Source organism: Esox lucius, chromosome 3, assembly GCF_011004845.1.
Source record: "Esox lucius isolate fEsoLuc1 chromosome 3, fEsoLuc1.pri, whole genome shotgun sequence".
Taxonomy (NCBI): Eukaryota; Metazoa; Chordata; class Actinopteri; order Esociformes; family Esocidae; genus Esox; species Esox lucius.
Genome location: NC_047571.1, coordinates 16,187,861 through 16,309,756, shown reverse-complemented (window position 1 = coordinate 16,309,756; position 121,896 = coordinate 16,187,861). Strand labels below are relative to the sequence as shown.

General features: G+C 41.6%; 1 protein-coding gene across 14 annotated transcripts; it reads left to right on the top strand.

Annotated features, from left to right (window-relative positions):
* Positions 1-9,525: 9,525 nt before the first annotated feature.
* LOC105019322 (adhesion G protein-coupled receptor L2) lies at positions 9,526-97,541 on the top strand. 14 transcript variants are annotated; one of them, XM_020045276.2, is made up of 24 exons: positions 9,528-10,136; positions 26,861-27,075; positions 47,685-47,898; positions 51,576-51,685; positions 52,746-52,760; positions 54,026-54,829; positions 64,030-64,332; positions 65,526-65,629; positions 66,140-66,325; positions 67,903-67,941; positions 70,761-70,944; positions 72,861-72,983; positions 73,203-73,408; positions 74,366-74,539; positions 77,600-77,809; positions 77,957-78,177; positions 79,437-79,503; positions 83,717-83,808; positions 85,246-85,414; positions 85,945-86,073; positions 87,347-87,443; positions 91,489-91,617; positions 94,725-94,760; positions 95,453-95,567. In XM_020045276.2, the coding sequence occupies exons 2-23, from the start codon at positions 27,003-27,005 to the stop codon at positions 94,757-94,759; spliced, it is 3,684 nt and encodes a 1,227-aa protein (XP_019900835.1). In that variant the 5' UTR covers positions 9,528-10,136; positions 26,861-27,002; the 3' UTR covers position 94,760; positions 95,453-95,567. The 14 variants fall into 14 exon arrangements, with proteins under 14 accessions (XP_019900846.1, XP_019900840.1, XP_019900843.1 ...); XM_020045272.2 differs by having other exon boundaries at positions 94,722-94,760; XM_020045287.2 differs by lacking the exon at positions 91,489-91,617 and having other exon boundaries at positions 9,526-10,136; positions 85,945-86,089; positions 94,722-94,760; positions 95,453-95,534.
* Positions 97,542-121,896: the final 24,355 nt, after the last annotated feature.

Here is a 121,896-nt window from a genome sequence, read left to right as displayed (position 1 = left end):
CACAGGAGAAAAAGAGCCAGCAGGTGCTGAAGTCAGTGGTTAACACTGACACAAATTGTTGCTGCTGTTATTGATTAAACTATAGCGTCACATTTAGAAGGCCTAGAGACTAGAATAAGTCAGGTGAAATTATATGGTGAATCAGATGAAAAAGTAGTAAGTTGGCTAAAATCATAGTAAGTTACCGTAAGTGAAATGCTAAAGTAAGTTCGGTAAAATGATGCACAACAATGACAGGAAAATAATTGAATGCCCATAAAAATAAATGCCCATGTAAAATAATTGTGGTAGAAGCATTGCAGGATTTTGGGGATGTTTAAAAAGGTCTCTTTTGAATTATGGGACATTTTTAAAGGAAACAATTATGTATTAATTTCCTCATAAATAGTTGCAGATGTGATATGAGGGGTCACCAGACAGTCTACATGGGAGGTGCAGGATACATTTCTAGCATTTCTAAACTATTTCAGTCCATATTAAATGTTTAAGGTTTCATTACACTCTATAAGGAAAGTATAAAATGACAGCGATGTGTAAATCTATGTTTTACAAGTCTTGTGTACTTCAGATAGCATTTATTTTGGTGGGGGAGTTCTCTCTATTTTCATTAATTTAAGAAGCTTATTATCATTTCAAATGACTCAATCTTTTTGTGGGAACATTTTGCATAAATATGTTTGGTGGTTGGTTCCCTGATTTATTGTGTCTCTGTGCCATGGCTAAACTGTATGGTATGTTTCAAAACTCCAGGTGCTAAAATTAGAAACAGCCCAGAGATCTCTGCCTCGAGTGACAACAGATTCTTTTTGGTGGCTCAAAAAGATGCTACACTTCCTATTTCCCTGGTTTCAAAAAGGTTAAACAAATAGCGGTTTTGGAATCATGTTGAAATCATGCTGCGTGAGTGAGTGTGTGTGTGTGTGTGTGTGTGTGTGTTTGTGTGTTAGCAAAGATTATTAGGATTTATCTATATTTTGTAGACTTCCAAATCAGCACAGGATAATGTACATCTTAACTGAGTGAGGCGAACTGGGGGGTTAGCCACTGTTGAATTGAATTATTAGGCACTGTAAATATATAAATATTTTTTTCTTCGTTTCTTTCTATTTCTTTCGCTGGCGTGAGGAGCATCTGTTTCCCTTTAGCCGTGTCGCTGCATATGCTTGGGGAGAAGGAAAAAAAGGCAGATCAGACTTACAACAACAGGACCGTAACCTCCTTTGACACCATCAGAATCCCCTGATCCAAGTCACATAACACAACCACACATTAATAGAAACGTAGCATAAACAGCATCATCACAATATCAGCAATTCAACAGAAAATTTGAGCTGTTTTATCAAATATGTTGATACACTAGAGATACATTTTTGATATTCAAAGTCTGGAATGATGGCATAGATTATTATATCAATAAAGATCAGGGGCATGTTCAATGATCCGGGAAAAGAATGGTCATGCACCAGAGCATTTGTATAATTGCTAAAAGCTTTGAAAGTAGTCCTCACAAATAAAAACTGGTTCCTGAAAGGAGCAACAATGACAATTGTAACCCACGTCATCCATTTTGTAAGATTTGCTATGAATTTGCAAGTGCATAAGATCCTGCATCTTTAACTGATATCTGAAGACATGCCCAAAGGTTTCAAATCATAACTGTTATCTTTAGTTTATTAGCATGGCTCTATTTACTTTGTCAGTCTTCTGAACATTTCACTTAGGTCAAAAAGCTCTTGGATGACAGAGAGAAAGGAAGCTTCTCAGCCAAGGAAGAAGATCTAGAGAGTGGACAAGTCTGGGTCCATGTTGCTTGTCAGATTTCATCTGATGTTGAGGCCTGGATTCTTTTTCTATGCTTGATCTAACTTGTGTCATCTGGGGCTGCCTGGCTGGCTGCAGTCAAAGGAAGTCCTATGAGAATAAAGGAGGCATCGTAGACATGGGTTTCAGAAAAGGAGAGTATGGCAGTATAGCTATGCACTTATGAAGTACAAAGAAAAGAGGGTGTTGCAAAGTCGCCATCTTGCAATTCTCCTTGCAAGTACCGCACTTCAGTTGTTAATTTAAATTCTGTCAGATCTAAGATTGACTAGTTGATTTTGAATGTGGATTTTGTTGCCCTGTATCATGAATAAACAATTTACATAATCGCCACACCATGTAGTGATACAAATAAAATACAATTTTCCCTAACATTGCTTTCCATCAATCTTGAAAGACTGGCTCTTACTCTTCTCCTTGCGAGCCAAAATGTGATTGCCTTTGAGTTTTTTTCATCTTTGATCTCTATAGGTGCATGCTTGGGACAAATTGACAACAATGAAAGTGAAAAAGATGGGCACAAAAAAGATTGAAAAGGAAATACAGTATGTTGTGAATCTGAGGGGCACATGGAACTGGCTCCTTCTGAACACAGAGAGAACACCAGAGAGTATTTGTTGCCTGAATGGAACAAACATTCGTCGAATGCCAGAGCAAATCCCTCAAACCTCCCTTTAGACTCTTTTTATTCTTTCAATGTAAGTCCTTTTCCTCTCTCACTTCAGATTGCCTTTGATTGTTGGGGCTTTTGATCATAATGAGTAAAACCACTGAATAATGACTCAAGACATATTTACCACAACACTCTCCAGTACTCTTTTATTAATGTTGGTTAAAACAGTCCACAGACCTGCATGAGGTTTTGCCCATAATATGAACAATACATTTTGGGGGGAAACACATCCATGGGAAGTAAAACCAAAGAAAAGATGTAGGGGTGGAGAAACGGGAGAGTGTGAGACATGGGAATTTTGGGGGGTCTTTTTTCAGACAGCCCCCCTAAAAAGGCAAGATGAAATTAAACGCTCAAAGACCTTTGCATAGTATCTGACCAAGCAGCACCAGTAGAGATGTTGCAAAGATTTAACTCAGCATCAGATTGTCAGAGAAAATGTGAAAAACTCTGTCAATTCTGCGCACAAAAATCACAACAGTTGTGTTTCAAACGTTGTATGAGTAGCTTAATGGGTGTATAGTTTAAAGAAAGTATACTTCTATATATTGATATTCTAAGTAACGCAAATACTGCAGAAAGCAAAATCAAGCATATGGCATGAAGTGAACAAGTTTTCTGGGAGTGGCTGAACATTATGTGAGTTTGAATGTCAAATCATGGATAGCAATATATAATTAAAATGTACAATTTAACAGTTTAATGTCATTTATTGCTTTGTTTAACAGTTTTTTTCTGAAATATTGTTATAAGAGAAAATTAGACAATACATTTAGAATTTGCCATTACCACCAATCCACTTTTCTGGACACTGGACGAAGTGAGTTAGTTAGTTAACATTTGGAAAGATCTTGAAAAAGAAACTCCAGGACTACTCACATTTTGCCAATAAAAATGATTCTATCTACTAAACGTTTGAAGAGCATGTCTCACAAGGACACCAAATGTGGTGAGCATGCAAGCATTGGAAGCTAAGATAGAATACATTATTTTACATCACACAAACAACTTTTATGGATGTTATACTATACATCAAAACACCAAAAACAATACTGACAATGAAAAATAAAGAATCCCCAATGGACATCATTATCTGTCTTCGTTGGTCTTCGTTGTTGAAGTTCAGATCGACACACGCCAACCCCCCTCCTTTTCTGATTTTTCAAGACTGTAGAACATGTAAACAACTCTCAAGACACTTCAATTTGGTCTGTATTGCATCTTTAAGGTCTTCAACTTTGTAACTAATGCTAAAATATTATTGAAATATAATTTCCTAATAAACCTTTTTAGACTCATCTGATACAACCAAAATTCATGACATTTCTTAAACTTGTGAAATAAAGCCTAAATTCTGAGGTATAGCCCTTAGGTATAAGTTTGAACATGTTTATAACAGGAAACTATTGATTATACATGCCTTTCCAAAGGAATTCCTTGCATATGTATGTGAGTCTGTATGTACTGTATACAGTGGGGAGAACAAGTATTTGATAAACTGCCGATTTTGCAGGTTTTCCTACTTACAAATTATGTAGAGGTCTGTAAGTTTTATCATAGGTACACTTCAACTGTGAGAGACAGAATCCAAAACCCAGAAAACCCAGAAAATCACATTGTATGATTTTTTTATAATTAATTAGCATTTTATTGCATGACATAAGTATTTGATCACCTACCAACCAGTAAGAATTCCGGCTCTCACAGACATGTTAGTTTTTCTTTAAGAAGCCCTCCTGTTCTCCACTCATTACCTGTATTAACTGCACCTGTTTGAACTTGTTACCTGTGTAAAAGACACCTGTCCACACACTCAATCAACAGACTCCAACCTCTCCACAATTGCCAAGACCAGAGAGCTGTGTAAGGACATCAGGGATAAAATTGTAGACCTGCACAAGGCTGGGATGGGCTACAGGACAATAGGCAAGCAGCTTGGTGAGAAGGCAACAACTGTTGGCACAATTATTAGAAAATGGAAGAAGTTCAAAATGACGGTCAATCTCCCTTGGTCTGGGGATTCTGTCTCTCACAGTTAAGAGTGTACCTATGATAAAAATTACAGACTTCTACATGCTTTGTAAGTGGGAAAACCTGCAAAATCGGCAGTGTATCAAATACTTGTTCTCCCTACTTTATGTGTGTCTGTGTACGTATACATGTACTTAATATATGCAATAATAAGTGCTAACATTTATGTACTCTCTAATGTAAGTCCCACTGGATCAGAGATCTGCTATATTACTAAAATATGTGTATCCAGTGGGGCACTGGATAGGTTAATATGAACCAGAAAAGCTGTGAAAAAAACAAATTATTGTGTATGAGCTTGAGTATAAATGCAAACAATCCTATTAATCTACTCTTAAATTGAGTTATAAATCATGAATAATTAATTACTTCATTCAAAACATGCATGCCAGAATTATTGGCACCCTTTGAAAATCATAAGAAGAAAATCAAATTGATATATAATGTAATTAAGATTTGAATCTTAAACACACCCGGCACAATGAGAATGGTTCACATGGCAAAAGAATCTCCATGGACCACTGTCGGAAAATTGCTACATTGATTGCCTTGGGTTCACCAATTATCCAAAACTATAATTAGACATCAACTACATGCTGTTTTATGCCAAAATTTATATTTTAAAAGCAGGTAAGAAAGAAGAGTATGGCCATACAGAAAATAACCTAATCCCCACTACGAAGTGTGTTGATGGATCTTTGATGTTGTGGGGTTGTTTCAATTCAAAAGGCACTGGGAACCTTGTTTGGATACATGGCAAACAGGAGGTTTTAGGCCATAACATGTCTACCTCAGGGGGCAAAAAATAGGTTGTCATTGGATCTTCATGCAGGAAAACTAAAGCATACCTCCAAATCCAAACAACAATTCTTCAATGACCACAAAATCATGCTTTTGCAATGGCCATCACTGTCCCATGACCTAAACCCCATAGATAACCTGTGTGATGAGCTGAAGAGGAGAGTCCACAAATGATGACAAAGGACTATGACGATCTTGAGAGTTTCTGTACCTTTTTGTATTTGTTCTCCAACCTCATAAAGCATTATGGGAGATGACTCAAAGCGGTTATCTAGGCTTAGGGAAGGTGCACAAAGTACATAACACAGGGGTGCCAAACATTGTGTCAAGCATTTCTTTGACTAAAGTATTTATTCCATGATGATACAATTTTCACTCAATTAAAGGTTAAATTAATCTGATGTTTTTGAGTGTAAGATCAAGCTGGTAAACAACAATTGCAATTCGCAGACATTTTTACTGGGCTGTCAATAATTCTGGAGGAATCTGTACATGCCTTAGCCCTGGTCTTTATTGACGCCATCATTTCAGACTTCAGCATATACTGTATATATCTATACATCATATACATATATATAAATAAATTCATAAATGCTACAGCTTTGTTTGTTATACACTTGACAACGACATTTGAGTGTGAATTTGGGAAAGGTGTAGTGCAAATATTTGGTAAAGTAGTCAAAGTATAAATAACTTTCCCTGAGACAAATTTTGTTATCTCACATAATTAACCCATGAGCATATACTGAAATAGTGCTGGGTTATATTGATAATGTTTTGTCTAAATTAACTTTTTACCTGTTTGGTAACACAGTAACTACACATGAGGGTTAGAATGGGCTGTCTTAGTGTATGATATACTTTACCTATGGGTTCCGTTCTTTCACCCGTTCAGAGACTTCATTACTGAGAAAAACAGGGAAACCTGACAATCATGAGAAAGACTCCAGGGTGATGTAGTGATGCATATGTATGAGTGGGAGATTTTCTTTACAAGTTTTCACTAAAAAGAGAGAAAAAAGACAGAAACGTCAGCCACACATTGAGCGGGGGCAACTAAACAAAGCTACAGTGAAATGGCAAGAATAAGCATTTTCTAAGTGCACCATAAGTGCTCTGAAAACACAGGGAAGGGGCTATTTGGACGTACAGTAAATTACATTTACCACAAGCCCTGTATCAATAGAAATCACAAATATTTCAGGAACTAGGCATGTCAGCTGAGATGAACTATATCACTTATATTTTCATTAGTAACCTTCTCCGTACATATCTAGATAGTACCAGTCAAAGGTCTGGACACGCCTACTCGTTCAAGGGTATATCATTTTACTATTTCACACATTCTAGAATAATCATGAAGATATCAAAACTATGTAGTAACACATATGGAGGCTTCTAGTTACCAAAAAAGTGTTAAACAAATCTAAATACATCTAGTAGATTCTTTGCATTCTCTCAACCAGTTTCATGAGGTAGTCACCAGCTTGAATGAGGACGTGTCAGAAATTTTGACTGGTACTGTGTATGTATACATATGTATATCTATACATATAAATGCCCATGGATTACCATTAGTACATCTGTTTTCTTTTACTGCACTATTCTTTATTATGTAAAATTATGCCTTGGAAAACATGAGAGCACCTCACTAATCCTGTCACTTTCCACCTGGTGAATTTGACCCAAATTCGCATTTCCCTTGTGCGGCCAGGAGACTGGCTTTTTATTGAAGCCACATGTAACAGAGCCTCACTGACCTGGCAATGTACTTTGACTTGGGAAAGAAAGGAGGGGAAAGAAATTCATCTTCATTCACGACAATATCTTTTTCTCAAACTTAGCTGTTGTGTTTGTTTTTCTTTTCTTTTTTAGAGTAGAGACCAGTTTTTTTCCCAGTGTTTTAACAAAGATAATTTCTATAAATAGTGTAAAGTAATGGACCTGAAACTGATACTTACATTAATAATAGACAGTTTGATATGTTGTTCAAAATGAAACATGCCTGGGAATTCTGGGAAATTTTAAATAATTACCATGAAACTGTTGAGCTCAATCCAGCTGACATACATCATTTCCCCTCCAGTGCATCCATTGTTGTCTATAACGACCAACAAGACGTTTACAGTTCACATTTGAGGTTCCCACATAATAAGGCTAGAAAACAACAGGGAATTACAGTTTCTTGCCTGTAATCCAAAACTACATGTTGTTAGACGACTTGCTCTGTGGTCATGTTGAAAGGGTATAACAGGTTTAGCAAAGCAGGGGTGCTTTCAGTTTGCTTAAACGTTTGGATGGGGAACATATTGTACTGAACAACATCATTCCCCAAAAAAGTTATTGTGTGTTATTGAACAGACTTTGAAGTATGTTTGCCTCGTTCTGTGGGTGTCCTGGAGTGAGGCTCAAAGCAAGGAATGGCATATTTTATGGGCAACTTAGCATTTTGAACCCATAACAGATCCCATCATATATTTTCAAGAAGATGGGCATAACATTATCCACACACGTTTAGAAGCTTCTGGATTTTCAGTGGAAGAGACTAAAGATGGATCCATATCAACTTGAGAGACAAAAACTGTATTTAATGTCTAATCTATGTATATTAATCTATTTATACAGTATAATATTTAATCTATATGCTTTTTATGAGTATGCACGTTACTGCTTCTCCACCCGATCTGTTCTTCTGCTGATGAAAACCTCCCTCCCTTCATAAATCTTATACTCTGCTCTGATCGACCTAATGCAACCCACATCTCTGCATTATATTTATGAAAATCTGATATTCAACCACCTAAATAAAAACTATGCAGCTATTTAAACAAACATTTCTAAAAATCAACAGCCTATATGGCCCTAGGAGACAGATAGGCCATTTAAAGTGATGTTCTTTCACTTAGGCAATGATAGAAGAAATAGCATCAGGCATTCTGAGCAGTAGGCTAGCATTATTTCTCGCTTCATTCATCCGTTTGCATAGCGAATGAACAAGCCCACTGATAAATTCTGATAATTGGCCATGGTGTGGCTGCCCAGAGGTGAAACTCCAGCGCAAGCCTGCTAGCCTTCTAGATAAAGAGCATATAGAGAATAAATCCATGTGCAGAATGTGATCTGTGCATGCGTAGACATTTCAGGGTCTTTAGCAAATGTGATGCTTTATTTTCTAAAGGTCAGAGAAAAGACTTCCCCCGCCACATACTTTTTTGAAATGGTTGTTTAGTAGTGGTGCACGATTTCCATTTGTTTGACGTTCACTTTCTACTTTATTGTACGCAATGCAGGCCTGCCAGTTCTATAAACAGGAGACAAACACTTCCTATTGGCCTGTGGATTACTAGAAGGAAACCGTTTTTTTTATGTTCATGTTGGATGTGTTCAGATGTGATGGTTTCTCGTTCTTGGCTGTCTTGCTTATACTTTTTTCCATCAGCAGTGGCCCCATATAATCTTATTAACTTTCTAGTGTGTCTTTTTCCCCTTGTGCTGATTATTTATCAGGTCCAGCTGGAATGATAAAGTAGTAACAGAGCTGCACTTTCCCTTTTCTCTTTAGACGTGACAACTGTTGTGAGAATGAATATACACTACGTATTCCCCATTTCAGCTATTAGCCCATGGGCCTATGGTGACACAGCCAACAAAACTCAACTCCATGGTATAATGGAGTTGAGCATTGACTAGTGAGGGTGGGATGGAGGCCCAATGTCACATAAAATATGTAATCTATCTTTGTCTTTATGAATGTCTATCTATCTATCTATAACAGATTTCAGCCCCAAAGAATAGCCCATATTCACACATGATATTTTCTTCCTACAATTTACTGTCTGATGTAAATTAAGGCAATTATTTAGGTATTTTATCATGAAAACTGTATTATTTTACAGTTCTTCCACACTAGTAACTGCTCAACTCCATTGCAAACTGTGGAGTTCGGCTTAGTTATAATAATAATAATAGCCAGCCTCATAATAAATGATAGAGTATCTGACAGAACCTATTATCAGCTATTTGACTGTACCTTGTATCACTATCCGTATCCAGCCCCTAGCCCCAGCCTCTCTAGGGCCTGTCCTTCCCATAGACATTCTATACAGAACTGCTGAGTGCACTAGACACCAGTCCCTGCGTTCCGCACGATCCGTACCAGGTTTTAGGGTGGCTGTTGAAAGCCAGCTGCTGCAGAGCAGGGAGCCGGCGCACCGTTTCTCCTCGTCTTGTTTGCTTCAGGAGTCCGACTGGCGCTGGCTTGAGCAGTGTGTTGATGGAGCAGCGCAGAGATTGCCTGGAGCACAAGCCCGAAGCACAAAAACAGACCCCCGAACTGTAGTCGCATTTGACTATTTCAGCATTGTTTTTGCGACTTTCAGAACGGATTGACATCGTCGTGGAAAACGACTGCATCATTTATTACTAGGATATGAGCTGATTTGCTTCTCATTCGCCTAGTGCATTGGAGCTGTGCTATTTTTTTAATTCATTGCGTCCCACGGAAAATGTGGATGCGTGCAACGGGGATATGGGAGAAATCTAGGCCTATTGATTAACTGCACCTCGCTATGGAACAGTTTGTTCGGTCCTTGGGGACTCAAGGACTTGGAGAGAGCCTAACTGCCACAAGAAATAACACAATCTGTCCCTCGCAAGTGAAGCATGCATCGGAACCACCGACGTCTTTGTGTTCCCCGCTTCTTATACCGAGCTTGAGGGGGGCCTCTATCCTGCTGAAGGGGTGACCACTCTTCTTCGGTGCCAAACTGAAATATTCGTCAAACACCATTTAGGACTATCACCCCTAAATGTAAGTATTTAAACATTGGCCTAGCACGCCGACCCCACGTCTGTGCGATTGTTAATCTACTTGGGAGAAGGGCATCTTGTGAGTTTTTAGAGGCTGTGTTGAGAAAATAGACACTTCTTTCTTTACGATATCGGTGCGGCAGGCACTAGTAACGGACATTTTACCGAATTTCACTCCATTTTAAGAACACTTTCTGATTAGCCCACTTGCCATTTATCACGTTTTCGCTACTATAGTAGACTATACACTAAACCCGTCTTTTTTAAATTAGGTATGTAACCTAAATATAGTAAATGAATAACAATTCAAAAATTCATTTTGCCAGACATGAGTGTTTCTCACGTCTGGTAATCCGGGCCCTTGGTTATTGAAATAAAAGTTGCTAGAGGCTCATCCAGATGTGGATTTCTTCGTCGGTCTTCGTGGTTTGATTTCGTTTAATTGTGTTAATTCAAAGTATTTTCTTAAGAACATTGACTAGTTATACAATGAAATGCAATGCATGAATGCATCAACGGTGCTATTACCTGACATCATATGGATTTTATTGTCGCTCTCTAAAGGAGGCGTTTTTATTGTCTCGGTTTTGGTAATTAGACTAGATTTCATCTCACCTGATGCCGAGGTTTGGGGTGAGACATTGTAAAATAAACAGTAGCATATGGTCACATTGGGTTATTCCACAAATACAATTTAAATGTAGGCTATGTAGTAGAGTGACCTGACTGTATTATTTTTCCAGGTAGCACGCTGTCAATTACAGAAGTGGTGTGATAGACTGTCACATAAATGTAACATCTTCCGTTATCCCATTACACGTAATCCCGAGGACACAACGACCTAAGTAGCTGAACGTCAGTTGCTGTCTTCGTCTACCTCTCCATTTTGCGGCTGTAAAATGAGATCATTTCACTGAACATGTATAATTCACAGATATCTAAGCCAGCCATGTGTGATGACACACACAGAGAGACACACAGGCACACCAGTACCTTATCTTACTCGCCCTAAGAGCACAACATCTCATGGTCTCACTTGCTAGCATGAATAAAGATAGGCTACTGTAGAAGACATTAAATAATACAGCCAGTCCTCACACAGGTACCACGGGTTCATTCCAGCCCGTGGTTCAAGCAGAGCAGGCATAGACGAAGAGAGAGGTCTTCATAATCTTTAATGGAGGATTCGTATTATGAATCATCAACCCATGTCAAAATAAACGAGGCCAAAATGTCAAAGCATGCACCCTAACCACTATATTTGACTAGGGAGCTATACTCGTTTAGCACATTAATTCCTATTCCAAGCGGATGACACAGCTGGCAAATAACTTGACCAGAATGATTAGTTGAAGTTTATTAGTAATTCGTTTAGCTCTAGCTAGCCTGTAGGCTATACAGTATCACGGAGGCGAGGCAGTGCCTTACCTGTAGACACACCGCCCAACTCACAACAGGGGCTTAATGTTTTTGTCCGCTTATTCCATTGTCTACACTGGCGATGCAGCCAATTTAACTAGGTCATAACAAAATGGGAATTTACTTGAGAAAATGTGCTGTTAGCATTCAAATAAGTTTACTGGATAACCAATACTGGTATAGCGTAGGTTTATACGTGATAGTAAATTCTCAATAATATTACAATGTTTGCGGGAACAAATGTTCCGTTGTCCCGTCTCCCCTCCTCTTCCCCGCCCTATACGATCTCTCTGAGGGTTGGTCCATTTGTCCAGGCCCGCGTCTCCAGGGGAAGTGCCATTTCATCTCACATCGGCTCTGGCACAAATGGCTTCAATCTATGCAAGTGTGATTTCCAGCAGTTTTTTGTAACCGTTGATTTACATATCAAAGTGGCTGCCTTTCAACGGAGAAAACTTGATATACCAGCACCCTTCCCCCAAAAATGTTGTCTTGAGAGGGATGGGTGGTGGTGGGCCATAGAATAAGAGTGCGGTTGTTTGCTTGAGACCACTGTACACATTATTTAATGCAGCGTCAATACTCTCTCTTTTCTCTCTCTCTCTCTCTCTCTCTCTCTCTCTTCTCTCCCTCTCTCTCTGTGTGAGAGAGCTTGTGTTGGATTCCAAATGCGTATTTATTTAGGATTGACAGAGTTGGTAGGCCGCCATGGTTCAAACCAAAATCCCCAAAGTAAGTAGAAAAATGTGAAAACTGCATGTTTTACGTGGGGATTTTGGTGGGGGTTTATTTAAATAAGAGGACTAGTTCTTGTTAAAATGTTTTGTTTGTTGTTAATCATGACATTTTATTAATTAAAAATGTAAAAATGCAACAAATCTTTTGCAAACTATTGCCTCTCACAATATAAAATAATGTATACTTGGATGAAAAACAGTCATTTTATAAACACAGTGCAAGAACAACTACAGTGCCTGCCAGTATGGTTCATGGGACATATTGTGTAATTATAGTTTTGTTAAATACATGTAGTATGTTTTAAATAAGAATGAATTAAGCTATTTTTCTCGAATGTATATTTCAGGACTGTTTTTTGTTAATTACACGTTTACTGAAAAATTACACAGATTTCTGGAGGCCTCTTTGAGAGGTGTGTGTAAAGAACAGTTTCGAACAACCAATGGCCTCTGTGGGTTTTTTTTTTTGTCACAGAGATAATGTTTATTTTCCATGCAATGCAGCTGTTGCTCGGCTCTGAAAGAATGCCTTGCTGTGTGTAGTCTGGCTGCCTTTCTTTTTTATTTATTCCCTTTGTCTTGTGAAACATTGCCTAATAGGGATGTTGAACACAAATGAGATCTGGAAGAGTCAAAGACATCATGATTGATGTAAATGGCAGGGCTAGTGTATAAGGCTGTGCATCTGACACTTCTCCCAGGGGTTAGTGGCCCTGATCACTGTGCTTCTCTCTCTAATGAAGTGAAGGCAGCGCTCCCCTGCCCGCCGCGGCCCCGGAACAACCCCCGATGCCACGTCATGCACTGAGAGCCTTGTTTCCTGTGCTCTCACACAATCAAATCTGAGAAAGAAGGCACACATAGAGGGTGGGAGGAGACAGAGGGAAGCTCACCTGCCATCTTCACTCACAAGGGGCCAGTTTGACAGCTGTTTTCTTTTTCTCAGAGACACTGAGACACTTTCAAAAGTTAGGAACAAACAGCTGGAGATGGAGAGAATTTGAGGAAGAGAAAGAGAGCAATGTAGGGGAGGTAGAAGTAGATGGGTTGGGCTGATTGGAATTTGTCTTAATTGCCAATGTCCATCATAGCTGTTTCATCATCTGTCTTCCTCCTTTTTATAGCTGCTTAGGTAAATGGACTGAGACTGGAACAAATGACATTGTGTTAGGTTAGGTTAGCTGACCCATTCGATGAATGTATGCCTTTCGTATTTCTACGGAGAAGAGGGCATTGGAAAGGGTAAAAATCTCCCTCACCACCCATGGTGCTTTAAATGACAGTTAACTTTCCCCCACTGCTTCTCAAATGGATGTTTAATGATCAACAGAAGCCCCGGAGCTGAGCTATAGAGCAAGGCAGCCCTGGATATGTTCTCACCAAACAGCTCCCACCCTGCCGACCAACTCTAGTTCCTATAATACAGAACACTTTTCCCTCTGTTAAGAAAGCAAGCGCCCTCAGTGCTGTTAAAGCCCCCACATCATCTGGAGGGGAGTGGAGGGGCTGGTGGTTTTGAGTGATGGATGATCTTTTGGGTCTTTTGGGTCCGTGTTTAACCCTTTGGAGTGTGTAAAGCTGGCCCAGTGGGAGATGTGTCGCTGGGGTGTGATGGATGGCTGGGGGTCCTTAGCCTCCATCTATCAGGAGATTAGTACTGACCTGTGAGTTGTCCAGATCGCCTTCAGAGATTCTCTGTGATGCTCTACCACCACTGGACTGGAGTCCATTAGCATAAGAAGACACTACTCTGAGACTTTCTCAGGGGAATGGACAGATGATGTGCTTCATTTGGTGGTCTCCTATACCTTCAGGTCACAGGAAGCATGGAGATTATAAAGGTCAGGTGGAATGCTTTTGTCTTGGGAGGTTGGATTAGGACATGGCCAATCTGAGGCCTGCTATGAATTATGTTCTTTTGTAATCCATGATTTATAGAAATGGCAAGTTTTCCATATGGGACCCATGCTATTGGAGTCAGGTTTCATTTTTGAAGAATTGTTCATTTGAGTTAGACAGACATATATAAAACTGGACTTAAAGCGTCTTCTCCAAGGACTCTCCATGATTATCTTTGTTTATCTGGGCCAGGGTTTCCCAAACTCAGCCCTGGGGCCTCTCATGCCTCTCATGCATGCAAGTTTTGATTTTGCCCTATAGCACTACAAAAAATAAAAATCTCATCATTAAGTTTTGATTATCTGAGTAATCTATTAAGTGCTAGGGCAAAAACTAAAATGTCCACCCTTGGGAGGCCTCAAGAACGAGTTGGTGAAAATCTGATCTGGGCTATCACCGTTGTGTATATCCATCCCATTTCTCTTGTGCCTTAAAACTGTAAATTCATCAAAAAATGTGTTATATTAATATTAAAATGTCTAAATAAATTCCATAACTTATCCTGTTGATCAAAGTTTTCTATTTTTATAATAGCAAGTAATATCCTTATCTCAGAAAACCATTCACTATTTTTCTATCAAACCAATGCCTTTCTATTGAATTTATCTCTAGGGCCTGTTCTCCTGATATACACATTGCATTTGTCTGTAAAATGGTTTCAGAGGAGAACTTGAGCAAATAACCGTCAGACTAGAATTTTTTAACAGACGCCAGGGGCTTTCTGGTCAGTGACGAAACACCACTGTAATCCAAATTTAGCTAGAATGATAAATGGTGTTTGTTGAGAATTAAAAACATGTTTTATGAAGTTTTAATTGTTATGCTTTGCTCACATATTGGATAACATAAGTAGAGACAAGAAAACAAGTTTATATTCCCTGTGGGTTCAGCCGAGGCTCTTTTACTTTGTGCGTGCATTGTCAAAGTCACAAACATAAATGTCACCTCCCACGATATTGCTGGCATTTGATGTAAGGAGTTTTTTCCCCATCAGAAGTCCGTTATTGCCAATATCAAAGAGCAAGTTTGTGGGTGTAATGCAATACTTCCGGAGACACAACATCACCATCACATGGTCTTTAACTAGCCGCCACTTTAATAATGTCAATTTTGCAGGGAGTTGGTGCCACGCATAGATCCAACCATTATGTATTTTAATGCGAGAAAGCCAGTGTCAGAGACCTTGAATGGACCTTGGACATTTGATTGGCAGCCCCCTGTCTGTCACCCTATCTGACATACTATGTGAACCAGGGAATGATGGGAAGGGAACACATATAGCCTATTATCCAGCTGGCGAGGTCGCACTTTCATTGAGCTCTGTCCTTCTTCCTGTCTTCCATGCGGCTCTGTCAATCTTTCTGTCTTTCACACGGCTCTGTCCATCCTGGTACATGATTTTGGTTTTAATACTGTCCTATCATAGTGTAACTGAGAAAACATGACTTCAAAATTTTTGAATAGTCCCGTCAAATCAGTTGTGTGAAGATTACTGAACGTGTGGTCTGTTGTTTTTCTATTAGGTTATTTTGTATTCATATTGGCTCTGACCTGTGACTCTAGATACCATTTACCAGCTTGCTTGATAATTCTTTAAAACAGATAAATAGATTTCTTGTATGTGACTGTCAGTTTCAAATTGATTAGATGATTTTTCTAGGCACCCAAAGCACTCTTCATATTACGATACCTGCTTTATATCCCCCTCCTGAAAAACAACACGCTCTGCAGTGCAATGTCCTCACTACTGCTCTGGGACGTTGGGATTTAGGCTTAAGACCAAATGTCCTCTTCTGCTCGGTAAGATTGTGTACGTCCGTGAAGGAGAATGTGACAGTTTTGGGATATTGGATAGTAAACTGGATATTTATAGGTTTAACCTTTTTTCAGATAATTTGTCCATCAATGCTGACAACAATCAGATGTTACAGTATCAATAACCTAATTATTTTTTTGTGGTTTGCTATTGCTATCCTCAGGCCTCACAAGAAATAACTCCCTGTTAATTCTGTCTGCTTGGTGTTTGCCAAGACATCCGTTCGCAGTCCAAGTGACAAAGCAATTTTCCCATTCAAACTTTTAAACCAGAATTCTTCGTTTGCCCCTGTTCACTTCCTTGTTGAGTTGTTAGGATTTATTTCATTTCAAAAGCTTCCTGAAGGCCTAGATGCGGCGAACAGAGAGATACTGAGAGGAGATACTGACAGCAAAAAGGAGAGAGAAAGGGGGAGACATAGAGTGTGTGTATGAGAGAAAGGGGGGTTGAGAAAGAAAGAAAATAAGTAAAAAAGGAGAGTGAGGAGGAAAGAAAGAGAAAGAACGAACAGGCTCTGTTGTTGATCAGCCAAGCAAATCAGATCTTGATATTTGGAGAGCAGAGTTGTGATTGCTGATTGCTCTGGCAGTTTTAATTACAGAGTCATAAGCAGCCTGTCTTCTCTGCTGAACCCAGTTAACTATCAACCATGCTTAAAGGGAACAAATAATTACTTTGTCGATGGTTAGAATAATAGAAAAAAAAATGTAATATTTTTTTTTTTTGGGGGGGGGGGGGGGCAATAGGCACAATAAAAAAATATTTAAAGCCCCCTGCAGTGTTTTTAATTACATGTAAATCATCAGTGTGTCTGATAAATCCCTGTGTGTTTTTTATTTTAATATGTATTTTTATTAATACTTTTTATGAGCCTCCCTTGGTTTCTGGAAGGCTCTGTCTATTCAGATTTTATAGAGCCCACCCCCTTACCCAGATGACCAGTCATTGGTCTGTTATCAAAAGATTTGTGACATCATGCTACAAGTACGATCCAACCAAACAGTCCCATGTTCCAGTTTATTTTTCAAATTTTTTACACAAAAAGATAAAGACCTTAATTCCAACTATTTCAGAGTGTAGACGGCGTAGTGGAACTACTGTGAAAACGCCCCAGACATTCACATTTCTTACCGCTGTGATTACAAGCAGGATTTAGTGTTTTGAGAAGATTTATTTGATATCGCCTATGCTTGGTATCTAACCTTACCCATCATCTTAATGAGGAACACCATGTCAATACAAAGACAAAAAAGGTACATGAAGGTTCATGAAAATATTTCTTTGACTTTTAGCATAACATACATAATATTTTTTCCCTATAGGAAATCTGAGCTGAGTCTTAAACCCTTTTCAGCCAATCCTTGCATATGGATAGTGCTATAGATTGAACAAGGCTTATTTTCAGCATACAGGTTTGTGTCATGCGCTCCAGGACCTTTGTTAGGACATTTTAATTACAGCCGAGCCGGGGTGTAATTGATCTAGGCTTAGAGGGATTTCTCTGTCACTGAGAAAGGCCTAGTTGTTAATACAGGCCAGTGAATGCTTCCACCTCTGCTTATAAAGAGCCTATCCTTCCACTGGTGTTGTGCAAACGAATAGAGATGGCAATAGGCTGATATTTATTCACTACCTGTGCCTTTTATTTAGTTTAATTTATATATTCACCCCCAATATAACTAGGTTTGTGTGGTTCAATCAGACAGGATGTAGTGCAGTGTTCTGTCTTTTTTAACAAGGACATAGCTAGTGAGCTAGCACATCAGAGTATTTCCACTGTGCCTTAATTTAGAAGGGTAGATTCTGTGCTAGATTTTTTATGACAAAATTGGCCTCAGAGGAGCAGGTTAGCAAGCTAAGCTACATAGTATACCTTTGGAAGAGAGATTTCAGAGATATTCAGTTGCCCTAATTAACATGTAACAAACGCGGTAATTACTGTAGTAACACTGTAGTAGATAAACATTAATTACTATATAACTATATTAAAATGTGGTGTTGCGGTATCCGTAATGTCCAATGAAACATACATTAATATGATTCCACAGTAATTACACAGTTGGAGCAGGGAATGTGTAATTGCACCTTTTCTTGCTGGGTCTTATTTTGCCCTTTTACACTACTGATGTTATTACACGCTGTGTTGTTCCACTTAACTGATACTAAAATGCTGCCTGGTGTGTTTTACCTTAATGGAGTGACTACCACCAAGTCCACAGGTAATCCCAATGTTGAAATCGTCTTGATTTACTGATTTAAAAAGGCTTGGAAGTGGTAAAAAGTTTCACAAGGCGCATCCTGTCATTCAGTATTTTTCCGTGTTATTGCCCACTTCAAAGGGTATACGGAATGTTAATTGTAAGAAATTGTAGTTCCTTGAATTACCCGGTCTTTGCCTATATGTAAATACCTCTGTAACTACTGTTATTCTACCCTTATTATTGTATTAGCGGTAGCATTTGCATTTTGTTTAAATATTTTACACTCTCCCACAAGCACTTGGTCAACAAAACAGTAAATACAGACGTTGGGTGGACAATTGTGCTGTTTCCCCAATTGAGGATTCCATCTTGAGCCTGCAGCACCAATCAAATATGTTGTCAACTAAGAGCCTATTTAGACCACAACAATTGTCGTGATAACATTTTTATCTAAATGAAATTAACATTATATGTAAATATATATATATGTGTGTGTATGTGTTTGTGTGTATATATATATATATATATATGTGTGTATGTGTGTGTGTGTGTGTGTATATATTATATGTGTTTATGGAGCTAAAGGGACCTACAGATCCAGACTTCCCAAGTCACTGCTCATTCCACTCAAATACACATTAACATCGTCTTCAGACCTCAGCAGCCACGGGTGTCTGTGGGAAAAGTGTCCCACGTTACCTTGGAAGGAGACATGGGACAATTGACATTTTCACCTGTTTACACTCAGAAAAAAATGATCTCTGACGCAAATCTGCCGTCGGGTCTATCGCAGTGGAAGATCGCTGTGACTCCCTTCCAGTGAGATCTTTATAGTGCCATCATTCTACTCTAGCATGCACCTAGGTATTTTGCGATGCAACTTTTTAATTTAGGAGCACTGGTGTGCCAAGCACAATTCAAGATTTTAGCTTTCAATTTGCTTTGTGTGTGCCTACATTTTCTACTTTCTTCATGTGCTCCTTCGGAAACGTGCCCTCTGTGCCACCTACTGTGTCCTCTTAACTCATTCTCCTGTGGAGCACTTCTTCATGGTTGCTATGTTGTCACCCACCATTCTAAAAATTTTATCAGGCTGTTAGATAATGCTTCCTGATGACGGTGAATTATTGATGGTCTTGTTCCTATGAGTGGGACAGGGCAGGCTTTTAACTCTCTGAGCTGCCTGGCTGCCTGCCGCTGCAGACCTGCCTGGTCTCTGCAGAGGTAACTAGGGGACACTGCACACTCTGTCTACTCCAGTATTGGGCTATGACTAATCCACAGAATAAACACCAGTCTACTCCAGTACTGGGCTAAACCTAATCCAGAGAATAAGTACCAGTCTACTCCAGTACTGGGCTAAACCTAATCCAGAGAATAAGTACCAGTCTACTCCAGTACTGGGCTAAACCTAATCCAGAGAATAAGTACCAGTCTACTCCAGTACTGGGCTAAACCTAATCCAGAGAATAAGTACCAGTCTACTCCAGTACTGGGCTTAACCTAATCCAGAGAATAAGTACCAGTCTACTCCAGTACTGGGCTAAACCAAATCCAGAGAATAAGGGAAACTTATGTTGAAAAGTACTGTAGCCATGTTGAAAAGTACTGCAGCCATGTTGAAAAGTACTGCAGCTTCTTTGCTTTATTTGGAACATTGAGGCGGACATGTTTGCTAGTTTCTAATATCATGATTTTGGCTGAATAGAGGACAGTTGTGTGCGAGTGCATCAACATATAGAGTTGTCTATAAGAAAAAGCTTTGGCTTTGAAGACATTCTCTTGCGATTTCTGAAAGTATACGTTTGCATAGTGATATCCCGAGAAATAAATCCAGTAAAGTAGATTAAAGAAAAGAGTAAAACAAAGGTGTTCTTAGCGATAGCACAATTCGGTCACCAGAGGAGAGATACAAAAATGAGGCGAGGCCCAACCCCCTGCCTGTGCCAAGTCATGACATACCTGGACCACCTATTGAGACGCCCCTTTTGATAAACAAAGCAGGCGTTAAATGAGGTGAGGAGGATACTGCAGTGCCACATTAAGGCCTAGCCCTCTATTGTAGGCAACTTAGTGAAAGCGAGATGGAAGTGATTAGCAAACAGACGACTGGGTGAACCAGTCAAACCAGTTCCTGACTTCTCCTGGGAAGTGGCGTTGGACACGGAAGAGTTTCGGGTTTGACAGTAAACGCCGGTTAGGCTTCTGAACATACCCTCCCCCCGTCAACTAGCTTCTGTGTGATTGGTCGGCGCTATTCAACAGACGTATTTGCGGCATTGTCGTTTTTTGTTGGCTTGCCGTTTTGGGTTTGCCGTATGTTGTGTGTGAACGCGCTGTGCGTGTGTTTGCGCATGTATGTGTCTGTGTAAAGGTTCCCGTCAATTGTTATGTCTCCTTGACCTCGTGTCTGACTGTTGTTGTGTACAGTTGTGCTCGCGCACGCGCGCGCGCGCACGCGCACGCACGCAGGCACACACACCGGCGGTCCCAGTGACAGTGACCTGTATGGATGGGAAGCAGCGCAGGTGTGTTGCTGCAGATCGTGTTTACAGCAGCGTGTAATATATTTCACCTTGTTAGGTGTGAAGTTCCTAACACGTTGCCTGCTGGGGAATCTAGCTGTTCCTGTCCTTCAGCCAAGGTTCTCACAGTGTTTTCACATTTTCGCATTCAGCAAATAATCACTGACATTTCATGCTGCTTACTTTTTACTTGTTGTTAATATGTGTCTATGTGAGGTTGCCAAGTCAACCACAGTGTATCTTTGTGTTTGTGTGAGCCAAGGGTGGGTAGATGAGGGTCGTCGCGCGCGCGCGCGTGTGTGTCTTTATGAGGAGGCGCTCTTGCTCTAATGCCGGACCCCGTCTGTGTGTTTCGAACAAGTATGGATAAAGAGCATGTGGGTGTGCGAGAGGAGGATGGGAAGCGAAGGAGCGGACGGAAGGACGGAGGAGAGAAGGATGGAGGACAAGGGGACCGAGGAAGGGAGGAGTGTTTGTGTGTGAAGATGTGAAGGCCTCACAGACTGATTGAAAAGAGACGCTCTGTGTGTCATGTCAGGGGTCTCTGACTGACCTTCACTGTTTAACTCACTGTGGGAAGGTCAGCCTATTCATTCCATTGCCGCCAAGCTGTGGTGTTACCGAGCTGGCAGGGAGCGAGAGGTGTTGTAACGGTTAATGAAACTGACGTTTAAATGCTTTTTTAAAAGTCTTATTGCTCTATTGTCTCTGATTGTTCTTTGTCTCGTTTCTATTAAAAATGCACTCATAATATATTTGGGGTCATCAGGTCCACTTGGCTAAATGGGAAATGTATTATTTTGTAATTTATTTTCCAGGCATTTTTGTGCTTTATTGGACAGGATGCTGGGAACAGGTAGAGAGAGCTTTTCTTTTTTGCTGAAAGCCTAGTGGGCTGTGTTCAAACCCATGTTTCAGAGGTGAATGTGTACGAGAGGAAGCGCCCTACTTAGCTGGGCCACCATAAGGCAACTGGCAAATGTTTTCAACAGGACATTTTCACTTTAGCCTTAATGTAAGTGGATGTAATGTCAAGACAGGTTCTGAACTTAGTAATTAGGTGCTGATAATCGTGATGGGTGAAATTAACTTAGAAGTAGTGGTGGTAATGATGATCATTGTCCGTCCTGACTTTTCATTTGCTAACCCCCTCTCTCTCTCTGTGTGTCTCTCTCTGTCTCTCCCTTTGTCTCTCCCTGTCTCTTTCTCTCTCTGTCTAGTTCACTCTCTCTTTGCCTGCTAGGACTTGTTACCTATCATTTCAATCACAGTTGGCAAAAAGCGTTGCAACGCGCCAGTCAACCATCGTCAAGCCGGTGAAGACCATGCAGCTAGCTACCTGTCCCTGTTCCCTCCTCCTTGCCCCTGTCCCAAAATATCTTATCAGTTCCATGGTGCTGAACCCTCCTCCCACCTGGGTGCCATGCCTGACGAGCGCCTGTCTCCATCACTGGCAGCCATGACAGGTTCTATGTCTGCACCGCTGACAGAGCCAAGGAAGTGACATCATGTCCCTTAGGAGAGGAATTGGGGAGGAGAGGAGGAGGAGAGGAGGAGAGGAGGAGAGAGCAGCTCTATAGTCCTGATGGACAGGGCCTGTCATGACAACATTCTTGGGTAGTTTCGGGGCATCGGGGGGCACTGAGGACACAAACATGGATCGGGGTGGGGGGGGTGTGGGGGTGTGGGGGCTTATTTTCTGAGTCAGTTACTGTAGATCCCGAATAGAGAACACGCCACACCAAAGCCCCTCTTTTTCAAACCGTCTTCCCATGATTGAAATTCCCCCTGATGTGTTTGTCTTTTTGTCCTGCGAGTAGGCCGTTGTGGGGGTGGGGTGTGTGTGTGTGTGTGTGTGTGGGGGGGGGGGGGTGCAGTTGCCCCAAAGTAGTTAGTCAGAGGGTGCTAAAGTACTGAAGGATTGTGCCTGTGAGGTCCAGACTGGGCCAGATAGAACAACACAGGTCCACATCTTTATTTCAACTTGTTGCTTTGAGCTTCCACCAGTCCAGGACTGCTTACTTGCTTTAGCTATGTCCCAGTCTCACTTGATATGTATATATGCACTCTTTATTTCTCTCCCCTTCCCTGGCACTGACAATTGAAAATAAATTAACATTCCTGGGGCTTTATTTTCTCCTTCTCTAAGCCTGTTGAGAATACTGGAGGCGAACCCGGCAGGTCAAGCCATACTCAATCCTTCCCAGTGACCCTCCCGCCCCTCCCACCCCCCCACTCTCTTATTCTTCTCCCCCCCCCCCCATCTATTCACTTCCTCCCTTTTTTAGAAAGCCCTGGACTCCCCCTCCCTCACTAGTCCCCCCCCGCCCTCTCTCTCTCCCTTGTCTTTTCTTTTGCCGGGTGCCTCTCCAGCTTGAGAGAGGCAGCCACTAGCTTTGTCAAAGAAGCTTCACATTCATTCAGCCTGCTGCTGCCCCAAAGAGCTTCGTATTTCACGCAAGGACATGTGGCCCGTCTCTTTCCATCCATTTATTCTAATTACACTTTAATTGCTTGCCTTCTCCTTTTAAATGCTTGCTTATTTTTTCTATCGTTCCTCTGATAGCATGAAAAATGATTTTGCACTGGGCTGGTTCTTTCCCCGGATTCTCCGGACTGATGATGAATTTGGCTCCTAGCTTTTTCTCGCTGTCTCTGGGTGGGGAGAGAAAGAAAAACAGATGTTCTAGATGTTTGCTTGTCATTTTTCATCCTCTGTGACGGATGTAGGGTTCCTGGTATGATATATTGTTAATAGGAGGAAACGCAGGCATAGAGAAGATTCATACCTATGGATCCTTATGTGGGAACATCGAGCTTTGAGAGTATTTAATAACTTTTAATGATTCTGGAAGATTTTAGGATTATTAAACTGTCAAGCCATAAGAATTAACGTAGCTGGTGACAGTAAGTCATAACTGGGCTCTGTACACTATTATTACTATAGCTGCTGCCATGACGACGGTGGTATTGGGACGCGATGTGAATATTCCTTCCTAGCCAAGTAACAAATAACAATGATTTCCTTGCTAGAGGTGCTGCGAAATGTCTCCACATACAGTACACACACACACACACACTCTCTCACACACGCAGACATCTGAGGGGTTAACTACGATTCACTAACCTCTTAAAATGTTCTTCTTGAGGAGCTGCCTCTAACACACACACACACACACACACTACAGACTCCCCTCCCTCCCTGATGTAAAATTGATATGATAGGTCTGTCATCACTTGTGCAAAACGTCTTAATGTTAATCGGCTAATCCTTTTATCTCAAGTCTGACCAAATCCAGTCCAGAAACCCCGCCAAACAAAACGTCTGTTTAGGGAGGGAGCGAGGGAGGGATGAGCGCGGGATGAGCGCGGCGGTTGGCTCCTTCGCCAGCTTAAGGGAGAAAGGGAACATGTTACTCAGCGGGGTGACTGTGCGGGTGGGTCTGAGTAGCACGGAGCGGGAGGGGGGGGGGACAGTCCCGGGGCAGGCTGGGGCGGCTGGCAGGGAGGGAACCCTCACCCCAGGCACGGCAGTCTCCTCGCCCCCTGGTGACTGGTAGGGATCAGCGGCTGAGCCAGCCCAGCAGGGCAGACGGGTTAGTGGGTGGGGGGTATAAAGGATATCCCCTCCCTCCTCGGCCTCTCTCGTCTCTACCCGTCAGCCATCACGCCGCCCTCCCTCCAACTACCCGGCCCCCACTGCTGATTTCTGGGGATGATAAATGTCTGAAGCACTGGGGTGGTGGGGTGCGGGGGTTTGTGGGAGGGTGGGGGGGGTGGAGCTGTCACGTGTAGCCACGCCGGGGTTTGAATGGTAACCATTTTTCTGGTCTGCTGCCTAAAACGTGTCTGCGGGGTGGCAGGCCCGCCCCCAGACAGCACTCAGACACCAGGGTTCCTGGGATTATTAGCAAGCTCACGTTGTTTTCGGGCCGCTCTGCATTCTCACCGCCGCTCCGCCACGCTCTTATCTTATCTCATCTGGTAGCCCGCTGCGACTTGATAAGTCATTTCCAGACAAATGCAGTCACATGACTCTCTCCGTCTCTCTCGGTATGAATGCGCACTCCGACTTCTTACTTGGAAATCATGTTAGCCTCATACGTGCTTTGCCGCCAACACCATACAACAGTTTGTGGCAAATTTGACCTAAAATCAAGATAAATCAGCCTTGGGTTAGAATGTTCACTCAGTTCCTCGTGGACCTCCAGGATGCATTCAGTTTGCCTATTTTAAACAGGAGTCTCCAGCCACCCGTAAAGCCATTTAAAGAATTAATCCACAATGGAGATTTAAATTAGAACTCTGTATGCTAATGCAAATAGAAGCTCCCCACACCGTGTTGTGTGTGTGTGTGTTTGTGTGTGTGTGTGTGTGTGTGTGTGTTTGTGTGCCTGCTTGCTTGCGCGCCCGTGTTGCCAGAAATATCTTAGCGGCACATTAGTGGGGCCTAGAGAGTGATCAGAGACGAGAGCACCACTGTTCAAATTTGGGTTCATTATAAAATAATCAGGCTCTGAGAGCGGAGCACAAACGCAAATCATCCTGTTTTTGGTGTCCTTCTCGCTTCCTAGCGCGGCGAGTCGCGGATGACAGGAGGAAGTCTACTGAAGGCTCACATTGGGTGCATTCAATATGAATAAGTGCATTTTGATGAAGGGTCACTTGTATTGGATACTGGTCTGTGTGTGGGTGTGTGCGTGCATTTGCGTGCTAATATGTAGTATATGTAACAGTTCATCCAACTGGAGTTTTTGACTAGAAGTTCTTCTCCCTGCGTTCGTTGAGGATGTAAAAGTGGATTGACAGTAAACGTGCACCGAGCTACGGACGTGCGTGCTTGTGGCCTGACTCGTATTGACACAGAAGACACCGGGCACGTTCTTTTTTCGGGACCACATCGTCCACGCTTTTTGCCTCATGTGGTGTACATTCACTAGCAGGAGCTCTTCAGACCGAGTGGACCGTGTTTAACCGACTAAATGTGTAATGCCCGTTTAGCTTGCTACATGCATGGTCTATTTCTGATGGCCGACGCACGGGTCCCAAGTCTGTCGACAGAGAAATGATATGAATTGAGTTGCAGAATGCTCAGATAAAACCACACTTGCACTTAGAACAGCAGTAGAGGTGACATTCCCTTCTCCATTGCTTCTGTGTTTCTGAATAGCAGAATGGATGTGTTGTGGTCACAGGGTGGGGACTTGAGTTGTAAAACCTCCTCAGTACTGCCCCTCCAGTTTGCAGGAAGGGACAATACGTTGCTAGTGTGCCGTGCGATTTTCCAGAGTGCAAACATTCTCGGACTCTTCTTTCATAGTAGAAGAAGCCGCTGGTCTCCGACGAAAAACGACACTTCGACAATCGGCTACACTCCGTTAGCGTAGACTACGGATGAACCCGAACTGTAGCCAGGCCAGACTAAGCTGTCTGTACTGGGGGTGAGAAGCAAGCAGACAAGAGTGGAAGAGGAGCTCAAAAAGACAGTCTCTAATGGTGTCCTGTGTGAGTCTGTGAGAGTGTGTTGCCTCAGCAACAGGGTCCTCTCCTGCGGGGATATGCAGGGAGTGGGTAGGGGGGGGGCGGTGAAAGCCATAAGTGTGTAAACATTAATTTGCTACATGGAGGAGATGGGCTTTAAACATGCAGCAAGTAGGCCAGGGATGAGTGCTCTGTCATGTTCTCCTTTACCTCAGGGTTTCTGTCAAAAGTCAAATATAAGTACATAGTCCATGAGACTTGATGTACTGTGCAGTTTCAGAATTTCGTTAAACCCATCCATTTGCCTGTCCGCAAGAACTGAATACTAAATAGCTGACTATTTGATTGGATTGATTGATGTCTTTGGTGGTAGTTTTGGCAGATGCATCTATCCAAAGTGACATACAGCTATCACACATTTTCAGTATATGTTTGTCTGCCGTGATAATTCCCCATTTACAGTGTGTTGAATATTTATGGTAATGCATCTCTCAGATTCATCTTGAAAGATGGCAGCGGTGATGAAAAAGCCTTTGTGGCGAGATTATGATTATGATGATGATGATGACGAAGTCTCGACTTCCATCAGTACCCATTTTCTCTCCTTCTCACCCTGTTCTTCTCCCTCTCTCTCTCTGTGATTTCAGATAAGAAGATGACTTCTCCGAGAACCACGGATTGCTGACTGTACCAAGACTTGTCTTTTTCCCTTCTACTGTATAGAATACAGTAGTAAAACCAGAGTTGTTAGCTAGCGGCCTTCCAGAGCTGCTTCCATACCAGGCCACCATGGCTGCAGCGTGGAGGACTCCACTTCTCCACTGTCTACTGCTCACCCTCATTCATCTTCACTGTTCAGAAGGTAAGTGCTTGTCTGGATCGGAGTTTGAGACATGATGGTAGATGTGAGCCTGTGTGTGTGTGTATGTGTGTGTATGTATGTATGTATATGTATATAAACATACATATATATATATTAATGTTTATATGTCTATATATTCTTTTGTATGTCTGAGCTTCTGTATATGTGAATACAATGTCGTCTTTGAATGTTTGTGTTCCATGAAAGTATTGATTTGGCACATTTTGTAGTCTTCTAATGGGAGTGAAGAGTTGAGTGCTTTTATATAGTGACTTCACGTCAAGATGTTTTATCCTTGAAGGTTTACAAAAGCACTGCGACAGAGTTTTAAACCTGACTATCTCAGCATTTGTGCTTCAGAAACCTTGATGTCGTTTTATATGCACCCTGATTGCTTGATTCTGTTCAGTCCCTGCACCTGGAGCCTTCACTTGAATAATCTGATGTTATGCGAAATTGGAAAGTTTTGGAAAGAATTATTATTGTTTTTTTATGCTGCCCAAATACATCTCTAGGTTTTTGATTTTAATTTCCATGCCTGGCTTTAGATTAGTATGTTTGGCTGTAATTACAAGTTCTGTCACTAAGAGTCTGTTATGTACCCATTGGAGGCATTGATGTCAGTTGGTTGGTATGTATTCTTAATGACAATCATTACATCTCTTCTTTTTCACTCGTATTGTGCTGAAATCACATGCTCGTGTGCCAAACATTGATTATAGTCGAACATCAAAGAACATAAACTCTGAAGATTTCTTTTGAATTAAGTTTTTCTCTTACATTTTAATTTCCCACTCAGAGTTCTCTTATTTTTCTTATTTTTTGTTTTTATATTTAAATTTCAGTGTGTGAGGTGATTTGTAAACTAAAGAGAGATGGGAATGGAATAGTTGAAGCAGCCGCAAACATTCTTAAAAAGATAAACCAACTGTGGAGTTTTAGCAATTGTAGACCATACAAAATACCTCACAGGGTATTTTTTCAGGAATTTTCTTTTAGAAAAAAAGAACCTTTTGAAGAATGGGGCTCTGATTTGAGCAGGGAAATGGTCTGGCCTGAACGGTCCCGGTGATTTTCTTTCTGGAAGGGGGGGGGGTGCTTTGGTATGCCGAAAGTTAAGGTTTTGGGTTTCACTTGACGAAGGCGAAGGCTCTCAGGCCTATGAATGCATATTTGCCCATCCATCAAAGAAGGAATGTGTGTGGGTTTTCCTCCGAAAACAATGCTGGGTCCACGTCAGTCACCTTTACTCTAACCCTCTATTTGTGTGTGTGTTTGTGCGTGTGACTGAATTTTTTTTTCCAACATGGACGTCTGACCAACAAAGACGGCTCTGGTTAATGACTTCCTCTCTGTTCAGTAGGAGATACTATCACTATTTGATCATGAATACCCAAAACATTCCTTGTGCTTAGAAAACCCCTTAATGACATACTTGAGCAGAAAATAATTTCTTTCTTTCTCATGTCTATGGTTTATGGATTGCCCATGCTAGGTTTTTGTAACAAGAGTGATGGAGTCAGCACAAATGCTCCACTCTATAGAGTTAATTAACATTTGTGTTCTCAAAACCACCCAAGATGTTTTGTACCTTATTAATACAGCAAGCAGATATTAAATAAATAGAAATGTTTTAGTGTGAAGGGAGAAACCATATTATAAATGGCAACCCGGTTCTATTAGCATAATGGGGACATAATTGGATGGAAAGAGATAATCAAATCATTGGAAATTGAGGTTTAACGCATGCACTATTTATAATAACAACTATTTCCTTTTCTCTATTTAAATATGTAAAATGCCAATGTGCATATTCTGCACTAGGTTGTGAAGGAATTGTAAAATAAAAAAGAAATTATTGCTAAGCTGAATCACACATGATTTTATCTTCCTGAGCCAAAAAGAGGGTGGTTGAGTTGACCAAATATTGAGTGGATTTACACTGCTACCTTAGAACTTATTTAGGCTACAACAATTGTTGTGAAAACTGAACATATGTGCCGCAAGATCTGGAGACTGGTCAGACTAGCCAAACCTCAATGACCAGTGCAAATAAACGAGTGAAGTGCAGATGGACATGGACTGAAAGCCCGACTTCTGCAGTTGTGGCACACCACTATGTGATCATGGAGGCTTCTGTCACCCTCCTGTCAGCTTATCCCAGGAGCAAACTCCTCTGTATCTGCCGGCCACAGCTACTGGAAATCTGGACTGGCTACAGCGGAATCTCACTACTCTGGGCTGTGTTGACCAGTCGGTTTTCCAGTCAGCCCATCAGAATGCCGCTATTGGTCAGGACATTCTCACCTATACGGTTGAGTCAGTCATACAGGTTCTACCAAAAAGTACAAGCTACCAAGTGGGTACCCGGAAAGCCAGGATCTGTTCTTTATTTTACTCCCTGAGCTAAATTTAATAGAGTCTGTTTGCATACGTTATTGGCGTTCACACAAGGACTTCTATATTGCTTGACCTGGTTGCTACTGAGGTGAGACAAGTAGTATAAGTGCATTCACCAGCATTCAGAAGAGCCCAGTTCAATGCCAATGATAATGTGTTATCGGCAATACAGAATAAGCCAGATACTGTTGTTGTGTTGGGAGAGCCAGAGGGAGGTTCGGGTTTGGGAGACGGGCTACTCATTCGACCGCTACATGGAACAAGCCTTTGCTGACAAGCTCCTTAAAAATCAGCCCCTCATGTTACGCGTGAACGGCCTCGGTTATCAGTGCAAACTTGCGATAATGATATTCGGGAGGATTGGCCGTCTTCACAGGCTGACTGTACGAGGCCTTCAGATTCCAGGCCTACATAAGTCAAGGACAAGGCAGCTGGTGAGGTACTGCACTGTGTCAGTGGCCATGGGCCGCCTCGCCGTCTCGGTGCCTCTCTGCCTCCACTTGCATGCAGAGACATTCAGAAATATGAATAAGTCCTTCCTGAATGTACGTTGTATTTGCGTGCTCAAATCAAATATTTAGTATGTGTGTGGGTGAGATGAAGTGTAATTTGCATAGTTTAAGCATAAACTACATTTCTGTGGATGTCCGTCCAACAAATAGGCTTGTTGGTTAATAACTTCCTTTCTCATAATTTAGGGGATCTTATTCACAGTTTTATCATGAATACCCCAAGTGTGCTTAGAAAAACGCTTAATGTCATACTTAAGCAAACATTTCTTTCTTTTTAATGCCTATGGGTTATGTAATGTTAGATTTTTGTTACAAGAGGAATGGAGTCAGCACAAATGCCTTGACTCCAGTGAGTTTATTAACATTTATCTACTCAAAACAACCCAAGATGGTTTGTACCTTATTAATATGGCAAGCAGTTATTAAAATAAATAGAAATGTTTTAGTGTGGAGGGAGAAAACATATTATAAATGGCAGTCCTATTAGCATAATGTTGACAGGTGTATAATGACACAGAGGGATAATCATATAATCGGAAATTGAAGTTCAATGTATGTCAGATTTAAATTGGAAAGTATTTATCTGTTTCTGTCCGTTTGTGCAACATGGACAAAAAAAGTTTGTCTCTTACATTGGGGATTTGCACTCCTTTTTCAGCAGCGTCTTTAAATCATTACCTAACTTGACTGGCTCTATATTGGCGGAAGAAGTATATAATTACTGGAACAGAAAACTAGGTCAGGGAGGGTATCATGTTAGAGGGTTGGAGGGGTGGGTGGGTGGGGGGGGGGTTAGACCGCCCAGCCTGTAGATATGAAGATATAGGTTGACAAGCCAAGCAGCCAACCCTGCTAAGGAGGGGCCAGGACACGCAGGCCCCTACCTGCCGAAGTTCTTCCAACAATGGCAGTTATTATGTACTTCAAAGAAAAGATGCCGAGCTTTGGGCAGATTATGTCCTGTGGTTTATTTTATGTCGACATTGTGTAGATGTTGTTGTGTTGTTAATGCCAAGAGGAGAATAGGCCTCTCAACTGAAACATCAAAACATGTATAAAGGAGACAGATGAATAAGATGAAGTCATCTATCTTCTTTATCTGTCATCTCTCTGTGTAGACAGGGATCAGCTACAACTTAGGAAACACACTTTGTTTTGTTTTCCATCAAGTTTTTGGATTCTATGCGATATAGTTCAGATGTTCTTTCTACACCAGGTTGTTATGTGTATTTGCCAACCATATTAAACTTCTGTAGAGAAGAGGTGTCCATGTTTTGTCTATTCAAATACCGGCCTTTGAGAAAAGTGCCTGAGGGGTAAAACTGACAGTCATGTAATAATTTTTGACAAATTTTTTGACTCATTTTTGACTATTTGAGAGAGAGGAAATGTACCATATTTTACATAATAATTTACATAACTTTTCAGTACATTGGCATGAACCAATGGTATAACTTAATCTATTATAAGATGCACTGTATTTAGATAGTCAAAGTTTAACAGTAACAGTACTTGACATTGTCTTTCTCTTCCCCAATCAGTTCCTACTTTCTCAAGCTGTAATCTTTCTACCCAAGAGTCTGCCCTCCCAGTTTGGTATTATCCTACTCAATATTATGGACTTGCCTTGTTGTAACAACTCCACAACAGGTGCGGGAGAGTAGAAGATTAAGACGTGTCCTCCGAAGCGCATCCCACCAAGCCGTTCTGCATCTTATCACACTGCTCACTCAGCCCGGACATTTTTGCCGGTGCACTCACACACACGCACACACCGGAGGGGAAGATATTCCCTGGCCAACAACCATGATGGAGCTTCCATGTGCCCGACCTACTCCAAGGAGTCACGAGAAAGCCACAAGACAAGGCAGCCCTGTCAAAATGTCCACCCAAGTGACGCTGATCCATTTTTGCGCTGCCTACTGGATTGTGACCTAGCTGCTATTACACAGTCTTTCAGTGATGCAGTGACAGAGGTGCTACTTTGGGGGGCATCTAATGGCCCTTTTAAGCTGCTCTTTTTGTTAGGAACCCGATCACACTGGTGAAAGAAAAGTTAATTTGTATCCCTGATTTGCAGGCTATAGGAATGCCAATCGCTTGAATCTAGAGGCATGGATGAGTGTGCCAGAAAACTCACCCTTCTTTCTTCAGAATGAACAGATCTGTGTGGAGCCTGTCTCCACCCTTCACCTCTGTCTCCACCCTTCACCTCTGTGTCTCCACCCTTCACCTCGGTGTCTCCACCCTTCACCTCTGTGTCTCCACCCTTCACCTCTGTCTCCACCCTTCATCTCTCTGTCTCCACCCTTCACCTCTGTGTCTCCACCCTTCACCTCTGTCTCCACCCTTCACCTCTGTGTCTCCACCCTTCACCTCTGTCTCCACCCTTCACCTCTGTGTCTCCACCCTTCATCTCTCTGTCTCCACCCTTCACCTCTGTGTCTCCACCCTTAACCTCTGTCTCCACCCTTCACCTCTATGTCTCCACCCTTCATCTCTCTGTCTCCACCCTTCACCTCTGTGTCTCCACCCTTCACCTCTGTCTCCACCCTTCACCTCTATGTCTCCACCCTTCACCTCTGTCTCCACCCTTCACCTCTGTCTCCACCCTTCACCTCTGTGTCTCCACCCTTCATCTCTCTGTCTCCACCCTTCACCTCTGTGTCTCCACCCTTCACCTCTGTCCCCACCCTTCTCCTCTATGTCTCCACCCTTCACCTCTGTGTCTCCACCCTTCACCTCTCTGTCTCCACCCTTCATCTCTCTGTCTCCACCCTTCACCTCTGTGTCTCCACCCTTCACCTCTGTCTCCACCCTTCACCTCTATGTCTCCACCCTTCATCTCTGTGTCTCCACCCTAAACCTCTGTCTCCACCCTTCACCTCTGTGTCTCCACCCTTCACCTCTGTGTCTCCACCCTTCACCTCTGTCTCCACCCTTCACCTCTGTCTCCACCCTTCACCTCTGTGTCTCCACCCTTCATCTCTCTGTCTCCACCCTTCACCTCTGTGTCTCCACCCTTAACCTCTGTCTCCACCCTTCACCTCTGTCTCCACCCTTCATCTCTCTGTCTCCACCCTTCACCTCTGTGTCTCCACCCTTCACCTCTGTGTCTCCACCCTTCACCTCTATGTCTCCACCCTTCACCTCTGTCTCCACCCTTCACCTGTGTCTCCACCCTTCATCTCTCTGTCTCCACCCTTCACCTCTGTGTCTCCACCCTTCACCTCTGTCTCCACCCTTCTCCTCTATGTCTCCACCCTTCACCTCTGTGTCTCCACCCTTCACCTCTGTGTCTCCACCCTTCATCTCTCTGTCTCCACCCTTCACCTCTGTGTCTCCACCCTTCACCTCTGTCTCCACCCTTCACCTCTATGTCTCCACCCTTCATCTCTGTGTCTCCACCCTAAACCTCTGTCTCCACCCTTCACCTCTGTGTCTCCACCCTTCACCTCTCTGTCTCCACCCTTCATCTCTCTGTCTCCACCCTTCACCTCTGTGTCTCCACCCTTCACCTCTGTCTCCACCCTTCACCTCTATGTCTCCACCCTTCACCTCTGTGTCTCCACCCTTCACCTCTGTGTCTCCACCCTTCACCTCTGTGTCTCCACATCATCTGTCTCCTTCCTCCAATGTGAATGAAAGCTTTGTAAAAAAAAAAAAAAACATATGCATTTGTGAGAAGATTGAGTGAGTGTCCACTATCCTCCAAAAAAGAACAGGTTTGTTTACCAGTATCACTCAGTCCATTCTGGTCATGAGACTAGCTATATTCATACTGATACATACCTATTTACCTCTATTTATCTCTGAAATTATAATCTATAGCCATAGTTCAGTTGAACGTGATACCCTTTATTCAGAGACTGCTCCCGTTTTAGGGGGCCTATCTTTGAAAGAGCTGTCCCCGGAAATGTCGCTGTCTAGCCCTTGGAGTGAAAGAAAGTCACTCCTGTCAAGTTAAATCTCAGCTGATTTTTCAATGTGAATATTCTTTAGTCTTCAGAAATGTCTGTAAATGTTGTACATCCATGTAACTGCAGAATGTGTTTCATTTTGTAACATTACCATCAAAACAAAGAATTTCCCCCTGGCTTTCACTTCAAAAACCAAGTACTTATATAAAGAGCTACTCTATAAATAAGTAGTAATACATTTCTCTTCACACTGGGGTGTTCCTGAGGGGTGTCGAAATATACCGGTATTGACGATTAACGTGATATAAAAAAAAAATGAAATATTGATTTCATGTTAATAATAAGCAAATTATAATATTGTATTTGCTGGGTGAAACTTATGTTGTATTTTTACAAAAAACACATGTCTCATATAGACAAACAATGCATGTCCTTAATCTACGAGTCTGGACCTATATGCTGGCATTTGCCCCGTCAGAACTCCCAGGATAGACATGCAAATACACACTGTATTTGTAGCCTATTCAATTTGTGAAAATGATGTTGTATTTGTCCAAAAACTCCTCTCGGTGTTGTAGGCCTTGTGAATCTTTTGTTTATCAGTTCATCTGGTTGCCTTTTTACAATCCATTAAGTGTTAAACAGTTACAGTAATACAGTCACATACTCTCCACCTCCCTAAGCTCGTGTTTTGAGTGTAATTCATTTGCCAAAAAGAATAAAAACACATAACAAACAAACCTGAGGAGGAATTTGACTGATAGCATTATTATAATTTTTTCATTCACATTTTCTCTAGAAACCACAATTATATTGTTTTCATGCATTAATTTTTCCACGATAATCATGTAGTGAAAATCTGATATCATGACAGCCATAGTGTCCCTTGAGATAGTAGCATACTCTGCCTTATAATGTAGCGGCCAATAGTGAACTTTTGGCGGCTGTAAACGGACAATTAATCACATTGAGCAATTTTTTTTTTATTTTGGGAAATATATTGTGGTGTTAAAAGGCCCATAGTCTACTTTTAAGAGTGGTGTGCACCTTGACAGTTATTAGTCAAATACACTCATTCTTCTTCACATGCATCAGACACACAGGGCTGAAAGTTTCATTTACTTTCATTATTTGCACATCATTTGATATTTCACATGCATTGCTTTTAACAGCGGATCTTGCCAGAAAGCATTATAAATATTAATTGATTTTATTCCATCAAGATGGTTATACGGGTCAACTTTAAGTCCAAACTCCTCAAAATGATTGGCGTCAAACGCTATGAAAGCCACGGCTGTGTATTGATGGACTGGGCTCCCATGTGCCACATTGGTATTTCCAGTTGTCAGAAAAGAATGGATGAAGAGAAGGCCTCCTGCCTTGATTCTCTGCACTGGCCTCCAGCCATAGACGTCCATTCAATCATCTGACTGCTATGCTTGGTTTGGTGTTTTTATAATTCATATCTGAACGGTACGGGTCCATGACAGGGCTATCATGAATTATCAGTAAATCCCTGAGCGATTCACAGATGACTGGCGAGACTGCGTGCTATGAACATGCACACAGAACCCCCTCTGATTTATTCCTTTCCCATAGCATGTTTTGGCCCAAATTGAAGTCTTCTGTGAAACAAGAATGGTTTTATGGTGTGCACTTTCATCTGGCCATGACAGATGTCTGGGGAGGTGTGGGGGGTGTCGCTGAGAGATAGATCACCACCATCACATTTGCTTGTTTATTATACATAATACGTCATTACAATGCATTTCATATTGGGAACAACTATACACCATATAGGAATGCAGAGTATACCTGATACAACTTTGCCACCATTTTATTCAATTTCTTATTTTATTATTACCAATGAACTAAAGAGACATCTGATAAACCTAGGTATGATTTGACCAAATGGAATTGATATAAGACAAAGCTATATCAGTCAATAGCAGGAATCAGTTTTTCATTCTCGGAAAGTGAAGTGCAATATAATCGCATGTAGTCAACCTAGATTTAGAGTAAGAGTGATTTCCTCAGTGGGTCTTGGTAAACCAAAAGCAGCAACAAGAATGTTCCAGTCTGTCTGTACGCGAAACGAGGATTTAGGAGCACAGGTCTCATGGAGAAGAGAGGCCTAGCCTGTTTTTATTGTGTATTTAGATGTGATTGTAAAACCCCCTGTTATATGGCCCAATGATGAACAGACACTCAATCTAATAGGGTGGGAGCTAAGGTTCCTGACAGGTTGATTTCATTTGCTTAGCATGCCCCTAAATCTTGTTTGCTGGCAGCAGCACAACCCAGCTCAATTCACACCCTTAGTCTCAAGTGAATATAAACACACTGGACCAGATCCCTTCCTCACTTTTTCCACTTAGACCTGAGATCTACAGTTAGAATCAATGGAAGTTCCTTAGACTCAAACAACCCAGCTCAAATAATGGAGGTAGCCAAATAATTTGGTTCCTTGTGGTATATATAGTAGACCGGGCTAGTTTCAATTTAATTGAACACCCCTGCCTAAATGTAAACTCTTGGAGCTGGCTTTCACTAGTCACATCTTCTCAGGGCTTTAGATGGCATGACAAAGTAATGCATTTAATCCAGAGGGGAAACAGAAGGCTTTTAAGTCAAATCAAAAGATCAGAGTATGCCAGAAAAAAACACTTTTCTATTCACATCCCTGCCCTAATCATCTGTGAGACTTGAGATTATGGAAGCGTATTAAAGGTAATAGCAATATGTCCGTTTTTATTACAGCGTAACTTCCTGCTCAAATAGTACTGTTTACATAGAGATGAATACACGCCAAGTGTATGCCACAGTGAATTAACATGTAAAAGTACAGAAACTATAACAAATGTAACAGTAATATTACAAGTAAGACCAAAGACAATAATTTAATTCAATGAAATAAATATCAAGGAGAGCAATGACTATTTCTACCTGTGAAATTCTCTGTTTTATGTCAGCATCGTCAGCCATTTTCTCCTTCATCATGACATGGGATTCATACTTGAATGTTTCTGGGGAAGTTCAGAAAAACATCCTGTTTGTAACTGAACATTCTCCTAAGACAGAATGTTAGGAACAAAGATGCTGGGATCAAAGGGAAAGTAGACTATAATTACCTTGCCTCAAACTCTGAAAATTGTCTAGACATGATATTATTTAGAGAGGAATTTGTCACATTTGCTTACAATATTTCAATTGATATTACATTAGTTATTATGATTATTTTTGGGGAATAAATGAAGAATTGTCATTACAATTAATTAGAATTTTGTGTGTGTGCTATTGTGAGTGTTTTGTGGATTATAAAACTTTTCCAGTTTCAGTTATATCATGTGGGGTCACTGATTTAAAAATGGGGTCTTGAGAGAAACTGGAAAAAGTGGCGCTTTTCATAGAACGCATGTTATCTGAGTAGCTTCAGATAGCCATTAAATTCTATTGTTATTAACAGAGACATTTCTGTTTTCTTCCTACAAATATGTCTCTGACTTCTAATTGTTTAAGTTACAAAGTATTATAACCCTATTGGTCCTTTCCTGAAAGATAAGACTATCAGCAACACAGGAGAAAGATCTTTAACGATAGTGTTCTTTATCTACACAAAAGATGATCTTCCTTGCTATTTTCCTGATCTTATCAAACCAATCTGATGTAGTTGAGACCATGCTTCCTTCAGATTTAAATAATATCACAGATCACTGTAAAACAATTTGACAGACATTTGTAGCTCTAATTGTTAAATTCAATGTAGAAACACATCAAAATGGCACCATTGGCCAAAAACTTTTTTGGGAACCCCTTTGACTAAATATTGATTACTCTGTTGTGTTTGTGTTGATTTGTATCTCAGTGGGATTGGTTTGTTTCTATTATGGGTTTATTCATGTCTCAGATGGCTGGGGTTATTTCTATTATGTTTTAGCAGCAGTATCAGGACTGTGTGTGTGTGTGTGTGTTTGTTGCTGTCCGTCTGCTCGGTCTGTCTACTCTGAATGGTGAATGAACACTAGTCTGTAGCAGCACAGTATTAGTTATGGCCCGAGGCTAGGGAGGCTGAGCCATGGTGCATAACCACACTTTTCTGTCCAGGAATTAAATGTCACCTCAGGGTGGGTCACCTGCAAACAAAAGGGCCGCTGGGCGATTTGCAGGTATAAACAGCCCAAGATAAGAAACACTTTTCTTGCCATGAAGGAAATTGAATAAGTGTTGTTAGAATGGGGGAAAAGTCCCCCCAAAAATGGCATTGAGATGGGCACAAAGAGTGTTTTTTTTGCCTAGTACGTTATCAGTATTGACCTGTTCTTGTAGCATATTCCCCTGTCGAGTGTGCAGGGTGGCCAGCCCACAATGGCTCTTCATTGGAGAGAAGGACAGCGGGGGAACCAGGAAGCTGTCCGTCACCAAGGCTTGCCCATCTGGCTAATCTCTTATCAGTGGCTATGCTGCTTGTTGCTCGTATTGACCGGTTGAGGAGTGAAGGGGGCAAGGTCATCACAGTCATCACACTCTCAATCAAAGTGGTCAGAGCGTCAGTGTTCCAGAGATAGCCGGCAGCCTGCTGGGTTGGGTTGCTGCATTGGAATGTGTCCAGGTTTATGTTTGTCATTCACCTACCCTACAAAGCTCTAAAAAGGGGACAGCTAAAACCACCCTGTTCATGGACTGCAATATTGTTTTAAATGTTTGTTTTAGTACTCCAGTCCATCTGATCTGCCTGATCAGTGCACCCGTAATGGAGTTACTGTGGCTTGAAAACATGATAACGTTTATGAACAATGGAAATACTTAATTGGAACACCTTTTGGCATGTAGTAAAAATGTAAAAGCAAGCTGAGAAGGAGATGAGTCAGCTGAATGTAAGCTCGCTGATGTTAGCAATGCTAGCTATTTTCTCCACAGAATTTGACTTAGGTTACAAAAACATGGCCATCTATCTAAATAAAAGTGTATAACATGAAGAGGATAGCAAAGGGTTTATTTTTTTTACTAAATATTTGCCTCCTTTTGCAATGTCATCGTATTTCCATGTCCCTATAGTGTAATTTAGACAAAACAGTCATTAGCACCCGTTCAGTCATTAGACTCTGTTCAAAGTCATTAGCCTCCATTCTAATTTTGACCAAGAATTGTCTGCATTGTCTATTAAATGTAAAATAATGGCAACTCATCAATTTGGGATCCAGATGTTGTTTCTAACATGATTGTAATCTACACCAACTTTATAATATCTAAAAGTTGCAGCCAATAAAATATGTGGCATGGTAAAGCAGACCTAAACACGATTGTGGTATTTTCATAAAAGTCTGCATACCCCTCTGTAAACATCTTGTTGTTAACCGCACAGGATTCAGCACACAGGAAATAATATGTAATTGTTGTTCCAGATCCTGTTGTGCTTGTAGGTGTGAAATGTATAATCACAAAACTTCCATTCTAAAGTAAATCCCCAGGCCGTTTCAGATTGCATACTTGCAAAAAAAATTTTTTAACCACATTAAGGAAATTTGTTTAAAGATGTAGAAAACCAAGACAGTCAATCTAGGAAGCCAGTTAACGAAAAGCAACTTCCTAGCCAGCTTATAACTACCGGAACATATCTGACAATGTTTTGGGTTTGCCTGTAGCCAAGAGTTCATTCATCATAACAGAAAAGGGCCACATTACAAGGTCATTATTCCAAGGTATGTCAGGCTTGGTACGGTTGTGAAAATGACAAAATACAGTTGTGCATTCTGTCTGAGGAATGTAGAATGCTCTCATGGTCAGGTTACTACAATAATGGTCACCATGACAGGGTTCAACATTTCTTTTTCTCTGCGACTATGCATAGGATTCTGCCTATGTTCCTAACCCTCACCAGTGCCAGCTACACACAGGGATATTAGTAAGTTCTGCATGCAAAAAAGTGACAAATAGGGGTATTTTTAAATAAGGGTATTTAAAAAAAATTATCTCCTCTTTTTTTTTTTTTTTTTTTTTACTGGTAATCCACCTTGGACTCTGAATCAGATGTCAGTAGATTAATTTAACCTTCACTATAATGGTTGAGCAGTAAAGGCCGGTATTTGTGTGTACGGCTTTCATGGCTGCTTTTGTAAACATGCTAGTGTGTGTGTGTGTGTGTGTGTGTGTGTGTGCGTGCGTGGGTATGTTCTTGTGGCGTGCGTGTGTGTTCCCCTATCATCTGTGTCTTTTGCTAGCTTGGCGGTCCCCTGGTGCTGGTTACTCCCCAGTCGGCCTCAGTGTTTCAGCCTCATTATTCAGAAGAGATGTAATCCCTGTTCCAGTCACAGTTCTTCCTGACACACTCCGTCTATATGTGTCGTACTGAGAGAGCCTCTTGGGCCAGACTCCCAGCGCGCGCGCACACGCACGCACACATACACACATACACAGGGCCATGTGATGAGGAGGGAAAGCACCTGACTGGTTCTGGGACTTAAAGCAGAAAGCCCAGCTGGGGTTTAAGTGTGAGGGGTTAGGAACAGGGCTTAGGAGTTGAGGACGGTGCATGCATCACAATCATTCGGGGGAGATACAGAAACTCCTCACAGGGGAGGTTTTCCTTGCACATTCTCCACTTTCTGTGTGTTTCATCAACTCCTATGAAGGCGACATGCACCAATATGCTGGGCTGTCTTGAAGCAGTGAACTAATTCTGTCAAAGTGATGCTCTCCCCGGTGTATATAGGTTTTTCATCTAAACTGTCAAATACAATTTTTTGAGATTTTTACGTTTAACCCTGTGACAAATATTTGTGTCTTTGCAAAGGGAGACATTTCTTTTTCCCTGTAAAGACAGTGTTTCATTTGCCCAGCTCAAATAATTCAACAGGAGAGAAAATATGTTTTTTTAAATGGTGCCAGTCCCTTCATGAAGAGTTTAATCAATGAGTAACCCTCCTTTGCCCTCAGAGGATTATATGCTTTAGCTATGGAATGATTTTGCCCGTCATTCTGAGATGGTCTCCTTTTGATGTGTGTCTTTAAGGTCAGAGGTCAGGCCAGTACCAATGACAGAGAAGAGGATCTCAGTTTAAATAGGGCACGTCAGATAGATTTCACTTAACCAATAGAATGTCTTTAATGGAAATGCCCATTCTATTAACTCTATTTATATGGTTATCACCACTCCCTTAAGGACCGTCTCTCAGAGCTTGATTGCCCCACTCACCCCATGGAGATGTTCATGTCATCTTCACGTCCTTAGCATGGGTTGAACCCGCTGCTCTCAGGGAAACAAATATATGTTTCACGTAGACAAGGTATGTCTGTGAGTTAATAAACTGTCTGGAACTGTCACGTTTTGCCACTGAAGATGTTAAGAACAACTGGAAAAAGAGACTGGGAACTAAACGACGCTGGGTGTCAGAGGGAGGACAATAGGTGCATCACTCATTTGTGTGTCACTTCTGAAGTGGATTTGAGATTTATGTTGGGTTTAAAGGACGCTTGAACGATAGCAGGCCTGGGTTCGCCTGGTTTGGCGGAGAGACGGAAAAAGAAAAGCGGGATTAAGGGGAGAGGGATGAGGAGAGAGGGATGAGGAGAGGGGGTGGAGGGATGAGGAAAGGGTGTGAGGGATGAGCAGAGGGGGATTAGGGGAGAAGGAGGGCACTTGACAAAGTATTCCTGTCACATATGTATGACATGCACAAACAGAAAAAAACATCTTGTGTTGAACGGGCCCACCTGTGTGCTTAAGATATCGGCAGGGGGGCTGACGTTATCATTCTTTAGTGCCGATGATATGACAAATCCTCTCCCCTTTTGTTCTCCAAAAGGAGACATGCATCGACATGCTATGCATGCTCTCTCGTCCAGAAACGACGCCCAAGGCGTGGTGTTGGAGGAGAGATCGGTCCCGGTTGGGAATTCCAAGAGGGATTTTTGGAACACCACCATCGTCTTCTAGCCATATTAAAGGTCTGTTTTAGAAGGCTTACGGTACACCAGAACCTGGAATCTGGATTTGGTTTGATAGCAGTTGTCTTTCTGGGAAAGCACGTTGTCTTTGGGGCTTTCGCTGTCGTCTTGTCTGACACTGTCTTTAGAAATGATTCCCAGCAAGGTAGAACAGAGACGATGAGAGAGAGAGAGGGACTGGGTGCCATGGGAGGTGGTGCCATATGTCATTGTCGATGGTATTATGGCAGTTTTGGTGGTTGTAATGAAATACGGGCCTGTCATGGCGGGGTCAAGCCTGTACAGAGGATGGCCTGTGTTTTTCAGACAGATGTTATCCTTCCTCATCTCCCTCCAATCCCTGGTGTTTCTATGTGTTGGATGGCATTTGTGAGATTGTATCACAGATGTCAAATAGCAGACACCAGCAGCAGATGTCATTTATTCTATTTATCGTGAGATATATATATTTTTAAAATGTAAGAATTTTCCTGGCATCTTTAGAAATGTTTATAATTCAGGAAGAGATTTATTTTCATAAATATCGGGTTAATTGCAATGGCCCATTTGAAGTCACTGTGATTTTCTTAATAAACATTCTTCACTTTAAACATTAGAAAATACCGTGCAGAAGAACAAAGAAAGCAGAGAGAAATAGGCCAAACATTGTTGCTGCTTGGTTCTCACTTGTTAAGTATTCAAATATGCTTTTGATTTTGCTCCCTTTCTCTTAATTCCCTTTGAAAAATCTTGACTTCATCTTTGGAAAACATAGGCCTACTGTACGCTCGCTCTATCCTCTCTCTCCGGATATTGGATTATGAAGGTATCCAGCCCAGTTGGGGAGGAATCCTTGACTTTCGAAGATCTGCTCTTTCTTCATGAGACATGGGCTACCAGTAACGTTGAAGAATAAACTGACAAAAAAGACAACCAATCTAGAAGAACTCACACTGTGTCAACTCTTATTCCTCTAAAAGGCTACACCCTCCTTTATCCTGTGGAGAAAGCGTCCCTGTCAAGCCTGGGACCAGGACAATGGAGGCCAGCCTTGGGGGAACAGGACCATTTGCATGCAGCTGTTTGCCGTTTCCACGACCACAAAGCCCAATCAGAGAGGACTTAATGGAGGATGACAAGCGTTGACCAACGCCTAGCCGTGCCCCCTGTCTGTCTGTGCAGGTCCTCATGGCCTCGCCACTGTGTCTGTACCCCCCCCCCCCCCCATTCCAAAAAAAGCTGGCCCACTTTTTTCCAGACTGATCAAACATTCCGGTACTCTCCCAACCCCCCTTTTTCTCGCGGCTCCTTCGTCGTACTCTGAAGTCCTCGTGGAGAGGAGGGGGATGGGGAGGTTAAAGGTCGTATAGGATTGGCCTCTTAAATGACAAAACAATCCTGTGAAACAAAAAAAGGCTTTAGGAAGAGGGCTGACCATGAAGGGCTATACAACGTGGGTCCTGGTCTGGTGCCTAAACGGCTCCCCAGTCGACACGAACCAATAGCTTTATATCAAACCCCAATTTTGTTTTTCTTTGCTTTCCTCTCTGTCTTTTTTATTCTCTGGGGTTTAAAAGCATCAGACGATGGCAGCGTGCCACAGGCTGGTTCTGGGTTTTTCAGATGCACCCATCTGAGCCGCAGTGCCACTTCCAATTTAAAGGGTGTTGATAGAAAACAAAATATGTATTATGGAAAGAATTGTTGCCAGTGAATTATATGCTGCAGACCAAAAAAGAGGAAAAGAGAGACTCAACACTTCCAGAGTGCAACACATTGTGAGCCAGTACTGCCTGCGCTCTGCTTACTTGAGCTCAATGGCAGGCTACTGTTGGCTGGTCGGAGGGAGGAATCTGAAAAGCCTATATTCTTTCCCCCAGTCAGTCAGTCACTGACCAGAATCCCTGATAAGGCGTTGTCGTGTCAACAGGGCCAGGAGTAGGGGATCACAGCCAATTATGGCACAGAGTAGTCGTGCACAGCGGTTTCCATGGTGATTCGATTGAGCATTCTATATTATTTATTGGTCTGCGGAATGCAGTGTTAGGATGATTTAATGTTATTCTGAAGGTGCTATAAAGAAAGAGGTACACTTGCTTAATTATTTTTTGGACACTCACAGAATGTGCCATAGATTTTCCCAGTTCTGATCGGCAGCTGGCTGCCGGACTTGCTAATGGCAATTCTTTTCCTGCTGCTGCAAAGTTGGAGCAGAGCAGTCTCAAAACGACACGGAGCCATGAGATTAAAAGCTTTTCACACTTCCTCAAAGATATTGACACTCGTGCACCTAAAAATACAATGCATTCCCATGCGCAAACCTCTGCCTGATTCTAACTTCTAATGAAAGTTCCACAGTGATGTCCCTGAAAAGTATCTACATTGTAAAGGGCCAGTGATTTTCCATCTGTTCACTTCTTTGTACGTTGTAATCAATGACTAACAGTGGCTATTGGATCTAGGCTTTTAGTGAGAAATTGCACATGTTGGTATTGACTGGCTTGTAATGGTGAAAGGACATTGACCATGTAGGTGAGTGCACGTTTTGTTAAACAATGTTAGGCTAATAGAGAGACAGTAGTCATAGACAGAATGCATTTACCTGTTCCGATATACAACTTATAGACTACTTCACATTGCAAACATGTTTACCTATAACATTCAACCCACAAATTAACTGGTTATCTAATGTCTAGTTTAATGGCAATAATGTTTCACATGCATAATCAATAACAACACCAAGTGGTTTAAAAAAAAATTATAGTTCACTCACCAGACAGATTATATTAAATACTTGTAACATTCATCACGAGTTTATCCTGAAAAGGGTAACGCTAACACATTTGCAAAAATAAATCCTCTTACTGAAGCCTCGGCACACTAGCCTAGAAACAATGCTAGCTAGCTAGATTGTTGAAAAATACTGCTTGCAATACCGCAGTGACCTGTCAGCCTTCTGGGGGGGAAAAACTCCCATTAGATATATGTCAAAATGTGTTGGTTGTCGCTGACAATTCTTCACTAATACAGTTCAAAAGTGAGATAAATCAACCCAGAGACTATCAAAGAAAAATACAGATATCTTTTAATAATTTCATTTATTTTTTATTAAATAAAAAAATATTCATCAAAATTGAATTGAAAATAATAATCCAATTAGAATATAATTAAGAAATGATTTAGAAGTTTAAATAAAAAATTGTAATTAAATTTGAATTTAAACAATGTTAAACAATTATTTTTTAAATCCTGAAGGACCAATGGTTTCTCACTGGATATAATGATGATTAAAAAAATATGACTTGCAATACTCAAACAAAAATAAATCACTTTTTCAGTCCGTTATTTTCCCCCACAGGATAACAAAACAATATTTTCTCAAACGTTACATTTTGCTATTTTTTACGTGTTTCATGATACGTGTCCAATTACCAGGAGGTAAGAAAGTCATTAATAAGATCCATTCTATCTGAAGGGAGCCGAGGAACCAAGCAATTTGTCCTTGTGAGTGCCCAGTACAGTCAAGATACTCCTCTTAATTGATATACTGTTGCCCTCTGACCAGATGGATCTTTACTGTACTGGGGGGGAGGAGGCAGGCAAGCCCCAGGCTTAATCAATCGCTAGACCTCAGTTGACGGCAGCTGTGTGTGATCAGACCATATTCGGTTCCCTGATAGATGGCAGATAGATGGCCCATAGCTGGCTGGTGGAATGAAGGAAAAGGGAGTGAAAGAAGTTACAGCGAGGGGGGTGAACTAGCTACGCTCCACTCTGAAAGACATTTAGAAACTTTAAAACCTGATGAAACACATTCTTTCTGTCTGCTTTCTGTAGCCAATGTGATAAAGCTGTCACTCCCTCTGTGAGGAATGGCTGTGGATCCTGTTCATTAGTCATTTTAGTGAAGTTGAAGGCTAATATTCAATCTTATATCATTTACCATTCTGGACAGGTTTCTCATGAAGTAAATATGGGTAATTAGTAATTACCATAGTTATATCAGTTAGTTAGATTAGATCGAATGAACAAACAATCCTCAACATCATCTTAAGTAAGCAGACTCATCAGGCCAGTAGCATCAGTGTTTATCATTTGCTCTATATTCATGAATGCACATAATTGTAATTTGAAGTGGTCTCATAGACTTATGTTGTAAAATTGGTTCATGCATAATAAAACATTTTCCTATTGAGAGCTTATTTAGGGCCTCTGTCCTCCAGTCAGGTCCAGAAATTCTCATCTGGTGGCTTACAGGTGCTTTATTTCCATGTTTGTATTCATACCTTTCTCGACACTCGTCAGTGTTTGTCTGCGACATTTGCGGAGCCAACACAGAATACCATTATAACAGGATGACGGCACAACACTGCTATGGGAATGACAAGCAGACAGATAGGCATGTTAGCCAAGGTCGGGGTCTCAGGGTAGTGGTTTCAAGATGAAATCACTTCAACTCTGAGCCATTCGTTCAAACAATTGCTAAATGTGTCAGGCCTCAGCTGTCAAAAGTGTGTGTGGGTGCAATTAGCAGGCGGGTGCAAAGCGAACCCGGGGTGGTTAGTGTTATTACATGACAATGCCAAGGAGCCAATGGGAGTGCTGAGAAGGTAACAGGCTGAAAGGAGAGACTAATTAGGAGAGTAGCGCAGTGGCAGAATACACAAATGGCAGCTGGCCCCTCAGGGAGGCACACTGTTGCCGCGGACAACAGTTATTATTGACAGTGATTCAGTCATGCAATGCTGCCGCCTCACACTCAGGTCTTTAATGGAACACCATTTGCATTTCTAGATCTTGATGACTTTTCTTATTGATTTCAACTGCATACTTGGTACGGCATGAGCTTTGATGTGTGAATCCAATTACTGAACGTATCTGTCTTTGTGTCTGTCTTCCCTCACTTTCTGTTAACATCTCTCAATCTGTACTGCTTCAATATTTATATATATTTATATATGTCAACATATCAAAGAAATGTGAAAACAATTACTTTTTCCGTATGATTTGTTGATGAGGGGAACAGAAATTGAGTGAAATAGTTAATTTTCCCTAAAGCACAGCTATTTGGCGGGTGTTCACATCTGCTGAGCTCCGCATATAGATTTTTCCCCCTCTGTGGACTCCAGACAGTCCACTCTTCGATCTCCGACACTGTAAAATGGATTAAATTACACTCCATGCTGCTGCTAGGAGATTCAGGCTCTTTTCTGCCTCATGCTGTAATGATAGAAATACAGCAAACCAAAAAGCAAATGAAGGAACAACGTCGAAACAAACCTTCATTCTTTGTTGAACTACAGTCCTGGAGGAAGAAAAGGAGAGTGTTTTTTTTTCTCTCCTCAGTCTAGTATTGGGTTTAGGTGTATTTGAATTGTTTAGTTTGGCTCTTTTTCCATTCCACCGCTATACAATGTCCGGTCCCCAGTGACTTTGATTTGACATCTTTTAAAGAAATCTTCAGGCTGTCTAGAAATGCGTTGTTTAATTTGATTGTCTGTTTTGTAATCCTTGTTGTGATGTGTGTTATGGCTCTTGTGTGTTTTAACTGTTGTAAACATTGGACAAGTGGTCTACAGACTAATTTAATGGATTCCCTTTGATGCTCTGCAGTCTGCACCGCTACCTCCTGAGATATCAGATGACTCATTGTCAGTGTGTATGTTTGTCCCCCCTCCTATGAGGCCAAAGTATTACTGCCGTTTCTATACAGCACTTCACCTAATGTTTTCTCTGTTTCTTTCTGTTTTTTTCCTTTCTTTTTTTCCCCTTTCTTTCTTATCTCTTTCTGTTCTCCTTTTCTTCCTTCCTTTGTTCTTCTCCCGCTCTTCTTTGTTGTCCCTCCGTCCTGCAGCGTTCAGCCGTGCGGCCTTGCCGTTTGGCCTGGTCAGAAGGGAGCTCTCCTGCGAGGGCTACGCTATTGATCTTCGCTGCCCAGGTGCCGATGTTATCATGATTGAGACGGCCAACTACGGCCGCACGGACGACAAGATCTGCGACGCCGACCCGTTCCAGATGGAGAACGTCAACTGTTACCTCCCCGACGCCTACAAGATCATATCACAAAGGTTAGAGCCAACTGCAGTCTCACCCAAGGCCTACAAGATTGTATCTCAAAGCTAATAGAGCAAAGAGGTCTCCTTACACAAATACTAGAACCTGGAGGTTGTTAGAGCTGTGTGGAAATGGGATTCTAAATTCCACTTGGGTGATTCTGGATCCACTATTTGTGTATCGGAACAAGTGGTTTGGTTTATATTACAGGACTAGCATAGTGTTACCCTTTCAACAGGCCAAAACACACTTTAAACACACTTCCTACCCTCTTCAATAATCAGATGTTGTTTTGGGTATTGTTGTGAAACTCTAGACCATAAGAACTGGACAGGGGGTCATTAGTAGCAACCCTACACCATATGTTCTATGTGTCCCGGCACCAGTAATACCGCAGCTGCAACAATCATCCAGCCAACCAGCCAGCCGGCCGACCGGCCAGTCAGTCAGTCAGTCCGGCTCAAAAGAAACCAAAATCACATGACCCTCCTTCTTAATCCCCCTGTTTCCAACATTTGGCTTCTTTGTTCCAAAACTGCAGCCCCCAGTCCTGTGCAATTCCTCTGCTCCCACATAATACCATTTATATTAGTAGCAGTCTCCCAGGACATTTAGCTACAGTACTGTCGCTAGGCAGCACGCATCACTTGGGCCAGCGTGCTATAGCACATTATGTATGTAGTCCACCTCAGGAAGTAGGTCCTGTCCGCTGCTTTATCCATCTGCATCCACTTGAATTCCCACAGGTTCCTTAACACACTTATATCCTGAATAGATAATCAAGATGTCCCATATTTAGCTCGTCACACTGCATGTAGCGCTGCTCTGGCCTCGGCAGTCGCGCCCGACCGGACAGAAGAGAATGCTCACCGCGTCGCTCCATTTCGGTGGTCAACTCTTCACACTCACTGTTGCCTAGCTCGACTCAACTCCACTTCAGGCTAATCCAGTAACAAAGACAGTAACGCAGTCCCTAAGTAGACAACAGAGGTGAATTACTGCCCAAGGCCTGACAGTGTTCTACACCACCAAGCCTGCTGTAGCCTGCTGTACGCTAACCTCATTTACAAGGAGCATGTGTGTCCCTAAATGAAAAAAAAAATACAGTCAAACAAAGGAACGGCAGTGCACAATAAAACATTCAGGAACCTTCTATTATACACAGAGATTCCAGGTGGCGCCGCTAAATATTTAGGTGCACGTGTGAGGGGAACGTGTGCATCGCAAAGCCCTGTGTGCATTATTCTAATGCTGTAGATCAGAGGAAATTAGACCTGACAATAATTAGCGTTAATGAAATAACGTGGGTTGGTTCAGGCAGCAGCAGGCCTCAGAACATCCGTCGGGTGAGGCTCTTGTCTAGTGCCTGGCCATGACGGATGCCGACTGGAACAAAGGAGATGAATACCTTTCCTAGAAAAACCTCTGCTGGTCCGTTTGACCGCGATTGACCCTTTCGCCGCTATTGGCTTACTTAGTGTTTGGAGAGTTAATACGAGGCCATCGGACAATTGGTCATGAACAAATATGTGATTAGCACAAAGATACGATAGGTGAAATTGCTGTGTTTCGGTGTAGAGAAATTAGCGTTTGCTCGTACGGGGGCAATGAGTCATTTGTTTATGCATTTATTCCTTTGGTTTCATAATTTCTGGTGTTATCGTGGTGTCAGTGGAGAGAAATATACGAGGGTAGCTAGCTAGCAGATTAATTGCAGGGATTTGTAGCTAAGGGGATGTTCTGGAGGGTTTTGCACACCCTTTCCCAGGCAGCACGATTTCTACCCTGAGAGTAGGACAGGGTAATAGCCTTGGGCTGGGGATGTTGACATTTTTCTTAATTAATATTTTCTAGACGAAGGGAAGTGGATGGGTGTAACTCTGGTAACAGACGCCACTGTCTGTCTGCCTTCCAGACAACCTCATGTAATGTCACCGTAATGATGGCGATGGTGATGATGATGATGATCTGCCGGCTGCTATTGTACAATAGATGATGCAACGACAAGAAATGGGAAGAATTTGGAGGGAAAAAAGGACATGATTAGCATATACCGTAGATTGGTGGGAAGTAATTGTTCAATATTTTATTGCTAATCTGCTACTTATAAGCAGGCAGTAATAGGCAGCGCGGGACTGGTTAATGAACACTTAACATTTTACACATTTGTGTCTTATCGGTACGTAATTGTATTACACATGGATTTCCTACAAGGTTACTAGGTCACAGGGATGTTTTATGGCAGATCTGATAACAACCTCATTTGTACTTTGGCTGTCACACTGAAAGCTGGTTTCTTTCCCGGCTTTTGAGAGACAGCTAGGTTTTCTGCTTCGACTGTGATTCTTTCAGAGATCTGTCCATCTTGCACGACTTTGCATTTGACCTTCTAAAATATTTATCACTAAACAGTCCAGCAATATGTTGAAAGGGGCTATTTTTCGGGCCTTTTCTTTTCTTGTCACGGGTAACTGTTTGCGTCTGCTGAGCCTGGGTGCTGCAACCGTCTCAATCCCTCCGCCTCAAGAGAGCCTGATTGAAGTGGGGACAATTTCATCCTCTATTTACACCGAATCAGTTCTTCTTTCTCCTCCCCTCCCTCTCTCGCCCTCGCGCCAAACACCAACATGCAGAGTTGTAGCATTTTAATTTACGTGTGGCGCACGCTACGTCGTTGCAAGGTCGAAGGAAAGTTAGGAGAGAACTAAGTGACTCCCATAGTGAAGGCCCCCACATGAGGTGCAGGATGAAGATCGTTTAAACGGTATATGTATTTCACCTGCTGAAAGGTCTGTTCCAGTGACCAACTAGACATTTGAGACACCTGTCCAACACATTAACATTATTCTCTGTCAGGGTGAATGATGTGGTGGATGTTCTGTCTTGAGATACATGAGCGTCACATAATCCTCCCTACCAAACCTGCCTGGCCTCATTATTTTTCTACACTGTTGGTGTGCTTTCTTAATTTCTAGGGTGTTTACTGTGTGGGTGTGTCTTCATTTATACTTATGTTTTATGTGTGTTTGTTTATCTACTGTATCTAGTGTGTGTGTATGTGTTTCTCCTTATAACAAGTGTTTGTGTTTTTCTTTTTATCTAGTGTTTGTGTGTATTTCTCTTTGTATATAGTGTGTGTGTGTGTGTGTTCCTTTTTGTATCTAGTGTGTGTGTGTGTGTTTCTCCTTATATCAAGTGTGTGTTTTTCTTTGTATCTAGTGTGTGTGTGTGTGTGTGTGTGTGTGTGTATTTCTCTTTGTATATAGTTCATGTGTGTGTGTATGTTTCTCTTTGTATCGAGTGTGTGTGAATCTGTGTGTGCATGTGTTTCTCTTTATACCTATTAACTGTGTGTGCATGTGTGTTTCTCTTTAAAGCTAGTGTGTGTTCATGTGTTTCTCTTTATATCTATTTACAGTTTTCTTCTTTTATTTCTTTCACTCTATGCCCCCCTCCAACTTGTTATGGTGCCATCTACACTACAGGATATTGAATCAAGGCCCCGCTCTGATGAATATGATTTTCATATCCTTCTCCACCGCAATGCTGCAAACTTGATTTGAATGAGTGTGTCCGTGGAAGAGGGGAGCGATCATGCATTATTCAGATGTTTTCTCTAATACCTCTCTGGTGACGTTCCTGTAGTTTGTGTCATTGCTAAAACGTGTGTGTGATATCCGTCTCTTCCCAGGTGCAACAACCGTACCCAGTGTGTTGTGGTGACAGGCTCGGATGTCTTCCCCGATCCCTGCCCTGGCACCTACAAGTACCTAGAAGTCCAGTATGAATGCGTCCCCTACAGTGAGTATGAAGCCTTTATTGAAGCGCTTGTCATTCGGCTGACCCTCCACCCCATGATGTGTCTCAAACACGCCGTCAGGCTTTGTGACTAGAACTTTGATTCAGTGGGGTGTCGGGTCCGGGGGATGTTTCTGGTCTGTTGTCAGACATTCTGAAGTTTGTCCCAGTGGAAGAACATTTATGTATTTCTCTTTAAAAGACTCCCGCAACACACACGCACGCTTTCTTCCGTTACGTCACTCGCTGGAGATCTCCTCTGGAGGAATTATCTTGCTTTGTCTGTTCTTCATTTCTCCAACTAACTTTCCTTTCTTTTCTCCTTCCTCCCTGGTTTCTTTTCCAAATGAACCTCTAATATTGTATTATGCTTTCTCTTCTTCTAGGTTTCAGTCTTTCCTGTTCCTCTGTTGTCTTGCTAGGATCTTTCCTTCTTCTGTTTGCTTCACTGGTTTAATAAAGCAACTCGAAATTAGCTTGCTCATCAGCCATTGTTGACTTGCGGTTGTATTCTTTGGTTCATTAGGGAAATTTCGGCTGTAACATTAGCAACAAGTAATGTTCTCGTGGGCGAAGCAGACTTTGGAATTGAGTTACCGTACAGATTTGTGTCTATAAACATTTTAGTGTAAATATCACCCCAGTCAATACTGCCAAACATAACACTTCTGCTGTTTCTCTATGAATGTTATCGGATTTTAAACTGAGTAGTGATTTCAGAAACAGTACAATATTTCTCTATGTCAGAACAATTAACTTGATAAGGCCTGTGGCCTGTTTGTTACTGAGCGACCAGTAATTAGGCTAAAACATCATTTTGATGGCCAGAAAAGTATGGAATTGTTTGTTTCCAGTCCTAACATGCATGCTTTCTTATTATAGGACCTGATAATGTCCCTGCATTTTCTTTCTTGTTCCCTCAAAACAGGGGTCTGCTGCTCCTCTAGCGACTCCATCCTCTAACTTCCTCTACACAAATACCTGCCAGTTAACTCACGATGACTTTCTCTCCCTCTTGCACTCTTTCTTTTTTGCTTTCTTTCTTTTCCAATGCCTAAAATAGAAGTGGAACAAAAAGGTAAATGACTGGTCCAGTCACCCCCCCACCCCCACCCCACCCCCCCCACATCCCACCCCCTGGCCCGCTGTTATGTGGTGTTCAATACAACCCTCCCTCTTGTCTCCTTCCTTCCTGATTGCCTCTCTAGTCAAAACACACGCCCCAAACCCCCATAGGGTGTTGATTGCAACTCTGGGAGATCATTTGAATTTCAAAGCCGATTTTTTAAAAGCAGTCTAGAGATTTAAAATATATTTTTGGTCTAGACATGAATTCATAACATCTTATCAGAACGATCCTCACTGACTCCTGTGTTGATTACATTAGAGATGATACCCCCTGCGCCCGCTCAGTCACTACGACAGTAATGAGAGTTCGCTTTTTGATCAAAGCTTTCTTTTGTCTCCTCGCTCTTGTTTTGCTCTGCTTGGCCTGCTGTACCCTTTGTCCGCAACCGTAGCACGTGATGGTAACCCGTTGGCAAAGATGGGAGAGTGAGGTTGGCAAGGACTGAAAAGTTTTACGAAACTCAACGAAACCCACCTTTTTCCATCTGACACCAATCCAGGGGAATCCAATGGGACACTTGCAATGGCCTCCCTCACCCATCAGATGTTTCTCTGCCTGACATGGCATGGAGTTTCTCTGCCTGTTATGACGTCGTTTCTCTGCCTGACGTAGAGTTCCGGCCCGCTACTCTTGTTGTCCTGTCTTCCAAATCTAGACCCTTATCATTTTACCTCAGCTTTGCTGCCACCCCCATCCGGAATATGTTGTTTGGTATCTCCAAGGTGTGAAATCAAATCCCTTATCATTTTGTCTTCTGTGTGCTTCTTTAATGAGCATGTGCAGTTTGCCATTAACACAGTTATCAGCGTTAGTGTTCAATGGCAGGTAGACAGCTGTTCCAGTTTATACTTCAGCTCTACCTCTCCCATCCCTTACATGTCTTTATTTACAGGTTTTTTCCTCCTTTTGTTTTCCTTTTTGGATTTTTTTTGTCCCACACAGTTTACGTGTACGGCAGACAGTCTCAGTAAAGAAGCAAGACCTTTACTCAGTCCTGCACTTCTCTTGTCTTCGTTATTTTTACTCTATTCACAAGCAATAGCTCCAAGCACTAGTTAAAAGACAGTGTCATTCATCTTCGTCCCACACTCTACTCGGACAGCAGTGAAACCTATACCCCACACCCGCACCACATACCTTGACCAAATATGTATGTCCACGCTCAGCTCATTGTTCTACTTAAACCCCCTTTTTGTATCTTTCTCCCTCGCCAGTTTTCATTTGTCCCGGGACCCTGAATGGGGTGGGGGAGCCCACGTTTGTGTTTGAGGCTGAGCAACAGGCTGGGGCGTGGTGCAAAGACCCCCTGCAGGCTGGGGACAAAGTCTTCTTCATGCCCTGGACGCCGTACCGCACGGACACACTCATTGAATACGCTTCCCTGGACGACTTCCGAAACGGCCGCCAGACCACCACCTATAAACTCCCGCACCGCGTGGATGGCACGGGCTTCGTGGCCTACGACGGCGCCGTCTTCTTCAACAAGGAGCGCACGCGTAACATCGTGAAATTCGACCTGCGCACGCGCATCAAGAGCGGCGAGGCCATCGTGGCCAACGCCAACTACCACGACACCTCGCCGTACCGCTGGGGCGGCAAGACGGACATCGACCTGGCGGTGGACGAGCGGGGACTGTGGGTGATCTACGCCACGGAGCAGAACAACGGGCGCATCGTGGTCTCGCAGCTCAACCCGTACACGCTGCGCTTCGAGGCCACCTGGGAGACGGCGTACGACAAGAGGTCGGCCTCCAACGCCTTCATGGTGTGCGGCGTCCTGCACGTGGTGAGGTCCACCTACGAGGAGAACGAGAGCGAGGCCGCCAAGAGCCACATGGACTACATCTACAACACCAAGCTGAACCAGGGAGAGTACACCGATATCCTGTTCCCCAACCAGCACCAGTACATTGCTGCGGTGGATTACAACCCCAGAGACAACCAGCTGTATGTGTGGAATAACTATTACATCCTGCGCTACGACCTGGAGTTTGACGCAGAGAAAGACCCCGCAGAAGGTAAGCCGCGCCCGCCGCTGGGACTCTGTCATATGAATTCTGGCCGTAGATCTGTGTGGGTTCCAGTTTTCACACGGAAACCCTTGCGTTTCTTGAGTGCGAGATGAAAGGCTGCGACAGGTCTGAGTCGCGGGCGACCGTGCGAAAGTTACACTCCGCCTTTTGTTTTGTTTGTTTGGTTTTCATCTACTGTACTTCTGATCATCCTCCAGTGTTTGTGTGTGTGTGTGTTGAGTGTGTATTGCATCATGCACAGTCACAGATGACATGTTTGTTTTTGAATGTTTTTGAATTTTGAATGCGGTTGAAGTGCAATTCAGAGAATAGTGGAGTCCTAAGGACAGACCTTGTTTTGTCATCAGAAAATGACAGATCCAGCTTGGAAGGAGGTAGTAGAATCCCCTTAAAGGCAGCAGAGCACATAGCATCAGCTGGAAAGCCTTGCTTCCTTTATTACCATAATGCTAGCTCAAGCACTCCCTCTCCACTTGAAGCCTGGACCCTATCAAATTGTCTAATCTCAGGTCTTATCCCAATCCATTATGAACAGTGGCCTTGTGAACTTCCCTTTAATGCCCTAGAATGGGATTCTGAAATATTGCACACAGTCTGACAGAAGGTTATCTTATTCCCACTTGCCTTTCCTGGTCTTGCTTTCGGATCCGATTTCGGACATATGTTGCCATGGCTACACCACACTGTTGGTTGACGGCTCCTCATAGCGTAGATTGAGCCAATCTACATAATATTGTGGCGCGGCGGTCGGTCGGTGTTAAAACCCAGTCAAAGTACTGTGTGCTTAGGTGGCGGTAACACGGGTTAAATCATGGCCGGATGACAAGGTTGGAAGTATGACTTGATCAGTGGGGAGAAAGAGAAAGAGATCAATTACGGCTGATGGTCCACTCAGGCAGTGTAGGATTTTAATCTGTGGAGTGTCTGGAGGGGAGACAGACGTGCATGTCATCAGACAGGGCCCTTACATCACACTGTCTGATAAAGGCCGTAATTACCTGTCTGTACCTCCTCATCCCCGAGAGCTAGGCTAAGTCCCGCTAACCCACTGCTCTAGTTCAAGTACTTACTTGTAGGGCTATCTAGCAACTATCAACTATGGGTTTGGATGACGTGTTGGGCACAGTGCCAGTCAGTCTGTCAGCGCGAACATGCTAACGTTACGGAGACAAGTTTCTCCAAAGCGCCTCTCCCTGCGTCAGTGAGTTCTGACTGAGTTGTGTTGCCTGAATAACTCTGTTTCTCGAAGGTTGCGCTTCTGTATTGATTGACGTGAAACAGTAGTGAAAACGAAGTGTTTTTTTTTTTTTTTCTGTCGGCAAGGGACCCAGGCTATAGCTTGGTTAACTTGAAAGGTTCTTTTTCTTCAGCGTGACATCTGATCCCTGACCCGTGTGTGCAAGGGCAGCGTCTCCATGGACACCATATGTTCCTGCACTCTGACCGCTTGTCAGCGCGTCTGTTTGTTTCCTCGCCGCTCCCTCGGCATACATATCTACCCTTCAGACAGAGACAGATAGACAGACAGGCAGAGGTCCTGAGCCCTTGACATGAAGGTCTCAGAGGTGGAGTTCATCTGTGTGCCCAACCCAACCAGAGTGGTCAATTAAGACCACGTAGAACGGGAACCGACAGACAGACACAAGGCACTTCAGTTGGAATAATTTAGTTCTTCGTTGCTGATCTGGCACGTATGTTTCTGTCCCGGGTTCTCGGGGCGAGATGTATAGAAAGGGAATTAACAATAGAATTATCATCACTTCCTTTCATGTCTTCTAACAGCCTGAAAGGGAGGAGAGGAAACGACATTTCGAAAGGGGCTTTAGTGTGTTGTGCTGCCTCCCCTAATGCTGAAACCAAACGCAAATTCCAGAGAGCCCGACACACAAACAAACACACTGGTTCAGCTGCTTGTGATAGATGTAATGCTGAACAAAACCCAGCCATCCAGTAGTCAACACTGATTATTTTACCCATTTAGTTTAAGAAGCCTGGTTCCGGCTATGGTTCTGCTACTGGAATTGAAACTAGAATGCATACAGCTATGGATTTGCATTCATAGCTGGTCTCAGCTGATCATTAAGTGTAGTTTTTATGAGAACATTTAAAAAAAAGCACTTAACAGCTCTTAAATGGAGGAAGCAAATAGAAAAGCATGGCTGTGCCAGCAGCAGGATTCTTCAGGTCTTTTGTGAATGTTTAAGGCAGGAACATGAAAGTAACTGTTCGTGTTTATTAGGTTGTTCAGATCCACACCTTTAACTGCTCTGAATATAGTGCTATTAGGATTTATTGGGTCTTTCAGAGAGAGCATAGAGCGGGATTAAACAACCTGTTCTGCATGGTGATCTAATGGTGCTGAAAGAACATCTTTCTAACTGAAACCAAGAAGCACTGAAGTTGCAGAGGGAAAATTAATGGTATCCATTAAGATTTGTGTAATCCACAATACATTTTTTTTTTAATAAATTAACAAAAGCACTACAATTCTATGCTTTTAGAGAACTGTCATCAGTACAATACCACCCTGTCATCTCCTTATGGCTGAAGCCTGTTTGTCCACCCTATCAAAAAGCTCACCCTAGGGCAGCCAGGTAGAGCTGATTTATATTGTCTATATTGAGGAGTATTAGAAAACGGTTGTGAACTAAAACAAATTGATCTGAATGTTTCCAATATGTACTTGTGTGTGTGTGTGTGTGTGTGTGTGTGTGTGTGTGTGTGTGTAACTGTGCTTTAGAGCCATATAATTCTATACAGATTTATTCAGAACTCCTGCAGTATTAATTTAAATGATGAGTTTCAAAACGCAAAGGTTTTTTGTAAGATCGAAACTCCTCTTAAAACTCCTCCAATGTTTTATGAGCACACACGCACTAATGATCAAGGCTTTGGTGGTTTCGCTTTCTTAAAGACTCAAAATGTAAATCTCCCAAACAGTCTTTGTAATTACATTTTTAAATATAACTGTCTTTAATAAATCACTGTGTGGTAATTTAATGGAAAAATAACCTATTTTCTTTCACCATTTATTTACCAGAGCTTCTTTGGTCCTTCAAAAACTCAGTCTGATGATGTGGGAAATATATCCATAACTGCTATTGCTTATACATGGCTATGTAGCTATACAGAATATTGAAAAAAAAAAAATTTTAATAGCTCTACATTATAATTTCTAACATTTCTTCTTTACTCAGACACCCGTGAGCCAATCAACACGTCCAATGGTCTAGAGCAGACAGTTGTTATCCAAAAAGGGCATAATTATCTCTTTCGCTATGTTGTTATTTTGACCTCAGTGCTGAGGTAAAACAGAGAGGTCAGATTTTTGACTGCGCCTGGCCTTTAAGAGTTTGTCTTGCTCCAGTGTGCCACTAAAATGCATCCGGCAGCGTCTCTAAGTGTCGCCCATTATAAAATGTGTAGGGACACTTACAAGGTATTGTCTGAGATGCCTCAAAGACATCGACTCAGGTCTCGGTCCAATGAATTCAAAAGACTAATCAGGGGAGAAGGGAGAACGAGGGGAGAAGGGAGAAAATTAATTTGCCTTCGAGGTAGCATTGATCTTAGGAGTAAAGACGAGCAGCGTTAAATTAATGGCTTCACAGAGAGAAACAGGCCCGCTGGAGAAATGTGGGGTTTCGCCACATGGAGAGATCCGACAACACAGGGAGAAGGACCGTGCCACTGCATGCATAGAATTAGAAAAGGCTAGTTACTCTAATGGGCTAAATCTTCTTCTGCCTCACAAAGCCTGTTAATGTCCTAAAGCGGCTTGCCTTGCTCGATCGACGTTCTGCTCATTCAATTTCGGTGCTTATCTAACTCAGTTCTGCATATTCATTTGATATGTTTTTTAAAGTGTGCAGGGAAGTGTGGCGTGATGAGGATGACTTAACTAGCCGGGCTCATTAATAAACTGTGTGGTGACAGGCACAGCGAGGCCTTCAGGACTGATATTTACGCTCTCAGAAGCAGGATGGGAAACAAAGGGAATATCAACCGCGTCATGTTGGCCGGTCCGTGCCGCTCCCTGGGTGGATAAGGAAGCATTAACGCACCAGTCAGAAGAGTCATGCAGACCAGGGTCCAGGTTCAAAATGACTATGTGTGTGCGTGTGTTTGTGGGTGTGTGTGTGTGTGTGTGTGTGTGTCAGAGATCTGATGACCGGGAACAACTCCATTTGTTCTGCTTTGTTGCCATGGCACGTGTTAATAACCCCCGACTTCATGAACGGTAGATTTGAAAGGTTATCGTTCAAGAGGGCATTTAAAGAGACACAGAGAAAAGGGTGTTGATAGCTGGGAGAAAGGAGGGTTGATAGCTGAAGGGAGCGTGTATATAGTGTATATAGTACAGTTTTGTGACTGTGCCAGCTGCTCCCGTCTTCCTCTCTCAGAGTGGGCGTCTCTGCCACCGGTATTAGGTGGCCCCAGTCTTCAGTTTCAGAGCTCATAAATCACCTCCCATGGATACAGAACCTGCCTGGAGGCCGTGGCAGGGCTTTTTGCGTCTCTTGATTTTTAAGAACAAGTGTCGGGAACGCTCACAGCAAGGAAAGCCGTGTTGGATTTGGTAAGATCTCTGGTCCAACACATAATAAGCCCATGTTAGGGAAATAAAACAGCCCAGACACATTTCAATTCTTTACCATATTATGTGATTGTTTTTGGATTTGGTTTTTGTGTTTTCCTCCCAGAAAGTCCCATGATTTGTTTGAAATAGTTCAAACAGCAAACGCAGTGAAAACCTGTCTTCCCAGGGCTGAATAAAAGGGCTACGTGACCAGATGGTTCACTTAGACCCATTTCTACTAGTTACACGAGACCGATGTTTACGTCAGCGCGTCACACGGGCTCAAGCCAAACCGGATGAGACTCCATAAAAACAAGCTAATGAAATATTAATGTCTTCTGGGTTTTGTTTTTTCCTCTATCATTAGCTACTGGTGTAGGGATCGTCAGAAAAGCAACACCAAAACTGTGGCTCGCAAGTACGGCTGTTTACTCCCTTTAGGTTTAAGATATTCACACACACACACACACACACACATACTCCCTCACACCATTCCTTATTCATGGTGCTGCTGACTAGGCTGGTGATGCGTTGGCGTGTCGTCCAACAGTTTGGTACAGGCAGTTTGGTACAGACTGGTCTGTCCTCTTGTTGGAGTCCTCATACTCACACTCAGACAAACAATGTGTGAATAAAGAGAATGTCACACCGCCCTCACGTTTGGGCCAACTGACATTTCGAAGTTCACTAAGACTTTGCAAAATTATTTTAATCTGTTAGCTCGCTGTTGTGGCACTCAGCGTTTGACATTTTCATTCAGTCAGTCGACTATTTAATCAACCATTTCAAGTCAACAATCATTGATTTCACAACAAACCTTAAATTGTGGTAAAGACAGAAATAGCTTGTTTCAGAAGATGTCTGATTCTTCCACACCACAGACACACTGATGGCCCATTATTATGTTGTTTTTCTGTCAGACTTTCTTAGATAACCTTCACATCGTTTTCCCAAGTCTTCACAGATAATCACAAACATGTGTCTAGACTACAGAGCCATGGGAAATCGGATTTCTTTTTTTCAGGACTATGCATAACCAGAGAAAGCTATCTAGGATAAATAATATAGTTATGTGTCAGATTATCGGCTCATAGTTTATTTCATTCATATTTAATTTTTGGAATGTAGGAAAGGGACCCTGCGGTGGTGTTAAAATATGGACTTAGTTTATAATCTTAAATTAGTGGAGAATATTGCTTATGCATAACCTTTTTCTCACACCCTTCAAGTGCCCTCGAGTCATGGTTGCTCGTGTTTTGTTGATGCTATATAGTTTTCTTCACTTGTTTTAGTGTTGCCAAAGACTTGCCATTTCCGTATCCTCCATTCCACTTCACATCATTCTATCTAGTTCACTCGATTCACTTTTCAAGAGTTCAAACAGTGCATTTTTCTGAGTGCAGCTCAACTTCTGAGCACCTCGTGTTATTTATATCAGACATTACTCAACATATGCCACACAGAGTGTCCTAGCCATCTACCCCCCTCCCCCCCCCCACACCAAGAGAGACTTTAACTGGCTCTTGAGTAAAATGACAGCTAATTAAGGTTGCCCCTCTCTGGGCTAAGTGCTAGCAGAGGACACACAGCTTTCAACCGCCATCGAAGAAATGGCTCATCATAATCAAAATAAAATTGTAGAGTGCGGGCGCCGGTGGATGGAGACATCAAGAAAAATGTAACAGGAAGATGGGCCTCTTTGACAAGTGGTTTGGATTCTATTTATTTAGTTGTTTATTTATTTCTTGCTGTAGATAGCAGGTAGTCTGTGGGTCACACGCGCCACGACTAGACCAGGATCCATTGCTCATCAACCGCTACGGCGGCCTCTGGAGTACACAGGTCGGTTGGGAATAGTGACTAGGATGGGGGGTTAGCGGGTTCCTCGGTGAAGTTCTTTTGTAGATTCTGTAATCCATTATTCTCTCACAGCCACTTGCCTCAACCGAGGGACATAAAGAAGGGCGAGTGGGCGGTGGGTGTGTGGGAGGGAGGGTGGGTGGGAGCGGGGAGGGAGGGAGGGAAGGTGTGTGGGAGAATGGGGAATGAACTCCTTAACATCTGTTCACACAACAGCAAACTGGACATATGTCAGACGTACCATTTGCATCCACACTCAGGGCTCCGAAACGTGTGAACAAGTGAGTGAGTGTCTGACAGACAGACACACAATGAAGGAATGAGTGTGGCCCAATTAAACCCTGCTCCTGCCAGGGGAGAAAAGGTCATTGAGTGAAATGTCATAACACAACAACAACAACCAAACACGGCTGGCTGAACCTGCCTGCTATTCTGAAATAGAATAATGTCGCTGCCTGGGACAACTTTTTTCCCTCCCCCTTATTCAGAGAAACCTGGCATCAGACTAGATTCAGAAAGACACTCCAGACAATTTCACTTCCTGCATTTTCTTGAAATCTCAAAGAACCGAAGCATTAATTGATGATGCCGAATTATGTGCTAAATTCAGGGATGTCGCATCGTTGGCTGGAACACCATAACACCTTTGAAAAAGAAGTAGCTGGCTGCCTAATGTTAGCTTGGCGAGGACAACAACCATTTTCAGAACTAAGCAAAGACAGTCCACAAGCTGTCATTTCCAAAGGCTTGTGAAGTAGGTAGAACGTAGGATAGTCGATGGAAAGAGCAAAGCATGACCTAGAGTCTCAGACACATAAGGCTACCCATGTGCAACTTAATTTGTGATCCCAGAGTGGCTGTTGTCACAATGTAATAATAATAAAATACATTAATACAATAGAGCAGTGATATTAAGACAATAATGCTAACACAAATAAGAGAGCAGATATCCATGAGAAAATCAGCAGAATATTGGCTGTTCCATAGGCTTCCACTGAAAATAATGATTTGATGCTTCAGATTGATATATTTGGTGAGGTAGTCTGTGCAGACAGTGTCATTCTGCCATGTCTGCCAGTACTGATAAGCCTAGCTGATATGCCAGACTTGTGTTTAGAGAGTTTATTCACTCGCCATATCCCTCGTCATTCTGACGTAGATGTTTAAATGACAAGTGTTGTTATACATCACGGTACGGGATACATTTAAAATAAATACAAAATTAGAATGTCCAATACAAAAAACACAGACTTGTCCTAAATGGCAATTTCCAGACTTAAATCGTAGTACTCTGCTGTGGATGACCAATTGTCTGTTTTTCAAATGGCAGGAGTGGGGCTGAAATGCATTGTTTCTGCATTCTTTTTTAACAGCCTTTCTCACTACCTAAACCAAGACACACACAGACAGGACACTAAAAACAAAAACAGCCAGTCTCCTGATGGCCCGATTGGCTCGAGACACTAAATGTGGGCATTGTCAACATTCAGGATGGCAGGAAATGGTAGATACAGTGTGTCTCTGATGATGGGGTGTCAGATTGCACGATATTGCCCTTTCCCAGAAAGACCCGGGGTCTCTAAAGACGGCACCGCAGGACCTTCACAGTAGCAGACCTCATTGTGGGAAGCGGCTTCTTATCAGCACCAGCGATCGTGTGTCTGTGGATATAATATATGACCGGTCAGGCAGAGGCCACCAGCATAGACACAGACGTCTCACATTCTCGGGCCGCGCGCCGCCACACACTGTTTTGCCTTTACTCTTTTATTCTATTTCCCTCTCTCTTTTACAGTTCCATCTGCTGAACGTTCACAGTTCTGTGATCACACGTTGGGACCCACTAAAACAGGGCCTAGAGAGACACTTGGAAAGGCCCAGAGACGGCACCTTCTGGGTGAACGCCACACACTGGCGCACGCCTGGATTTTGCTTTATAGCCGCGTATCGAACACAGCGGCAGCATTTTATCGCTGATGTATGGTTTTTGCCCTGAGCATTGCAGTTTAGTTTCCTCACGCTGGCTTTATCAAAGAGCGAGATGAAACGGAGGAGGGAAGAAGTCAAATGCAGGCAGGCTTTGTCTTCCATGTTGACATTTAATCAGCCTACGGTACTGACTCTCCCTCAAGGAGAAAATCAGCCCTACGCGGAGCCGGGCGGGTACCGCTACAGCCACACTACCTGTCCTCTCATTATTCTGAGGTTTGGATAAAGGTACGGATAGCTGAGAGATTGGAGTGTGTGCAGGTTTCCTCCCAACTTTGCGCTGTCTTTACTGACGCCAAAACAGAGTAGAGGTTTTGTGGAGTAATAGCAGAGTGCTGCACTAGACTCTGTCTCTAGGAATGCATGGGCGTCTCCAGTAGATGTGCAGAGTCCTTTTGAGGGATGTGAAACTAGGACAGTTGAACTAGATTGGATATGGTGTGGAAGTTAACTAGTTAAACTACAGCGAATGCAGCGTGAAACTAAAATCACCAAACTGCATTTAATTCAGTGAAAGCTAAAACTGTTAAACCACATTAACTGCAGTGCACAACTAAAGCAGGCAAACTACCCTGAGTGCGATGCGAGACTAAAACAGTTGAACCAGATTGAATGCGGTGTGGAACTAAAATAACACTAAACTTTTCCTGCTGATGGGTCTGATTTACTGTAGGTCGTACGGTACCAAGGGAGATCAAAGTGAAGCTGGGTTTTATTAAAGCCATAACCACCCCTTGTCTCTCTGGTCCTCTCCCAGTGCCGACTATAGACGATGTCTCCTTCTCCTCCGTCCTGCCGGAGACCACCACTCTCTTCACCAGCACCACCTCCACAGTCAAAGGCCCGGTCAACACAACGGCACCAGCAGACCCCAGGGACGGGAGGGAGAGAGACCAGGGCAACCCAGCAGAGGAACCCCGTGGTACTGATGACCCCGCTGCCCCAGAGATACCCCCCACCCCCAGGCGCTTCTGTGAGGGAACAATGAGGAGGGGCATTGCCTGGCCCCAGACACATACTGGAGCCACCGTGGAGAGACCCTGTCCCAAAGGAACCAGAGGTACTGTACTACAGGATATATAGGACTAGGTGTTTGGGGAGGTGTGGGAGGGTGCTGTACTACAGGATTCAGGACTAGATGTTTGGGAGGGTGCTGTACTACAGGATACAGGACTAGATGTTTGGGAGGGTACTGTACTACAGGATACAGGACTAGGTGTTTGGGAGGGTGCTGTACTACAGGATTCAGGACTAGATGTTTGGGAGGGTGCTGTACTACAGGATACAGGACTAGATGTTTGGGAGGGTACTGTACTACAGGATACAGGACTAGGTGTTTGTGGAGGTGTGGGAGGATGCTGTACTACAGGATCTAGGACTAGGTGTTTGGGACGGTGCTGTACTACAGGTTACAGGACTAGATGTTTGGGAGGGTGCTGTACTACATGATATAGGACTAGGTTTTTGGGGAGGTGTGGGAGGGTGCAGCTGTGTTTGAGAGAGCGTTTTCTCTGTGTATGCATGTGTTAATGATTGTTTTTACACACTGTCACTTATATTACATAAGACACCAAGTTGTGAATATCATTACATATGGGGTTGCAAACAGCCTGGTTAGCAGATGATTGAAAGGTTAGTGGTTTGAATCCCTGTCAAGAATAAATGAATTCTCTTGCAATATTTAACCCAGAATTGCACCTGTAAGTTGCGCTGGAATAGTGTGTCTGCTAAATTACTAAATTTTGATCTAGAACCTGTCATGTTATTGTTACTTCAATTTAATGGAATTATAATGTATTGAATGCAGACATGCATGATGCTGGAGTTAAACCTAGCTACAGTAGGAAACACTATTGTACCACTTTGGTAACCCTGGTCATTGACAAACAGAATACAATTACACAGTAAAGAGCATCTTGTGGTGACTATATTCATCAGGAACCAGTAATTCCATTCGAAGGAGACAAACTCTAATTCCTAAAGTATGATACTGAAATGTATTTCAATATCCTATGGTTCAATCTCCACTGTCAGACAATGGAAACCAGAAAGTTGCCTTCCTGGTTTATAATAATCAGCCATGTTTCGAAGGTGACGAGTTTGCCTGACCTATTTTTCGTTTTTCTTTGTTATATAACGTGCTCAAGGTGGCGGTGGTCAGCAATATCAGAAAGTTAAACAAATAAGTCTACATGTATTCCACATTGAATTCCACAATGAATAACCAGTTGTGTTTGTTGTGTGTCCCTGCAGGCATCGCCTCTTACTTCTGCACGGTGACCGGAGGGACCTGGAACCCAAAGGGACCCGACCTTAGCAACTGCACCTCTCACTGGGTCGCACAAGTGGCACAAAAGGTTGGTCAACAAAGTCCTCCCATGGTGACAGCGAGTGCAGGGACCAAACAAAACGTTAGCTCCCCTCTACGTTACCTGAAAGATCATGATGCTTCTGCTTCCTTCATGGCGTCAAGTTGGTGGCGAAACATTGGTGAAAAGAAGGGTTTGCCCGAGCGTTGCCTATTCACTGAGTTGAGTCAAAGGTTGTAGACAAAATCCACATTCAATGCACATTTCTCTGTTTGCATTCTTCTCGCCCACTGTGCATTGCTCTCTGTGGTGTTGGCCTATAGCTGGCAGCATTAATATTGATTTGAGTTTAATTCAGTATGCGTCTGTAGACTTTTCTCTCAATGTCACACCTACTGTCCATATTCGTGATGCCGGGCTGTTTTCCCCACACTAAATCACTGGTATGATTGTTACCACATAGTTCCTTAGTCAGTACCATGGAAGGCAAGGCAATGAACAAATAACAATTTCAATCAGCAGTAAAATCTAAAACTAGCATTGTGTCTTCAACTCCAGATCAGGAGTGGCGAGAACGCTGCTAACCTAGCCAATGAGCTGGCCCGCCACACTCAGGGTCCGGTGTTCGCCGGTGACGTTAGCTCCTCGGTGCGCCTCATGGAGCAGCTGGTGGACATCCTGGACGCTCAGCTCCAGGAGCTACGGCCTAGCGAGAAGGACTCGGCTGGGCGCAGCTTCAACAAGGTGACATTTTAGCCCATTTACCGGCATCGCTTAAGTGCATTTGAGTATTATTGGACCCTGGGTAGACTAGATGGTCTCGGAGCCATATTCTGTACTGCATCTCTCCTTTCCTCCTTTCCTCCCTGCCCCTCCTGCTGCGCCTCCAGGGGCCTCTATCCACCGGGCCTCTATCCACCCCTCAGCTCAACCTTTAACCTTTCACAGATGAAGCCTGTTTAAATTACGACAGAAAGAAGAAAGTGCTAGATAGACTTATCTTGGTTTGCGTAAACGTTTCCATAGCTTCTGAATTTACACCAGCGAGTTCGAGATGTACCACGCAGGATTGTGGCCGTCCATCGCGGGAAACTGTGCGCTGCACAGAAGCTTGATACGGTTTCCGACAGGATTGTCTTCAAACTGGCAAAACTCCAGGGATCTCTATAGAGAATGTGGCACACGCTACCTCAGAAGATGGCGTCTCGAGCTATCGATAACTGCAAGTTTACACGACCAAATAATCCAGAGTCTCGATACGTCTCAGAAAATGTAGCGTAACGTAAACAAGTCCCAATAAACTCTTTAGGCCCCACCTCTACCTCACACACACACACACACACACACACAATGCCTCCTGCCAGGTGAGGTGAGAGAGGGAGGAGGGGGGTGAGTGCGGTTGTGGTTGCATGGAGAGAGGAAGCTAATTCGGACACCAAACCCAACTCCACCTCTTCCTAGTAATTACCAGGTTCTGAAACGCAGCCTTCTCACCTGGCCACTAATGGGTAGCAGCCCCCCACTAGCCAACACAAAGACTAGCTCTCCTCTCCAGCACCAGCCGGGCAAGTACAGAGCTGCCTTTCCTGCCCCTCAGCTCTTACCGAGTCTCTGAGTAAAGGGCCCAAACACAGCCTAACTGTCAGTCATATGGAGGAATGATTGGCAGTTTTACAGTGCTATTCAGAGAGTAAAAGTTAAAGGTAACCTAAAAGCTAAATGGATTTTGGTCGGAAGACACGTGGGTAGTGTTTTGTTAGCTTTGGTTTAGCTAGAACTAGACTGGATTTGTCTCTCTGCATTCTTAGAAATGGGCTCCTGCAGCTACAACTAAATGTGAGAATAATGAACCAGTTTTTTTTTTGGCCTGAGACAGAGACAAACCAACAAAAGGTTCTAAAATAAAATCCAGAGCTGGCAGACTATTCTAACCTCAGTGCCATGGAATCTAATTGACCCGCTCTTGCTTTGTTTATTGTCTCAATGCTTTATGAAGCATTGTTAATGCAAAGCGTAGGAATCTAATCTCAGCATTTCCCCTTACAACACTATGCTAGGCAGCTCTGTCTGGGCCGACCAGCCCTTGTTATGTAAGCTAGATTTAGATACAGTTTCCGAAACACCGAAACCCATTTAGAATGTGTTGCATAATACAGTATATTATGAGCTTTTTATTTATATATGATCATTTCCTTCCTGGTTTGAGTTGGGTAGGTGGAGTATTTGAGGATTTATAAAGACTAAACTCTTTCTTTACTCTAAAGCTCTTTGATTCCTTATAATGTGTCTCTGATTCTTGATCCTCTCTTTGTGTTTTATAGCTTCAAAAGAGAGAAAGGACTTCCAGGGCATATATGAAGGTATACCTGTTGATTCCACACATACAGACCGATCTCTTAAGTTCTGCGTCCCATATGCACGTAAATGCATACTACCAAAGCGTCAATACGCGAACGCATAAGTCAACACATTTCGTAACGTAACGTGGACCTGGTGGGGGCTCTGCTGGCGCGGACCTGATGGAGACCTGCGTACATCTACTGTCTTCTGAATCATTCATCCTCACTAGGATGTGTTTCAAGAATGAAAATATTGTGCTTTTTAATAAACGTGAATCAACACTAATAAATAAATGCGTTAAATAGCGTCGTAGGCCTATATAATCCAGTGGACGAATTCCTAGTTTAGTCAGAATAACTACGAAAAGGTCCGGCAAACGGAATTAAATGTATTGACTTGGGCGTCGGATAACCGATACGTTGCCCACATGCCATTGTGTCCCAATACGACATAACTCTATTAGACACTACATACTCTATAGACACACACGTCTTTACCTGTTTAACAATCCACAGTATCCTCAATACCACGCATTAGTGTTGCTCTGTCTGTCTGTGATGATCTGCTGGCTTGTCTATATGCCCAACGCGTCCGCTTCTCCACCTGTCCTTATTCTTGCACACCTGCCAGCTTATCTGTCTGCCTGTGTGTCCGCTAGCCTGACGGTGTGTCCATCTACCCTCCGTCTCCCTGCCTTCTCTGTCTGTTTGCCTGTCAGTCTGTCTGGCCGTCCACCTGTCTGTAATGTCTTGGCTCATCCTTAACATCTCTCCTATGTCTTATCTCTCACTCTCTCTTCCTCTCTCCATCCCTCTGTTGTCTGCGCTCTGTCCGTCGCATGAGTAATTGCCTTCCCACGGCCATAATTGTACCTCCCTGTCAGCCCGGAGTGTGATCAAAGTGGCAGTGTACTCAGTTTTTCACTTGCTTACGTTTCACCATTCCCAGTCTCTCCTTGTTCTTCCTGTCGCTGCCAGAAGTGCCCATTTCGGTGTTTGTCTGATGGATTCATTTTCACTTCCATTAATGTGTTTGTGTTCATATTGGATTTGTTGGATCTTTTCATTCCTCTCATTCTCCATGTAATTTTTCCTTTCCACCGAGTTTATAATCTGAAAGCAGGTCCTGTTGAAAGAATGTCTCTGGGGTAAACAGGCCGCGGACCTTGCCTTGCCCCGCTCGACTCAGCCTTCTTAGACCACGCAATCTCTCTCATCAGTCTCTTTGTTTGACTGCTGGGATCATTCTTCACCATGATGAGTTAGGGATGTTTTTACTGAGCTCTCTTTTACTGTGAGAAACTGGAACACGTCTCCAGTAACTTCATTTAAGGCTGTCTTCTTTATGCATTACCATTCATCAATAGGCAATGTTAGTGAAGTCAGCAGTAGGACCAGCCATGCATTTCCTGCTTGCTGTGAGGGGTCTTGGGATTGGTGCGTGTTGTGATGTCAACCCAGGCTAACAGGTCATAAATTGCAGTTCCTCACTCTTCACACACACAAGGAGGTGATCACGAGGAGGAAGGAGCGTGGAGTGTTTCTGTGTTTATCTGGGGTGTAGTTTCATTACTGGGAAGGCCACGTGAGCATTTCTTCCTGACGGTTTCAGTGTAAACTTTACAGTTTAAAAGTGTTTGGAAAGATGTTGGACCTAGTGTATTTTAAAATATACAGAAGCTAAAACATGAAAGCAGACTGGAAGAATAGAACAATTCCAAAACCATGAATGTACCAGCGTTCATTTTCTATGGTTTCAGCAAAAGAAACTGTTAGCTGTGGAACAATTAATAGAATTTCAGGAAAAAAAACTGTTGCGATTGTGTAACTGAAAAGTCTCGGCTACATGGCAAAATATAAAATGATCTACACCGCCATGTTGGAAGCCTTTCAAATTCACCGAGCTAACCAAGACTTTTGCCACGCCACCCCGTCACACCAACCAGCTAAGCCCATTTCTTTTTGACCTAGAAAAAAGCCCTGACAGCGAGGGACTACAGGGTTTAATCCCCCAAATGGTTAATCCAGGCAACAGGGTAATTGTGCCTATGGTCAATTAGTATGTGTGGATGATAATCACAGCTCTGCACTAATTGGTACAGTAAGTGACTGTTGTTGTTTCCTAATTATAACTATAGTGTAGCTTGGGCCACTGCTGTGGTTAATGGCACCTGTGTTTAAATTGTCACTGGTTTATCTGGGCATGTGTTGATATGGATTTGTGGGGTAATTATTCCAATGACTATGTTTATCGGTGAGGCTGGTCTACCACTGCTGTGTGGACACGGATATTCTAAGACACACGGGTGTCATGAATTCTACTGCACGGAGTCACTGAGACCTCCATTTTGATCAACATATGACCTATCTGGGGAGGGGTTGCAAGGTTTTGCTGACTTAATGCTTATCAGCCATGCAGGAAATGAAAGGATTGTCATTGTAAATTGTGGAAGAACTGCTCCATTCATTTGAAAACATTTGGTTTGTGTTCTAACTTCCCCTCTGGCACTGGTTTGTTATTCAGAAGAAAAGACATTGGTTTAAACCAGGGCAATAGGGGAGGCAACTTCCTCTAGTTTATATTCTATGACCATCAAGCCATCCTTAAGTGATGCCTGTTAATTTGAATGCATCTTCCTCATTCTTCAATGCAGTGACCTTATTTATTTTATTTTGTTGTTGTTGTTGCTGTTGTCGTTGATCTTGCTTGTCCTTGCCTGTCATTAGCATCCCATGCCTTTCTTTCCTCCTCTCTGCCTCTATGCTGCCGACAGTTGTACAAGTTGAGGTTTAAAAAAAGCAACAAAAGTCTGACATTTGTCTTGTTTTCACGGATACAGGCCATTGTGGATACTGTTGACAACCTCTTTAGGCCAGAAGCCCTGAAGTCCTGGGCAGACATGAATTCCACGGAGCAAACGCACGCTGCCACTATGTTACTGGACACCCTGGAGGAAGGAGCCTTCGTCCTTGCTGACAACCTGATCGAGCCTGCAGTAGTCAAAATGCCTGCCGACAATATCAGTATGTTTTTTTCTCTCACTCTTGCCAGTCACTCATAAAAAGGAAAAAAAATAGGCGGACTCCTATATTTGCCAGTGACAATCCAGAGTTTTAATGATTATTTTCCTTTGAATTATCTCTACTTCTTGGAAGAAAAATTCCTCTGACCTCAGTAGTAAAATTGCCTTTTTTTTTATTCTACATTTTGTTATGTCCAAGGAACCGGAGGTTAACATTCACAACCATTCTGTAGAAACATACTGCCGTTCGGCCTCGGGGCTCCTGTTCAATTGGCTTATTCATTCTAGACACACAGATATTGAACCTGGACCCCTATTCCTCCAGGAGAGAGGCTTTTTAAAAATACCAGATTTAGTAGAAGTCACAGTAGGAGGTTTGATGTATCGCTTAATGCAGAGCAAGCAATGATTTCAAAGGCAGTTTATTAGCAATGTGATCTCGTTCTTTGAAGTCAGCTGTGTGCAGGGAACTGTCGTTTGTCCTACACAAGCCTCTTTGTTGCCATGGTTATGACTTCCTCACGTGGCGTTTTTGTTTTCTAGTTCATTGATTTCTAATCTGTTTCTTGCATTGTTAAGTAGGGCCATTGAATTTGTTCTGCGAGATGAACTGTCCAGTCATCAACTAAATTAACAGAATCATTTAATATGCGTTGTTGTAGCTTTATCCACTAACCTTCCTTCAACACTTTCCCAGTAAATTGTAATTAGACGGAGAAGAAATGGATTTAGTACCGCCAACTAATGCACAATTAAATGTTTTGTCTCTATACACCATGAATAGTTAGTTCATCATTGCAAACAATCTCTGTTTGTGCTTTTAGCACAGTAGTCCTCCACAACAAAGCTACTTCATTTGACTTAATTTGTATAATAGAGTGGAACTATCCTTATATCACCCCCGAATATGAGAGGACTGGTCATTCCTGATCCAGGGTCAGTCTGCCCTGCAGCTGGCCTGGTAAGAAGGAGGAGAGAAGCTAAAAAGATCCTCATTCCTAATTAACATAGTTGCCGGGATTCAGGCAGAAGCCCAAATGGCACTTCAAGGCGAACGTCAAGGGCAGGAGAAGAGAAATGAGAGGGGGAGGAGGACGTTAGGATAGAGAGGGATCGAGAGGAGGAAAGTAGCAGGTGAAGGAAAGGAGAAAAATGTCAGAGGGAGAATAATTCCTCATCTCGGTGTGTCAAAAGCGATCTGTAGTGAGGAAGTTGAAGCTGGTTCTGACGCAGGGAGTGTGCTGATACGTGTGTCCTCCTGACCTCACCGTAATTTCACACATCAAATAGAGAGTCAGAGCTCCACCCGCCACCCAGCAGCTGACAGCACGGGAGGGAGGGAGGGAGGCTGAGGGCTGGAGAGAGAAGTGGAGGGGGTGAGGGAGGGAGGGAGGGAGGCTGAGGGCTGGAGAGAGAAGTGGAGGGGGTGAGGGAGGGAGGCTGAGGGCTGGAGACAGAAGTGGAGGGGGTGAGGTAGGGACGGATAGGGAGAGAGGAATCTTGCAGGAATCTAGCAGGCTTTTGAGCGATTTGCTCACTGGCAAGGCCAGTGTTATCGGAACCCACAGGGGGGAGAAAAGGTAAAAGCCCAATGATATTTTTGATGTTCTGAATATTTGACATTCACGCTGCAGCAGGTTTTGTGTCGGGGGATTTCTCCCCCCTCCCCGTGGAACTCAGTTAAGGGGAGCAGATTAGTGATCTTTTTTCATAGTAAACAGCGCTGGACGGGATATTGACAATGAGATCAGGTTCAGGAGCTGGAACACTGGACATGGCTGCTCTCTGGTTTCACCCTTTCTGACCTTTATATGGGAGCTCTATTAAACAATGTTGCTATTGAAACGTGACCTAACACTAACGTATACCAACACTGTTCCCTTCTTCTCCCGCCCCACCCCATCCGCGGGCCTCCAGTTCTGGATGTGTACGTGCTCAGTACCGACGGCCAGGTGCAAGACTTCAGGTTCCCCCAGACCAGCAAGGGTGGGGCCTCCATTCAGCTGTCGGCCAACACGGTCAAAGTCAACAGTAAAAACGGTACGGGGGGGGGTGGGTGGATGTAATGAATGGAAGAATACAATGCATGTTGAGGCAGCGCAGCCCGCCAGTCAGAAGGCTCATTTCGTGTCTTATCTCATGACGATAGCAACGCGTTGTAGGGTTCGGTTCGGGGGGTGGGGGGTTGCTGAATGCAATTGTGTGTTTTTACAGCGACCTAAGCCAGTCATTCCAATTTTTTTAATTTTTTTATTCCAGGTGTTGCCAAGCTGGTGTTTGTCCTCTATAAGCACCTGGGCCAGTTCCTCAGTACGGAAAACGCCACCCTCCGCGGGGGAGGAGGGGGAGGACGTAACCTCTCGGACATGACCGTCAACTCACACATCCTGGCCGCCTCCATAACCAAGGAGTCCAGCCGCGTGTTTGTGTCTGACCCAGTCATCTTCACCCTGGAGCACCTCGACGTGAGTTCCACTTTCCCCGCCGAGAAAGCCCTGGAGCTCTGTTTCCGAGGAGGCAGCACGGTTCAATGCAGGGGGAGTAGTGGGAAAGGAAATGGCACTGTGGTCTTTAAAAGTTGGAAGATAAATACCAATGTTATAGGATATAAATGCAGCGTGAGCACGGCTGTAAAAGATACATAAACATCCCACCTGAAACTCCACGAGTTATCCATTTCTGTTAGTTTACATAGAAAACGCTACCAGGTTTATGTCATTTAATGATGGATGTCAATGTACAGTAATTGTTTATATTTGCACTTGGCATAGCAGACGGGGAGATTTCATCCGAAGCAGGCTAACACGAGGGCTTTCTAGTGCCTTCCAGTTCTTAGCTTTATGCTAGTGTAGTTTATTGCCAAAGCAACCTGTTCTGTCTGCCGTTTTTACTAGATGAAAAGTATCTAGGATTTATTGTGAGGAAGCATACTCTAAAATGAACAGGTTTAAACAATGTTGTTTGTCAATATAAAGAAATAAAAAATGTTGAATCAGTCTAGCCTCTCCACATGCCCCGAAAGATTTATTTAAAAGAAAAATATTTTAAAACAAAGAAAACAACAAAAAACAGGTGTACAAACTACATGACCATGTGGTCTTTTCCCTGAGCCCTCCGATTGCTCCCCCATTGCCCACCACCTGGCTTTCCATCCATCTCCTCCCCTAATCACCATTCCCGGAGTAAAATAACACAACAGGAAAGAGCAACAACCAAGAAAAACTAACAAGACATCCAGCCACACTAGGACCAACATTCAGCCAGTGCAGAAAAATAAACAGAACGAGACAGGACCGACATTTCCGATCATTTCATTGTATATAAATGCTCATAATTCTTTTGCTTATTGAGGCTTTCTGAAACCCTAACCGCAGGATCGATGGAACCGTGTTTGAATGTTTTCTTCGTGTTGTGCTTCACAGAAGGAGCACTACTACAACCCTAACTGCTCCTTCTGGAACTACTCTGAGAGGAGCATGATGGGCTACTGGTCCACACAGGGCTGCAAGCTCCTGGAAACCAACCAGAGCCACACCACCTGTTCCTGCAGTCACCTGACCAACTTTGCCATCCTCATGGCCCACCGGGGGAACATGGTGAGTTCGCCGCTTTGGCTCTAACGCTGTCCTGGTCGGACGTCCCCTACATTGTGTGTTGCCCTCTGAGTATGGTCCCGTTGAACAAAGCGCGGTGAGCGGTCACCTCTCAGATCAAAGCCCGAGCCCGGGCGCCTAAACCCTAGACACTTGTGTAAATCCGAGGCGTACAGGGGCTGGAGTTTTGATGGGAATGTGCAGGGGTTTTCACAACGCTCGTCCTCTGTGCAATTGTAGCCACACTGAGGACACCTGTCCAATCCTGTCAGATTTTCATAAGCCTGTATGGGGTGCAGGCTAGAGGTTAATTTGGCATTCAAGGACACTCGCGATTCTGCCCCCGTCCCGCCTCATTGTATGTAGTGTGCAGTAAGTATTTACAATGGCTAGAGTAAGATTGACAACTCAGAGACTGATTAGATTTTAGGCGAGGAGTTGAGGGGATGGGGGTTAGAAGAGGAATGCGGTTAGTTAATGTATGAGGGGAGAAACGGAAGGAGGCTGTCATTTACTTTGCCGGGAGCAAAAAAGGAAAAGATTGCAGGCATAAGATAGCTAGCTATACCATTATTGGAAATAAATTACATTTTACCTATGGTCCGTGACTAATAGCCTTCACGCACACGCACGTCTGTGGGAATCACACATAGCGAAACGTACACAGCAGCCCGGCGTCGCGCTTCTTTAATTTGCATTTCCACTCCACGATGTGAAGTGGGTGAGATCCATTTGCACGCAAAATGCAATTACAATCTAATTACATGATAAATATAATGTGCTGTGAGCATCAACCCGGTAATAAACGTGGAACATAAGTTTGTGGTTTATATAATAACATGTCCCGACTCATGAACTTCTCTCTCGTCTTCCCCTCGCAAACCCCAAACCTTAAAACCATTCACCACAAGGAGAAACCAGAGCCCAAGGGCTAAGCCTTCCCTCACTGTCACAGCAACCCCACTACGCACCTCAACTACAACTCCTTCTGGCCTGCCCTCCATAAAAAAATGACGCATCACGGAATGGATTAGCTCATTTTCAAACCGCCACCTCTGAGTGATATTGTGTATGTTGAAGTCTTCTATTTTAGCATATGGTCGTTATGTCGTCTACATATGTCCACATATTATATTGTGCTTATTTTCATGGGCTGTGACAGGCACTGTGATCAGCCCTTAATAGAGCTATCCCACACTATGTAACAAGTCCTGCCTTGGTGGCACAGAGATTTGTGACAGCTCACTAATTACTTTCTATTGACGAAGAACATGTTGTGGTACAGCAGCTGAAGTCATGTCAACTAGATGTGGAAATAAACCCAGAACATCATGTTAGGTCAAGGTTCATTAACGGGGACATGATGCCTGTCATGTTTTCCGTTTTCTGGCAGGTTCTGGGGTCTAACCCCCCTGCTTGTTGTTTTGCTGTTGGTTTAGTAGGGTTAAATCCCTTTAGAGATATCTGTACATGTTGAACATCATGGTACATTATATCATGTGTTCACCAGGTTATTGGCTTTACTTACTTAAGGTTTGGGCTGACACCATTTATTTGACCAATCAATTGTTTAGTCTTTAAGCTCTAAATTATATATTTACTTCAGTCTAAATGATATATTTAGACTGAAGTAAATATATAAAGACAATAGTGCGATTGGCAACTGTAACGGTGGATTTATGTATTGCGGAGGTACCTCTTGTCTGTCAATCACTCTAGGCCAGTGGTTCTCAAAGAGCCGGGTTGCGAGACTGTTTTGAGTGTTACACACAAGTATGATACTAAATGAATGTACTTCATAATTCAATAGCATAACTACATGTTTAATGGGAAACATGTAGAAATTATATTTTATATGTGCTTTTTCGGAACATAAAGTTCCTCATCTTGACCACTTTGGTGTGCAAACTTGGGCCCGCATTTTCAGATTAGTGACAGAAATCCCTTACATTTGCGTTCCCGGTTTGGCCTGAAAAGAACAGATTACTCCTATATTATATACATTAGACATCACAAATCAAATCATATGAATAGGACATTTAGCTAAATATAGACAAAATATACTAAATACATTTCACAATCTAATTGAGATGTATCTCTGCCAGAATAATAACAGGCAATATGAGATATCCCAGGTCCCTTTCAAACTTGCTTTGCCTACGGAAAATTGCACTGCCTTCATTTTAGGTTTATAGAAAGATGTCAGACATTCTGGGGAGGATCTGATGATATTTGTGGGGAAGAAACGAGGCCTACCTGAGCAATGCCCTATGGTGCAGAGTGCAGAAATGCCATTGTTCCCTTCCAGTCTTATAACCTCTGCTGCATATCTTTAGGCTGCATGCTTCTACTCGTTTTGGAGAACAGAGGGGTGACATGTTATCCCTAGATAATATTATCTGCTTAATATAATTACAGAAAAAGACGGGTCTAAAAATCGTATCTTGCATTATAAAAAAGCATTAAATCACAAGCTACGTATGAGCAGTGTGTGTGCATGTGTGTATGTATGTGATATTCAGTACTGTGCAAAAGGCTTATGCGCCTGAAATTTGAACTAAAGTAATTTATTTGGATAGTAAGTGTTTATTTGTAAAAATAATTATAATAATAATGTATATTATATTCATTTATTAATATATATTATATATATTTTTTTCATTAATACACTTCCTGCCCACAGTACTGTGGATGCGAGCCGTGTGTGTGTGTGTGTGTGATATAGAAGCAGATGGTGAGGTGGTTGATACCATTGTATGTGGTCTTGTTTACATTACAAGAGAGAGAATAAAATGCTAGATAGACTTATCTTAGTTTGCATAATCATTTCCATAATCACCTCCATTGAATTTACACAAGCATGTTTAAGACATACAACTACGGTTTGTGGCAGCCAAGTCTTTTTCCACGTCTTCGAAATTGTGCGTAATGTAAACAAGTCCACTTCGTCCATGTGCTACTTGTTTTGTGGTCATATAAATACCTTTCAAAAACTGTTCTCCCCGCAGTCGTGAGACATGGTGAACTGTTCTATCCCCCTGATCGTGTCCATCTGTCCATCAGGTGGAGGGGAGCGTCCATGAGCTGCTTCTGACTGTGATCACACGAATGGGTATTGCCGTGTCCCTGGTGTGCCTGGCCATCAGCCTCTTCACCTTCTGCTTCTTCAGAGGCCTGCAAAGTGACCGCAACACCATCCACAAGAACCTCTGCCTCAACCTCTTCATAGCTGAGCTTGTTTTCCTGGTGGGAATCAACATGACTGAACCGAAGGTATGACGGGCTGTCATTCTGTCAAACCGTCGCTTTGTGTTCCTTTCCTGACATCCGTGCGTGCACTCTTAATCACGTCCCTTGTGTTTCAATGCAAATGTCCCTGAATGTCTGTATGGCTAACCTTTAAATATGTACCCGTTCCAGCTGGTGTGCTCCATCATCGCAGGCGTGCTTCATTTCTTCTTCCTGGCTGCGTTTGCTTGGATGTGCCTGGAGGGCGTGCAGCTCTACCTCATGTTGGTCGAGGTGTTTGAGAGCGAGTTTTCCCGTAGGAAGTACTATTACATCTCCGGATACCTCTTCCCCACGGTGGTGGTGGGAATTTCGGCGGCCATCGACTACCGCAGCTACGGAACACAGCGGGCGTGAGTGGTGTCACCGAATTTCTTACATACAGTACTCTTTCTTGTGTCTGATGCAGAAACAAGTCATTTAGAGGGGGCATTTTCAAAGCTGTCCTAGGGACCCCAAGCCGTTCCATGTATACAGAGCTTACCAGCACACGTGATTGCCCAACTTATCATCAAGCCAGTGCAAAGTTCAGGGCTTCAAGTGGTAAAATACCTGGAGGTCCACGAGGAGACTTTTGAAAACCCCCGCGTTAGATGTAGTGACAGCACAACCCGTAACCTTCAGGTGTCAGCTACCAAAAGTCAAGTCAAGGGAGACGGATTCAGTGTGAACACCTTTGTTTCACGATGAACTGTGGGAGCGTTCCTCAACAGTGTCTGTCTTTCTTTGTTGGCAAATCAGGTCTCCTAGGCCAGGCAACTCCGTATCACCACTTCCTTTCTTCCCCACATATAGTGCTAATGAGGGCTACATCACAAGGCCTAGTCTCCCTCTCTTTGTGCCTCTGCCTCCAGGCAAATTTACACCCTGTTAGGCAGGAAAGAAAAAAAAAGCTGTGAGCAAAACCACTACATTAATGAATTCTCTGGCTGGTTGGTTGCGCTGGTCTGGTGTTTTCTGTGTAAGCATGAGGGGATTTTTTTTTCTCTCTTGCCTTTGCGTCTTCCAACTGTTCTTCTCCCGTGGCCTTTATCCAAAAAACAAGCCATATGATTTGACATAGGCCTTTTTCTTTCCCCGAAGGGAGTTATGTAATGTTAGTATTATTTTCTTCTCCACAGTTGTGGCATAGTCCAGCGGTCTCTGAATTTGAATGTGCATATCATATTCCGCGATAATTCATAAAGTTGCTCCGGCAAAAATCTTCTTCAAACTGTTTGGATGTGTCGTTGACTGGGTTATGAGTCAAATGTATAGTCAGGCTAATCTCTACATTTTCGACAATGATAGCCTCTGAAGTCATGGATCCAGCGGTAGCGTTGTTGCACGGCTTACAGGCAGAATGTGTTCAAGGTCAGGTTTTCTCTTCACTTTGTTCAAGGAGGGGAATCACTATTCCATTGCTGTAGTAGCAATATCATCCTGCTGTCATCTATCTAGTCCAGTAGCTCAGGTGCTGCTTACTGATGAGTGGAGGGTGAGACGATGGGTAGAGCCGTGGCCGTCTTCTAACACGTAGTGGTTTTACATCCACAGTAGGAGAGCCAGAGGAGCTCATTTGCTCTTGAGGGACACCTATCATGATAACACATGATGTTTCTTTCCATCACAGCTGCTGGCTGAGGGTGGATAACCACTTCATCTGGAGCTTCATAGGACCTGTCACCTTCATTATCGTGGTAAGACACATTATACGCTGTGTTGGTCTGTCTGCGGGGGTGGGGGGGGGCGGGGGGGGGGGGGTCTGTGTATCTTGCGAATCTTCCAGGCACGCGTCTGTGTGAACGCTTCTGTCTTTGTCCGTCCTGACGTCACCTGCCTGTTGAGACGTGGATGCCGAAGTAAATGTCCTCCCAGGATATGTGAAGGGGAAAAAAAGTTGATGGTTATTTAGTTTGTTTTCCCCCCATCTGGTCACTTAGCCATTTTGCGTTCGCTGATCAATTTGCGTGAAAGGAAAGTGGTCCATTATAGCTGGCGTGAGACATCAGCAGTCATTCATCTGTAAAGTCCTAGAAAATCAGTCTAGTCTGGTGAGCAGCAGGCAACAGCTTAGCTGTTTGTTTGCTGGAAAGTGGCACATTGAATAAGCAGTCCATCTTTTCACACACACTCAATCGGAGGGGGGGGGGGGGGGGGGGCAGAATCTCAGGCATGAAGGTCATTTGCTCAGTGAGAAGAGAGACGAGGGGAAGGGAGGGGCAGAGAAGGATGAACATGGTAGTAATGAGTGGGTGGGCCAGAAACCAACTGCCCGCAAGCAGTTGGCCCGGTCAAGGATCATGATACGTTCCCGGCCAATCGTGTCGCACGGATATCTCTGTCCTCACCTGTTAATAATGTGTGTGCCCCGCCTGAGGTTCACACACACGCCTTTATTGTATTATTCATATGGAACACATGCGTACTGTCAGTGTGCACATACAGTGTTTATACAGCACATACACTCGCATAGCGTATTTATAGAGCCGAGGGGAAAGGGCAGGCTGGTTATGGTATTGTGTTTGGTGAAGAAGTGGGTAGTGTAGAAGAGAGGATCCAGTGTAAGAGGGGGGAGGACTTCTAGTTTACTGCCTCTCTTTCTCTCTTTCTGCGCCTCGCTCCCTCTCTCAGTATGTCTTTCTCTCTGCCTGTCTCTCCCTGCCTGTCTTCCTCTCTTTCCGTCTCTTCATCTCTACCAGCCACTCTCCGTCCCTCTCTGCCTGCCTCTCTCTCTCTCTCTCAGACTGTCTGCACTTCTCTGCCCTCATCTCTCTCTCTCTCTCTCTCTCTCTCTCTCTCTCTCTCTCTGTCCCTCTCTGCCTGTCTCATCAGATCTGTGTCATCACTGGCGGCTGTGTTAAATCCATCTCAAACCACTCGACTCATGCAGACCTAAATCGGCCCTGGTGGCTTGGAGACAAAATTCCACATCACTGTAATCTCTGATCTAAAAGCCCTTCTCTGTCTTTCCCCTCTCTGTGCTTGCCCTCTCTCTCCCCACCTCATCGCTTGCCTTTTCTTTCCTCCCAGGGATGTACGTGCCCAGCTAAGGCTCTATATCGGTCCGGTGTATTAATGTTTCAGAGAGTTAATATACTGAGCAGCTTTCATCAAATTCAGCCCACAAAGAAAGTGTCAGATAATCTAGGGCCATCGGATCACAACTGTTTGTGGTTCCGACCAACTCTGGCACTTATTTATTTTCTGTCATTTTGGTGGGTATCAGAATTTATAGACTGAATATATAGACTGGAGTCAGGTTATGGTGAAGAATAATGTAATAACTGCAATTGAACTGTTTCAATTATTGTTAATAATTAATTCATCCTCACATTTGCTGTGATCATGATATTAAGGGGTCATATGTATGGTGTTTACGGTGCGGCTAGCGTAAATACAAGCATTAATGACCAAAAGACATCTGCAGTTCATTTCTTAAGTTAATGTTTCAAATATTATTTCCTAGAGAAACTGCCTGAGATATACACTCGCAGTACTATTCCCCCACCCTGGACTAGCTACATGTAACAGCCAGGTTTGGTAAATTGAGAAAGCACACTTTGTCAACCCTCACTGTCAGCTTTTTTTGTGTTGTATTCTGGTTTATTAATGTATAGATAAAAGAAAGAGTAGACTTAGCAACCGCTAGGCTACCTGCCACTCCAACTGAAGTTAACTCTGATTAACTGGTTATCTCTGACAGTCGGAATGGTTTTCTTTATAGAAGTAGAAAATATAGTTTTTACTGAACGGATGTCAATGGGTTTTTAATGCACCGTGTCCTGTCCTTTCCCCTGGTGGGGAGAAACATCCTGAAGTCATGGAAACTTTTATGAATGTATAGCTTAGAATATTTAACTATTTTTTTCCTGGCTTAGACATTTGTTTCTAAAATATGGTGCTTTGCCTTCTATATATTTTCTCCCTCTGTCTCTTTTTCTACCGGTTACTGTCTGTGTTCCGGACGCATTAGATTTACATGTTCATCCTTCCTGTTCTCCCCTCTCCAGCCTTCGTACTCCCTCACTCTATCCGCCCATCCCGTTAGCTCTTTCTTCTTAGTTTTTCTCTGCTGTGCTTTCTCTCTCCATCCTTTACCACCTCGCTCTCTCTCTCTGTTTCTCTCCCGCTCCTCTCCCTATCTCTCACCCTCCCTTCCTCCCTGTGATGAGGAATAATACTCAGTGTTTGGCACCAGTGCATTTGGCTAAGGCCTGAGGTTGTCCATTACATCAGCCATAGGGATGGGGCATCCGAGGCACTTCATCATAACCAGTGGTAGTGGTGCTGGACGCTCACTTTTTGAGTCTGTTTTAGGGCTGTGAAAATGAATGCGTTTACGCATGCGATTTATAAAAAAATGCGTGAGGCCGTAAAAGTCTTTGTCGCCGTTAACGCATTTTTCTTTTTTTGAGCCTCAGAGCCATTGTTAGTGCTTGACTTGAGCGGGAGCTGTCACTTATTCATTTGCATCAGTATAAGGGTCACTTTATTTGGCACTTGACTTGTGCTGGAGTGGTCGAGGGCGCTTCACATGAACTTTTTTCAGTACAACAACGTAGCCTACACATTCATGTCGTGAATCGTGTTTACTCCCCACTTGTCTGTGAATCCTGCTGTTAAATGGAGCGTTTACGCTTTCAATAATGGCATGTGAGAATGGGGTTTACAGCACGTTAGTACTCACACGTTAGAACACAGTCTGCGCTGTTCCAAGTTGGACATTAGAATATCTACAAGAACAACCGTGCCTCTCCTCTGACCCTTTTCTAAAACTGATCCCTAGACGCTGTGTGTGCACGAATCCACCTGTTAACCTTGCTTTAAGCATGGTAAGTTATTTTATGTTGTTGCTAGCCTAAACTAGACATTAATTTCGTCGCCTGTCGCATTTCCACTAAAACATATTATAATCACACAACTAACAACTTCTATGACTTAGGATAAATAAATGACATGTCTGATCCTGATTAATGTTTGTGGATGAACATCTCTGGCTACCTTGCCTACCTTATGCCTTTGCCTATTTAAGAAGTCTACCTTATGGCATTTGGAAATCATTTAATAAAGACACACGTATTTGGCTGTGGCCAAACATCTATCAAAAAAGCCTCGAAAAACGTTGGTAGGATTCAGTGGTGGATAACTTTCCAGACAGAGGGGCTGATGGGTGTTTTAAACAGAATCCTAACATAATTGTTCTTGTATTTGGTGCCTTGATCAAGAGCACAGTGTTAGACGATCAAACTTTTGGATCATAGACCAGCAACTTTCTATTTAGATTTACATGGGATACTAATATATTCTGACAGTCATTGTGATTATATGAGGGGAAACATTTAAGTGTCATGACACATCCTGTTCTAATGGAGCAACTTGGAAAAATACTTATTCAATAAAAAATCAAGCAATGTCCATAGATTACAATAGAAAATAATATGTTTTTAACATAATGCACTGCTATTCAAACAGAAAATTGTTTATTTAGGGCCAAATATTAACAGATTCTAAATTTGCAATTAATCGTGATTAACTACAGATGTTTTTGTGATTAATTTTGATTAATTATTTTAATCATTTGACAGCACAAGTCTTTTTTATATAATTTGCACTGAAGCTTGAACGTTTCATATCCCTCTTGGTAAGAGACACCAGTGTTGACACTTTAAAAGTCCCTACAGGTTAAGCATTATGTTTATATGATCTCAGTAAGTTACTGAAACGTGAAGGCAGCATGCTGCAAGTTAAATGTAGGGTGACCTTTGAGAGCTTATGTTTGCGTGTGAACCTACCCAGTTCGTGGTCTGAGTTGCCATGAAATGTAGGTGACGTGCGTTGCTGCTCTGACCAGAAAATGGATGCCGTGCTCCGGAGTGGCATGTTAACCTTGCTGTGTCTCTGTTTTGACAGCTCAATCTCATCTTCCTGGTGGTGACCATGTACAAGATGATGAAGCACTCAACTTCCATGAAACCCGACTCGACCCGGCTGGGTGGTATCAGGTGAGGGGGGGGGGGGGATCTCTGGAGGTGACGTGAAGGCTGATGTGACTGGTTAAGTGTCGGCTCAGTTTTAAGTGAGGGAACAAAACACTGTAGCCTGTATTGAATGGTTTGGTGTGTTTGACCTTAGAATTACATCTCAATAACCTATAACTAGAGTGGACAAATATATTTATTTCCATTTTATTTCTATCCTCAGGTGGTGCCTTTTTAGTTTGTGTTTTTACAAGAGTTGTGTTTGTGCTATGCTGGGGTTATATTGCCTGTTTTATTTATTCGTAACTGCATCCCTGACCTCTTGTATCTGTTGCTTCAATGTTGGCATCATTTACAGGTTACCCTGGAACACTGGCTCAGACATATGGCTTTTAGACTTTAGGCTGACTGAGCAACTGAAGATGTGCCCACAGCTTGATTCAAATACCCATTCAGTCTAGGGAATTGGATAAAAGAAAAGTCCCTAGCCATTTTCTGTCTTAAACACTTGTCAAATAATAACTATGAGAGGACGATGTTTGCTGTTTTGTAATGCGCTTTTTGTAATATCTTTTATTTCTTTTAGCTTTTAATACCAGCAAAATCATTTAATTTACCTCTGGACCTTTTTATCGTGGTTACGAATGTAATTTAAAGTGAATCTGCTTTCAAAGGTAGCGGCTGATTTCAACACATTAATTCATTGGACCCAAAACTCATTAACAGTCATTAATTGCAGACCAATTCTAATCTACCACTTAATTACTCCAACAAAGTTAGATTGGTAATTTTCCACAGGACTTTGAAATAATCTGTTAGTTTTGAAAAGCATGGAGCCAGCATACCCACGCACACCAAAATATAGCCAAATAATGAACAACCTAAACAAAGACACAAAGGCACAACTAATCCGTAGCATCTCTCTATTTGGTTTGTTTTGGCCATTGTCTTTATTCTCCTCTGTCTGTGGATGTTCTCTGAAACTCAAAGACCTGGCCGTACAATGGTGGTGCTTTATTCAAGGTTTTCTCTTACAGGTTTATTCCCTCTTCTCCTATGTATCGATGGCTCCCTTTGCCAGCCTTCACCAATGGAACTTACTGTTTGTTATCTGATTTTCTCGAGGCTTTCCAGGAACCTCCTGTGAGAAACCTGCTCTGTTTGCTGTTTCTGTTTAGCCAACCAAACCCAGAGGAAGGCCAAGGAAAATAGTTAGATTCTGTGTCGGGGACGTTCGCATTCAAATCTGTGTATCAGCATTTATGGGTTGTACTGTACAAAGATGTCCACAGGGAGAAATAGAGAGGGAAAATAACACCGCAGCCTCTTTTCCCCACAGAATGAATCCTTAGGAACCAAACAGCAAGTAAATTCAAATCAATGAAAGATGAAATCATTGCAGTTACTTAAGTTATTATTAATGATTGTGATCAATATTGTGTGTGTGTGTGTGTCTTTCAGATCCTGGGTGCTTGGTGCATTTGCCCTGCTCTTTCTTCTGGGTCTGACCTGGTCTTTTGGCCTGTTCTTCCTCAATGACTCCTCTGTTGTCATGGCATACCTTTTCACCATCTTCAATACGCTGCAAGGGATGTTTATCTTTATATTCCACTGCCTCCTCCAGAAAAAAGTAAGGATTTTTGGTATCTGACCTACATTACGTGGAGATAATGCTGCAGACTTACATAAAAATCTACATTTAGTACATCCATACAAAGCTTCCACAAAAATTCAAATTAATCGAAAATAACTTTTTTTAATAGATAGCCAGAAACATAACTGTTCTCTGGCTGTACCTAATCCATTGCAAAAAAATATATAATTTCCAGGTCAGTGTCTGCTATCTCTTGACATTTAAGACAATCTCTGATATTAGCAACACCTCTGTGTCACATTTGTCTTCCCATAAAGTCCCCCTCCTTATGGTATTTTAATGTGTCATCATGGAGGACGAGATAGGCCTATCTCCAGAGGCATGCCATTTGAACTGCTGCTGTCAGCTGGATGGCATTTGATAAAGATATGGATTTTCTGGCTTTGTGTTGGAAGTTAAGAGGAAGCTTCCTCTCTCTATCTCTCCGGAGGATACTGCCACTGTCGCGGTGTCTCTGAGCTCACAGTGTCTCTGTCACTCTGCCCTGATCCTGTGCCCTGACGCAGGTCCGTAAAGAGTACAGCAAATGCTTCCGTCAGTCCCAGTGCTGCGGAGGTCTGCCTTCGGAAGGGTCCCATAACTCGGCCAAGACAGCCACATCGCGGTCCACTGCACGGTACTCCTCGGCCACCCAGGTACAGTACATACTAGGTACAGTACAGCAGCGGGAAGTTGAATTATATTTACCTTTTTTTCTATCCTTTTTTTCTGTGGCGTTGGAAAATACTGCTTTTTCCTGTTGCATGCTAGCACTTTGAAAAGCAGCATGAAAGTGAACAGACTTTCCCTCCATTCTTTGTACTAAGAGCAGTGCTAGCGGAGGTGCAGTATAGCTTTATTGTCCCAGGGGGACGAGGAGGGAAAAGCCAGTCCTGGTCTTCTTCTCTTGCATGCCAACACATATAGATAGGGAAGAGTGTTAGTGTTGAGTTGAAGGCGGTCATTCCCTTCATTGTGTGAAATTGATATATTTTTTTTCTACTGGGAGTGAAAGGGAGAGTCTAAACTGGTGGTTCTCATCTGGTTTTGCCTTGGTACCCAAAGTGTCTGTGTTTTTTTCTTTTTTTTGGACTGCCTGGAAGGAAAAAAATAATGATGCTGTATTAAAAGTAAATGTATCAGTTATACGGTATTAGACAAGAGACCAACACTCCCATCTTTTGCATTGTCAATAATTCCATATTGCTCATTTTCCTGATGAGGGATGTTGGCAAGCTCACTTGATTGAGACAATCAGCTAAATGGCACTGCTAATACATGCTGCTCTATAATGAAAATGCAGTGATTGAAGAAACATTTTCAGAGAAAATTAGTTCTACACACTTTGCACCTGGGGTTTGTTTTTTTGAATTGTCACTGGAGTAATTTTTCCCAAAAAGTATTTTTTTGTCAGACTCAACATTCTATACCTCCAGTGACCCAAATTAGTTGAGAACCATTGGTCTAAGCCATACGCTCCTATTGCATGCTAGCATGTACAGTAGTCTAATAAATTGTGACTGCAATATGTCAGCCTATTTGTTATATTATACACTGACCATAACCTCGTTGCTCCTGGTGAAGAGTAGTGTACCCAATGGCTTTGTGTTAGATGCATTATTCTGGAGGCGGTTTCTGTAATCCACTGGGGTTTCTTGGTGCCTCCATAGAGTTGTACAGGCTATTATTCTGTTGCATGCTGGCATGAAAAGGGAACAGGGCTGTCAGACGCAATCAGTTACCTCACACTGTCATTTCTGTGCACAACCCTTTAATTATTCCAATTAAGCACATCGTCTGAGTGTTTAAAGAAAACACACTAACATTTCGAAAATACCTAATCCATGGTTTGACAGCCAGAAGAGAAGAGCGATCAGTGTTGAAGGTTGTTCTAATAGAGTTTTTGCTTGCTGTTGACCTCCTGTACAGAGTCGTATCAGGAGGATGTGGAACGACACGGTGAGGAAGCAGTCCGAATCCTCCTTCATCTCCGGAGACATCAACAGCACCTCCACCCTCAACCAGGGTAACGCACATGCTCTGTGAAAACGTCTTGGAATGTGTCTGCTGTAGGACATTGAATAGACTAGTAGTGCCTGAATTATTCGGCTCTGTGCAGGTTTTTGTTTTTTACGTGCTTACCCCAATATAAACAGTGCAATTAGGGTGCTCTTTATATTCAGAGAAGAAGCTTTTGGGTTTAAAGAAAAATTATAATTACTCCATAGAGACCGTGTGCTTGTGTATGTCTGAATTTTAACAGCGAGAAACAAATACAATAAATAGAAATATGTTATAAGTTTATTTTGGTGGTCGAACTGCATAGGTCGTACAATTTGGATGACGTAGCTATTTAGTCTGGTGATGAGAGTCAGTGATGAGAGGCTGGTGTCTCTGTGTGTGTTCAACTCTGGATGACCCTCACTAGCTGGCTACAGGAGCTGGGCTGGCTGTGTACTGACTCACCCTGGCTTGGCCGGGACTTGATGATTTTCAGCCATGAGTCTGAGAGGGTGGGGGGTTGGGGGGGGTGAGAGAAAGAAAATGGAATAGAGAGAGAGAGCGATACTGAAAAAGAGACAAGGGAGAGAGACTTAGAGAAAAAGACAAAGGTCAGAGTGGTTTTGACACCATACAGCTCAGTGTTATTCACCTAGAGGTTTTTCTTAACCTCTGCCCTATAGATTCAGGCCTCGTCAGACACTGAGACTTCAATGGTATGCAAATATACCAAGACTAAACTCGTACTTTGAGGAGAGCGTGCCGCCATAACAAGGTCAATGTGTTCTTTGGGGTGAGGAGCATGATAATATGCTGGACAACCACACACCACAGCAATACATATATGGTGGAAGTGGTCTCTACTGCTCTCTACACACCTTCAAGATCAGATGGGCTGAATGAGAACTGAAACCTGGAAACTGACTAGGTCTATATCCTCTTACATAGTCTCATTTTAACTCCTGTAGAATGAAGCATTTCTTGCAGTAAACATATGAACCAAATGTACATTTTCAATCAGGACAGTGTGGACCAGAAATATTGTTTTCATTGTACCAGGGGTCTCTCAACAGGTCAATCATAGCTAGCTACTCACTTAGGTACAGTGGATATAAAAAGTCTACAAACCCCTGTGAAAATGTGTGATGTAAAAGAATGAGACAAAGATAAATCATGTCAGAACGTTTTTCGCTTTTAATGTGACCCATAATGTGTACAATTCAATTGAAAAACAAACTGAAGTCTTTGAGAGGGAAAAATTAAAAATAAAAACCTTACAATAACCTGGTTGCATAAGTGTGCACACCCTCTTATAATTGGCAGAATGAACCAATCACATTCAAACTCATGTTAAATAGAAGTCATTACACACCTGACATCATTTAAAGTGACTTTGATTAATCACAAATAACGTTCAGCTGTTCTAGTAGGATTTTTCTGCCATTTTCTTAGTTGCATCTCAGAGCAAAAGCCATCGTCCGCAGAGAGCTTCCAAAGCATCAGAGGGATCTCATTGTTGGAAGATATCAGTCAGGAGAAGGGTACAAAAGAATTTCTAAAGCATTAGATATACCATGGAACACAGTGAAGACAGTCATCATCAAGTGGAGAAAATATGGCACAACAGAGACATTACCAAGAACTGGACGTCCCTCCAAAATTGATGAAAAGACGAGAAGAAAACTGGTCAGGGAGCCTTCCAAGAGGACTATGGCAACATTAAAGGAACTGCAGGAATTTCTGGCAAGTACTGGCAGTGTGCTACATGTGACAACAATCTCCCGTATTCTTCATATGAATGGGCTATGGGGTAGGGTGGCAAGAAGGAAGCCTTTTTTTTTACAAAGAAAAACATCCAATTCCGGCTGAAGTTTGCAAAAACAAACATCAAGTTCCCCAAAAGCATGTGGGAAAATGTGTTATGGTCTGATGAAACCAAGGTTGAACCTTTTGGCCATAATTCCAAAAAGTATGTCTGGTGCATCATCCAAATAACACAATACCCACAGTGAAGCATGGTGGTGGCAGCATCATGCTTTGGGGCTGTTTGGAGCCTTAGTCAGGGTGGAGGGAACAGTTCCAAATACCAGGCAATTTTGGCACAAAACCTTCAGGCGTCCGTTAGAAAGCTGAAGAGGAAGAGTAAGTTCACCTTTCAGCATGACAACGACCCAAAGCACACATCCAAATCCACAAAACCACGGCTTCACCAGAAGAAGATTAATGTTTTGGAATGGCCCAGCCAGAGCCCAGACCTGAATCCAGTTGAACTTATGTGGGGTGATCTGAAGAGGGCTGTGCACAGGAGATGTCCTCGCAATCTGACAGATTTGGAGCGCTTTTGCAAAGAAGAGTGGGCAAATATTTCCACGTCAAGATATGCCATGCTAATATACTCCTACCCAAAAAGACTGAGTGTTGTAATAAAATGAGCTTCGACAAAGTATTAGTTTAAAGGTGTGCACACTTGTGCAACCAGGTTATTTGAGTTTTATTTTTATTTTATTTTCCTCAAAGATTTCAGTTTGTTTTTCAATTGAATTGTTCACGTTATAGGTCACATTAAAGGTGGAAAAAGTTCTGACATGATTTATATGGCAATGAAATTCCATCAGTGTTTCATCTGTCTGTCTATATGTTGAGTGTGTTTGATGATTCCATGCCTAGCCAGTTGTGCTTGATTACTCCATGTCTAGCCAGTTGTGTTTGATTACTCCATGTCTAGCCAGTTGTGTTTGATCACTCCAAGTCTAGCCAGTTGTGTTTGATCACTCCATGTCTAGCCAGTTGTGTTTGATAACTCCATATCTAGCCAGTTGTGTGTTTGATAACTCCATATCAAGCCAGTTGTGTGTTTGATAACTCCATATCAAGCCAGTTGTGTTTGATCATTCCATGTTTAGCCAGTTGCTAGTTAATCATATCCCTCTTGTGGGTTGACAAAAAGACTATGAACTTTCCTCAAAACCTTCTCAAAACTGCTATCTAGCCTTCCCTGGCAGAAGCATAACATGTATATGAATTGTATCTATTATTTGTAAGAAATGGAAGCAGCAGTATGCTACAGGACCAACCTATTCCTGTCTTGCTAAAAGCACAGTTATTAAAGGTCCAGATGCTCTGTTAAAGGTGAATTCCATATATATCAGGGGTTGGGGGTTGGGGGGTTGAAGGCTTGAGGAAGAATTGTCTTGTGATGGGATTTTTACAGAACATCAAATGTTATTATTTTTCTATAAATAATTGTTATGTTAAGAAACTTTTTCTTTTCTACCGTACTGAATGTATAGACACCATTTTTCACCAGGCATATTGAAAGAAAAACCTAGCGCACTGCCTTATGTTGTACACTAAGGACCTGTGGTTTCATTTAGAAAAAGTATCCCCATGCCTCCACAAAGGTTGGAGACCTCTGAACCTGTGCTGTCTGCAGACAGAACTGTAGTGTCTACTTTTGCCCATGTATAGCTAATTATAGTGAATCATTTGACTGACACTTTAGTAGTCCAAACATTATTTACATTATGTATTCATCAAATGTTTGTTTGACAGGTTTGTTTAACAGTAAGGACTCACTTTCCAATGTTGTGAGCTCTGTACTTGGCACTGCCTGGTGGTAAAGCAAGTGGCTTTGTTTACCGAGGACAGGCGTGCTTGCTGTGGACAATTGTTACTGCTTGCTGTTCTGTGAAATGAAGTATTGAGAATCCGACACGTTGACATTGTTTAGACATCAGCTACCCAACTAACCAGCACATTGTGTTCACTGAAGAAGCACAGCAATGTAAATATACCGATGTCATTGTTTTCCTCTGGTCACTGGTGCTTTTCTACATCTTCCTTTCTTTGCTTTCTGGCCTCATCTTTCGATAATAACTATCCTTTTAATATAAAGGTTACTATTCTTTGTCACCCGTAACTGACATCCTCTGTAAATCTCTAACTCTTAAAGCTCCCTATCTCTGTGTTCTTGTTAACCAGCAACTACTGATTCTCTTAACCCTGTCTTTCTGTCATCTCCTCCTCGCTCTCCTGTCTTTCTTTTCCTGCCTTACTCTTCTGTTTCGCAGGGATGACTGGCAACTACCTCCTAACTAACCCTCTGCTCCGAGCCCACGACCCTAACAACCCGTATAACAACCTGCTGGCTGAGACTGTGGTGTGCAGCACCCCTTCACCCCCAGCGTTTCACTCGCCAGGTGCATGGTGACTTCTCATCTTTCTCTCTGTGTGTGTGGATCTGTGTCGGCCTGTGACTCAAATGGCACCGTATTCCCTAGCTAGTGCCTTACTGTGCCATGTTTGAATACGGTGAATGTTAATCAACTGTAATACGGAATAGAGTGCCATTTGGACACATTCCGTTTATTTGTGTGTTTGAAACAGACTGAAATAGCGATTAGCTGTGGGGTTGTGACCCCTAAACAGCATCAAGTATTGAGAAGCCCTTTTGTAGGTTGCGGGTTTGTCCTCTCTCTTTTTTTGTTCTCTCTCATTACCACGTCTTTATATAATCTTTATGTGGCTAGTAGGCAAGCGGCGCTTTGTAACACAGCGTGAGATGAGGTCGAGAACGGTCAATACTGTTTGATCTAAATTAATCCAACAGTAATTTTTAGGAAATCCGATTAATTTATTCAGAGTTTATAAATGATAATGTAGTTATCCCATTATTTACCGTTCTCCTAATACGCCTGTCAATGTTACATTATCAGCGGGTTCAATGGCAGTCTCTCTCTCTTTTTTTGACTACAAACCCCGGATCCCGGTTTGATTTGAATGCTGTCAGTGTCTGACTAGCGTGACCCAGATACCCTCGCTGTCAGACTAAAGGAGGAAGCCAAGCAAAGGAACAAAAAACACAGGAGCACATGACGCAATGCAGGCAGAATTATACCCCTCAGATATGCAGAGGCATTTGATGATGAAAGAGAGGATGGAAGGAAAGGAAGCAGCACCAGGATGAGTGTGGAGGGAATGGGGGGGGGAGAGGTAGGATACTGGAGAACATACACAATCTGCAGTCGCTCGCTCTGATTTGGCAGGTCTCCAAGTTTGCTAGCTTCCCAATGAGAACACTGAGAACACTTTTAAGTCAAATCGTCTGCCGTTTTTTTCCAAGATGAGGTTGGGAAGAGTTCGGGAACCTAACAAAAAAACAGTGTGTCACCGAAATCAAAGCCATTCCATGATATTATTACTATTTCATTACAGTCATTATACAAAGGATTGTGATCAAAACATCATAAACGTAACTCGAATTATCCAGATGCCTACAAATACCAAAATGCTTTCAAGACTATGCAGTCGTCTCAGGGCAATTACAGTATAAGATAAGTTATTGTAGTTGAGAGCGATGGTAATAAATGAACAGTGACAGAGTCTAATTAACAGGTTATTGTCTGTGTCAGTGTGATCATCCCATAACTCTTACACTGAGGCCCATCATCAGTCAGTCAGTCCTCCCTGCAGGCAGATTAATCATGTGGAAATAGAAATGAGACACAGCCAAGAGTGAGACATCGTGTACCTGCATCCTCAGACATCACGTATACTGTTGTCACTGATCACATACACTATTGTCATTGCTCACATATACTATTGTCACTGCTCACATATACTATTGTCATTGCTCACATATACTATTGTCACTGCTCACATATACTATTGTCACTGCTCACATATACTATTGTCACTGCTCACATATACTATTGTCACTGCTCACATATACTATTGTCACTGCTCACATACACTATTGTCATTGCTCACATATACTATTGTCACTGCTCATAAATGCTATTGTCATTGCTCACATATACTATTTTCACTGCTCACATACACTATTGTCATTGCTCACATATACTATTGTCACTGCTCATATATACTGTTGTCACTGCTCATATACACTGTTGTCACTGCTCACATATAGTACTATCACTGCTCATGTATACTATTGTCACTGCTCACATATATTATATTTACTGCTCACAATGTAAAAAAAGCTATAGAATTTCCCTAATAGAAGTTGTCTGGTTTGGGTGTAACCCTCATAACAGACCAATGTAAAACAGGGTTATGATGAATGACAGAATTCCAAGCTATCAGAGTGGCTTAAGGACAAAACGTTAGCTTATTCCATCGTCTTCTTCTATAGTCCATATAGATGATCATCCATATCCTCAAGGATGAATATGGCTTCTATTAGAATTGTATTAATACAGAGGTAATACAGTGCAGATGTTAATTTGATACAGAACATCCTGAGTGAATCTCTGTTGGACTCTTTCCCAGAATGCATCTGTCTGTCCGGTTAAATACGGTTCACATCACATACCCCCCTCCCAGTATACAATACCTGTCTGCATTAAGATGACTGCCGTGCATAAACAAATGCAAATCCTGCAGTAGGGCTATTTCCACGCTATTTCAGCCTTTTTTTCCTTCCTTACTTATCCTCCCTTTCCCCCTCCACTCCCCCCCCTCGCCGTTCCCTCCTTTTGCTCTTTTTTAGAAATTCTTTCATGTCTGTTTTTACACTTTTTTTCTCTCTCTACCAAAGAGAGAAAGAGACGCTCCTTATCTCCGCGGCAATCTGTGACAGCCCAGCTCCAATTTTATTCCTCCATCTCCCAGTCAGGTCTATTCAGACTCATTTAACTGAAATCTAAAACTAAAATCTCCCCCCTTTTTGCAGAGCTTGAAGCGAGGCATTAACTAACCGCCAAAATACAGCTCTGCCTTTTTTTCATCCTCTTCCCTTGCTCATTTAGACTCAACATTATATTCCCTCTTTACTTCTTCAGTTTTTACCGACTATTTCTTCTAGCCAATCTTTTGGCTTCTCAAGAGGTTATCAATGTGATCTATTGTGTACAAAGTATTTCCTTTCCATCTGGGAGACGTAGAGATAGAAACCTTTTAAAAGAAGTCATCCCTCAATCAAATTTTTTTTACCCGCGAGAGTAAATGATATGATAGTGTACCTGCCATTTTAGAATTTGTAAAGAGGCTGTGATTGCTTGCTGCTGAAACCCCTACACCTGCAAAGTCCTGGATTCAGTTTTTCTCAGCCAGGATTTGTTCTATATAGCTTTGTCAAAAATGTTCAAATTATTTTAAAGAAATCTGTAAATGAGAGTTGCTGTTAAACAACCCGGGCACTTTTCTGAGGGGATCCAAATCTGAGACAGACAAACTGAATCCAGGCCTCCTCTCCTTCCTCTTTTGTCTTATTTCAGTGATTTTCTCGTTTGTTATGCTGCAATAAAAAAGCATATGTTTTACTTTTTTTTTTGCACATCAGCAGTTCTTAGGCCAGATAGCCTGAGCAGACACCCTTAATGTGAGTGGTGGCAGAGTGAGTCATTGCACTGTGTTGCCCCGTGCCTGTGTGTCCCAGTGATGTGGGGGTGCTGTGCTTGTGTGGCCCCAGTGGTGAACGCCTTGGCCCTGCGTCTGTGTTCCACATTACTCTTTCTTTCGTCTCTTTTTTCTTTCTTTCTTTTAGGGTGGAATGAATGTTTTATTCATTGTCACTATTCTACCGCCACCTCCCCCACAGCTTATTTTCTCCCGTAACGTCTGTGCTCCGATGTTATGTTGCTATGTGGTTGTTATCTGGCTAGCTACATTACCTGTGTGTTGTTGCTAGATGTGGACTGTTCCTTTTCTGTTCCCTTTGTCATTTGTTGAATATTGTTCAGGATAACTTCTGTGTTGGCTATGATAAAGTGATGACACTAGATAGACAGAACAAAATATGACAGAAAACTATTTTATATTTGAACCTGTTAAACTGTATATAAACCCAAAAAATATTTTGAGAGAGTTGAATATATACTGAATATATATATATATATATATATAAATAAAATGTATAACTAAAACGTTCACATTTTCAGGTAACAAGAGTTGCAAATACATAACAGTGAGTTGTCCTGAGCAGTATAAAACTGTGTTGAGTTGTGATTTTGATATTGATTCTAACCAATAAAACAGTGATATCTAATCCAGGCATCACACCTCTCGTTGCAGGGCAGCACTCTCTGACCCACAGCAGGGACATCAGTGCCATGGACACCCTCCCGCTGAACGGAAACTTTAACAACAGCTACTCCCTGCGTGACCATGACGACAACTACGAAGATGTTGTGGGTGTGGTTGGGGGCGTGGCCCGTGGCCCCGGGGACCTGGGGGGCCTCAGTCTGGATGACGCCACCTTTGAGAAGATGATCATCTCAGAGATGGTTCACAACAACCTGAGGCCCCGCGGGGCCCCCAAGGGCCACAACCCCTTAAGAGATAGCAGGGACCGGGCCCCTCCCCTGACAAGGGTGACTGTGGACAGGGACAGGGATCGAGGTTGTGGGGGTGGCAGCGGCAGCGAGGATGACGCCATAGTGGCGGACCACACTGAGGCTTCATCCCCCCAGAGAGGTAGTATAGTTGGGGTCGTAGGCGGTCACCCCACCCTGGAGCTGCTGCTGCACCCCCACCACAAAGAGGCGTTAGATGCCCCCCTTCTACCCCAGAGGACTCACTCCCTTCTCTACAGGAGGGCAGCGGAGGGGCCTGGGGGCCACGGCTCAGAGACAGTGGGTGCGACAGTGGATGGGGACGCCCAGTCGCCGAACAACAACAGGGACTCCCTGTACACCAGCATGCCCAACCTAAAAGACTCCCCCTCGGCCTCGCCCTCAGCCTCGCCCTACCCCCCCGATGAAGACGATGATCTGTCCCCTTCCCCCCAGAGCGAGGGCGAGGACCTGTACCATAAGAGCATGCCCGAGCTGGTGGACGGGCCCCAGCCCCTGTCCTACTACCACATAAACTGGGTCACGAGCGATGGGTGCATCGTGACCCCCGGCGCTGAAGACTGTGTGCCCGAGGGTGAGGCCCTCCGGGACGGACAGATGCAGCTCATTACCAGCCTCTAAGCAGGTGGATGGAGGAAGGAGAGGAATAGCTCTGGTGTTTTTGCACTGGTTGGAACATACAGTTTAGTATGTATGTGTGTGTGGGCTTTGGTTGATGTCAAGATAATTGCCAGCCCTTACCAGTCCTCCTCCTCTGCACTCCTAATGACCCGTCAGCGCAGGAAGTGAAATGTTTGTGGGTGGTAGGCAGGAGATGGATGACTTTTTCATACATAGACTCTGTCACACACACAAATGTCCTTTGAGACTGTCCATATGTCTGTGGACTTCCAATTGCTCTGCTCTGTTGTGGGACTACAGAGAGAGGTAAATGCCCAGAACACTCCCAGTGTCAGACAGAAATATGTCACCACCCCGTCCAGCCTGCATTTGTATTATATTGAAGACGAGAAAATCATGGTTTAGAACTCCAGGTTTAGAACGTTTGGAACACTGGGGAAATGTTCCTGGCGAGAACTCCAGAATAAGGATACCTGGATTCTAGAACCTAGAGTCATTCCACTCCACATTGAGGACTGTCAAGAACCACTAATTCAGACTCAGGCCTTATATTTTCTCTATTGCACATGTAACTGTTGTCAGAGTAACAGCTGAAGAAGATATATTTTGCTGTACCACAAGTGTAAAAAAAGAAAAAGAAAAAATGAACAAAAATGTTATGGCAACCAATTATACAATCTTTCAATGTTGAGATTACTCTCAAAACAGGTTGCTTAAACAGTGGAAATGTGTTTTTTTTCCTCTCACACTTGACTTATTGTAGGATGTTTCAACATAAAAAAAAGTTTTTTTATTCCAATAAGAAACCATACTCACATCTCCGCTTGTGAAGTGCTTTTTGCTTTCATGAATTAAGAGTTTTGCCAGTAACATTTTCTTAACACCATGCCATGCACAGATTTGGAGTGAATTGGATCGTTGTGTAATTTATTTTACTTGAAAGAAATTGCCAGGTAAAAAAAGTGTCAATGCGATATTTCAAGTTATAAAAGCATATTTCAGCCTTTGACACAAATTAATTTATTAACAGAGTTATTGAAATTTTTTAAAAAGAAAAATGGTTGAGATGTGTGACTTGTTTCAGCACTGTTTAGGTTCATTTCATTTATTTTGTAAGAGCCCATTGTCAGCTGATATAAAATTCAACCCTTATTTGATATCAAATAAATGTGAGATTTTTTCTTGTTTGCAAATGTCTGACTTTTCTTTACTTCAAGTCCAGACATAGAGCATGACTATTACTGTAAGCTTTTCTTTACACCTGAAGGCATGGAGAGAAATTGATTTATCCTCAATTACTCTCATTCGAATTGTATTGCCTAGTAAGGAGTTCTAGTGCTGGTTCAAGCTGACCACCCAGTTGTTCTTAGTAGACAACCTACGTCTGCTCAGTTCAGCATTTAGCTGTGACATACACTTCATTAGACCAAGTTAGATGCCAATTGTCTGTCAGACTTCGGATGCAGAGGGAGAGGAGCAGGGCCTGAGGCCAAAGCAGAGTAGAGTAGAGTAGAGCTGTTAAGTCCACTGTGGCTCCCTGCCACTGTGTTTGAATATCAGCCTCTGTTTACACAGAGCCATCCAGATCTAACAGGCCCAGGCTGGGAAGCACTGAACAGGGCCTGATTTCCCAGAGCCTTCATAGCGCTAAGATCATTGTAAGAATCTATCTTATGATGTCTCTTTAGTAGCTGAGTTTCCCAGGGCCTTTGTTTCCCAGGGCCTTGTTAGTTGCATGGCTCTTAAACCGTCGCACATCTCGATCGACCCTCCACCAAACCGGCTGGGACTGGCTGCTGTAAGGCCAGGTCATATAGCGAGGGTGGGGGGTTATTAAAAAGTTATAATAATAGGTTGTCATTTGTGCTGTTGAAAATCGAATAGCTTCCGAATGTTTTAGTAAACCATTATCCAACTTTTGAAAAATTAAACAAATTGTCACCATGAAATTGTATTATCTCTTCATTTGTTCTATGAATGTCTTTTTTTCTTGTCAGCAAAGCAAGTTAAACCTTTCAAATGATGACCTATTGTTGACGCACCTCTAGACTGATCAAAACCAGAAGTCAACCATGACTTCTGGGCAAAATAAATGCTCAGCTATAACTATTATTTGACCAATAATGTTGTGGTGAGTTGTCTTTATTAGCAGGTTGTCTAACTGCTTGGTTTTGCAAATGTTTAATAGGGGCATATTAATCAGGGCATTGGATGTTAAGCAGAGATCATCTTACAGAATTTCTATCTTGTCCCTTTTGGGGATTTGGATAACTAAACTGTATTAAAAACATAGTGTTTGTAGGCAATACATTACAAAAAATAATGCTTATACAAGACAATAATGACTGTGTGGGACCCAGCTCTCACAATATGTGGAATGGTTGATGTTTCATGTTATATCCTCCTACCATCACATCTCAACAGTGTTTCTAGCATCAATCTACCATCACATAAAGCAATATGACCAGTGACATGTATTCATTTAACTTAAATGTTCGCATAGTAGTTGAATCTAGACCAAAGATCCTCAGATCCAAAACATCTTTCATCTTTCTCAGCATGTGTAGGCCATGTATTTCCTGCTATTTGGCTAAAAAGACCACTTGACTGATGGATGCCGATTGAAGTCGTGTTTGGCATCTTTTTATGAAACCAATATAGAACAATTAGCCAAACAGCTTTGAGCCGAGCTCAACCGTGGGTAGTCCTTGTGCAAGAAAACACCCCCTACGGAAAGACAGTTTGGATCTGGCTTCACACCAATTCAGTTACATCAAAATGTAATTGACAGAAAAATATATAACTCAGTAATATGCTGTTCTCCTTTAGTGGCTAGCATGCAAAAAGTTTGGTTTCTAAACAGCCATGGATATGACACCAACAAGATTAAGGTGCAAATCAACCTGATTGGAGTTACATATCCATCTGGCCATTAAAGAGTATCACAAAACAATATTTTGCATGGGGTCATTAGCAAAAGTAAAAGTTTGTTTGATCCAAGACACTGCATCCCAACTACCTTGGGGTAAGAACCTGTGGCTACCTTGGTTACCAATGGGCTTACAGCAAAAGCACTTTTGAAAAGCAATTATCTTGTCTTCTTGATTTAATCAATTACAAAACTACATTTAGGAAAGCATGGCATGAGCCAACTTGTCAATATATAAAAAATATATATATATTGTTCCCTTGTGAAATATATTATTTATTGCTCTAACATGCTAAATTCTCAGTATAGGGCATCAACGCTGTAATATTTTTGTTGGCGTTTCTCACAATGTTAACATAATTTTCAACCTATCGCTTAACTCTTAAGCAACTCAAAAGTTTTATAAACCCTGGATTAGCAGTTTGGTTGTTCTTGCGATCGCACCGCTACAGCAGGGAATTCAGCCAGTCATAAGTTGGAGCAAACCAAGGCTTTTCTATATAGCTTCTATAAGATTTTTTTTATCAGAAGTCGATTGATAGCCGCATAGTCACTTCTAACATACACAGCTCCCTGTGTTGATGAAAGAGACTTTCAGTTTTATCACACAGGGACATTACACTCTAAAGAATCTGTTTACATTAGGTATTCACACATTGAATTGAAGGGAGTCAGTGAATCGCAATGTGTTTCTCTTTGATGCAGATTTTTTAGTTAGGCTTGTCTGTTTGTTTTCAAATGAAGGGGTTTTGTTACTGTAAAAGCATGGAAATTGGAAAATTATCAGATGTGTGAACCTTATGTAGAGACAGGTGACAAACATTTTTTAAAAAAAATGAATAAATAAGTAGAGGAAAATAACAAATGCAGATGCTTCAATACAGGTATACTACATGATACAGTAAAACAATTATCATTATACCAAGCTCGGTCACATGTATGAAAATGCTTAACAGGCCCAGTTGACCTCGATTTTGGATCAAGATGGCAAGAGGCAAGGATCTAACTGACTTTGAAATAAGGATCATTATTGTGTCTCTTCCAGTATTTTAATGCACCCATCCACAAGGCACGAGAGGTCACTGAATGGTTTGAAGAGTATAAAAATTATATGAATCAAATACTATGGCCAGATCTCAGATCTCAACCCACCTGAAAACCTATAAAAAAATTTGGACCGAGGCATTAGACAGCACTCTCCACCACCGTCACCAAAACACCAAATGATGGGATATCTTTTGGAAGAATACTCCAGTAGAGTTTCAGGGATTTGTAGCATCCAGGCCAAACGCGTATTGAAACTGTTCGTGTGGCCTGGTTCATGGTGGTCCAACACCTTGCTGAGACGCTTTATGTTGGTTTTTACTTTAATTGTCACCAGTCTGTAAATATTCACACATTTCAGATGAAAGTAAACCTTTTCACCACCATCATCACTTGACAACTTTTTTAATCAAATGCTTCTTGAATCTGATTTTGTATAATATTTCATTGTGTTTTCAACTATTGTAATAATTCGTTTTATACCTGCTGTACTCTAAAAATACCAATTGGAATTGAAAAAAGCAATTAGACTATTGAAGGTTAATACCCTATAAAGTTGAAGTTGTTTCATCATTTATTATTATGTTTTTATAACTGATATCCAACATACCTCACAATTAACAAAACTAATGTTAAGGTTCAGAAATGATGTATAATGACAGAAATGACCTTCCAATTAATATTTTTAAACTAAACACTAGTTTAGTTCAAGTAAGAAGTGTGCATAATGGACTTAATTAAAATAATGTTAGGGTTGGTCAAAACAAGCAAGCACAAGTGTAACACAGACGTGCAAAGAAATGAATTAACCCCCCACCTACATAAGGTCTTCATATCATTAGGATGAATGTCTTTAATAGATATAGGCACCAAGACTACAGTGAATGTCACTAATGAAATATAACAAAAATGCATACTGCTAAATTCTGTTAAAGTCCAAAGAAATGTTGACAAAAAAACCACATATCACCACAATTATAGAAAAAGAATATTGGCCTATACACACTACAACAGTTGTTGTGAGAACCATTTCATTTAAATAACAGACAAAATACTTAAATATTTTCTATTTATTTACACTTACCTTTTCCTGACAAGGCAACAGGGCAGGAGAGTTGGCTAGCTTGCTTGTTAATTTTATTATATATTTAGTAATTCTATGAACTTTAGTTTGAACACAAAAGACTATAGTCACATTGATAATAAATAAATTAGGAAAATATAGAAAATGACTGCAGTTTCTTTGTTTTCCGCCTGGTACTATGCTAAAGGTAAAGTGAGCTATCGCAACTGTAATGAAACACAACAAAGGTTTTAGTTATTTGACACATAAAAAAATGTATAACTTATTTAATGTGTCAAACTGATTCCAAAGCTACAGTATGTGGTTTTGTGGCCTAAAATTTTTTTATTGACAGTTATGAAAAAGGAAAATGCTAATCAGTGCAGCATAACGTAACCATTCACATGTCTTAAACAGAAATGTGACAGACGCGAACACCTCAGTAGCTCCATGCTGTGTGTTTATGGAAAGTGTTCCATGTTACTTCAGAAGGTATTTACATTTTCACCTGTAAAAAATGTATAGCCAACGCATATCTTGCTTCAAGTTTTGTTAATCTAAATAAAACTACTATAGTGTAAAAAGGCTCTGAAGATGTTGATAGCACAGTCAAAACAATGATTTTCCCAACCATAGCTAAAATTATAGATGTTCTATTTATATCAGCCTAGAGAGTCCATAAGTTAGCAATGGGATAATATTATCTTAGTGAGGATTAAATAACCTAATACTATCCCTTGTATGTGGTACAAATCACAATGTGTACTCCTCTAAGAGAATGAATTAGGGCCTATTAAAAGAAGAGTTTAATTGACACTAACAATATTTTTTGTGAGATTTGCTTCAGCAATAAAACAGTTTATAATGTAAAGTTGTAAAAATCTAAATTGTTACATGTTATCTTAAATCAGGCAGGAGGCAGCTGCTTTGTGATATCTCAAGATGTTGGCTAGCCAGTTTGTCTTGGAACATTATACATGTGTGCAGCACTGGTCAGGAGCATCATTCTTCTTTTTTTGTTTTGTATGAAAATGAATGGATCAATACAATAAATGGATCAATACGACTTCCTTATCGAAACCAAAATGTTTATTCACTGCAAACAAGAGTTACTGAACATGGTCTACAATAGAGATGAAGATTGTGGATCTGATCTGGGAGCATAGCTAGTAAACAGAAATTCTGGTTGTAAAAGTTGTGTACCACATCTATACTAGATTTTGCCAACCTTTGTCATTAGATGCATTTTTTTTGAATCTATTTATATACTATTATTGTTCTTTTAATAAAATACTCTATTAGAAGGCTCCAGTGGTGATTAAGAACAGGGATGGATTAAGTTACAACGCAGACAAAGAATACTTTCAGCATGGTACTTGTGGATTCCCATCCAGACCAAATGTTAAGATTTTTAATGTCAGGGTTTTGAAATACTATTCGCCAATCAAATAAAAAATAGACACTAACAACTATCCACTTTTCATAAATAGCAACCAACACATTTTTATATTCATAATGTAGTGGTGAAGGGCAAATAAAGAGAACCAAACTATAACCAAATAGGCAAATTTAAAATGATAGCATGACAATGCCCAAAACATGTAGCTGAGCATTACCAGGTTGAAATTGGAGCAACAGAAAGTTCAGCACCGTTTCACCACAATATAATCCTTGATTCACACTCGCCCACTTACTCTGGCATTCAAAAGCAGCTCTGCTTTATGCTATTTAAGAACTGTCAATGAGTAATCATATCAATGGGTGGAATCACAAAATGAATGGCTCTAAGCATGATCTGACAAGCACAACTGGTGCTGCATAACAAAGGAGGAATAATTGCACAATAGAACAATTAAGTCCTTGGTCTGACAAGCACACCTGGTACTGCACAACAAAAGAGTCTTCATTAGACAAAAGAACAATTAAGTCCTTGAATAAATCGAGATGGAATAAATCGAGATGAGAATTGTTTTTTTTTAAGTTGTTCAAACAACTTAGTATCTTATTTAAAATACTTAGTTAAAAAAGTATAAAAAATTGTACTTTATATCTGCGTAACTTTATATATTAGATTAGTGCCATCAAACAATGTTTTGCTTAATCGTATACAATTCTGTAATTAATCACAACTTTGCAATGTGTTCAAATTTGACCCTAAATATTAATAAAATAAATAAAAAGCAGTCCATTTTGTAAAAGTCTTCTCTTCTCTGGAGAGCTGCAGGCATTTCATCCCAAACAGAATCACACTGATGCTTTTCATGGTATTGTCCTTTGATGTTTACCCTAAAAAGTGATTGAAATGGTGTTCAGGATTTCTGATGACTAGTTGGCCATAACCAAATACACGTGTCTTTATTAAATGATTCCCTAATTCAGCCAAATAAATAAGGTAGGGAACTAGTGGTGTTTATCCACATACATAATCAGATTTGTAATTTACTTGTGCACAACATCAGGGCCAGATTAAGATTAATGGGGCCTGGGCCCAGTGGCCACAGTAGATTGTCCAAGGGGCCTCTGACCACTAGAGGCCTCTTGGCACCTTGTAGCCCGAGGCCCTAATGGTTAGAGGCCCCTGGGCCAATCTACTGTGAATGCTAAATGTAGATAGATAAGCCGATACCGCTAGAAAACGTGGTCCATTCAGCCCATCAAGTGCTCCCTGACTACCAGGGTTCCACCACAACCCAAAGCAGGACCCCTCGGCTCTACCTCATGCCATACCAGGGCCCCTCAACGTCACCTCAACCTAGACCAGGGCCCCCCATCTCCATCTCAACTCTTACCAAGACTCCTCTACAAACCATACTAAGGCCACTCATCCAAAACCCATATAAGGGTCCCTCCACAACCTATACAGGGGCCCCTTGGCCCCATCACAACCAATACCACGACTGCTAACTACCAGATTTTATTTTATTTATTTAATATGATATATTATATACAGTGTATTTATCTTACATATTTCCATGGATGTGAGCCAATAATAATAATAATAATAATAATCAATGATTTAATAGTAATATAGTAGCTATGATTGTTCTCACACTCACTTGTGAGTCACTTTGGAGAAGAGAAAGCTGTTGTTAAATGACTTTAAGTGAATGTATTTATATTTTTCGATTTATATTTTATTTAATATTAACTCGATATAAAATCAAATTATAAAATGTTCATAATATTTAGGCTATACCAGTTCTTCATATTATTATGATTTTAAATAATTAGTACATTTCCTAACACCAGGAAAACAGTGCCGAAATTACCCTGGAATGAAATTAAATAAATATTTTAAGAAAAAATTATGTTATTGTTAGAAAGAATTCTGATATGTAAATTGTCCAATCAAATTAATGTTGCTACTTGAAAATTGTTAGAGTGATGGTCAGTTTCATCTAACCTAGCATGGTATCAATCAAATGAGTGACTTTTTTTGTTGTGTTTTTGTTCGTGGATAATTTATTAAAAACTGATAATTGATCTTTTCTTCGAAAAGAAAAAGCAAAAATAGGAAAGGAAGCAAGAAAGGCAATATTACGGAAATGTCAATTTGTTTCTGAAATCAAAGTGAGCATCAAAGAGGACAAGCAATGATTTTACATGGCAGGGGGCATTCATGTCTGTGCATGTTGTGTGAATTGGGGGAGGGGCCTCCAAATACACATGCCCAGGGGTCGGATAGAATGTAGATCCGTCCTTGAACAGCATGAAAGTTAATCGTGAAGCTGTCTGGACAGTTCCAGCAAGGGTCAAGTGCCAATAAGTTACCTGTACACTATTTCAAAACAATAGGTAGTATCTCCTGCTCAAATCAAGTTCTGAATATGGATGGTTCTGAGGCTCAAAAAAGAAAAATGTGTTAACAAAGATACAAAAACTAATGTCATTGAGCATTTCAAATTAATCATAAGTATTTTCAAACTAGATTCTAAATAGTTTGGACTCAATAATTCCAAGAGTTTTCTTTTGCAACTGTTTTAACCTTGGGCTTCAGCAGTCTCATAGTTATAGGTTTTCGAAATTATATTGTGACACACCTAATTATAAAAGATAAAATGCAAAACTGATTAACCATTCATTCAGTACAGAAACACTCTTTGGGGCTTGCAATTCATTTGGAAACGAGTGGACCTTGTCTACAGATGCAGCATTTATAATAAACTGTTAAATCAAAAAGTCACTCTCAAATTCCCCTTCTGACTCCAATAATCACATGACAGTATAGAAGATGTGACCGTGTCAATTTAGTGTCAGAACAACCTTAGAATCCTGCGCCAATTTGTGTGTTACTACTGTAGCTCAGGTAAAATAATGATGAAGGAAAAATCTGGCCCTACCATTCTCTCACAAGGCTTTAGGGTTGTTTGTTCGCATGATGCATATATATTGGTTCATTATCAAGAAGTAATCTGTCGGTTATATTAGCTTTTTCACCTTATCATTTTCAAGAGAAGTGCATTGTAATATCGTCCAATATGCTGGTGATCGTCTTCTCTCTCCCATGATGAATGGAGGGCTTTTCAGGGAAACTTGAGTAATAATAATAGTAATAAGAAGAATTATACTAAAATTATTATTTGTTGAGTGCATTTCCGATGCTGTGTATAAGGTAAAAAGTTATCACAATGCATACAAATATTACCTACTATTGCAGAATAGAACATTAATATTAAGGACAATCATTATCTTTATCTATTTTTTACACTTTGCTTTTACTGGTCTTTCCAGCAATATCCATTAGGTTATCTGTAGGTAGAAAATGCACAAAGAGCTTATGCAATCATAAAGCAAATATAGTCAATCACGTCAATAAACTCACTAGTAGCAAAAAATGCTATGCTATGCACCCATCGCACCCATGAAAGCTCTGCCCCTAGTAGATGTAACAATTTTAAACTGGTAACATTTGCAAGGCCATTGTGCCAGATGGAATACCTAGCTACCTATTCACAGCCTACAGAGACCTTCTGGATTGTGTCTTTAACCTCTCCCTGACATTCTTTAACACCAACTGGCTTCAAGCAGAGCACTTGGAGTTGCTGCGATAAGGCAAGGTCGTTAGCGCAAATTGAACTTCACGCAATTGGTGACAATACTTAAACACAATTCAGTGCAAAAATTGCTAGAGTGTGAAATGAAAAGATTCCTTCAACCTGTGGACCGGTATTCCAATCAGACCAATTATATTCCGTGTTGGAAAAGTTTTTAATGGGACTCTGCTGCACTCTTTTGCTGCACCTGTACAGTGACAGTGCATAGCAACCTGGTTACACAACTAATCCTGCAGGCATGCGCACACACTTGGAAGGTCACTAGCTTGATTTCATCACAATCGTTTTGCTTGGAAGTAACCAATCAGGACTTTTGGTTGTTCATTTCAAAATACATCTTCCCTGTATTACAGTTGGTAAACTCACAATCTGTATAGAAATGCACTTATAGGCTCCAACATGTTTAGGTGTTGTCCAGGGGCAGGCTATCACTTAGCATGCTCAAAGGACCTCTGACATAATGTCCAAACACATGCTCAATCGAATTGAAACCTAGAGACTCCTGAAGAAAATGTGCAAAATGCACTAGGCTACCTCTTCATCCCAATATTTCTCACACAGAGCAGTAAACTCTCAAACATAGACTTCAAAGTCTGATGCATTATCTCAAAACCACCTTGAGAGTCTGGGTGATATGCACTAAAAGAGCACTGGGTAGCAGTCAACTGCTGTAGCACTTGTTGGAAGACATTTTACATGAAATGTGAACTTTGTCTGATTGTGAATGTTAAAACTAATTTCATGGTTTTTCCTGTGTGGGATGGCCTTGGGGAAACAAGTGGCATACATGATAGTTAAAAAAAAATTGGTACCACTCAGTTTTGGCAATGGACCAACACAGTTCACTAAAATCCAGCTGAAGGGCTCTTCAAAAGCAGGTATAGGCTGTAATGGTGCAACCACCATTGAGGTTTGGTTTGCCCACCATATTGCAAATTGACAGGATTTAAAGTAATCCAGAACATCCTGTTTCAGACCAGGCCAAAAGACATTTTGCAAGATACAGTCACGTCTTGTTAACACCAAGAGTCCCTGCCATACCACCATTCTGGGTCATTATGTCCTTATTTAAGGCTGGCCCATTTGGTAAGCTTGGTGTCTTTCACTGTCTCACTGTTTCACTGTTTCTGGAAATTCAATGAGTTGAGCTTCAGTGGTGACTATGGCTGAACTGGATTTCTGAGCAACTAGTTTTCCAAACATAAGTTTTTGGGATGTGCAACCAAGGATACAAGATGTCAGATTGATTGCATTTTGGAACCAATGCCAACCCTCTATATCATCCACCTCATCAAATTTCTGTACATCTTATTATCAGTTGATTGATTTACTTTCCCTTCTATAGGCCCGCCAGGTGAGCAATACATGTAATGCTTTATATATTTATTTAGAGTGAATGGATATTACTCTTTTCTCTTGACACCGTTTTTTATGCATTGCCATAATACCATTTAGCCACTCTATATAACTCAATTTCATAGTTTTTAATAGTATTCACCTCCTTGGACTTTTCCACACTGTGTTGTGTTACAACATGAAATCAAAATTGATTTATTGGCAGCAGTTACAGCTATGAATCTATTTGGACAAATCTCTACTAGCTTTGCACATCTGGAAGCAGCAGTTTCTGCCCATTCCTCTTTGCAAAATTGCTCAAGCTCCGTCAAGTTGGATAGTGTGTACAACAATTTTCAACTCTTTCCACATATTCTTAATTTGATTGAGGCCCGGGCTTTAACTGGGTTACTCAGGACATTGACAGTTTTTAAGCAGTCCAGTGTGTCTTTTTGGCTGTATGTTTAGTCATTGTCCTGCTGGAATATGAATCTTCTCTCAATTCCCAGGTCTCTTGCACACTTCAGCAGGTTTTTTCTTCCAGGACCTTTATGTTCTTTGCTGCATCACATTTGCCATCTATCTTTCCAGGCCCTGACACTGTAAAGCATCTCAATAGCATACTTCTGCCACAACCATGCTTCACGGTAGGGGTGGTTTTCTCAGGATGGTGTCCAGTGTTAGGCTTACGCCAAACATAGTGCTTAGTGGTAAGTCCAAAAAGCTCTTAGCTGTCATCAGACAAAAGAATTCTCTTTCACTTGGTCTCAGAGTTTCCCATATGCTTTCTTGCAAACTCTACACTGATGTGACCTGATGTGAGTTGTTTTCTTTTTGCCACTCTCCCATAAAGGCCATGTTTGTCAAGCACCTGGGCTATTGTGTCTATGAGCTCAGCCGTGGAAGACTATAACTCCTTTTGAGTTGCCATAGGCCTCTTGGTGGCCTCCCTAACTAGTGAACTTCTCAATATTCACTTCATTTCTCAGTAATAGACTTTACTATACTCTGGGGATATTTAATGCCTTGAAAATGTTCTTTTATCCTACATCCTATAGGTACTTTTGAAGAACCTTATTCCTAATTGGCTTTGAATCTTCATGACATACCTTCCGTTAGGAATTGTACTAACCAGTTGTGGGACTGCTCAGAAACAAATGTAGTTAACCTGATATCATGTGAAACACCTTGACAGGTGGACTCCATTCAACTAATTAAAGACAATAGCACCACACTTCATCGTAGCAAAGGGGTGAATACGTACGCAATCAATCCTTTTCTGTTTATATTTTAGTTTATAAATTTTGATAAATTTGCAGATATTATTTTTCACTTTTGTTGTGTTGATCAGTGGCCAAAACCCCTAATTAAATCTATTTGGATTTTATGTTGTAAACGAAAAAAATAGGAAATATTTAATGGGGGTGTTGGTAAGGACATCGTCACCATGCCACGCCAGTGCCCGGTAGATCTGCTTTATAAAATATGCCTTTCCTACATGTAGTGTACTCAGTCACTGTCAGACCCTAGCAGTCACATCCTTTGATGTGTTCTTGATTGTTGTGGCTATTGGTGTTAGCAATAACAAAATATTACGTCCCATAGTTAACTGTTGCTTCTGGACACATTATTCTGTTCAAATTCTACTTTCCCTAAAAAGTACTTCATATTCACTCCATAAAATGTTTGGCTTTTGAAGGCTACCTCAAAAGATGCCCTTAACATTTCAACATAGCCTATACTCTATAATCTAAACAATGCTGGGAAGATCATGGCCAGAGCTCATGGCTGCGCTGTACCAAAGCAGAATTTGAGGGGGACAGATTTCCGCAACTTGAAAAGTATTTAAAGAACTCAGCTGTGCTCACATAGTTTGACTCTGGCTTGTTTTTTATATTTCTGATGTAATCAAAAGGCATTGATTCTCATGTATTAGAGCTAAATGTCAACCATGTAGATACAATATTTTGAGAAATTCTTTCCACCACAGGATGCCTAGGTCCAAAAGCAATGGTTTGTCAATGGGTTTAGCCATATTTTGATATGATACAATTCCAAAAGTTTTATTATAGTGTTTACTAAGCTGCATTAGTTGTGCTAGCTTTGGAACAGCTGGGGTTTACTGAGGAGAGAATTAGCTATCCTGAACCAAACTAAACAAAACAATGTGTTTTTCTTCGGTTTCTGTGAGGGAACCAGGGAGAACCCTTCTTCTAAATATAGGTTAATGTGCTGACTTGAACAGTCACGTTTAGCGGTAACTCCATACATTTTCCTTATTTCCTATTTATAAATTATATGATGAAACAATCGTACCAAACAATAGTCCCCAAACAAACGCCTTTCTTTCCTCCAAAAAAATCCCCTTGAACATTGCGCTAAAGATAAAAGGGCTATGTGTGGTGATCATTTGGACAGATGAATATTGAGTAATAAAGTAATGTTCCAAACTTAGAACCTTATTTCACATATCCTTTGCATGCAATGATTGCCTGATGTCTGCAACCCATAGACAACACCAGACAATGGGTATCTTCCCTGTTGAAGCTCCGTCAGACACCGTTTTGTTTTGGGGGCCTTTTTGCCTTCAGTCTTGTCTTCAGCATGTGAAAGGCGTGCTCAATTGGATTCAGATTGGGTGATTACCTTGGCCAGTCAAGGTCCATTTATTGGCCCAGAAATACTCCTTGGCAGCTATGGCAGTGTGTCTGGGGTCATTGTCCTGGTGCATGATTTAGGGGCGCCGTCCAATGAGTTTAGAGGTATTTAATTGTATCTGAGTTTCTGAACACTTCTGTACACAGAAGTCCACCTGCCGCTGCCATTAGCATTAACTTCACTGTTGAGATAGAGGACATTTTGAACAAAGCATGCCCCAAAATATTTCAATGAGCCTCCAACCCTACACTTTACATTTTCACTAAAAGATGAAAGAAGCCTTTGCTGAACTGCAAAGAACCATTGAACTGCTCAGAGGATTTCTTTGAGTCTTTATTTGAGTCATTCCACCCTTACCAAAGAACCTGTGAGAAACACTCTTTTCTTATTTTGAGTGATGCTATACAGTACTATTTGAGTATCAAATGAGATGTTGTCAACATTTGATAGAGATGAAAGGACTTGACCAATCAATCAATCTTTAATCTATAACCAGCCAATCCCTGATCTTAGTTTCCATAGGGCCCAGTCGCAAATTAAGGTGCAATAAGCCAGAGTCATTAGAGTGTTTTCATTTGGGTCCGTTTGATGTTTCACCCGCTGGTGATTTGGAAATTATTTCATGTCCATCTTCAAAAAACATCAAACATGATGTTTCATTCGAACTCTGATCATAGACCATATAAAAAGTGGTGTATGTGCACGTGTGCATTTGCATATCCATTTGTGTGTGCATCCTTCACATGATTTACATTAAATTAACAATATGTCAAAACATTTTCTAATAATTTGACCATTTCTCCATGGTTTAACTGGAGAAAACACATTCAAACACACTCACACACAAGAAATGGTCGCATTTGAATAAAAAGGTGTTCTTGCGGACATATGTTTATGTTAGTGGAGGATAGCAATCTTTAGCCAAAGCGGGAACTATGCACAATTACATTAGTACAGGCACAAAGTAGATGCAGTATTATATTACCTCAGGGCCTCTGTAAATGCACAGTTTACATTCCTCTATATTTCACTCTGCAGCAGAAAGATAAAGAACATCTGAATGTGTCTCTCTTCATCCTCCCCTCCCTGCCTCCACACTCATACTGCGCCAGTGCATTCTCCATCTGCATGTGGAGCTCCCTGCATTTACAGAAAAGATGTAGACCCTGTAAATAAAAGAATCAATCATGTTGTGGTTATTGTAGTTGTTAGCATTGTTTTTATGAAAATAAACCGAAGATGTATGGCTTGTGAAAGATCTAGCTTTTTAGCTCATTCTTAATGAGTTATTATGCGTAATTACACATAATAATAACCTTTTAATTTACATGAATGTCATGTTACCCAATGTTTTTGTGTTATTACATCTTCCAGTCATGCACAGTTTCCAACAAGTAACTCCTTTTCATTTGAATTGTATTTTGCTGCTTCAAGGATACTGTGACCAAAGCTACTAGACAGTACAAAAGACAGAGAGACACAGATATTGAGATCTTGAGACTAGAACATTCTGCCTGCGCAAAATATACTCCTAAAATATTGAGCATGAATTAATTTACAATCCAGAGCTCAGAACGGATTTGTAATGAATTCTTCTGTCATAACACAAGGTTCTCACCATAGTGGTAATGAAAGTGAATATAAAATTACAAATAATGTTGTGGTTCTATAAATCAATTAGTGTTAAAAGATATACCTGTACTGAAAGTTACAATGAATTGATTGAGAATGTTATGATTCAATAAAGAGATTTATAATGGAACAAACAAAAACTGAAAGGCCATCTCCATTGTGTTTAAAACATTCTCTAAGGTACCTGTATTTATTAGTTTTCACTATAAAGAGCTTAAGTTATGACCATTATTCTTTAAAAGTGGTGAAACTAATAACAATAACCTCTTCTTTAATAATCAATTACTTTAAGGACAAGTAGTGTGCATGTTTTTAAGTGTTGCTTATGTCCCAGATCTCAGAATCTTTTTGTGACTTCTTTCTTTCATGTCTCAGTAAATACATTACCTCACATACAATAAAGTTTTATTGATACCCTTGCATTCCAATCAGCTAGTGTGATTGGAATGCAAATCTAGCTTAGTACTAATTTCAAAGGGGTTTGCACAGATTTTACTTACATTTATTGCAAATGACTTTTTATGGGAATTACAAATGTTTTACCTAAATGTCAGGTAGAACCTTTTAGTCTCTCACTCTCAAAATATATGATACAGGGAGTATGATGGAGACAAAGACAGAGGGAAAGAGAAACAAAGAGAGAGGGTAAGAAAGAGAGAGAGTGAAGGGAAGCATATAAGAGGGATAAATACAGAGAGTGGGGTGGAAAGAGTGGTTGGGGGGGGGGGGCTTCAACAGTGAAGCCTATTATAGCAGATTATAGCCGTTATGGTTTAGGACACAAGAGGCCTCCTCAAGTCCACAGCTGAAAATGCCCTGATATCATTTTGAGGGAGAGTGTCTAAACAGTGAGGTCCAAAAGAATTTGGACAGTGACACATGTTTGGTCTTTTGGCACAGAACTCCAGCACATTGGATTTGAAATGATACAATAACCACTGGTGATAAGACGCTGTCAGCTTTAAGGTGAGGGTATCTTTAGCAATATGGGGTGAACTATTTACAAATAACAAGACTGTCTGGACCTTGTCCCCCACCCCACTTGAGGAAAGCAAAGATATTGGGACAAATTCCCTCATGTGTATAAAATAGTATTTTTTTCCCATATTCCGAGCAAGCAATGAATACATCAGGAAAAATCCATTGAGGCATTTGCAGTTTGTTTTGTTTGTGTTTGAGATTATTTTGCGCTCAGTGGACATGAAGGGTAAAAAATGTGTCAAATGCATTGCATTTAAGATTAGAATGTTTCAGATGCTACCGGGGATACAGACATTTTGGAATTATTCACTAACAAGGATGAGCGTGAGAGTACATTTGTGTAACTTTCTTACTCATTATAATTCAAAATGCATTCCAGATTGCTGTATTTTTGGCAGCACCTACATTAGTGTAGAAATGTTTAGAAACATATCATAGTTTGATTTACTGTAAATGTGACTACAAAATTAAACAATAAACTATTTACCATTCATTTCTATTGGGTACAAAATAGTGTGAAACCAAATCACGTTCATGTGTGGTTATATGCATCCAAGTTTGTTTGATCCTGCTTATGCATTTTATCACCAGTCCAAAACCATCAAATGTCAGTCCTGATATGAGACTTAGAAACCAGTCAGTCACCTGGAACACCCATTACTCTATAAAAACTGAGGTCAGCGGTTATTTTGAGCTGTCTTGAAACTGTAAGTGTGTGCGTGTGTGCGTGTGTGTGCTTTTTGGGCTTTTCCCAATGCAGTATGATGGAGGATATGCATTCCCCTGATCTAAGGTTGTGACAACACTTTAGACCAAAGCTAATACAGCCCCACCGGCAGTCTGACAGACAAAGCCAGCTGGGAGGTATTTATTTCCTAAAATGTTGGCTATTGGCCTCCAAATGAATCTTTATGTCATGCAACTGTTGAAATAAAGATAAATATTCTATTATTTTTTTACCACAGTTCAAAATATTTAATTGTTTATGTTACTATTATAATATTAAATGTGGTTTTATATATTATATTTAGTGTGGGTATATTGGTCATATACCACACCCCCTCGTGCCTTATAATTTACATACTGTGTATTAAAAAAAAAAATATATATATATATATATATAATATGTGCATACTGGTATATATACAATCAAAAGAGAGTGGAGGATGTGAAGTGAAAAAGACATTTGAAGCCAAATTATGGGGAATCTTGTTCTCACTTGAAAGCACTTTCCTAATGCAATGACATCTTGGAAGATGTGTGGTTGTCAAACATATCACTGAGGACAGCAATTTTTTTTATATACAAAGGATGTATTAAAATATATATTATCACAGCTATGCTTTATCCACCAAGTTGTCAAAATAATGGGGTTATATTTCAGTCAATGAAAATTGTCTAGTTAATTTATGATGCATTTCTTTCTTATGGTAGATCTTCAGCAAACTGATTCTGATGTACACTAGCTTGTATGCAGTGCTGTAGTCTCTATCTGTATAAAATAGGCTTAGATATTATGCCCTGTAAAGCTATGTTTCTAAATAATATTAGACCCAGTGTTACTGACATGAATTTGACCAGCCTTATGTTTTTTGCTCAGAGTTCACATTCTTAGGGAAATTAGTGGATCAGAAGAGGAATCTCATAATAACATCTGGCTTTGTAGCTGTGAAGGTTTATCAAAACAAACATGATCCCTTATGTTACAGAGCTCAGGAATAGAATGACCTGTGTGTGCATGTGTTGTCCAGGCTCCTGGAATAGCCTCTGTTAAAATGTGCACATATTCTGTACATCTTTTTTTTTAATATTCAAACAGGATTTAAAATCTCCATACAATATAATATCAAAATTAATAGTTTAAATTGTGCTATAATATAAATGTTTTATAGTCAGTGTTTGGCAGCTGACAGTGCAGTCTTGTGAGTCAGACTCCGCTGTTAGATCAGTGAAAAGGGTTCGCAGCCTCATAGCAGCAGGATACCTTTGACTCATGCTCCATTTTTAGAGGGTCTTATTCACAGCTAATTCACTTACTGTAGTTCCAACCATTTATTGAGACTGTGCTCTGAAAAGGTAGAAGAAAAAAACACTGTATAGTACAGTCAGAACTATGTGGAGATAATCACAATGCTTGGAAAATCAATGTTCTGGTGAGGAACTGTTGCATTCCAAGCCTAGGCCGACTCCAAACAATGTTCCCTTATTGAATCACAGCGGGTTAGAAATCACGGTGACAGGCTACAAAGGCAATCACTGTTAAAGCAGTAGGATTTGCCACTGTAATTCGTTGAGCTCTGTTGCTCCACAGTGTGGTGTGGAGGCATTTTAAATCCCAATGGGTGCCACTTACAGTAAGAGCTGGACTGTATATTTAACATGAAATATATGGTATTACTGTATTCTAGACTGTAGCACAACAAACATTTATCACTAAGGTCGACTGGCTCTTGTATGGCAACGCAGATGGTTTCTGCGTTTCTGTGACTATCCTATAAACTTACACAAACAGTGGTGCAACATTCATGCATGCACATCGAACTACACGATCAAGTTCGTTTTGAATATACAGTGCGCTTGGAAAGTATTCAGAATCCTTCACTTTCTGCACATTTTGTAGTTTCATAGACTTAATTTATAATAGATATTTTAAATATTTAAAATCCACAATCTACACAAAATAACACATAATGACAAAGCAAAAAATAGTTTTAAGAATTTTATGCCAATTCATTGAAAAAAAAAGAAATATCTCCCGAACATAAATATACAGTATATATCATTTATTCAGCAATTTGTAGAAGCGCCTTTGGCAGCACAGTTTTCTTGGGTATGCCCCAGCTTTGCACTCTTGGATTTTGGCAGTTTCTTCCTTGTAGACCCTCTCAAGCTCTGTCTGATTGGATGGGGAGCATCAGTAAACCGCAATCTTCAGGGCTCCCCACAGATTTTCAATGGGGTTCAAGGTTCAAGGACATTTACAGACTTGTCCAGAAGCCACTCCAGGTTGTTTCAGGTTGTTGTCGTGGTGAAAGATTTGCAGTCTGAGGTCCTACGCACCCTGGAACAGGTTTTTTCAAAGACCTCTGTATTTAGCTCTGTTTACCATTCCCTCATCCTGACCAGTCTTTCCGTCCCTGGGCTCTTCTTGCCCGGTGACTTAATTCGGTCAGAACCATCCCTCGATGCAATCCTATCTATGAGGTCTACAGAGAGTTTTGTGGACTTCATGGTTGGTTTTTGTCCTGACATACAGTGTGAGGTTATACACTGACATACACTGACATACACTGACATACATTGACATACACTGAATTTACCACAAGTGGACTCTAATCCAGTTCTAGAGACATCCCAACAATGATCAAAGGACACAGGATGTATCGGAGCTCATTATCAAGTGTCATGGCAAAGGGTATGATTATGTAGAGGTTTTTTTTCAATTAATTGCTTTTTCATTGCAGTGTATTATTATTAATTATAGATTCATGGCAAAACAAATAAACATAATAAATCATAAATTAAGTCTATAACAGAATAAAAGGCAGAGAAAGTGAAGGGATACTGAATACTTTCCAAAGGCCCTGGAGCTGCTGGAAACTGCAAAACTACAAGGCTGTTTGTCTCTGACCTTGACTAGAAACTCCCCCAGAAAGAAAGGAGGACACGAAGGAGAAAAAGGGTGCTAATCTACCCATAAGAGAATGGTGGAGATGGCACCATAGAAAGCAGAATGCTTCTATTTCCTGTCCTTTTATTTCTATGGCTATCACTGGGATTGTTCGTTGTTACGTTACCTGGCAACAGGTAATGACAGATAAACAGTTATGACAGAGAATCAGTCAATGTAGGCTGTCATCAAGGCCAATAGTCAATCATTTCTATCATCTGTGAACATGTTGTTTATTCTAGTTTTATTTACCACACTCTTTTAGAGTGAAATAGTTATCCATGGCCTGGGGTTATTGTTAAAATGATGGGCTTTGAAAAGATTGCTGTAGCCCTGGTAACAATCACAGTTTAAAAGTCTAGACTCGAAATAGCCAGTGATGTAGCGTTTTCACAATAAGTGCACAGGGGTAGAAATGTAAGCGTATTTGAGGTTATTTTAACTGTGAAATTTCGAATACCACTGACACAAACAGCCATAGTGAAAACATTTAATCACCGACTGTATTAGGCTCCTCTACACCATATTTATCTAATGATACCTTTAACTTAACATTGTTATTTTATTCATTTTATGTAAAACAGCAGCTACTATCATGACAATGCCACCTAACTCATGCACAGAACAGAGGCGAATATTGTATTTTGCATCATGGAGCACTGATGTCTCACTGCCTTTGTTTAGGGTATTGGATGAATTCACATCTGCAGCAACTACCTTCAATGGAACCAAATAGAAGAAAGAAGGGAAGAGAACATGGAGGGCGGGGAGGTGAAGAGATGTGATCCTATCTTGTGAATTCCAGTCAACTTTTTAGTAAGAAAAGACTGTTCAAAAACACTCCCAGTGAAACGGTTAGCATTTGCTTTATTATTCTTTCTGTACACTCTACATACAGTTCTCAAAATGACTTAGCCTACCTAGACTTTTCGCCTCTTTTTAATACAACTTTGTAACCTTTGAAAGTTTGAATGACCTTCAGTATTTGTAAATGAATGCATTTGAGTGAGCCTTTTTCCATAATACAGTCTCCTGAGTCACCTTCATCGTACAAAATAACAATCTTCTTTCTGTTGAAACTCAATGAATTCCTCTCTGTAAAAAGATTTAAAATCAAAGGTCTTCAAACGTAGATAGCAGTTGGTTATGTCGATTTATTCGGTTGCACAGGAGCAAGTCAACAGCATATCAGAATCAGAAGATACCCTGACCGCAGGATGGGTTGCTCTAAGTCTTGTGGTTACAGGGGGCTTTATATACTCTTGACCAAAAGGTTGATTCATTGTAACAAAAGGTGTGAAAACTCAGGAGAACTGGCGCAAAATTCTAATGCCATCTTCCTTTGTTTTCTCCAACAATGAAACAAAGAAACCGGCACTCCCACATTTACATTTATTCAATTAGTTTCACCCAAGACTAAACTATTTGTCTACTTCTCAACTAACTCTTGATATCCAGGAGAACATTTACTGGTAACAGAATATCAATTACAGTATACTCAAGATTACACCCTTGATCATTTCAGTCAATGTAGGCTAGGTTAGCACACATTCATTTCATACAGTTGATTATGATAATTAATTAACAGGATAGGAAATGACTTTGATCAGGATACAGAAATTGGGCAGTACATGATGACAACAATCAAGGTATACAATGTGAAATGACATACCCTTTGATTAGGCTTTTGTAAAAATTAGGGGGTATGAGACAACCCAAAATCATGATCTCAACATTTCAATTTTACAGTTTTATCCCTGCAATGCTTGTTTCGCATCTCGGTTGAACACAGAGTTCTTTGTGTTAGTCAGTGCAGCCCATAGGGCAAAAAGTTCTGGATCCAAGGCTGTATGTGGTATTAACATTACAATAGGAATAGAAAAATATCTGAATAGCCTCTTATGGTGTTCATTCTCAACTTAAAATGAAAGATGTTATCTTTGAGTGCACCATGCCGTTCTGTATCCAGAAATGGGCAGTGTTTTTGTTACACATATTTGAAATAAATATTTTAACTACTTTTTAACTTTTTAAAATTTTTATTTCACTGGCCTGAACTACAATCCAATTTATTTTGGAACAAGATATTATACATTATAAGGCTCTATTCAATTTTTTCTAAAATACTTTTTTACTTTTTTTTTTATGCAATTACTGTTAGTGTTACTTAGAAAGTTGTTGAGGTTAAACTGGCTACTTGGAAAATACAGTTAGTATGTTGAAAATATATTTAGGGGCATATAAAATCTGTGATGCAGAAAACTTGAGCAGAATCCCACAATCATTTAAGGTTAAGCTGGCTACTTGAAAAATACAATTAGTATCTAAAAAATACGTTTAGTACGTTGAAAATATATTTAGGTCATATAAAATCTGTGATGCAGGAAACGTGAGCAGAATCACACAATAATTTATCTTTACATTTTAAACATTTAGCGGACGCATTTTTCCAGAGCGTCTTCCAGAAAGTGCATACATTTAAGTCAGTAATAAGTAAACCTTAGTGAAGTATAAAAGTCATTGCTAGAAGGAAAAGAAAGAAAATAAAAGTTGCAAGCATTAGTTCATGGTCCAAAAGACATGGATGGAATGCATAAGTGGTTCATATTTTCTCCAACTTACTGAAGAGCCAACAAGAATGCCCTTGCCTGTGTATGCACTGCATATGTCTGACACTACGTGTAGCCGTTAGCAATGATGCTAATGAGAACATTCTTCCGGTAGATAAAGGCTTTCTCGAAAACCTTCTCAATTAATTGGTAACTACAAAGTAGCCTATGTTTACCTGACAGAATAATAGCATGGCTATTTTAATCACTCCACTGGGTATTTGTTTTGCAGACTCTACCATCATGAATACTACAGAAACGCAGACAGACAACAACCTCTTTCTAGAAGGACTAAAGTTAAAAGGTAACTATACCCAATAATGTAAATCTCTCTCTTTCTTTTTTTTTTTTTTACTTTAACTTCAAAGGTATTTGAACTAGACACTTTTTTGCACCAGACACAAAACTTTGCAAAATTACTTTCTATTGTGTTTGGATAATTTGGTCTTTAGGGTATATTGTAATGTGTAATTGTATTTTGTAATATTTGCCTCTCTGAGTGTAGCCTACATTCAATGAGTCAGGTTTATAATTTAATGTACTGTGTAAATAGCACAGTGTGATAATGTGACATTGATAGTGTAGAGACATGTTCAGGTTCTGTCAGAGCTAAAAGCTTTATCAGACAGAATCCATCATTATCTGTCACCAAACACAACAGATGAAACATCTAGCATTAAAACCAGGGCTGGATAATCCTTATGCATCAAGTATACACTGGTTCCTGTCACTAATCTGTCTAGGCCTGGGAGAAATACAATACATATGTTTACAATAGTACAGTCATTATACAATATTGTTAAGAAATAAGAATTATAATGACTCTGCCATGATGACTCACATTGACTAATAGTATGAAACAGACATGTTTGAAACATCTGTAGTATGCTATTATGGATTCATATGGAAAATTATAACCTGGGTCTTTTTTTCCCTCATAGGACATTGCTGTCATGCAACTCCTTTGCATAAGTGACTTAAAAAGCTATTTTATTTGTTTATGATATATGGCTTGAAGTGATCTATTAGTACCTGTTCATCTATTTACCCTGCAAAAACAACACGTAAAAAAAGAGAATAGAGCAACAGGATTGTCCTTGACCCCACTTGATGTTCAAAGAGCATTTCATGTTTTCCCTGGTGACGTTTAGGGTTTACCGGAGTTTAATGTGCCATTTAAGAGACACAGCTGGAAAAGTTAACAGGAACATGTTTAACAACCTCACCAAAGCCCTAAAGCTGGGTCTGTCTCTAAGTCTCTGACCACCTCACGCAGAGACACACACACCCACACACACACACGCACGGGCATGTACTCTACGCACAAATCCAGACACACACACATTCTTCTTCTTAACCCTCTTATAATTCCCAGTATTGTATGTCTATCACACATGCTAAATCTCACCTCTTACACTGTCCCCCTGTCCGGCTGTAGTCAAGGAGCTTTCACGTCACTCTCAACACCCTAACTGTTTCCAGTGCTGTATGTGGATCCCATTTTCCCATGCAACTCTTGAAGTAGACTGGTCATTTATTGTTCATTTATCTACAGTGTCTCTCATTAACTATTGATCACGAGAAAATGTACAAACTAAAATTAGATCATAACAGAAGAGCTGCATTAGCCAGGGGACTCCTCTGTGAAAAACACAGCTCTAACTAGAAGTGTCCGGTACTTGAGGAGAGAAATTAGTAGCCTGGGATGTCTGTTCACTGTCTACCGTATTTCCAATGACACGACAAAGACTGGTGCTGTGCGTAAAAAACAATATTGTGAACGGTTGGGGCTTGGGTACTGGTGGAATAAATAACGAGATAGGTGGAATCGAAATACTATTCTGACAAAAAGGCTGGGTTCTTTTATTCCCAGATATAGTGTACAAAATGAAACCAAACACAGAGCCTACTAGGCTGTTGTACAAAATAAAAGATCAACAGAATGGCGTAACATCCCAATTGAGGGACACCATAATTTAAGTACACTTGAGCACTTCTACACTAGCATATAAACAATCACTGAGACCGCAGTCCGTACCATCAATACGCTATCTGGAGCGATGGATGCATACAATTCTCCTCTCCATTCGCTCAGCGGCAGGGAGTTTGATTCACCCTCTCCACATCACGGCCTTGTGTTGTCGGTCCGCGGGTTCCTCCATGAAGGGGGAAGTGCTTTATAGGGGACAAGGAGACAAACAGTTCTCCCCACAGGTGCCCATGGATGTGTCTGATTGCTGCTACTCAGGTGCCAGAGGTACTGCTGCTGGGTCTTAAGTTTCGGCAGCAGTGTGTAACTGCCTTATATATATATATATATATATATATATATATATATATATATATATATATAAAGATACATAGTCCATCATGGACATAGACTATATACTGTGTTTTTCTCATAAAGAGCACATTTTAAAGGAGAAGTCAGAGAAAAATGATTGTGTTAAAGAAGATACACAGCTCCTCACCCAGTCAGCTTTCCACTGAACTACAGAACAACGGAAAACTTTTCTGTTAAGGTTGTCCTAGTTGTCCTTGGGATATACACAGAAATATGCGTACTA

Bases quoted from the DNA above. Each gene is read 5' to 3' on its own strand.
- LOC105019322 (XM_020045251.2), top strand. From the start codon at position 27,003: ATGGCTGCAGCGTGGAGGACTCCACTTCTCCACTGTCTACTGCTCACC. The intron at 54,830-64,029 runs GTAAGCCGCGCC...GTCCTCTCCCAG, and splicing joins AGAGAAAGACCCCGCAGAAG to TGCCGACTATAGACGATGTC. The intron at 85,415-85,944 runs GTAAGGATTTTT...GCCCTGACGCAG, and splicing joins ACTGCCTCCTCCAGAAAAAA to GTCCGTAAAGAGTACAGCAA.